Here is a 144179-nt window from a genome sequence, read left to right as displayed (position 1 = left end):
GAGGTGTTTTATTTTTGTTTTAACCCTGTCCCAACACACTGAACCATTTATTTCGGCTATAGCGCACCGAAAGCCTTTGATTCGTAGACAGGTTTGGGAACAAGATAAACCAAACATGGAGCATGCAAGCATCAAACGCAGCAATGTTTACCACAGAGAAGAGAAAAAAACCATTCCAGATTAATAACTGTCATTTGGTGGTGTTTCACTCGCTCTTGTTGAACGCTGATCCATACAGTGAACGAGAGAAATTCCTATAATGTCCACCAATGGTCTAATCTACTGGAGAATGTCGGGTAGAATCATACCACACACAACCACACAACACACAACGGGATATCGCCCAGGAAGCATGTCACCGAGAAAAGTAAAGCAGAGATGATAAATGATGGAAGGCTTATTGGAATTGTCGACTTGCTTTCGATAAAATATAGTGATCTTGATTCGGTCGACATGCTAGCTAAAGTATCGTACAAGGATACTGGAAGACAGACCGTAGAATGGGGACATTGAAAGTAAGCGTTTGGGGTTGAGGTGTGTTTTAGGGACAGAGTGTGATGCTTGCTCTTGCGCTTCGTTCGATCAGCTGGCCAATGAAAGAACTTTCAGTATTTCATCAATACTAAGCATGTTAAAATACGCATGCATTTTAACGACAAAAATAAAAACTCCCCAATAATCGATAACTTTACAATAATCTTCCCGTCAAAGAGTAAAATTGACACAATTCCAGGGCTACAGAAAAGGGAAAGAGCTGAACGTGCGTCATAAAATCGGTCACATCACCCAAACGCCGATACACTTCTTACCTTTTGTTTATGATTCGGTAAATATGCTGTCCAACAACTGGACTTCAAATTTCGGCTGTCGTCATCTAATGGATGAAAAATTTTGGTCACCACACCAATTACAGTACCGATCGGATCGAATGATGGACGAAAATTGTTTTTACTTTCTAAACAGTTACCTTTTTCAGAACGGCAAACTCACCCACTTTTTTGCCAAGAGGTACTGTCATACCGCCGGGATGCATGTACAACCATATGGAGCGCGAATGGAGAGGAACCAGAGTCGCGGCAACATGAATCATCAGCGATCCATTCAAATGCAAATACCTACGTAGGTGACTAAAAATAATACACTCGCTCATCGCAGAATTTCGGCAACGACGTCGAACCTCGATAATGCAGCGTGATGGAATTGTGGTGATCTAATGACATCATAAGAAGAAACGTACTTGTTTGGTAATGTTTTGAGAGCAGTCATATCAAGGTGAAAAACCTTGATAGATTGTAGTTGGTCCTATTTGTTAAACAATCATCGATAAAGCGTCGAGTTTTATCTCCAATACTTCACACTTTCTATTGAAAATGTCCCACAAATTCTTATTCGACAAGCTTGTCTGAACTAATGGACCGTGTTGTACTAATGTAAAACGGCCTAAAAACGTTGTTCAATGCAGTGCTAAGTCGTCAACTACTACTTTGTGGCCATCACATTCCCTCTTCAGAAAAAAACCTTTCATGATCAACGTATAAAAATAAATGCATGGTTTTGTACGATACGCTCAATCCATCTTTTCTTGGTTCTTTCAGTTCTAAAATGTTATCTTTACGAAAACCTGTAGACGAGTTTATGCACGCCGCAAAGTGCATGCTTATGCTCTTATTTCTTCCCACTCGCCGTCTGCTGCTCGGGGATGGTCGGGAATGCTGGGTCCGCAGCATGTCAACAAACTCTCACTTCTTTGCATTTCTCACGCGCCCACCCGTTACGCTGGGTTGTTGGTTCGATGCGATACGCATCTTCCTTCTGGACAGAACTCCCAGGCCACACCATGTGGGAACTGTGGCGTACCGAACACATCGCGCACAAAAACTCAACCATGGTGGCAGTGCGTTTTGGGATGGAAGACAGCAGTCACAACAACAAACCGTTCGGCAAGGTGTGAATATACACATTTTTCGTCTAATTAACACCTTTCGAATTATTCGACGCCCGGTTTACGCCAAGGTTTTTTCAGTAAATATTTTCATTCCCTCTCGACCGCTCTCGGTCGAGAGCCGCACGTCTTCGCGCGTTGCATTTGGATCCACCAACAACTTTGATCGTTCCATCCCGACCCCGGTATATGTGCGTGTGTGTGTGTACGCTGTTAATGATTGTAGGTTACGCCCGAACCTCCCTGCTCGCGTAGGAGAGAGAAACAGGAGTGCCCTTATAGCATAACATAATGAGGACGGCAGTCCCCAGCGGGGGAAGAAGGGCCGGATTCGGAACACATATCTGGTCTCTGCAGCATTCGATGGTGTTGTTATTGTTGTTTGAGGGCGCTTTCGTAGTCGTTCGCTGCTGTACAGTGTTTATTTTCTCAAACCACATAAGATGGTCAACGAAGATGATCATCGCCCTGCGGAGGTCTTTTTATTTACACCCTTCATCGAAGTTTTGTTTTGGTTAGCTTTGTCATACTACCCCTGCGGTCCGTGGTTTGGTTGACTTGCAGTGGCTCAAGTTGTCAGGCTTTCGGTGTCTTCATCAAGCGTTTGTTGATTAACCAATACGCAGATCTATACAACTCGCATGAGTTTGTTCTAGTTTGCAATAATTTTCCCGTAAAATCTAATTTTGTTGAAGACCACATATGCATTAAGAAAAAAGAGAAAAAAAATCGAATCCCCTTTTCAAAACATGAGAAAGGGACTGAAGAATCTCCATAAAAATTCCTGAACTTTATTTAGTGTCTTTATTATCACTCGTTCAACCAATCCATTAAAACCTGCCCTTTACACCAAACTCACCGAACCTCGGCGTACCGGCACATCGATGATTAGTTCCTACTAAAGGTCTCATGCGTTTGCAGTTGTTTCCTCATCCCGAACAAAAAACCCGTTCCTTTTGGAGGTAAAGATCACGCTGCAGCGGCAGCAGAATGAGCGTGTCGATGTTTGGAGTTGAACCCGGCCAAATCAATCGTCCTCTTCGTAGGCACAGACCCACCGCGCTTTTATAACGCTATCAAATATCGTAATAACAATAAAAATGTTCATATTTATTTATTTAAGGCTCTAGCCGCCATCCTCCATGATTTGGCTCTGTCATTGCATTCAAAGAGACCTTCGTGTTGGTCAAGTATCAAGTAAGTGTTCTGGTTTTGATCATTTTGTCATGGGAACGTACCATAAACACCAAGACACCTAACGAAATATAAACCATTTTCAATCAAGTACTCTGCAAATACCATATTAATCGGTTGAATATTTCTTGAAATCATGTCACCTTCTTTTCATCGTTAATTTGTTAAAAGAAGCATCATGTTGTCGATGCTTCACTTCAATAATCAGCTGCAGAATTCGAATTATATTTTAGTGATAAGTGCACAACTCTCTGTGCAAACCCAGTTTTTTGTACAAATACTTTGTACTAAAAATAAAATGGCATTTGTTTTATATCCCCACACAGTTCGGTTCAATTTTGCATCATCCACTCCAGCCAAGCGACCTGTGATCTTCCCATGCTCGGTGACTCACGGTGTCGAACGGCTGATTTGCCGTCACCTACGTGGTCCGCGGTGCGTGGTCGTCGTGTCTGGCGAAATTCCTGGCATTTGTTACCTCCTGCTTTGACGGGGTTTCGCTGGCTAGCTTGCCGCCCGAATTGGAGGCTTTAATTGATCGTCAACTCTGCCGAATACGGTGTCCTTGACTCTCGTCCTCGGGCTAACTGGACAGTCTACGACGCCGAATTAATTAAGTCATTCAACAAGAGCAAACCCGCACCGAAAAAGATTCACCCCGGAAGAGAGGGACGCCACACGGTGAGCAGCCGGGTGTAATTTCTTTCCCCGACTGCGGACCTGGCCACGATTCGGCTGTGCAGTAGGAGCGCAGTGCGCAGTGACCACCAGGTAGGACCTGCATACACACCCCGACAGACGCTGAAACTTGACGTTTAAAAGGCGTCTTTTATCGTGTCTCACCTACAGCCTCTCGGCTCTTTCGCGATTACATTGCAAGATTGGCCACCTCCTTCTTGCTTCTCGCGTTAATCTGCATAAATTAATGACGGTTCGGTTTGGTTGTGCAGTGCGACGAGCGCATGTTTCTCCGCTCCGCGGGAATAAAAGATCACCCAAGAACAGCTTAATCGTGCATTGATCTGTTTTTGTTGTTGTGTGTCTCTTTCTTCTTCTATTTTCTTTACCGCATCTTCATTTCTTTGAAGCAGTGCTCTGCGTTGTTTTGTGTGTTAGTTGCCTTATGCCTTGCCGTACACCAACACCCGGCTTCCTACTTCGCATATCGATCTTCCCAGGCCGAATTCGAATTCTTTGTCACTTTTCGCTGCTCACCAAACCCGCGCGTCCCCATAAAGGTGAGGTAATGACATCGATAAAAACAGTGTTTTCCTCTCCAACATTTCTTTCCCACCGCTGCCCTTTGATGCGGGTTAGAGTTTCTTGCTTCCGAAAGAAAAATCAGTGCATCTTGAAAAATCGCTCAAATCCCATTCCAATCGTATCGAAACAGTACCCGATAGCGCCAAAAAAAACGAACGATTTGCTGTGTAGGCGAACGAAGAACTGCTCTCTTACCACTTTCGTACCGATCTCACAATCGTCAGTGGCGGGATCGCCCAAGTAGGTGTGCTCCAGTGGAGAGGAATGAAAAATTCGAGCAAACGAGCGAATGAAGTGGTATCGTTCAACATATAAAACCGTCAAAATCACTCTTCACTGCCACGCTTCCTGGCTGCGATCGGCCACTTACTGTCAGCTGAACAGTTCGTGACTCCTTCAGGTTCGTCTTAAGCTTCTCGCACGACTCACTTTACGACACTACATATTATCTTTTACACACTCATACCGTCGCCCTTTAGAGGGAATGTAAAATTTATAACTAAACACCATGTGCCACCTACGAAAACCAAATAAAAATGACCACACATGGTTGCCGGCGGATATTTCGGGTGGGAACTTTTCTTACCCGGGTTAACCCGATTCGATTGGTTATTTGAATTGGGTTGCTATGTGTGAATAACGACATAATACTTATTACGGGAAGGAACCGTCTTCCATGTGTATGTGTGTTTTTAGGCATTTGGAAATTGATACCTAGGTAGTTGCAACTCTGTTGAACAATACTACATAAAATGTTATGATAAATGAAACATTTTACATGAAAAAAGTGTAGTTGATAAGTTTGTCTCTTGTTTTATGATTTAAACGTTAATCACGAAAGTTATTCCAAAAGTGAAGAAACTTAAGTTGCTCAGTAAAAGATTTTAAAGTTTCTATGTAAAATGATTAAATTATAGAGTAAAAAAAGGGTCACAATTAGTGATAGTGATCATAAAATAATGTAAATATACAAAACCTAATAATGTTGCTGCATCTAGAATACTATTTAATAATAACTATTAAAATGTTAAATGTACTCATAGACGAGGACAACGATATACAACACACTCCTCGTGAGCAAAAACTTAAAAATTTCGTAATTACTTCCATTATTGAAATTATTATGGATTATTTTACGTTTGTTTACTGTTTTGTTTTTTCAATTATTATACAGTTTGAGTTCTAATGATCGTTAAAATAAATAAGCACACAACGAAAACTATCAGGCCCTTAGTGAAACAGGTGGGTGCGAATAGAGTAATAAATTACCCTCCTTTACCACAGTATATATCAATTCAATCCAATTACTACCCTTTTTTCTGAGAATGAATAGGGTTGCTTTTTAGGCAACAAATTTCATACGATGATAAATAACACTGTAAATTTGTGAAACAAACCTGTGTACTGTGAGTTGTTTTTCGCATCAAACCGACCTGATAATTTATGTCCCTCCCAAACCCCTAGTAATGGGATAATTTGCGCTCCAGCTCATTACGGCTAATTTGAGATGTTTGCATTTGTTTATCGTTGTCTGTTTTTCTTCTTCTGTTTTCTGTTAGGAAACATTTGCTAGCATTTACTCAAGCATAAATCTTTACCATACAAACCGGTGGCCTCTTAAGTTAGCTGACAAACACACCAGATACCCTGCCCCAGACATAGCATAGCTGCTAGCGAATGGTATGCATCCAGTTAAAGACAATGGGCAATGGTGGTGACTATTTCTGCTCCAACACTTGTGCTTGCGCTTCACGAACGCACGAGGTCAATTGAGCGAGCGGCTTGAGTCAAATGATCACAAATTGTATTAATTCATTAACCTACGTAGCACCATTCGCACGACAAACTAATGCGTGCACAATTTTGCAAAAAAAAAGAAGAAAACAAAAACAGTGCAAAAAAAAATGGAAATGCTCCGGCATACCGTAAAATAGTGCAGTGCACTTTTGGCAATTTTCCCGTGCTTGGATAGAGCTCGTGAAAGTCGTGCGGCTGACGATAGTGTGGGAATTTAGTGGGTTCAGGTTGAAATCATTCCTGCGCCGGTGGGCTGGCAACGCAACCGGAACCGGTGAGAGAGCACACACAGGGAAGAAAGACAGGTTTGGGAAGCAAACGTACCGCGAACTAATTGTCAAAAAATTAGTCCACCGCACGGGTGAAAGGCGCTGTGGTCGCATTTGCATAATTTAAAGCTAATTGATTTGGTTAATTGAAATTAACGACCGGCGGGGCCCGTAACGCGTGTGTCTTAGCCGTCGACGCGATCGCTTAATGGTTGCTCAACGGTGATCCACTCGCGTTGAAACGATCACAAAATTATGGTCGGGAAAAGCGGGGCCGTGGTTTCAATGCTTACCCTAGAAAAGAATAGCATTGCCGCGAAGGTAATGAATTAGGGCTTGGCATGAATATGACTGATTTAATGTCTGCCGAGGTGTTAACATTAACTTCCTGGTGAACTAAATTCACTAACAGACGAACAAACTATTACATCGATTAATCATTAGGGATTTTGCATTATTAATTCATCGCTGTGTTATGCACGCAGAAGAGTTTTATGATCCGAATCAATGAGGATAATTACGGCATAATTGTATCCATGGTCGTAATGCACCTCATAGGTTGGTTTGTAAGAATAAAAATCATTCGGAAGAGTTAGATATTTAGCTGAGCTGAATGAATTTTCAGTGGTTTTTGGAATAAATGTGCTAACTTTTACAAAACGAAAATGGTTCATTTTAAATTCGGATGGTGTAAGGGGATGACTGTAGTATTTAAATAGACATGGAAAATAGAGATTTGCTTTATCTTTTATTAATTTCAAATATAAAATTCAACGTTTAACCACAAAACTAATTCTATGTTTGACACAAAACACTACTATTTCAACAATAAAACAGCGCATACGTTCATTCTGCTACACGATGCGAATTAATAAATCTCTCATCAAATTCCGCACTGTAATATCTACGCTTGACCATGGAATCGACAAACAACTTCCGATACAGAGTCGGGCAAACAAGAAACGCTTGCTAACTGAGCTGCTCATTTTCCAATTTTCCAAGAAACCCCAAAAAACCAACCAACAAAATCGGTTAACTGTACGATAGCGATCATGTTCACATACGCAATCACGTTGCTTAGGCCACCAAATGGGCTGTATTAATTGGCTTCACGGTACATTTTGTGTTGGCTTGCACCGACCGGAGTGAAATTGAAAAGAAAAAGAAGAGCGCTACGAAAAACGGTGCAATCAGAGAGATGCAATCGTGCAACGCAGCACATTATAGCTTGCGTCCGTGTTCCATCCTACACGTCATTTGTCGGCTTCGACAAACGTTCAACCGTGTGGTAGCGCCACGCAACGTTAGGGGTGGCAAGATTGGCCACCGATTCTGTTCGGGGTGCCCAGTTAGGGGTGTTAAATTAATTATGGCGCCGATCAGTGTTGGTGTAATAACTCGTCGTGGTTCGTAATCACCATCAAACGATCGAACTCGACAGTCCGGTTGGGAAATTTGCCAAGTTTTTCGCACAACATCCTCTGCAGACAACATTAAACTTTTAATTTTTCTGCTTTCACTCTCACTCGGCGCAAAATGCAGGTTTAATTGAACATCAAGCATACCAATGAGGGATGAAATTGATAATTGCAACTCCATCCTGTTGACGCACGTGCTTACAACAGACCATTCAGTCACAACAGTCTCACAATTCAACCAAAAGATCAATTCACAAAATCACAACCGAGCAATAATAGACCAGAATTTCTAGATCAATCAGCGTTTGACGTACAAATTGTTTCACTTCCTCGAATCGCGTGTATAACCTTGACCAACCATTCCAAAGCCTGAGGTAGGTCAATGACCCTGGCCTGCCTTACCAATCTTGCGCAATAAAGTTAAGAACATCGTACTATAAAAGCAAGAGTGCTACTATGTTACGATCAGCAGTAGTTCCATTCGTCTATAAATCAGTTTATCATGAAACTTTAAGCCAAAGACATCTCAGCGGGGAACAGGGTAGAACAAAGCAGTTATCCATCAAGCACGGATGACTTTTCCCACGCCCACGATATATAACGCAAAAATTCTTGCACGAAACTCGTTTGACAAGCATCATGAACATGCTCCACATTCAACTAAGCGCCCGGTCACAGAGATGAAGTTTACCTAGAGTTGAATAACTTCAAATCGTGTTATTAAAATTGGCCGCCACAACGTCAGATATCTTTGCACGAAGCTAATCACAAGGCATTACGTTGACATATCGCTTGAATGTTTTTGTTTTGATTTCGGATTCAAATAAATTAGAGTTTTCATAAGACACCCATGGCACGGTATGACATTATTCAGAGGAATAAGTAGATACAAATGATAAGCTAAACCATATTTTCGATGTCGTGTCATGTAGGCTCAAATCGGAATATTGCTGTGTTATTCTTGACCTTCATGTTTAATTCTAAATTGTTTGAGAAAAACTGCACCCTGTTACGCACCTAGAAATATGCCCTTTGGTTCCATTTATAGCGTGCTTACTGTAAATCCGGAAGGACAGGAACAAATAATCGAACTACGAACCAATGTCGGTTTTATGAGACAAGCAGTAACACTCTTATTTCTGTAACTATGAACTGAGGACACAATAATCTATTTAACACGTTGCTAATTATATCATCGTTAGCAATGGTGGAATCGATAGGAAAAATGTCTGAGGTCTTGCCAATCAACGACGGTGTATACCCGAAGTACTTCAAAGCCTACAATATACGGCGAGAAAACATCAGGTTTTTTATATTCAAATAGAACAGCCGTACTGATAAAAGTCATAACATAACATAAACTTTCAAACATTCTAAGATTTAATTATTATCACCGTATTCGCAGCAACTACTTTCTATTTAAACATAAACCGTTTGTCCTAGGCAATGAAGTCTAAATATACTCTATAATTACAATATCTACGTCTTCAACATAACAATCATCGTTGCTACGTTCCGTGAAAGTCTCGTGATTTGGTTGCAAAAATAGTGATTTAAATTTCACCATAAATTTACCTACTTTCAATTTTAATTGCCACTCCTCCAAATGGATCTCTTCAACTTCCAGCTCATTTTCCTAAGGTTGAATGAACTATCATAGGGCGCACCGAAACGCACTAATTGTAGCTTATTCATCATTGCAATGAAATTAACCCCAAACAGGCGCCCCTTCAAGGGAAGCGTAGGGAAAACAGCAAAAGCGAGTATAATAATCCTAAATTTGGATGTGTAAAAGCGAAAGCGTACGTCTAATTGCAAATCGTGTAGACACTCTGGCTCCACCGAAAGTTGCGCGATTTTATGTGTACCCAAATTGTTGCTACGACTTTAGCCAGTTTATTATTTTTTTTTCGTTTGAGTTTGACAGACTGATAGGAGCTGAGTCAAACACCTCCGAAAATAAGATTATTATTATGCTTTTCTTTTTTCCAACCAAATCGCTTTATCAAAATATACACCACTCAGATGAGAGAATGAATATGAAACATCAGCAAACGATTCATTCGTTAAACCCTAAATCATATAATCTCACAACATCAATGACTGAAATTGGTGCATTTCACTGGCAACATGATGACGTATCGTCATGTCCATGACTCGAATGATTTTCTCAACATAGAAATCAGATTACTACAACATGCTAGATCCAAACAAAAGGCTTAAACATTGTCTCAGTAAAACAGTTGCTGAGGTCGAGAGGCGTCAACTGTAAACCGATTAGGCCGAATAATACGCTTTCGAATGAATGGTCAATAGGTTTTGTCGTTTTTTGAAATACATCCGCGTTGTAAGTTGACAAAGCATCTTAAACATTCGTCTAAAGCTCGCTACTAAAGAAGCTTTTGTAGTTTGATGGATCATTGAGTTGGAATGGATTAAATATTTTGGAGTTGAAAACATAGGGGAAATGGGGTAATCATAACGAATGTCAACGTGTGATACAAATCCAATAAACAAGAGCTTATCTGAAACAGCATTATGAGAGGGTTTAAGAAAACCATCGTCGGAACAAAATATCTGATTTCTAAGATATTGGTTTATCGGAGTTTTCAAGATACTTAAAACTTAAAATAAGTCATTTTAACCACATTCCAAGTTTCTTCATTCAAACACTATTGATGTATGTTTCTGTAAAAATGTCTATTTTAAGACTTAAATCTTTGAAGTATTTTTAACCACCCCTTAGAATAGCCCTTAGATAGCAATCGTTAAACAAACACATCATTACAACATATGTTTTTTCTGCATTTAAGTTTTTTACGGAAGTAAAAAGCGTGCCAAGAAAGTAAAATCATTGAAATCGTTTTCACTCGAAATTACATCATACTACCCACAATTGCACGCGGTATGAATGAAGCAAGTGTGTTTAACATAAATATCACCAGTACAAACGAAAATTTGTGGAAAAAAAACTCTAACACTTATCTCGCCCCAGTTTACAGCCTATTGCTTCATCGAGCGCTCAGAACACTTACAGTAACCGAAAGCGGAAATTGAAAAGGTAATTTGAGCTAAAATTAGGATTGCATAAATTCCACCATCTGATAAACAACGTGAAACTGGATCAGTAGAAAATAGACACAGCCAACCGTGGGGGAGAAAACACACTAAAACCAGACGCCAAAAAGCCAACGTCCTCCTCCTACGCAACGTACGATCAGTCGATCAGGCGCATGAATCGGATGAGCTAACGAACTCACAATCACGCGATCGTGGCAAATGAACGTATAATCACATCCAGAAAACCAGACGTTCATTGAACAGTGTGCAAATTTTTGCAAACCATTCGATCAGATACGTTCATGAATGAAAATTCTTGGAACGATATCCGGGCAAAAGGTTAACCCTACATTTCGTTTGTGGAAAAGTTGAAGTTGTTTTTTTTGTCGTATTTTTACGATTGTTTTTGTAACGAAGCTGCTTGTTAAGTTTCTCCTATCCTTCAGTTTTGAGTCATTTCATATGCTGTTTCTTTAGAAAATTGATTGATGTTCAAATGAAGAGGGCAATACAAAACAGCTGCTTTTTATGAAGTTCACATCATACATAGCCACACAAAAAGCCTCCCCTGTTGCCATTTGATCCTCAAAACACATCTCAACCTTTGTAGGGCTGCTGCTGGTTTGTTTGGTGTATTCGTACTTACCATTCCTATTTGTGAGAAAGTGGGAAATAACACCCTCTTCATTGCTCTAAATATAGAAAGAACAAATTTTCATGGGAAAATCTAAACGCTTTCTGAGTTCCTTTCGTGTTGATGGCTGTAGAGTGCGTTTAAAGTATATGCACGTTTGTTAACAATGCGAATGTCAGACTTATTGTTGCGATGTTTGTTAATCATTCCTATTTCGGAGCAACACGTCATTAAGCAAAGAAATTGTGATTTATGATGGGCGGTAGATTGTAAAGATGATTCCAATTGATGTAGGAATCTTTTTTCGCAATAATTACGATGAGAAACATTCAGTTGTTATGAATATCTTGTTTGCTGTGGTCTTACTAGAAAGAAGGGTTGGCCTGTTATTATAACTAACTTATGTTTAACTTACTGTTTTGGTTTGACGTGAAGTTTCTCCATGAGTTAGGTTTTAATTGCTTAAGGAAATGAGATGTTATTATTCGACAATTAAATTTAATAATTTTGTTTTTGTAACATTTTTTTACAATCCATTTATTAATTCAAACTATTTGTATCCTAATATTTAGATTATGCTTCAAAATTCTACAAAAACAATAATACTTTTTTAAAAATTTCCTTAGAAATAGCATTCGTTTGTGTATTCCATAACGTTAGATTTGAATAGATTGATTTTTGTGCTATGCGTATAATTTTAGTTCAGATTTTCTTTGCTTTATTTTTTATTAATTTTGCTACAGGCCCATTAACATTTCATTAATATTATGCAGATCTACAACATCTTCTTCTTCTTTGGCACAACAACAACCGTTATCGGTCAAGGCCACTAAGGGGCTTGGATTTGTGACTCTTTCGTAACTTATTGATTTATCCATTGCAGGATAGTCAGTCCTACATATCGGGGGACGGTCCAATCGGGGCTTGATCCCATGAAGGGCATGTTGTTGAGTCGTGCGAGTTAACGACAATGCAAGAGCAAAGAGTATATCAATAAATAATGTTCAGACTCCCCTAGGTTTCTTTATCTGTGTAAATCGTTTAAGTACATCCCTGAATTAATATACAATTTAATTTACATTAATTCAAGTAGAAATTAAAATTCCAAGTATTGCTGCAACCAATTTGACATCCATGGATTTACTTTTGTATCAATGAATTGATAGAACTTACTTGACTGAAGGCATGTGGTTAAATCAAAGAGTGGTACAACGTTTAGGTTTAAATTGTTCACTTTATCTATGTTTTACTCTGTGATGTCATAGATCAACTAAAGATGGATGTAGTACGATTCTACCGTATCGTTACACAGGCGTTCTTACATTTGACTAGTACAATTTGATCAACATTCATGATACAATAATTGCTTGCGGTTCCTAACAAGTATAACAATACAATTTAATGTAGTTCTTTGGTAAAACTCCACTCTCCATCCCACATACACTGCGCCACCATAGAGTAAATGTTTGACCTCTATACATATTCAAGGCAGATAGTAGTGTTTCGTGCCGCTTAATGGAAGTGATAGCGAAAGTAGAACAGGAAATCGATGTTTAACCTAAATTGAAGTTGTCTTATCTAAATTAAACAATGAAATCACAGCAATTCTGTATGAGGTTTTTTAAGACGGTGTATTTTTTTCCTTTGTCCTCAATAAAAAAGCTCGCAAACAATTTCAATACGCAGATACGAGGCCAACTACTGAACAAAAGAGCTGTTGCCTAATTTAGAGACAGGTACTAGGCTATCCTTTCACCAAAACTTAAGATTTTATAAGAAGGACTCGTATCTTGTGATTGGGTTTGTGTGTTGTTTTGTAAAATAGAAATATTTTTTGTTTAATGAATACCAATTTTTACTTTCTGAGTTGATTCTATCTTTTAAAGAGAGCCACAAAAACATAATTATTATTGCTAGTTCCGTACAATTGCAGTGGCCTTCCCTCTCACGCATGGTTTAAAATGTATAGCATTTGATTTACTTCGAGTAAAACGTTTATTTTTATAATTCATCATAATGATAAATTATGCTCTATACATCTACTTTATGTACCTTTATAATTTAAGCATAATTTATAAGCATAATTTTACAATGGTATTTGTATATAAATTTAAAACATTCGTCAATTAAAATGGTTTATACTCCTTTTTCATTAGCTTGATAAAAAATACATCTCTAGCAAAAGTATACTTTCTATAAAATACATTTTCATTCAAAATGTTAAATACCATCAATTGTAATTATAAGTCTGCCTGTGTTCGATAGTGCATCCTATCTACCTTACATCTATTGACGGTGAGAACTCAAAACCGCCGACGAAAGAAATAATTTCACGCCTCACGTAGCTGCTTCGAATAAGATGACGCGACGTTGAAGGTGAAAAACGTACCGTTCGGCTAATCAGATAAATCAAATCGGACCCACCGTGTCGGAGCTAAAAGAGAAATGCCGCATCATCTGTCTATTGTTTTTGCCATTGATATGCTGCCAGCTTGGGGCCATCCCTAGGGAAAACATGGCAAGATATAATGATACTGGGCTACTCTAATTCGTTAGTTTCTCTTGAGTTTTTTTTCTCAACAGAGAAACGGAACTCAAAGCATCAATTGTCAATGGTTTTCAGCGTTTCAAAATGCACCGGTTGACACACATTTTACCATCACGCACTTATCTTTGGAACAGTAGGAATAGTTATTTTCGGAATCATCCCTAAAAGAAACAGTACTAAATTTGTACCTTTTCCTCTACCGAAAAAGATGGTAAATTATTTAGACAATTCATTTGGTTCCCTATTTTTTCAGAAACATACAACCTGGAAATGGAATATTGTAAACACTATATTGCGGATTTTAAGGTTAGCTTAGTTAGGTTAGTCAAACCAAAAGATTAATATTGGATTCAAAGAAGTAACCTGCTAACCGAAAAGATGATATGTCTATTCCCGCAAAGTTTCAATTCTTATCAAGGATTTCGTATGTAGCACACCTGAACGCGTGGTTATGGCAACTCTAGCAAGCCTGAGTAAGACCAGCATTTGACCATAGGGGAACTGGGGGTAGTTTCGACACCTTAAGGTTTTCCTCTGATTGCAATACTTTTGCCAATGTAAACTTACTAGTAGACATCGAAAAAGCTTTTTTGGTGTATTATGTACCATCTTACGAGAAGCTACGGTTTCTGGATTGATTTTGATAACATTTTGATAAAAATAAAAAATTGTGTTTTTTGTTGCGTCACGACTGCAGTGCGGGTAAGTTCGACACCATGATGGGGTAAAATCGACACCTTGGGGGTGATTTCGACACATTGGTTTTAGCTTTCAAAATAGCAAACTCTGATGGCCTGTAGTTTTCATTGAAGTTCAACAAAGTATTTCGTACCAATTTTACGAAAAATTAACACAAAACAGTATTGAAATATACGAAACAAATGAAGATACAAGCAAGAACAAAAATTTCATTTCAAATAGCATTGGACCAGACTCCATATAGTAGAAGCTGCGGCGATAGCATCTGGTTTACGGAATAATTGGTTAAGATTCCTTTTAAAAAAATAACCTGGCCATCTTCCAGTAATCTTTTTCTTTTTTTATAAAATCGAAGGGTGTTCAATTTTATTTTTCTCTGCCAACTCGAAAGCCAAAAGGTGAACATCGGTCAATGTGATTCCAAACCTGCGACTATTTTTTTCTTCAGTTAAGCCTTCTCGGCCTAAAGTAAGCCTAAAATACGGTCAAAGCCATAACAATATTATTTTTCATAAGCCTAAACCATATACAAAGTACATGTTTTGAGTCCGAGTTTGGCAAACGTTCTGTGAGAGAATAATAGCTAAATTCCATAATTATAACTTCCTAGGTTTGTTGACATCTTGAATTTTAAAGCTTCTACGGTATTTTTAATTGTGTGTTTGTTCAGCTTGATTATTACGTTTGTCGTACATCGTTAAGGGACATCTTTATAAAATACAGGCACTTTCAAACTACGATATAAACAAAGTTAACATGCTACAAATAAGCATTACACTACTACCAAGTGGGGTGTCGAATTTACCCTCATTGGCCGCACAAGTTTTAGTGATATTTTATATTATATAGATTAATGTAAAAATTACGCCTTGTGATACAGAACTAATCAATAGTATTTATAAAACAATACTATTAACATGGAAACTATAATTTTGTTGAAATAACGCCACAATTCCTTAAGTCCCAGAAGTAAAAACTTACATCGGCTGTCAATCAGAACCACCATGTGTTTATTTTGTTGTTTTTTGAAAATTGACAGGTTTCTGATCAGTGAAATGTGACTCAAATATTCGAAACAGTTGACATAAATAATATGTATAAGTTTTTTGTCTTCAAAAAGTTCTATAAATACAAAACCGGCAAGGTGTCGAACTTACCCGCAGTGTCGAACCAACCCCGACTTCCCCTACAGCTAGTTAAAGCCATAAAGAAGAGTTTGCTTGCCAAACCATGCCCTCTAATCATCAACATACAAGTTCTCTTGACCAGTAAAACATGCCCCATGTTTGATACAGTTCTCTTGCGATTATCGGCACACAATTATGCTTATTTTCTCATGCAGTTTCTCAAAAAAACAGGTGACGAGTTTTCTCCGGTGAATAAAATATACAACCCCTTTTTACATAAACGAACTGTACCGAAGTGTGTCCGATATTTCGTCTCACAAAATAAAACAACAACAAACAATACACCAAAACCGCCTGGCGGAGGGACAAGCACAGATACATACAACCAGCCCATCCCCATGAGAAACCAAGCTTTCTCGCCGCATTGAACGGGACTCGTGAGAAACAGCACACCGGGAGGTCAGTATAAATCATCCAACAATTAATTATCCATTTACGGCTCCCTCTCATGTGCATGTTCCTTCCGAAACGAATGTCTCCAAGAGGTGAAAAATGAGCAAAACGGCACACGCACACACAAACACACACACACGCACGAACCAGAAGGAAAAGATCCAACACTTCCTTCACAGTTTATCCGGACAGTCCGGCACCTTAATGATTGAAAGAGACCGCGCAGCCGGCCAGGGCACAAATGCACAAATCTCAACCCAAACGCAACCTGAAGGCTTAAGCCAGCTTTCCAAATCACGCAGCTCTATCATGAAGGGACAAGGCAGGACAGCAACCTGAGAAAATGTCGGCTTTTCTACGCACGATAGTTCTTTTTATTTTCTTATTTTTCTTTTCTGATGTGACATGTGACTGCAGTGTTGCTTTCGTTTTCCACTTTGTTTTCGTGCTGATTTGTCGTTATTGGATTACTAAAGGGCTGGTAATTAATGTATATTATTTAATCAATGCCATCTTCAACTGTTTTCTTACATATACGGTATCGTTAACTGTAACGTGATACGGCTAACCATTCACGTAGGTCCTACTGCTTTCGTTTGGAGATGTAAATGGGCGTATATACTTCCTTCCTTAAGAAAGTCATTATTTACGTGTAGTTTAATGGTGAAAGTCAATAAATGCACTTTAAAATAACCAAACAAAACAGTGTTCATGTTTAAAATCTGCGTATTTGCATACAAAAGGGAGGCTTTACCCAAAATTAAACACATATCAATTACAACCATACGCTGATTTACAATTATAAACGGGCCATTTATCGCGTGATCATTATGATGAGCTTGATATTTTGTCACACAAAGTTTGAAGAATCTTTTTACACGCTCCAAAGCTCGACCACCTACGTTCTTATCATTGATGGAACCAATAAGAAGGACCATCGATACGTATCCTCGGTTCTTGTCCAATTCGACACAAACGCAACAAAAAAAAACGAAAAACATCCAGACGTTGGCTGCTGGACACGAAATCAGGTTTTTCCTGGCCCAAAAAACGATATCACACGGTGCAGCACACTCTCGCATCATCCGACTCATCTCCCTCCCCTCCCTCTTTCCTCCTCCTTACCATGCTCTTAAGGGCGACGACTACGTGGAGGCTACCCCGTGGCCAACATTCCAGCATCGGCTCCCTCTGCTGCCTGCTTGCTGTCGCTTTCTTACATCATCATTATCATCTGTCTGTTTCGCAAACGACTTCGCTTGAGTAATGAGCATCACCTGGTGGTCTCGTGCGATCCGCGATCTCGTTCTTCTTGCATGCACATGTCTGCACGAGACATGCAGATGCACACCGGTAGGGTAAATGGTATCCTCTCTCGTCGGTATCCTTTCTCTCGTCCTCCTCCTTCTCCTTCGCCTACGTCCCTTTCCACCATGTTTCAAATCATGCTCGCAGGTTCCGATCAGTCATGGGTGGTTTTCGCACATCTTTGAATCGCGTGACGCTATTCTACGCCTTCGTTTGGTCGCCCAGAGGCGGCAACCGGGTGAAAGTGCATTCCGCAAAAACGTTGTCGAACAAACACGATGAATCTGCTGGGCGGCAATGGTGAGCGCGTAATTACGGTTGCCCTTCTGCGAACGCTTATCAGGCATTCTCGCAATCGCACCGAAATCATAAAGCTCATAACAAAAACATTACTCCAGAGCGGAGCATTGCGGGTGCAACACTGCAGTTTTGTTCGAACTGTTGTTTACGCTTAACAGGGTACACCACTGTGTAGTTGGTTTGTCTTTGTCTGTGTGTGTAAATTAAATTGTTCGTGTTTGAGCGTTTGTTTCTCCAACATTTATATGAAGCAATATTGAAATTGAATATCTAAACTACAGAGAAAAAAATCTGCACCGACTCAACAGAAACGCATCACTCTAAGCTAAAACAAAAAGCTCTAACACTTAACCAAGTAGCGGCGGAAGCACCTGCCAAGATTTACCAACATCGATCAGAAGAAAGTAGTTTTCACTTTTGCCGATTTTCTTCTTGCAGCTGATTTTGACAAAACAAGGGAGAACGAAAGAAAAGGAATTAATGAAGCTTCATTTGAATTAACCGGGACTAAAGGTCAAGTGTGCGTTTATGCGATCATTTGGCCGATACAAGCGAATGCCGCAAGCTCGGCATGACTAATTAAGAGTTGTAAATTAATGCAAGGTGTGTTGGTTTGTATAGGTGTAGTGGGCCATGTTTTGTCTTTTGATTTGAATATTTTCGCCTAGTTTTACTGTAAGTGTTACATATAGATCGATTGTCAGAAAAGGTTGTCTTACTTCTTTAGTTTTTTATCTCTTTATTTATCTAACGTCTATCTTCTGTATAAAAATTAGCAATATGATATCTTTACTAACTCGTTAGTTGCTCAATGACTGCGGTCGTTTTACTTTGCAAACCATTCGTAACATTCTTATTACAATCATACTTCTTATCAAATATTGTCTTCTTAAATATTGCGCTCGAATTGGACATGAAACAAGATTTAGAACGAATCGTCTTGAGCATGAGAAGTTAGTAAACTATTAATTCAACCATGTTAAAAACATCATCAAGACGTTAATGAGCATCCAAAGCATTATCTTTGTAATTGAACTAGGTCAAAAACGATTAAATTTGACTGAAATCATGTGTTTCGTAGTTACATGATGTTGTAGTTATTACCCTTTTTTATTATTTTTAAAGATACATGTTCGATGCATGTGTGGCTTCGTTAAGATATGTGTTCCATATGTATCGCATTTGGATGCACTTAATTCGTTCGCTTCTTCTGCAACAACCATGCTTGTTCTTGCGAAATTTTCATTCGCGCCAAGACGTGATGAATCGTGGCGTCAACTTCCGTCACCTGTACCGCGAGACGGTCACGTACTGCTTTGCACCAAGGAGTGTGTGTTTTGTTGTCTTTACATTAGGGTGTGAAACTGATAAGAACAATCGTTCACTTTCTTGCCACCTACATACGTAACACACCCTACAGTTGTTGTTTTTTTTCTTACTTTCCCAATCTGGCATACTATTGGTTGGAAAGCAAACTGACAGAGCCGGTGGTACGGATTTTCACACATGTCCGGCTTTATTTTTGGTTTCGTAATTACGTTCGATAAGATGCTCGACGCCAGCACACCGCAAATTCCAGACAGTGACTTACGATTATAGCATTCTTGGCGGTACTTGTCGTGAGCATGACTAGGTACGTTGTGCAAAAGGGATGATTTAGTGGGTGTCGGGGATGACCAATACTAAGTGTGTCTGTCGTAAGCGTTGGTAGGTGTGAAAAATGATAAAATAACCAAATAAATAAATACAAATAAATACTTTAATGAGCAGAATTGAAGGTAAATATGTAAGTTCATTTGGCTAGTTTTTTGTGGTTATGATGATTTGTATGTACTTTCACTTCAATTTTAATTAACTTTATTATACCTTTTCCAAATAGGAAGGTACGCGCGTACAGCCAATATGAGAAAAATAAGTTTTTTGCCAATAAATATTGATTCGCCAAACCAAATGCGTGTGGCCCATGATTTCAATTATTTAACATTGTATATAAGAAAACAAAATACTATGACGTTGAAAATATAAGGTTTTACTAGCTTTTTCAAGCTGACAATTTTTCCAGAAAAAAAAACAAAAAATTGGCTCACACCGTACGGTACCACTTACCATGTTCATGTTAGCATGTTTCACATGGGCATTGCAAGGGTTGGATAGCAAATACGCTTCGTTTTTACCCCTCAAACGACCTTGCTAATCCTACCACATGGAATACGTTTGGATGTATTCAAATATACATAGATTACAACAAAAAAGAACTTTCCCTTACTTTAGTGGTATTTACCTTTGCTGAGATTAAGGTGTTTTGTTTCTTCATAATTCATCTATTCGACGACTGCTCACAACAGTCCGTTTTTACTCCTTTATAGTATATCTGATCGATTCCCATTCGAATAGAAAAAAAAACTAATGTTTTCTTTCAACTTTGTTTTTTGTGCAATTCCCTTGTACTATATATGCAAGTCTGATATTTAGTTTCATCTAATCTCAAGCCCTAGTCGTCGAGTATTGGATTTAGTTGTTGGCTCCCCAACCAATGTTCTTCCATTATTACCTATTGTAGAATGCATGGGCGCAATGCAGAAGAATGGGCGTACGAGTAATCCATGAATAAAGCTCAACTTCCGATAGTAATCCATAAAATTAAAAGAACCCACACTTAAGACTAGGCAATGGCATTCATCCAATGTTCAGCTGAGTGCACAATCCAATCGGAAAAGTAACGTTTTCTTTCCCTTCATAGATTAGCGCGTCGTACCATAAGTTACTTCCGATCGCCCCGACGTAAGGTGCAATAAATTTCAACAGAATTCATCGCCAACCAAGCCCAAACATTCCACAAGCAAACACATACGATTTTAGATAATTTGCTGGGCTGATTCGCCCCTTCCTTTGATATCGTTGCTTTGCTTCGTGTGACTTCAATCCCATGGATTTATGGTAACCCTCGCCACAAGGATGAACGGAATTGATTGGCGCGATTAGATTGAGACCAACAATTCAAGATTGTAGAGCAAGTGAAGAAAAGGCAAGGCAATCGATGTAACAGAATCGTTTCGTTCTAAGCCAGGAATATTCTACGAGGAAATCATCGTTTGGTGGTGTTTTCTGTGAGTGTTTGAAATTGATTTTTTTTTCTGTATTTTACCTTCCTTACACAACGTTAAAATTATGAAAATATGCAGTGTTGTTTTAAAGTACCTAAAATGTATATTTGTATGAAACAACAAGTTTTTTATAAGATAATAATTGAACCGTTTAATGTTATGCATTTTCTGGTTGCTATTGGTCACTAGAAAAATTAAACAACCCGAACATGCCGGTGCGAGTTCAGGCATACAATCTCACCGTAGCGTACACTCAACTTCCTCATCAACGTTGGCCGATGTCTGGCCACAAACTGCTTGGGCATACTCACGCCAAAGACGAAAATGCCCAACACTCTGTGCGTGAGCGAAGTACATAGCGAAGAGAGAACGAAACCGCTCCCCACGAAACAAAGGTTCATGCGACGTGCCGAGGGGAAATCATGCTCATGCTACATGTTGTCTGCTTCTCTGATTTTGCAACTTTGCTTTCAGTTCTCCCAATTATCTTATGCTCTCAAGAAACTTAACAGCACATCTCTTATGCTTAAGTGAAGAAGAGATTCAAAAAAAAAAAAACATAACAAGCAACATAACTCCACCCACTGCTCCTTTCGCTTGCAGATGTGATGATCGGTCGTTTGTTTAGCGTGTCACGTGTTTCATCGCATATGTCTAATTAAATCATGAGAAATATGTTCTTATCATAAAATGTACGATAATTTAGTTGATCTAGGAAACTAAGCAAACAAGCGCAGCGATCTAAAAAAATACATACAAAGCGTATTAGAATGTTGGTTGTCCTATAAGTTCTCGCAAAATATAACATTAGATTTCATTGCAGCTATCATAAAGGTTATATACTGAAGAAAAGGTAGATAGATGTGATAAAAAAAAAATAATAATAAATCATTGTATGCAACAAACTATCGTGATCATATTTCGTTTCCAGTCAGTTCCATCGTTACCAAACATTGCCATGTTTACGTCGTTCTGGTGTTGCAAACAGCAGTGCAAACCATATTCTTACAAATTTGTTTAAATCCTGCTGATCCTCGGTTTGCCCGGTGAAACGAGCATAACCTTTGCTAATAGGCACATTAGCATTCACCCCGTAACCGCACGGTAATTGTGCGGATCTGACCTGCTAGCCTTGTGCACCGTGAAAGATCAACTTCCAAGTGCATTAGAAAACGAAAGCAACCAACGTTAACGCACGTCGGAGCAAAACTGTACAAAAAAAAAAAATCAAAAAACCCCGAAGGGAAATTTGGTAAACCATGGCTCAACGCAAACGACTTTGTGCGGATAGATTTGCCGAAAAAAAAAAGAAACCAAAACCGAACCGAACCGGATAGAGAAAATTGGCTGACCGGGTCGGATGATAAGAATCAGCTCCATGCGGCACAATAGGAATTGGGAATAAGCCGTAACCTTAAACAAACACGTTCCGAAGGGCTAATTGATTTACCTGTCCTTCTGGTTAGTCTCTGTATGGTTAGTTTCCTTCTGTTCAACCTTTTGCACTTTGGCAGGACACATTCCACGCACGCTGTCGGAAACAAAAAAACCGGGAAGCTATCTATTTATGTTTTTGTTTATGGAGAGATTTTTGCTGTTGTTAGTTTTGGGTTATTATTTCAATACTTTGGTTTTCCCATTTCTGGTTACTGCGGCTTCAAACATAGTAATGTGTTACTAATTAATGGTCATTTTTTACTTATAAATTTTGTCTGTGTCTCTTATAATGACTTCTAAACTTATGACATGAATGAGAACGAATTTTTCATTTAAAGTCAAGTTTATGCATTTCAAATACTCTTAGTATTAGTAGCTTTATGTCAATTTACCAAGTTATCGACAAATTTCATTCTTTTCTCTTGCACATGATTGATGCCAAGGGTGAGGAAGCACTTCTGCCATCCTCACAAGACACAAAAAGGATTGAGCTACCACTTTCCAGTTTTGTTTATCTTACGTCTAGACCAGTCTTTTAGATCTATCCGGAACGTGCTGTTCAGTTCGCACCATCTATTTGGTTTTATTGTAATAGAAACATCAGAGGAAACCCAATTGCAAGTATGTCAATGCCTTCATGTACTTGAAGGATAAAGGTTCGACTGCATCCGTTTGTACGGTTATAACATGTTGTGTCGCTTTTGAAAAGTGCATAAATGCCTGTTCCCAACAGAATTTAAATTCTCAACAATTTGACCAAGTTTCCCATGACGAAAAACAATCTCAGCCGCACACGATGCGGGTATAAATGCTGAAATATCACACTTTGATTGACCTTCATGAAAACTGACACACTCAATGTAATGCCAAAATGCGGTGTAACTCCTTGGAGAGAACGATTTCACGCCATCATTAGTTTCAATTACATTTTCGACGTTTCAATCAACTCGCACTCGGATTGCTTTGTCCAGCCTCAAATTGTTTCCAAACTTGTACGGCCCGATCATTTAGGGTTCAATTTACCGAATCGCTCTAGTGGCCGGCACAAGGACAACTAACGCGTTGTGGTTGTGGCCTTCATTAGTTTATCTTTTCTACAGTTTTGTGAAAAACCTTACGCAAGACATGCGGAAACATTGCTCAAGTTTTAACTTAATTTTAAACTTATTCTCTTTTACGCGACGATTGTCCTTGGACGGTTTGGTGAAGCTTGCATAGGAACCGGAACCGGATCGGATGGTGGTTCGAAAGGTGTACGAAATGTGTAATGATGGGCATAAGTATGTAATAACGTTTAATTGAACCGGCATCATTTGATTTCATTCAACAAATACTTTAAAGTACGCTTCTTTCAAGCTGCGTTATGCTCAGTGTGCGTTTTTTTCTGTTGTGTCTATTCCATTCCGTGCCAGCTCCGTCCCGTCGTTCGTTATTATCGGCCTGTTCACATCGCCCACCCATCCACGGTGGGAGTAGGGAAGCTGTGATCGGAAAGGAATGCCGTCTTCCGCCCAGGGTGGAATGAGGAACTGACATTTTCCCACACTTCTGGAGCTCTTCTGGAATTGCGCCAGTCTTTCTATTTCTGCCCGGTGATGCCGCGGTGTCGGACCTTTGTTTTTCCGGCGCGGGTACACAGTTCCGGTGTGGTGATCATGATCGAACTTGATGATCGTTCTTCTGCTGATCTATTACCAGGTCTGGTAAATGTGCTTACCTTATTTCGTATGATTTAGAGATTGAAATAAGGCAAGCTTAACTTGATTCTTACAACTGCCGTCAAGAATTGTATGATTTCTCGCTATGTAATATTTTGGGGAAGAAGTACATATTGAGAGTATTAGCTGGAAGATTGGAGTAGGAGTTAAAAACAAAATCCAAACCAATAAATTTGAAGGCATGAGATATATCTCAGTGATAATTAGCTTGAGGCTTTTGAGACTTATTGAGTCGTGGTCTACGACAGATAGTCTACAAACAGATAGTCAGTCCTTACTACAGATGAGCGGTCCATTATAGTCTTGAACCCACAACGGACATGTTGTACAGTCATGGAAATTGATGACTGTACTGTACCCAAGTACGAGCTTATTTTAGCTAAAAGATAATTCTAATCCTCTGTTTGAATCGTGATGTACGGTATCTTAGGAATTGAAAAAACCTAACGTGAGAAATACTTTAGCGATTTTGTAAACTACCGAAGCACTTTTAAATAAACGTTGAATAACTCAGCCAAAAGCAACCGTTAAATTGAACCCCAACGTACGGCACGGTTTACAGTGCGCAATTGCAAAAGAAAACCGTTTCGATTCCGCATAAGATATGCCGCTTCGATTGCAAACAGAAATGAAATATTTGGTAGCAACAGCAGCATTCCCGAAAAACATCCAGACACACGCACACATTTAAGCGTAAAAGCTACGCAATTTATTCCCCTCCTCGTCGAATTGTGTGTTAATAAGATCAGATATTTTGACAACATATCGGTCTGTTCGGGAAGAACCCCCACCGAAACCGAAAACTCCTTTTGATGTTTTTGGGCTGCATTGTTCCGCAAAAGCCAAATAGTGTGAATACACAATATACGCTATGCCGTAAAGGTCGAAGTCCTTTGAACTTGAACACCTGTGGTCGGTTTTCATTATTTCGTCCAGTGAGCTGCATTAATTTTGGGGAGAGTCGCAGTTTTGGAAGAATTTTCTTAAGCATGTGAACCCGAACTACCGGTGCATCAAATGGGACGCCAAAAACGCTGCCATCGTGCAGTAACGGATAATCGTTCCGGTTGAAGGGTGAGCAGTAAGTTGTTTAAAAACGCCGATGTTTAACACTGTTGGGAAAAATGGCATGAAACAGATCAATTTTGGCGCATCGTTTCCACAAAAACACATCGTATGACTTTTGAATGTATCCAAAGGAGCAACAGTTTGTGTGTGAGAGAATGATTAAGCAAACTGACGATCGGTTTTTATGTTTTATTTTTAAATTACCTCTTATGAAACACGTTTTTCGTGCATAATGAACATTCAAGCTTTCCCTTGCACATCATTCAAACAGTAGAAAAACAAAACCGTACTGATCGTAATGCATAACGCCACACAATTCAGAACATATCTTGATGGATTATTTTGATCGTGTTGTTGTTTTCCCTTGCCCATCCGATTGCGCACCGATTCAACCAGTAGCATAAATCAGCAACAGGCCAATGCCAAGCCAGTTGCGAAATCCCCTCAACTGCCCATCATTCATAATCATTGCAATTGAACGCGTGCGAGAGATCATCATTTCTTCACCGCTGGTACTGCTGATTGTTGATCGATTGCGCAAATAAATGCATAAAAGTACACCCATACATTACATCGCGGAACATTCGCGCAATGTAATGTCGACTGCCAGTACCGCTCGGACAACTGGCATGAATAATGGAACATGTGTATTGTCTCGTGCCCTGCATTTTTACCGACTTCAAATCTTCAAATCGTTAAAATGTTGTTCCACGAAACGTACATCAGGTGACAAAAAGCGACCGGGTGTTTCTCGTTTTTCTACCAGTGAGCTGCAGTGAGGTTTACAGTGAAAGAAGCAAACAAGTTTTAATTATTTTTCAAAAGATTCCGTTTCAGCAAAAGGATTCCATGGATGATGGTTGTTTGAAATGCGAGGAGATGTTTAATTGAAAGTGCTTTCATTCACATTTTGCAAGTTTTGCTTGTTGATGAAGTTTAATTGTTTTCGTATAATAAGTAGCTCGTGCCAAAGAACACGAGTTGAATGACAAAAATCACTCAAATAAGAAAGTTTATTTTCTTTGCTCTCTCCAGAGCCAAACGGAGTTTTTGTCATCAATTTTCCATAGATGTCCAAAATTATGGGAATGGCAAAATGTGTTGTTAATGAGTTCCAAGACATCTTGGCACGACAAATTCTTTATCCTGGTTCCATATTCATGAAAAGTGCCATTTTGTATTATTTAATCTTTTAAATTATTTCCCAAGTAGTGTCATTTTCTATAACCTTGAACAACCCGTCGTCTGTTCAAGCATTTCACACCAGGTGACAATGCGCGGGCTTAGCGATAGCAGCCAAGGATACATGGGAGAGGTGACAAGAACCTCAACGCGTCTTAAAGTGGGAATGGCACAACCAACTCAATCGCCTCATCGCGTGCCATATGGAAGCAATTGTTTCCAGCGCACAACAACAGCTTATTCGTTTCCCACACGCAACGAAATCTACGTCGTGATGATACCTCGTCATTCTATCAATCAATCAAGTCTATCAATCAACCATTCATGAACTGTAACCCTTCCATCGGTTCACTTTAACCAGGTTTCCTGTTACACTAAACAGTGGGCTCGAAAGAGTCGGCTGAGCAGCGGCTGAAACATAATTAAAGGTAATTACTCCCCTCAAAGACATCCTATTCAGTAGAACTAATCGTTTACAAACAATCCTTTTGCCGAGGGTGACTGATGCCGCATTTAGCGGCCTTTGTCTGCCTATCAACTGTCTGCTCTTCCATGTACCCGCGACTTTTTCCTATCGGCGGACGTTTTCGACGGTCTGGCTTAAACTTTTATTGGTTTTCCTGGATAACCGTTGCCTGGCATATTTATGGCCGGAAAAACTGCATCTCCAAAACCGTTTGATGTGCGTGTGCCAGCAATAATAGACTTGGGTCGATACGGCACATTGTGTCAACAAACAAGCATCGGTTTACCGACAAAAGTATTCCAATGAAATCAGTTTTAGTGGAGAAGAGTGAGTAAAACGGTAACGGAAAGGCAAAGTTCCCGATGTGTGGATTAGGTAGGTTTATGGGTTTGACTTTACTTGGTGTCTCATCGGTTTCGTCAATACCCATCAATTCGAAGGAGAGTTCAACAGACGTTGACACGTGTTCTTCAAGTGGGAATTCATTTGGGAAAACGTTGATTACTCATAAAACAGGCAGGATGGTAGAAATGATAAAATCGTATAGAATCTTGCAAACGATTGTCGAAATATATTTTAATATGAAACTTCTTAAATGTTCTTTTTTATCTGGTCAAACTATAGGCTAAAAACCAATCCAAAGAAAACCTTACAATCGAACAGTCTTTGCATACCTCATCCATAGACAAAATGCTTCTTGAATGCATGAAGGCTTAGGGACCTGAAAGTAAGTAGACACAGTAACTGCGTGTGTTAAACGGATGTGAAAACCAATAACAATAAATAGTTAATTTTATTGTTGGTCTCCTGTTTGAATACAAGGTTCATCCTTTCCGGCACAGGAGTACGACAAACAGCTGCAGTGAGAATGTTATTCATGGTTGAGTCACTTAGGCTTTTCACCTTCAGCAGTAGTTTCTCTTTAAATTTTGAATAATCTTATTGGCTGGTGAGCAGTTCAGTATAGTTGAAAGTTATCATCTATTAATTAATTTCGTTCAGTGCTATGTTATCTAACCTTTGTTACGGTGCGAGTTTTCAAACAAAAATGATCCCTCCTTAGTATTACAATTCCATTTTCTAATGATACGATTTGGATCATCTTACAATACCGCTCAGGTATACCAGAGGTTCATAATGCCAATTGTGGTTCAATACATACAATGCTAGTTTTGGCAATGTTAGGAATAAAAGAAGTAAAGCAAAATTGAGCTAACCTTCTGCTGTCTTAAATAGCACGATTTTGATTCTCACTTATCTCTTAGGACCTATGTCGAGGAGTAGAGCCTTTGGCAAATATATACAAACAATGCATATTTGTAGCAATCGATCGTATCCTGAGCTCTGGAATCAAGTATCTTGGATGTTACTGCCTCTTTACAATCGTCACGATCGTAGTGATGTTTTTTAGCATCAGTTAAAAAAAGGCATCTTGTGATAATTGTAGCATTTATTTTGTACATACATTTAAGAGACACACACAAAATTGGAATCAAAATGAATTTAAATGGTGTTTAAGTAAAGAGGAATAAGCAAAGATTTCTCCGATCGCTTGTAAGTATTATCTAAATTTCAAACCCTGAATCCTCCAGCACTCAGAATTAGCGAGTTAGATGATCAATATAAACCCACTCTCTAAAACTGTGCCGTGCGTGGTGGGACAAAAAAAATATGTTGTTAACCAAATCCACTTAAACACAAGTAAAACCACTTCAATCGTTAATGTCGCCGACGTTCCGACCAACGCCATGCCACTACAAGAATGCAGCTGATTGTCACATCCATGCCTTTCCCTCCCACCGATCGCACGCATCCTGAGCTAAGGCTTCGTGTAATGTGTTAAAAATCGTCTATAAAAACGGAAGCATTAACTGCTCCTGAGGGTAGTGCCGTCGCCCATGTGCCCTCAGTGTCGGGGGATCATCGGTGCCAACTGTTCCCGGCTGGAATCCTCAAACACGTGCGACCGTTGCCCAGGATCAGGTTACAGACGAATGATCAAACTGCTCGGGTGAAACACCATCAGGCATCGTACCGACGTGCTATGGCGTCTGCTACGTCATGCTGCTGATTGGAAGTTGGGCCCAACACCAAAGCTGGTCTCACTTTTAAGGCGGTAGATGGCTTTAGGCAACTTAAACTAGGTCACATTGCACGTTTGCGAGGCGTCTCTTTTTACGGTTCAAAGAGTCTCTTTTAAATTGCGTTGATTCTGTGTCATCTCTCGCTCCGCTTCACACTGTCTTCCCAATTCCGGAAAATGTAGAAAAAGGAAATGTTAAGGAAGCTGCTGCCGCAATAGCAATATGTATTTCCCTAAACAAACAACACACCATCATCCTCGTCTTGCAAATCCACACCAATGGTAATGGGAATGGTTCGTGTCCTGCTATGATTTGTGTGTAATCGTCGTTCCGGAATAGCTCGCCACAACATGCAGATGTTTAGCGAAACACATGGTTCTTATGTTAGCACGATCCAGAAGAGCATCTGGTCGCATTCAGATGTGGCTATCGTAAAAAGGTGATGATGATGATGAGAATTATGAACCACACTTCCTGGTGGAGGCGGTAGTATGATGATACTTAATAAACGATTGATTGCCGTATGCTCGGCCTCGTGCTATCCGTAGTGTGTATTTTATTTATCACTTCATTATCAGTTTGTTGTTTTCGCATTCCGGAGCTTTGTTATTGATGTGTAGAGAAATATTTTAAATTAAGAACAAATACAAGGTAAAGTAATACTGAGCTACTCTTTGATGATATATTCTATACAATCAAAACATGGTACGTATTTTAGTGTACTTTTACGTAACAATACAAGTGTCGAACAATAACGAAGTGTCTTAATGAGGCAAACAAATGATAATTATCAATAAAGATACGACTTTATTGTACGATTGCATGCGTTCTCTCAGAAAGCAATGGTTGCAGCTAATGATCGCATGGTGGTAAAAAGATCTAATGCATCATTCCGACAGTTAATAACGGTGCCTCAACTACAGGAAATGGCAGACATCCAGGCACAGCACCTAAGTACGCTATGACGAACGGAACGTGTCATTTTGAGCGAGATTCGATCCCACCGAGACTGACTGATAAAGTAAAAATCATGTCATGTGTGCTGCGGCAATCCTTAAAACATCCATTCCTCGACCAGTACTACTTGACTGAATCGTTCCAAGAAACTCTGTAAAATTCTGCACTTTGTATATTAAAACAGTAATTGAGTGCTTCTTATTTGCACGCAAAACCATTAAATTTCCGTCCTCTCCGTCCAGCGATCACGAGAGCAGCCGATATGCCAACATGCCGTTTTAAAGTTCTACGTAATGAATGTACACGACCATGCGAAGGGAATGAGAAGGAATTGAAGATTTGGTGAGATGAACCAGAACGCAGAAGGTGGTTAGAAGAGATGCAGATGGTCTCGTATTAAGCCTCCTATGGAGTGTGAGGCTGAGTGATCCTTTGTAACCGACAGCATCTCCATTCACACCGACAACTGGACCAGCAAGAAATGTTAATGCAGGGTGATAATTTATCTCATACTGGCTGGCTCGGGCCCATTGTGATCCTTTTACCAGCCTCAACCCGGAATTAGGTTCGGTTTCCTGGTGTACATTTGTGGCCAGTAAATTTGGCAACTGTGATTATTATTCCCTTTTTTCGACATTCTGTTTTGGACCTTCTTTATGCTCATCATTACTTGGTGGCATATGCACTCGAACGAAAGTGTGGTGACATACATGTGCCCCATACATCAATACATTTCAATCGTCCTGTTTGATCCTTTTTCAGTGTTTACCGTTTGCCGTGTGCGACGCTTCAATTTATTTTTATTTATTCTCTCTATTTGCCAACAGCAGCACCGTTTAGCAGAGGGATGTTAAATGTTCTAAATAATAGTCTGGATGAGCTGTGATCTGATGCATTTTTGAGATTCTTTATTTGTTCGTTAACAATTTCAGACGAAGATAAAGTCGAAAATTGTCTATATCTGAAGCATTAATATGATTCAGTAAAGTTAAATCTTACGGTTCCTTCTTCATTACATAATCTTCTTTCTTCTTTGGCTCAACAACCGATGTCGGTCAAGGCCTGCCTGTACCCACTTGTGGGCTTGGCTTTCAGTGACTAATTGATTCCCCCCCATAGCAGGATAGTCAGTCCTACGTATGGCGGCGCGGTCTATTTGGGGATTGAACCCATGACGGGCATGTTGTTACGTCGTACGAGTTGACGACTGTACTACGAGACCGGCTATCATTACATAATAGCTGGTTCATAAACCGTCGAAAAATGATCAAATATTCTTACATTGTATGCAACAACCGCTTACAACCGTTTTAGCTCGATGTGTGTGTCCTCTAGTGACAAATTCGACTCACCTTTCAAGAACATGCCAAGGGTACAGTTATCGAGAGTGAATGTTTTCCCAAAATAAAGAAACCCTAATTGATGTGTAATTGTTTTATGTGTTGCTCTCCGGGGCTGGGTGCACCATTTACTTCAGAAATTAGATCGTTCAGAGTGTTTGTCGTTGTGTTAAAAGGGACTAGAGATAGTGGCAATTTCCATGCCTATTGCCGCTAACAAACGTCTTCTGCGTGTGTGGAATGCCACATGGCTCAGCCAAAACCATCTGTGAGGGCGATTGAGTGATCTTAACAAGCATCACTTCTGAAGCCTGGTGAAAGGGTTCACGTGTAAGGAAGGTGGCTTTGCGCTATTTTGGTCGTCGCTTCGTTGAACGATCGGGTCAAAGACGACAACGTTTTAGAATTCCCCTCAGTGGATTTGCCTCGCGTTTGAGTGCGATATATACCGCGACAAGTTTTCATATGCAGGGTGCTTCGGCAAAAAGGTAAAACAAATTCAAACTAAGGAATGAATGAATGCAATTATACTACACATTTCATTTTATTTCAATTCTATAGTTAACAGTATCTAGCAGAAAATATTCACTGTTGCTTAACAGATATATAAAATTTTATTTTTCGATATTTGATAATCTTTGAACAACCCTGCCACATTTAAAGACAAATACCCGTAGATTGGTGGCAATTAGAGGAAAGGTAAGTTATGACGCTTCTGTTTCGAAATGGATAAGTTGAAAGGTTAAGTGCAAGGGCGTGAGAGTACTGTGAGTGAAATGTTTAAAAATTGTTTGTTTTTGAACCGAACCTCAACGATGCGGAACTCGTCTGAACACAAATATGATTTCCAAAACTTTTGGTTAAAAGGGTGAACTTGTTGGGATTGAATTGAGGTAGACTGTATGATGATATGTTGTTGTGATCTCTGGCCTAAGCACGCGTGCAATTGGTTTAATGCATGAACATTATTGTATGAAAGATATAAATAATACAACCACATTGAATCAAAGAAACCATAAGAAAACAAAAAAAAAATTAACAAGCATTATCAGATTACGGAAATTTGTTTGCAGATTTGTTTGTTTAGTTTGCTTTCATCAACATCAATAGTTTATTAAAAACACATCTTTACTTATTTATTAATCATAAAATAAAAGCAAGCTTGATCAATCATGTGTACATATATTTTGTCATAGTTCAGTTGTATAAAAAAGAATCAAAATCGAACATAAGTTCATAAGGATCATAATTCCACCTTGAGCAAGTATGCCTGCAAATTGTTATTGTCACCCTACTGGTTGATTACAATAGAATGGAAGAAAAGAAACGTTTTTAAAAGAAAAAAAACACAACATATGTCACGTACGTGGCACTTCCCGGGTCATCCATTATTGCACTCCACCAGTGCGTACGAGCGATCAGAGTAGGTATTTTCCACTCTTTATTCTCCTTTTCGACCTACAGCGTAGCGATCGGAACTAGCAACACCAGAGTTTCGACGCCAAACGGGAAATCCATATCCTTGCGGAAGAAACACGTACGCACCCTGTATGCTACCTACCGAGGAGATCATGTTTCGGTACGGTTAAAGACACCTTTGTTAGGAAGCTTCTGGGAGGCCAAATGGTGCCTCCTGGTCTGCACATATATTGGAGTTGAATTTCGCTCACGTACGGGTAGCAGGAATGATGATGTTATTGATTTTGGCCTATTGCTGCTTATGCTTTCAACGTGCAAAACTGCGGAAGAGCAGATGATGACAATAACTCTATCTTGCCATGGTAACTGAAGGAAGTACGACAAAGTATTTCGCAGTAAACTGGCATACTGTGTTCACATTTGCAGGATTTCCCTTTTATTTAACTATTATCGATCATGGAAGTCTTATTCTAAGCGTAAAGTAGTTTTTTTTTAATTAAAAAAATAAATAAATGATCTGATAAACATACATAATTTATGTGGTGTAAAAAATGCATAACTCACATGGCTTGTATGACGAACAAATTAAATAATTTACATAATTTTGATGGTAGCTAAAACATATAGTTTTATGTTATCTTGATCACATTATTGTTTATAGATCAACACCTTTGAAGAGAAAAAGCCAAAAATCCCGCACCCATAACATGAAGACTCAATAAACCGTAAATCTATGACGACAGGATGATCCCAAATAAGATAAAAAGAAGGCAAAAAAAACTAACACAGAAAAAAAATAAAAAAAACGTTACAAAAAAACTTTCAAACAAGAACAAAAACTTCCAGCGCGAAACAGAATTCAAAAACAAAATGCTCTTTAGTAAATAAACACTTTTTTTGGTTTCAATTTTTTTCCTGTTTCTGTTTTGGTTTAGTTTTTTTTCTGAATCACCGCAATAACAAGGAAGTGGAAGGAAAAACCAAAATCCTTAAAAAACTACACAGTGACAGCTTGCACGTGTAGTATAAGTGATGTACATCCGATGTAAGGAAAAAAAAGGGATGATCGCGGCTGGTTGTCGGTTTGACTTTTAATGTCATAATAGGAAAACGAGGGGTGTAAAGAATATTTATTACCCTCTAAACAACGCTAACTCGCCGTGACACATATGCTGAGTGAAGCATGCGATAGGAGGATTAATGGCTTAGGATATGTATAAAAATCCATTTAAAACACTTTATTGAATGAAACGAATCACATTACAACCATAAATCACAAAACTGAATGAGTCCTTCGGAATCTTGCAATAAAAGACAAAAATAATTTTAAAGATTGTAGCATGGCTTGCAACTGTAACATCAAGGACCACCTTGAATTGCTTATAAAACTGTTAAGCTATTGCATGTAAAATCTACACGTACTCGACTATTCTAAATCGCAAAAACATTCCACCATCCCTAAGTGTGCTCCTTCAGTAGCGATCGTCGTAAAGACACCCGTTGGTACCGTTCGCAGGAGCCAGCAATTATCAAGGAATGTTTATAATAGTGCACAAAACGCATCACGGTCAAACGCCAATGGTCAGTTTTGCTTCGACAAAAACAGATCCTCGCAATCGACGATCCGTGCCAGACTCGTGCTATTCGTTGGCTTATGATTGGCTTTCCTCGACCCTGTAATTATCTCCATCTGTAGAAGCAACAGGAGTAACCTTCCGATTTTTGTTTTTGTTGTTGTTGTTCCATCTAAGAAGCGTCGGATCAAATCTTGCAAATATGCAGCTCAGCGAAATACCATTCCGCAAAACGAGACCATTCGCCGTTTGTCCAATGAAGCAACGCGAACGAAAATCAGTCAAACAAAAACGCACATCTCGAGGACCATCAACTGCAACAGACCGCCAGAAACTTGCAAAAGTGAGGGCAAAATTATGGACTGAAAGTCACTGTAAAGTCTTTACGGTTTGGGGCATTGCCGCAACGCTACACCAGACGGGTGGCAAAGAAAATGTTTGAAATCGAGTCGGTGATTTAACTGCTCCACCTAACCAGCCGAGCTGAGTGCCCTCGATGCTGATGGAACATTCTTCGGTTTAAAGACACGCTTTCGGCTCCCCAAGCCACCGTATCGTCCTAATTCCCTTCGGTACCTTTTGATGATCACTTGGCCAGAAAGGAAGCATCCATGATGTTGCAAGAATCGAAAGAAGAAAAAAACATCCAAGACACATTCTGCATTGCATTTGTGTAACGCCTTGGTGGTACCGCAGACCACGCGAGGTATCGGTGCTGATTCTGTTCCTTGTGTGTGTGTGTTTTTTTGCAGTCTAAGTTAGAGGCTAATTGGGTATCTAAATGCCAGACGGTCCCTTGTTTTATGGTCCATGGCCACGAAACAGTAGACTCCACCAGATGCACTGTCCGGCATTCGGGGCGTCGTCGTTGGCTGCCGTCTCGTTCGTGCCTTTAATAATATATCCTTCCAGGACCTTGGGATCAGATGGGGCTCGATGTGGTTGATCAGATGGTTTGTTGTGTTTCGTGCGATTCGTTTTCGATTTCAAATGCTGATGTGGTTGCAGTCTGATGGTAACGGTGTATCAAAATGAAGCTGAAAAATATTACCTTGAATACCGTTACGCATTTGGCAATAGGAAGGATAGATCATTGTCAACGCAATGAAAATTGTATTTTATTATTTATGCGGTCAGATTCGCGGAGGATGATATTGTAACTATACATGGCATTTATATATACTGCCCACAGGAAAAACAATGAACCATATTAACAAAATAGAAAATAAATTATTGTTTGTTAACTATAAATTCTAACCGAATCATTTGTTCCTAAAATATTGAAAAAAAGGACGTCATCTAATCTAATTAATTGGTTTTATGAGGACGAGGCATAGTCAACTCTGCTTTTGTCGGACTTATTCAATATAAGATATTAACCCGAACATCGCATAATATTCCTGTTTATTTCATACATACGTTGTTAAATAGTCAAATGAATCTATCCAAATTCTATGATATACGTGATGACCAAAAACAACCTCCAGACGAAATTCAAAAACGTGTTCTTTATCACACATTAATCAGGCCCATCAATTTATCATTGATTAAAGCAGCCGACTCACACAATCATGGTGGCCTAATTTGATCATTTGCACGGCTCCGTGTCCCTAATAGAACGGTCCCTCCTTGAGAATACTTCCAAACCCATGAATCATGTCTGTCCTTGCGGTAGAAACCGGAGACCGTAAAATGCTGCGTTGAAACCGCTGTCATTGGTATGATGATTCGAAAGCTAAATGATGTGCTATGCTAAAAGTCTCTTTTTGCGCCCGCTTTTGCTCTATCTGCCCAAAACTTTGCACCGAAGGCCATGCACTGCATCTTGGAGAGCCCACGATTGGGTGTTTCCTTGCTCAACGGCCTCGTCAATCCCTTCGTCAATCAAACCATTAACCAGGGCCGGCAGACAATATAATTATAGAAACCTTCGGCAATCGACACGCGGTGGCGGCTTTCGTCATCGATCGTTTGTGTGTGTGTGTGTGTGTGTGCGCTCCTGCCGCCCAAAGTATCGCCGACACGGTAAGGTTCAAAGCCAGCACAAGGAACGCCAAGCATAAGGCAAACACCATCCGTCCGTCCGTCCGCCTTCTAATTATTGAAAAACAAACGGCAAATGACCGCAACGCATGGTGGTGGATGCTGGCGTTTAGGACCGGCGAAACCCTCCGGGCCTGATGCGCCCGATGCTTAGGCCAATTTCTCGACCACAGTGTGTCCGTGTGTGCACAGTGACTTGGCCGTTTGATGTGATCCCACCGGTACACGTACGTTCGGTCATTTTGATCCTCCCCCTATTTCTGTTTCGTTTCACCGCTCCGAGGGCGGCATCGTTTGTTTTAGTTTGTTTGTCAAACCGTGTTGTATACGACTTTTCTCGCAGCTTCTCTTCTACCGACACACACACACGCACACACACCTGCTACCTACCGCGGATAAGTTTCCTCCGATTTCCTCCAGTTTCCTTTCCGGGTGTTTGTAATAATTTTCAACTCCTATAATCTCAGGGGTTTTTTTGTGACCGCCTTATGCTCTACCACAATATTTTCCTTTTGGACCATCATGTTCCTCCAGGCGGTGTACATTTGCTTTGCACGATAATCGTGTTGCTATTGTTTACTCATCGGTAATCACATAAATTTGTGTGCATATTTGTTCAGCTTCTCAGCAGCAATGGCCCTAGGAAGTCTTCGAGATGCGGCGCAAAGAAGCGGACAGCATAAAAAGCGAGTTTGAGATGTAAATCCTAAGAGGGAAAGTGATGTTTTTGCATGAAATTGCTTTGTCAACTGTTTGGGAGAATGTTGGGATTTAAATAGTAGAACAAAATCAATTCATTCTCGAAGTAGTACCAACAATTCACAAAATCTATATCAAACTGATAATTGTATTCAATTTCAATGAAGTAAGCCAATTATCATAATCAAGTGCACCAGCTTTAAAAATAAAACAAAATTAAATCTTGCGGAAAAGCCCCAATACACCAAACCACAAAGCACAATCCGTCATGGGAACGCATCCCATGGGAACATCATGGGTGTTCAGTTTATCCCCTTCGCCCAATAAGAGGATCGAATGCAATCACCAATCTATTGCTGGTGGTTTCAGCTGGAAACGATCATTAATAACGCTACTGGTGCGGTCCAGATTAGAAGTGTACCAAGCGGACCTGACCACCTCGGAGGATCAGAGATTGTTTGAAGTAAGTAATGTAAAGAAATTAGAAAGAGGGCGGTAGGAAGCAATGATGAAATGAAAATGTTAGTTACGCTGAGCAGGAATAGAACCAAAAAAAAAAGAAAACAAAAAACAAAAGAATACTTCATCACTTTTATTAAGAGATAATCAGCCGTTGAAGTCCACTTTGAGGGTATGGTGCCTGGTTTTCATTTGTTCTTTCATCACACTTGAGAGCTTATATTTTGTAGGCAAGCAAATGGTTTCATTCATATCTTAGGACCACCCAAAATCGGTGCGGGCCTCTTAGTCGCTACACGTTTTTGCACCTGATCGGTATGCCTAGATAAGGAAAATTTGATCAATGTGTGTATCGAATATGAAGCCAATCAACAAAAGAACATGTTAATACATGGCCAATCTCCTTTAGTATGTACTTTAAAATAATAGTAAAACACAGCAATATCAAAATTTTATACTTTGTTATACTATATTAAAACACGGAAAAGAGCACCAGTTTAATCGTCTATGTTTTTTTCAATTTCAATCGCTACAACAATAGGTACAATGCAAATCAGTAAATTCTAAACCATTGACTTTGGCACCCTAGTAGTCCATAGATTACATTTCAATGACCACTTCTTTGCTGTAACAGATAAAGCCAAAATAAAGATAGTTTTTATTAGGCCAACAATATCTCACTTGAAGGACCCAAGGTTCTTGAAATTTATATTACAATTAAACTCGGTAACTTGCGCGCCTTCTAAAGTTGTTAGGATCAACAGGCTAGAGTCGATCCAGCGTAGGTTCACTAGATAAGCTCTTCGTAACCTACCATGGTTGGACCTTAATTAAATGCCCATTTACCTCGTGCGCTGCTCCATATTGGATTTATTACCACTGACTTTTAGACAGCAAGTTGCATAGGCTACATTAATAGCTAAAATGCTTACCATTGAGATTGACGCTACTTATCTTCTCGAAAGTTTAAAATTATCTGTCCCTGAAAGAGTAATTCGTGTATGAACACATTACGTCCTACCAAATCGAATAATGTTTATCCGAGCAATGTTCCTCCAACAACTAAGGGCAAAGTGTTTAAAAAGTTTAGCTCCTATCATGACTATCACTTCAGCACTTCGATATTTAAATACAAAATTGTATTGGCATGGACGAATCTGGCGAACAAAGTCTGGTTAAATGTTAGATATATGAATGTAATGTTATTATTATTTTATTTTTATTTTTATTTTGTATTTTTTTAATTTTATCAATTAGACATAAGTCCGTTAAATAAATACCCATTACAATAATAATGCTCTATCAAAAGTACATATAAAGTCGTGTCGACGCCACTTGAACTCAATGGCACGCACGCTCCGGCCCAACAATGCGCTCTGATCTAAAAACACGCGAGGAAAACTAACCCCATTAAACCCCATTATTGTTCGTGTACGCATACTCCACGGCGTAAACGGTTATAACCGGAACTGCGCAAGCTGCACGCTAATTGCAGGGTATGCAGGCAAGGACAATTTCTTCAAGATCACTCGTCCTGGGCTTTCCGCCACCGAATAATTGAAGGGATGGAATCAAAAGCATTGTGTACCTCCAGTTCGCTCACGTTCTGTATCGGCATTCAAATCTTTTGTTCGTAGCGATGCTGAACAAGAATATGCTGTAGAAACACACGTCGGTTTCTTCCCGCCCATCGCAGCTCGCACTCTCCTCGGCGAACGAGAAGCAGTAGTTTGATATCGCGACTTGTTTGATTCAACCAACAGCCATATTTAACTTCGTGCACATTGCATCCGGAGCATGTGTTGATATTCTACACTTCAATTACCAGACAACCGGTGCTGCCTGCTCAAAGCCGTCTGCTGTACGACCAAAACCAGGAAGTAGCAGCCGCATCCTAGACAATGGATTGTGGCGTCTGTTCGGCCCACCGAAAATAAAATTAAATAAAAACACAACAACGAGGAACTTGAGTCCCAAACGCGTGCCGCATGTTATTTGCGTTCTTAATTTTAAATATTTGCCCTCGTGCCCTCGTGCAAGTTGGTGTGTGTCCTTTCAGAGATCGCTGTTCTTGCCGCCGGATCTTTTGATTGAGGATTGTGACTAACCAAGAACACGATACTTTCTGTTTCTGCACCAGGTACTGAGGGATTTTGTTTGTTCACGTTCTTAACTTTTGTTGTATGGTTGCTTGTTTCCAAGTCGTTTTGCTGGTTTGCTGTTTTCTCCAACATATTTTGTAGCTTAATGAAGTCGTTCATGTAGATGATCCAGCCTTTTGTTGTAAGCATAACAGTAAGCATTTTTTTATTTAGCGCTACAACTGAAGTTAGTCCAGAACAGTCATAGCCACTCGTTTGATTTGATTTTTTGTAACTGATTAGGTCATTCGTAATTTCAAATTGTTCTTCAAAAATTTAAAATTGAACTAAAGCCAAAACAAAAATGTTAAAGAACCATTTGTACAGAATCAAAAAAACATATAAAACTTTTTTTTTGCTAAGTCCGGCCTAGTTGGCCGTATCATTTTTTACATAAAACAATAAAAGCTGATAACAATTTTGAATTTTCAATACATTATTGATAAAATCTTTTATGCTTATGTTTCTATTTTAGAAATGTATGAAATAATTAGGTTTAAGAATAGCTTTTTTAGAACCTAATTCCATACGTTACCGCAGCGGTGGGAAAAGGTGCCTTTAGGCTGTTTTGAATTTGAACTTTTAAGTGCTTTTTGTGCTCGTTTGTGAGCCAATAACATTACTAACTAAAAAGAACCATGATAGACGGTCCAGAATCAGCATCCTTAAAAGATTATCCTACACTTGAAAGCATTATTACGAGCAAAACTCAATAAGCAATCAACAAAATTAGTTATAAGCAATAATTATTTTGAGCTCATTCCCTGTGATTGTTCATCGAATTTTACAGACACACTCGCTATTTGATGGTAAGATTACGAGCTCAAGTCTAAAACATAGCACATGTGCCTCCTATCACAGTACTGTTTTTTTTTTCTTTCTTTTCATTCTGTTGCTCAAAATTGGAAATTGCATTTGCATCGATCATTTTGAATTACAACTTGGCCAAGGTATACACTATATTGCTATACCTTGTTCGACGAATTTGTCGCACATCAATTTGACAGCTTCCTATTTTGTTTACTTTCTGTGCATTCGTCTGGGAAAGTTTTTCCCTCTGTTGTTGCATAATTAAAACGTTCAAATTCGAAAAGCGTGTATGGTGCTCATATTGTGCTATAAACATTGTGTACAAAGTTCATCAAATAATTACTGATACTGAATAAAATTGCTTCAAAGAGCGATTGAAGAATACGTGTATTTGTACGAAAAGATATTCCACGTAAACAGGGCATTTGCTGGCACAGCTTTACTGTCCTAATTCGTAACAGAAAAACCTCGCGCCAGTTAGCACATTGAACAGAACTGGATAGTTTCACAAGAGCAACAGGCACAACAACCTGCACCAAACTTTTGTGCGCGCTTTATCGAACTCTTTTTATCAGCATCCTCGGATCAGACGAATGCATCGAAGATCGAAGAAAGGAAGTAACGCAATGTCTGGTTTGTGCGCCATACAAATGGTATCCTCTCGATCGAAATATTCACAACCGTGGCGGTAGCTTCTGAAAAACATGACGCGACAGAACATCGCCTACCGGCATTGTACGATCGAATGCATTTATTATATATGGTGCGTCGAGGAATGGCAAAGGACGTGCCGAATTCCAAGTACAGTTACAATGCCAATCTGCTTCAAGAGAAGCGGGAGGCTAAATAATCGATGCTTTCCCGGCACGGAGCTAACAATCCATCCTGGTAAAGACATAAATGTATTCCCGGCTGCCATTGAAGTGAGAGTCTCTAACGGTTTATATTGGGGATACATTTAGAAGCCTACCGGTTTTCAAGGCCTACTGCAGATGTAAGAACAGATCCTGCGTAACGACAGCCATCCTCATGTCTGCGAGACAAACCACCGGTATCACAATTCCATGTCGTAAGTTTGCAACCGTAGATGACTTCCAAGTTGAAAGATAAGGAGTTAGCAAGAGCGGTAAGTACAAAATAAACATTAGTATTTAAATCTCTTAGTTAAACACGATAATATTTGCTTCTATTTGATTTAATTCTAAATGTATTTGCAATAATACCTTTATCAATTATTATCTTCAATAAAATTGCGCCCTTCAGTTTTTAAATCGCTAGATTCCATTATTGGTAATGGGGTTTCTTTCTCCAACCAGCGTAGGAATGTTAGTGAGACACAAAACTGTGTAAAACGCTCTGTCCTGTTGCATTTTGGCAGCAGAGGCTGAAATCAAAAAGAAATCCGTACAGCAAACCCTGAGAGTAGAACAAGTTTAATCCCAAGCATTCCCAAAACGAGGCTGACAGGTGGAGCAAGCGCTTAGCAATCCCAAAGGTCGACGGCAGAATCAAATGACGAATTGCACTATAATCTCATGCAAGGTCCCTATTAAGGAAGCGGTTCAAATCTCGTTTCTGCGATGCATTACGCCGCCGATTTGTTTTGAAAAATTTGGTACTTTGTGGTTGAATAATTTATTGGCACACACCGCACTGCCCAGAACCACACATCGACGAAGTAACGCTACCATCAATAGTAGTTTGCGTCCGAGCAGCGAAACACAAAGAATGCGCATACAATACGGCCTCTGCCCGGCCGATAGGGGCTGGATTCGTTTTGTTGAAAACTGATGAATATAAATTAAGCCATATATAAATTGGTTCTCGCTTCATATGCCAATCGGTTGCGCACGAAACGCGCCTCAAATCCGAGCGCGTTCGCCTGCTCAGCTTCTTTCTGGACATGAGAAGAATGTTCGGGAATAATTATTCACTGCAAGCGTTCTGTTTCTTTTAGTGTGCACACGCTTAACTTTACGAGCCAGGTAGACCAACAATTACGGGAAAGAAAATGCATAATCTGTTACCAAAAAAAACACACGACTCAACATATATTTCAATAGCAGTGATAAAGTGGGTGTTACCGGAGCGATATTACCTTTCCATCGTCTGGCTCGTCACTGTGCCGCAATTTACGCAAAACGCGGCGGCGAATATGTTGCAAAATTCAAATTAAAACGGCTCAACCTTGCAGAGCCGCACACTCATAAGTAACGTGGAATTTCAAATCATCGTTCCATACCATCACACCGTAGCCAGGTTGCAAGGGAAGAGAGCATACAGTAGGTCTGTAACAAGCATCACCAAAGGGCAAAAACGATCCGATATTCAAAACTGTTATAACGCTCCTGCATGTCAAAATGTAGAGCTTTGGTCGAATAGTTTATGTTTGAGGAATGAATCACACCGTCCACCAGCCAACTAATGCCCGAAATTTCCATTTCCAATTTTTGACCACAAAAATCGCGTACTTTTGCCTCTGGATTGGAATTGCGATCGAAGGGGATCACATCGGGTTCCGAAACCATACGCGAATTGGAATCGTTTCGCGCGCTCGCAAACTTTTTCGGGGCGGATCGGAATGTTGATGGGCTCTGCTTTTATGTATGCTCTACTACTACTACTACTGCCAGAGCATTCGGTATCGATGCAGCTGTTGTAAAAATTCACGCAACCTCGACTGGACGTGTGGCGCGCTTTGGAGGAGCCGGGACCGTCGAGATTCTTCGTTGCATGAGATATTCTTTTCTTCTGGTGGTTCTTCTTCTGTTGCGGCTGAAAGCAAATAGGTTGACAGCGCAATTGATCTTTTTCACCTCTAAAAAACGGTTTTCTTCATGTCCACCACTTCCACCAAACTCAAAACGATGTTTCTCACACTAAAATAAGATCATGAAACGGTGTTGATAAGACGATAGCATATCGAAAAAAGGAATTGATAATAACATTCGTTAACTTAACTCTTTTTTTTTGCAAAATGCATCGGCCTAAATAAACAAAAATTGGACCACTGTACAGCATTTACACCCTCGTGATCCAAACTGATGATAAATTATGCAAAATGGGCTGTTTTTAAACTCACCGACAATCGTAGCGAAACTACAACGCTCCTACATTCCGAAAACAGAACAAAATACATAACTCTACCGTACACATAAGCGCGCGACACACGCGACAACTTTGAAGAAATATCAAGATTAATAACTGTCACCACGTGATGTGCCACGGAAAGCGGTGGAGAAAAAAGTGTTCCTTAGCCGCCCCCCCTGAGAGCGTCATAATCTACTGGAGAATGTTGAGTAAACTCCTATGCCACACACTGCGGGATACCTTCACAATATTTAAAAAAAAACTACCATCAAACCAAGATTAAGGTGAAAATGATAAATGAGAAAACCAACCAAAACGACCGTCGTCCGTCTAAACGTGAAGGGAGGGAATAGTAATCGTGATTCGAGATCGGATTAACACCGAAAAAATAAACATGAACGTAAACAGCTTGAAAACTAGGCTAAGAAAAATCGTTCGATATGTATGGCAGTGAAGTTGACCGAAGCATTCTATTGGGCACAATAGTTGAGAGAGTAGCGCACATTATTGGTCCCTCAAACACAGCGACTTTAGATACAATCGTAAAAAAGGGATAAACGAATTGATGCTTGAAAGGTTACATCATATAGGTATAAGTTACCGTACGGAATTTTGAAGAAGTGAAAATTTCACAGTAAAGCAAACATTCTTATAAAAATCGATTGAGAATGGTCGTTTTCTAAAGCTTCCGGGCTACCTTTCCGGTGTGCCTTACCTTTACCGTTGAACTGTCTGTAGGCACCTGTTTGCGCTGGCCACGAGGCACGAAAACACTTTCGATGGAAGATAATCACACCTGCCGTTCTACCGGAACATCCAAAGCATACCGCTGGGTGGGTTGCGCTTGCAATTAACATCGAGAGCACTCCCTATTCTTCCCTGTTTGCAAACTAGTTGAAGGTGCATGAGAATGCAACTCGCGACGTGGGTGTGGGCGATGATTTATGGGATGACCCCACCATGTGCTGGACGACTAGACTGTAACACACATTACCGGCTTTAACTGAGGCAAATAGGTAACACCCGGGGTTTGGCGCAGCACCAGACATTTATGTTGATTTATGGATGCACCATAATCAGAGGTCAGGTCGGAATTTGCTTAACCTTGCAATGATGAGTTATCTGTTTGTAGTGAGTGTTTAACATTGGCGCTACTGCTGTCGCGGCTGCAAGATCGATTGGATAGTTTTACAGGGTTTCCCACGATATATTGGTTGGTTCCCATCAATTTTTGGTGGATTCCCATATTTTTTTGGTGCGTTCCCACGATTTTTTGGTCGTTTCCCAGAATTTTTTGGTCTAATTGTATTGATATCCAATCGGAAAATACCAATAAATTATAGGATCGAACCAAAAATCTATGGGATACAACCAAAAAATCGTGGGAACGCACCAAAAAATCATGGGAACTGACCAATAAATCGTGGGAAACCCTGTAATATCATGAGTGTTGCGACGAACTTGGACATAAAAATGCTTCTACACTTCGCCAATCCACAAACCGAAGGCCACTGAATTAAGATTGGAATCCATGCATCAGAGATTAACCATTTCTTTTTTGTTGATTGAACAATATTGATTGTGATTCCAATTTTTCTCATATTAGTTCTGTTATAGATGTTTTTTCGTTAAAATAGTACGTTAAAAAACATATCTTACACCGCGCCCGAGTATTTAGATTCAACTGATTGGACAACGATCTTACGGGATTCCGCAAACACAGCGCCTAAAGCGAAATAGCCCATTGCATACCTTTAGGCGTTTATATGGTTATTGGTTGGTTATACATTAAATAAACGTTAGCTGTGCTGCATGAAGTGGAAAAAGAGGCTAAAGAGGCCATTAGGCTTAAAGTCTCCATAAACATAAATTTAAAAAAAAAGTTTTATATAAATTTAAAGATGTGGAGTTACGTATACAGGCGTCGAACTGCACAAATATTAAAAAAAATCTGTAAAAGGATATATTATAAATAAAATGCTTAAATATTTTTCTGTATACATATACGTAATGAAACACGTTCCTTGGTTAGATTTATCCACAAAATTATTCTAAAATAAAAAAAATATATGGCAACAATTTTTAGCTTCCTGCGCGCGTAACAACTCAAGTTCATTTATTATCTCTTCAATTTACAGAAAAATAACAAAATTATGGCTTCATAAGCTAAGCTAATCAAATTAATAACTTCAGAGTATTCAAAAATAGAGTATCATAGTCGCTGATATGCTAACCTAATTAATAACATTTAAATTTGCCTGATAATTACTATTCCCACTGACAGAGTTAAGAGAAAGAAGAATACCGCATGTAATTGTAAGATAACGTGCTGCAAGAGTTGAAATAAAAAAGCATACCAAGCAGTAGGATAAAATTGCCGTGTAACTATTATCCGTATAACCGTGCCAGTCAGTTGCCCATAAATGAAATTCTAATTTTCCGCACCAGCACATATTGGTAAACCGGACTGTTAAGAGCTATCTAACATGCAATACGTTTTCCTTACCATGAAAAGGCACCCAGTTGCAAAGTGAAATGGATCGTCATCCTGATCCGATCGTTACAACATCTCGTCACCACTGTTGTCATCCTGGTAGACAATCGGGGAGAGACTCGGCGAACGTTCTGTGTGAAATGGCGGTCTTCTTAGCTGTTGCTGCTGCTGCGACCCCAATAGTGCCATATCCTCCTTGCCACTGCTGCACACGAATTTATCCGTCACCGTCTGATGGTGCTGTCTGGCTGCTCTTGCTTCGGCGAGGCCATCCACTACGCGGGTATCGCTACTATCCTGCTCTGCATGTTCCGTTTGATTGAACACCTCGATGTGCGGATCACCGTACATGGTATCCAGTGTGGGCATATTTTTGGCCTTGAGCGCTTTCTCTACGGCCAGTCCGATTTGGGAGTATAGCTGCTGGCTGCTGATGATGCTTATTTCGGGCGGTTTTTCTCGCACCATCCCACCGGTGCTGCGACGAGAACGCAACAGCACCCGACGCTCGGGCGCATTCAGATATAACATTCTCGGCGGGGTGGGCGGTATGCTTTCGGTGGGTCTCAATGGCACGAGAAAGGTGTTATACTCGGGACGGTTGTTGGTTTGTGCCGCCGTCGCTGTCGGTCCCATGTACATGCGCTCCATGGGACTGAGCAATACGGATGGGTTCAGCGGATGGGTGTTTGAGTCCCGGGCATCACAATATCGGCTGCGAAGCGACTGTCGATCAGTGTCCACCTGGTCAGGCGCAAGCTTTCGAATGCGGGTCGGCGTCAAGAATGAAGTTTCGGTCGACTTGGAGCACTGGGATGGGTAGTGTGGGGGTGAGCGATAGGGGAAATGCTTCCGTTCTGGCTCACTGTCGGATGATGATGATGCTGGCGGTGTTTCGTCGATGTGTATTTTTTCCGGCGGAACCGTGGGTGCCGGTTTTTTTCCGCTTCGCGATTTCCTTCTGGTCCTCGGTGTCGATGCTGGTGGTGGAGGTGGAGGAGGTGGTGGTGGTGGTGTTGAAGCTTTCTTATTTTTTGTGGTAGTGGATGGCGCTGGCACCGGTTCTGCAGTGGCTAGTTTTGATGATTTGGTGGAACGTTCTCCTTGTTGTTTCCGCTCTGGCGGTTGCCTTCCTTGGATGTCTTTTCTATCGGTTTGCTCCTTGGCGTAGCTGGAGAGTTTGGTTTGACGCATCGACTGCCGCCTGGCCCCCCCTGCAGCACCTGCGGAGCGAGTTTTAGAATCAGTAGATGTGGTATATTGCTTGGGAAGTACTTTACTAGGTTCATTTTTCTTCGCCGAGACAGGTTTCTTCTTCGTTACCATTGGTTTTTGTCGCTGCCACTGCGTACCGACGGTGGTCCTAGCCGTTGTTGCCAGCTCGGCCGCATCGCACTGCACCGCTACTTCCTCCAGGGGGGTACGCTTTGGGGGACGCACTATCTTGCGCACCAAAATCACCTTGCGCCCACCGCCCCCGGTTGCGCCAGCTGCGGTCGTTCGATTCCGGTGCTGCTGACGTATGAAGTTCTTCGTCCAGCGAACTAGCCGCTGTCGACTGGCCACCGTTTTGCGCCCGTACTCTTCCACCTGCTTCGCTAGAATCGTGGACAGCTTCTCATCGACTTTGGACGCGATCGCTTTGTACGTTTTGTTCACCAGACGCTTCTCGATTTGGTCGATCTCCTTCTGCTTAGCATCTTTTTGGGCTTTCTTCTTCTTTTTCTTCTTTTCTGTAGAAGATTGCAATTCGATTCCGTACTGTTCGGCAATGTTGTTCAGGATGGCCGAAATGGATTCAGCTATCGGTTCGGAATTATCGGAATCATATTCCTGCCCGAGCGGCGGTTGCTGTTCTTCAACGGCTTCGTTTGAAACCGCCGTTGCAGCCACTTCCATCGGCACGTCGGCTTGGCACGCAGCATCCTCCCGCTGCACTAGTGGTGAGGGCGATCGTTCCTTTTCGAACGATATGGTCTGCGTTGTGACCGCCGTTGTTTCTGTGCGTGGTGGCACGTCCGTTTGACAGGCGATTTCACTACAAGCGATCGGTTTTTGCGGCGATCGAGTTGCCGCTGGATCATTATCGTCCGTCTGAGCGAACGTAGATGTGGTCGGCTTTGGGATGCGTGTCACCGACACCTGGCAGTAGCGGTTACTCGTTTGCGGCGGACACGTTTGTATGCCCCGAGTGATGCTAATCATCCGGGAAGTTGAAACAATTCGACCGGGGGTCGATAACGCCAACGAACGAGTTGAACTATTCAAACTGCCTGTAACCAACGGTGTTCTGTCGCATTCTAGCACGAGGCGCTTTTTACCACTACGGTACGGTGTGGACGCATTTTCGAGAAGCGCCGTCGCCTCTACAGCACACCGCTTTTTTACTTTCGGCGTCGAGGTGCCGCTCGGGATGCCCATCTGTTCCGCAACGCACAATTTCACATCATTGGCCATCGTAATCGTTATACGTTATATGAGTTAAACACACCGATCAAATCAATCAAATAACTGCACTTTTCACTGGTTTACATTTGCTTTGGGATTTAAACACTCTTGCGAAACACGTCTGCACTAGCACACGAACGAGAGGTTGTGACGTTCTGCGGTGAACAAATCTGCACATTGTTCGGTCCCTCCCCCCTTCCAAAAGCCGTGTCATAAGCACAAGCACACGCGGTACGGTTCTTGGTAGTAGCAGTAATGATTGAGTTTTTATTCTACTGTGCTCGATGTGAATTAAATAGAATTCTACACCATCACCGGTGCAGCCACAGTAGTGTACCAACTAAGGCAATCGCTTCTGTTTGTGCAAACTGCTGGTATGGAAAGAAAATAGAATTATACAAAAACAACTATTAACATGAAATCAGAAAATTTTAAATCAAATAACTCGTTTTCATAAACAGCTCCTGGTTTTTTTTTCTCGTGTACAGAGTTGTGAAATAAATTGCGAACCACATGTCATGCATACTTTTTGTAGCGTACTGTGTGATCTGTGATAAGCGAATTTAAATATTATCAGCTTTCTACATCTCTCGCTCTTTCTTTCAGCATGGATCGCTCTATGCATGGGCTTTACCAGCGTGTCATGTGCTTCTTTGTTTATTAAAGTCATCATTGATTCGTCAATAACCACTACACCTTGCGCCGGTGCCGGCTTGATAACTTATCACCAATACTAAACAGCGATACAGTGGTAAAGGTCAAACTTGTACACCAAATCGCAAACATAATTTTCTTCCAATTTGTAAGCGACTGAGAGATGGAACATTGTACCGTTTCATCAAACATTAATGCGAAATCAATAACGTCAAACATAAGGAATAGATTTTTGTTAATTATTAAACTGTTATATATTGTACAATTAAGGCATGGATTATTTAGAAATGGGTCACTTTGCTTTGCATGTATCTTTTATACCATCAATATAATTGAAAACTATTGTTTGGATGAATCATAGGGTTTGTTATAATACATTTAATAATATATATGAAAGAAGTTATTCTTCGCATCTATGAAAAAAAAACTGGATTTTTTTCTGTTGATACCTCCCATCAATCGGCGCACAGCTGCTTCAGTCACTGTTCTGGCCAATAAATTCCACCAATTCTTCAATTGTATGATATCCTTGGTAACTGTTCCCTTTTTCTCTAATTGTTGTTCCATTATTGCCCAATATCGCTCTATTGGGCGAAACTGGGGGCATTTCGAGGATTCAGGTATTTTTATATTAATTTCCCACCTTTATCGTTATACCATTGTAGCACGTCGTTGCTATAATGGCAGCTTGCTAGGTGGCAAAGTTTGTTGCTTAAAGCACTCTTTCTTAAGCAAATCCGAATTCATGTTCTTATTCGTCAGAAACACGGAGGCCTTTTTGCCACATAAGTAGATGCCTTGCCAAATCATTTTTTTAGCGAATTTATCGGTGAAAACACTTTTAAACCGCTTGGGGACGTTGCCGCGAGCCTTATAAGATTTTACCCTCAGGATTTGAAATCGGCTTTCACGTAGGTGTTAAATGAAATAAGCGAAATGATTCCAACTCTAATGCGGCACTGTTCGGTGGGTGTCAGCGGCCATGATGCCAAGCATTCTTAACATAGCCGGCCCCCGTGGAAATTGAAATTTCCACCACTTATTCCGTGTTGGAATGGATGGGCAAAACGCAGATCTTCGTAATTGCTCGTTTGTATTCGCCGTCTTTTGTCTTCACCGTGACCACACGGATGTTGCCGTCGTCTCCTCGGTAGATTTGAGTTACTCGTCCATAACTCCATTTCGACGGTGGCAAATTGTCTTCCGTCATCAACACGAGAGTTCCGATATGGATGTTGTCCCGTTGTTTCGTCCACTTCGTGCGAGGCTGCAAGCCAGACAGGTAGTCTGTACTCTATCGGTTCCAAATGCGTCTCACGAATTCCTGATTCTGTTGATATCTATCCAGGCGATTAGATGGCACTTCCTCGTATGAAGGTTCAGGAACAGCAACCAGAGGACGATGGATCAGGAAATGTCCTGGAGTAAGCACCTCCAAATCCTCGGGTTCCGTGCTGATGGGGGTCAAAGGACGCGAATTCAAGCAGCTTTCCACCTGGGCGATGATCGTCTCTAAGTCGTCTCGACGCAGGATCGAAGTTCCAATAGTAGCTCTAAAATGATGCTTAAAAGACTTGACGGAGGCCTCCCAGATTCCACCAAAGTGGGGAGACCTAGGAGGGATAAAACGAAACTCTATACCTTCTGGACCGCAATACGACGAAATTGATTGTTGAAATTGTTGTTGCTGCAGTTGTTGATGAAACACTTTCAATTTTCGTTCCGCTCCACGAAAATTTTTAGCGTTATCACACTGAAGAAGAGATGGTTTTCCCCGACGAGCGACAAATCGTTTCAGTGTTGATATGAACGCATCCGACGACAAATCAGCTACCAATTCTAGATGGATAGCCTTCGTGGCCAGGCACACAAATACTGCAACGTAGCACTTCACCGGAGCAGATTTCCTGGACGCCGAACGATAAAACAGCGGTCCACAGAAATCGACACCAGTGTTCAGGAACGGAAAAGTTGGAGTAACTCGTTCTGCGGGTAAATCTCCCATTATCTGTTCCATTGTCGATGGTTTACAACGGAAGCACTGGATACACTCGTGTACTACTTGCCGAGCAAGGTTTCGAACGCGTAAAGGCCAGTATTTCTCTCGAACAGAAGCAATCAACAGTTGTTGTCCGGCATGTAAGGTTTTAAGATGATAGAAATCCATGATAAGACGTGTCAATGGATGTTTGTAGGGCAGTATCATTGGGTGTTTTCGATCGTAAGCAACAGGAGCATTTCGAAGACGTCCCCCAATGCGTAGTACACCGTTAACAAGCATTGGTGTCAATGATCTTAAAGATGACGATGTTTTGACTTCTCCAGCAGTTTCGAGAGAACGAATATCATCAGCAAAAGATTCGTTCTGTGCAATGCGTACCAAATTCTCTCTTGCTGCATGTAGTTCAAATGTTTGAAGGTAGCCTTGACGACGATTGTTTCTATTAACAGGTTTACAGTTGTAGCTAAACCGTTGCATATATGCCATCAGTCTAACGAGTCCGGAAAATGTCGATTTTAAGGTAAATGTTGGATGATGAATATTAGACTGTTTGTTAATGATCAGAACAGTCTTCCGTTCTTCAAACTCAGAGGGTGGGCAATCGAGTATTGGATGATGTAGCTTCCAAGTATTGGATGGTTGGCTTAACCACTTTGGTCCATGCCACCATAGGCATGATTCTTGCAATTGACTCGGCATCATTCCTCTAGAGATGATATCAGCTGGATTTTGATCCCCAGGAACATGATTCCAATGTCGAGGTTCCGTCAGATGCTGGATTTCAGACACCCGATTAGCAACAAATGGCTTCCAGCGTGACGGGCTACTGTTTATCCAGTGAAGCACGATGGTCGAATCCACCCAGTAGAAACACGAATACTCGTGTTTAAGACTGTCTTTAACCTTTTGCCAGAGATGGCATAACAATAAAGCTGCAGATAATTCCAGCCGAGGTAAAGTGACGTTCTTCTGTCGTTTGCTATTTGCGAGTGGAGCAACTCTGGATTTAGAGCACAAAAGGTTAACAGAAACTTTTCCATCCTCAGAGACCGATTATATATATAAACAGGCTCCATAAGCCTTCATGGACGCATCACTAAACCCATGGATTTCGATGCGATGAGTACTTCCTACCACTCTACGTGGGATACGCATGTCTTTCACAATTGAGAGCTGTTGGCGAAACTGATTCCATTGTTTATGCAATTCTTTTTCTAGCGGCTCATCCCATGCCTTTTGTTGTGCCCAAAGATTTTGCATAAAGCATTTGGCTATCATTATTGTTGGACCTATGAGTCCCAATGGATCGTATAGACGCGATGCATCTGATAAGGCGATCCGCTTTGTTATTTGTTCATCTTCTGTCCAAATCGGTACGCAGAATCCCAACTCATCGGTCGCTGGGATCCATTTAAGACCCAATGTCTTAATGGAACTATTTATGTCAAGGCTGCACAATCCAGAAGTATCGCGTTGGTCTACGGGAATACTTTGCAGAATTTGGGAAGAGTTAGACGCCCATTTTCTCAAACTAAAACCAGCACTCGACAACAAGTCAGTTAGTTGATGGCTTAATTCTTCTCCTTCTGTTTGAGTTTCTACTCCGGCAAGCAAGTCGTCCATATAAAATTCATTTGCCAGTACTCTAGAGGCTTCCGGATGAGTAGAAGTTCCATGAACGGAAAGCATTTGCAAACATTTGGTTGCTAAGTAAGGAGCAGATGCAGTGCCATACGTAATTGTTTTTAGCTCATATATTCGAAGCTTATCTTCGGGACAATTCTGCCAAAGGATTCTTTGAACCGAGCGATCCTCTTTTTTAATCCATACTTGTCGGTACATCTTTTCGATGTCCGCTACGATTGCAAATTTGTGCAGACGAAAACGAATCATAATTGCGACCAAATCATCCTGAACAACTGGACCCACCATTAACGCATCATTCAACGAGAGGCCGGAGTCGGTAGCACAAGACGCATCGAACACGACTCTAAGCTTTGTAGTTAAACTGTCAGGGCGTAAAATACAGTGATGCGGTAAGTAATAAATGGGTGTCTCAATGTTCGTATGTTGTTCCGTGATTTCTTCCATATGTCCCAATTGAACATATTCCTCCAAAAAGGCTATATAAGCAGCCTTAAGGTCTTTGTTTGATGCAAGACGACGATTTAGCGAGTTCAATCTACGTTTGGCGATTTCAAACGAGTTTCCGAGTTGTGGAACGATATCCTTTTTCGTAGGAAGCGTTACAATAAACCTTCCTTGATCATCACGCGTGGTTGTTTCAGAGAAAACCTTCTCACATGATGTTTCTTCAATAGACATGGTGCTATTTGTATAACAAGATTCGATTTCCCAAAATTTAGTTAGTTGATTTTCTAGGTCTTGATTAGTACATACCAGATTTACTATAGAGGATGTAGGACGACGTTCGAGCTCAACCCTGCCAGAAACGATCCAGCCTAACTCGGTGTTCTGTAGCATTACTTTCTCGGGTACCAGTTTAAGAATACCTTCTAGCATCAGCTCATCATAGCTCTCTCTGCCGATCAATAAATCGATGGATGATGGTTCGTAGAATTTGGGATCTGCTAGAGTACAAGTGGTGGGAATACAGTAACGTGTTTTGTTCACTTTCTCTGCAGGTAAATTCCAAGTAATGTAACGCATTACATGAAATTTCCAATTTGCCTTGAAGCTAGTGCAATGAGATTTTATGGTAAGCTGTGTCGAGTGCGATGATACATGCTTGCTTTGTCCAACTCCGCCAATTGGATGGTTCTCTCTCTTTTTAATGACCTGCAATCGCTGACACAAACGCTCAGTTACAAGATTAATCTGCGATCCTCCATCTAATAGAGCGCGTGCCCAATGCAACGATCCGTCTGGTAACTCTATTTTCACCAAAGCTGTGGGTAATAGGATAGTAGATGGTGTTTCTATCGAATTTGTTAGCAAAGCATTGCCACAGTATGTGACCACGTTCTGATCCGCAGGTGGATCCGGTTGCGTCACTATCCCTGGTCATTAGGAGATGCTTCAGCTGAATTACAGGTTTGTACTGGTTTGTGCAACATAGTGTGATGTTTTTTGTTGCAAACTCGGCATACACTAGATGAACAGTTCTTCATAATATGCCCAGGCAACAAATAGTTGATACAAAGCTTCTTTTCTTTGACCTTGTCATAGCGCTCTTGTACTGTCCAGCCACTAAACATGTCACACTTAAAGGGCGAATGTGAACCTTTTTTACAAAACGAGCATATCTCCATAGAAGAATTCACCACGTGCACCTCACTCTTCCATCGCTGCTTCCACGACGATGTATATTGTTCTTTCTTTTGGCCTTGAGACAGCATTGCCTGCAACACTAACGCATGACTCTTCAAGAACGTTAGAAGTTCATGGTATTCTGGAACGTCAGTACTGCGATGGTGAGCCTCCCAATGCATTTGAGTAGCCGAATCAAGCCGAGAATGTAGCATGTGCGCCAGAAGCACACTCCAACCCTCTGTTGCCACACCAAGCTGCTTCGTTATGTTGACGCTTCTCTCGAAACTATCTAGAATGTGAATGAGCGACTCGTACGAATCCTTCTTCATTACCGGTATCAAAAACAAAGCATCAATATGTCGCTTCACCGCTAGCTTTTTGTTTTCATAACGAGCCTTAAGAAGCTCCCATGCCACTATGTAATTAGCCGAAGTAATCTCAATGTCCGCAATTAGCTTGTTTGCTTCCTTTGTCAATGCTCCCTTCAAATACCGCAATTTGTCCACGTCTGACAGGCTTGCATTTGCATCAATCAGGCTACTAAAAGAATCGCGAAAAGGTAGCCAAGCTTCGAGAGAACCATCAAACGTTGGCAGCCGTAATTCGGGAAGCTTTACACGAGATTGCGAAACATTTGTAGTGATAGACATACCACGTTCAATCCGTAGCAATAAGTTGAAGTGACGTTTTTCGAATCGTGCATATTCCTCCTCACCGTCCTCAAAATTCTCCATATCGGCCGTTTCCAAGACGGTTTGATGCCATTTTTCATACTCCGACGCCAGTGAGGTAAGCCGATTTGCACATCCCTTCAGAAACGTCGTGTCACCCAAAGATGTACCACTCAATGCTTCTTCGATTCGCTGTAATTTGTTAAGAAAATGCTTGCGTATACATTGGTTTTTATCAATAGGCCGATGCACTTCCTTTGCTTCATCCAAACCCGCAGGGATTTCCGATGACGGTCCAGCTTCTTCCATGTCAATGGGTGCAATTTTCCATTCCTCGGATTCCGCTGGCGATTTGCGCACATCACTTCTCCTGACCGACATTTTGTTGAGCTATTTGCGCCGACAATACTTTTTACGATGCTGCTCTTCAAAATGGCTGCGAAGCGTCACCAACACTTCCAAGCAGGTACAGCCTGACGACGCGTACACGCACACCAATGTATCTTTTCCTGAAAATTGTCCGCGTCTAATACAGCATACCCGATAGTAAGCTGAATTTGCACAATATCACACTCAATTGTATGATATTTAACAAAGTATCCTCTAACAGGAACTACCTTCAAATTATCACCATAGATAATAACAACAAGATAAAACTCCACACGAACAAGGCGCATACAACGAAAGGAACACCTATGAACAACGCATACGATAATGCTCGACTGTTCACAAAGGCGTACGAATGTTCACGAAAGATCACCATAGATCACGATTTTCAAACGATATCCGGATTTGAAGGACCAAAATGTTAAATGAAATAAGCGAAATGATTCCAACTCTAATGCGGCACTGTTCGGTGGGTGTCAGCGGCCATGATGCCAAGCATTCTTAACAGTAGGTTTAATTATCCATCAAAATGCAACCATGCGGTTTGGTCATCGTCTGATCGAACAGCGTATATCTATTGCTTTTTCTCTCAAGTTATGGTTTGGATGTTCATTGCCTCGAAAACACTAAAAACCTTCTCGGAGTCGAATTCGCCGCACAGTAGAGCGGTTGGAGTTAAGTTTTTCGGCCAAATCGTATTTCGAGAAGTTTATGTTAAGATTTTCCGAACGACTCTCAACCGCAGATTACGATTCACGCTTTCACTCCGTCGCTTAGTTTGCACCTTGCGGGCAAGTAGGCAAGTCGTCTGTGTGCACTATAATTTAAACAAAGGGTCCCATTTCTAAATGAACCAAGCATTAGTTCAATACCAGTTAGATACTATTAAAACAACCACATTGAAGCGGATTTTTTTTTGCGATACTTTCCATGGGGGGATGACTCAAGGGGGGATCCACTATGCGGCATCTTCCGGTTGTGCCTCTAACACTCGCTCAATAGCAACTACCGAACCTGCAAAACCTTCTATTGTCGTATGAACCTATTGAACTCGTTGTATCCACGGGTTGGAATCGCACATGCTTTTCTGAACCTGCAGAACCTACTGGAACCATTATCACGATCCGGAACGCTCCGGGTCATTTAATTATTTTCTCTAACTCACGGTTTTACAAAAATATAAGTTGCTTGTAACTAGTTCAGACTATTACAGTAGGTAAATTATGAATATAAATAGAGAGGAGAGAAAATAAATTTAATAAAGGAAACTCAACAAAATTTTTAAGGAGAACACTAGCTGGAACTGGCGTCGGTCCGCTGCCTCGATCTAAATGACGCCGAAGAAATGTCTTGATCAGATAATTGAGAGGTATCATTGAGGCGTCTGATGCACTTCAGAAACGGATCGCTCATGTCCAATTGGGTTTGATATCTGCGAAGTGCTAGAGGAGGACGATGTCTTAATAGACGTGGAGGGACATGAAAAACGATAGAGGAAATGAGAGTAGGGAGTGTCGCTTTCGGATGGCTCCGAACCGGAATGTTCAGGTCGACCCACCTATCACAAGTCACCAGTATACATTATGTTCGAAACATAACGAGATGTAAATATTACATACAAAAAAAACTTGGCTTAAATCAAGGTTATGTGATATTTGTCGATTACATACAAGCAAATCATAAGATATTCTTCAAAATCACAACCACAATATAGAAAATCAAAGTACGTAGAATTAGAACTGTTTAAAGGCATATAACATTATTAGATCCTTTAAGAGATGGTTTGCCTGCTGTTTTTTTAAGGTAAATTGGAGTTACGAATAAAAAAAAGGTTTTTGGTGTGGAATATTTTGGATGATGCTATTTTTATTTATTTTATCCCATTTTATTGCATAACTCGCCTTCACGATCAATTCATACATCCAGTGTAATATTTCTTAGTCACGTAGAAAAACGCATACATTGCATACAACAAACAGGCAGAGCTCGTTCATAGTTCATTTATTGTAACAGAACCAAATAGAAAAATAGTATAATGCTTTTGGTTAGCTTGATAATGCTCTACAGTACTACCCTCTATTTGTGCTATCTTTATGAGGTTGAATGATGATTATGGATAAACTAAACTATGCGATCAATAAATATGGTCGGCCTGACTCTATTCCTCTCAGTCGTACATTGAGATTTGAAAACTATCGTTTTGAAAAAGTGTCGATGGATAACCAAAGCAAGATAACAAACATAAACGTGAACGTTGGAAACTATGTGCCGTTCCTTATTGTGTAATCTCTATGCAAAGTATGTATGAGCGTCGTCTGCAAAACGAGACGTAACATAGCCTAACAAATAACTGAATACCTGCCAGACAAACTCATCAGCGACTTCGACGCTAATCGGTAAAACCTTTTCTGAAGCTGCTGTTGGTTTCTTAGCGATACCTACAGTGGGCGTACAGTACCTGTCTGTTATTCCATAAACACATTTACCGTCAATTACAACAGTTTACGTGCAGTTGAGCATCGTTTCATCTCGTTATCGTTTTCTTTAATTTTGGCATCGGTAAAGTCTTTCACTTCGTGTTAGAATTCAAACATTCTTGAGCAACATTGAGCGAAAAGCTCTCAACGAAAATGGCTAAAAAAGTGTGCTATTTAAAGGTAAATTTATTGACTCGGGCTCACTTCTTCGTTTACACGCAATCCCTGTCCGTCAAACAGTGATGGAGTTATGGTTTTACGGCGATAGAAAAATATACTTATGCATTATACACGTTATACTTTTGCAGTTTCTCGAACGAAACAGTACGCCTTCGGTTTGTTTAATAATTGGTTTTGCCGAAGCAAGACGCTCTGCTTGCCTATTCGCTTTCCTTAGAGACAGCTGTCGCAAGATCTTCTTGAGGTTTGTGTAGTTCCGTCACAATTTCTGACAAAAGAATGGATTGAGAAATGTTTTATAATACTTTCCACGATTAAAGCTAGCTACAGGAATTATAAGTTTGCGTACCACCGACTGCAACACTACCGGTTGCATCCTTTTCGATGAAATCCATGTTGATCAACGACAGCGTCATTTTGCCACTCAATATCACCTGGAAAAAGGGAATTCGATCAATGTATGCTTCAGTATGCACTGTAACGATCCAACTTACCGGTGCATCGTCCTCTTCCTCGGAGTTTTCCGGTTCCATTTTTTCCACCGCTGTTTCAGCATCCGACACCAAAATCTTTGAATCGTGCGGTAACCGGCCATCGAGAACGATCGATCTTGTCTCCTGTTCTTCTGTCGGTGCGTTTGCCTACCATAATTGGAAAACAAACTCTGTTTAATCTTGTCCCTTGTTGCAAATACAAATCAGGTGATGTTTCTTACCGTATCCGAATGTCCACTCATCGGCAGCAGTGGCGTTGATGGTCGGCTAAGACGCTTGCCATTTTCGCGCTGTGCCGTCACCTCCATCGCCATAACCTTAACAGTGCCGCGCTCGGTACTGGTGTCTCGTTTTTTCGGTTTCTTTTCCGGTGTACTGGTGGCGCTGGATGTTTCGCCACCCGACGTGTCCTGTACTGCGGATGTAGTTTCGGCAGCATTTTCCGCTGGCTTGATCGCATGCCCATTCGATACCTTATCTTCAGTAGCATTCACTTCCGAGGTTGTTTCTTTTTCTTCAGTTGCGGGCTCATCCCCGTTTACGTTTGTTTCCTGCCGTATCGTATTTACATGTGACGAATCGCCAGTAGAAGTAAAACCAATGTCAAGAGAATGGATATTAGCATTATGTTACAGTCGCATGATGAACGCTTGCATTAGAGAAGGCGTCAAGAAACGAAAGCAAAACACAGTTATGTTATCTAGCGAACTTTTAAAAAAGAAACTTAAAATTGCAGAACCAAACGAGAGTTAGGATTTTTTTTGAAAAAAGGCTCTTAAAAAAGCGTACAAAAAAAAGAAAAGTAAATGGAAAGAAAAGCTCCAAAAACGAAAAATATCATTGGATAGATGTGGTTAATGTTATACTGAAATTTTGAGTAGTGGTAACAAAAAGACAAATAACTCTTTTTTTATGAAAATGTTGTGGTTGTGGTTGGTTTTTTGGGTATCGTGTTTCTTGTGTTAGAGAAGTTTCCCAAAACAGAGCCTCCTGTATAGTTAGCCTTTGAGTTTAATCGTTGTCTATTCTACGCTGTGAATGGTTTTTTTTCTCTATCCACTTGCGTGGTCTCAATATTATAGGGCTTTTGCTGCCCTACCAGATTATCCTCATACTCAACTAGTAATCTACACAATGACTATAAACAGGAGGCTGTTGGGTTGTTGGGGTTGGATACTATTACATTAAACGTGTGTCATAACCACTTCAACGCAAACGCAAAATTGAACGGAGCTAGTAAGGGAAAGGGGTAAAATAAAACCGTTTGAATTAAATGCAGTAACAAAATACACAGATAGTAAAAAGATGCACTCTAACCTTGCTTGCGTTGTTCATCGCTTGTTTCTTAATGTTATCTATCTTCAGCAACTGTTCGTCTGCTGCGGTAATTAGACCTTGAATAGCCGTGACGACTGTTAATTAAGGATTGCGGAGAGATTTTGCGAAGACGAGTGAACAAAAAACGTACACGTATGCCAGGTATGCGTGTGGTAGGGGTATAGGTGTGGCGTGTGTGTTTACGTTTCAGTCATTCAGACGGCAGGACATTGTGGTGAATCATTGCATTGGTTACGTGTTCAGTTATTAATTGAGTATTGGTAGTAGTGAGAAAAGAAAGGATAAATATGGTTGTGGTAGCGCATTGAATTGGCGAAGAAGTTTTATTGTATCATTATTGGTTTCCAGACGAGTGGCAGAAAAACGTGAAATGAAAGATAGTTCATATCAATTAGTTTAGCAACACTAGCGGTACAAACGACCGGTGTAAAGATAAAGTGATATGTTGATATTGGCTGCATGAAAAGTGTCGTTAACAAAAGAAGCGCATCCAACTAGAATCACTACACCGATCTAGCCGATGGCCAACATTAGCAAACTATAACTAACGAGCCATGTTCTGCGTTGTTCGTATAGTAAAATAGAAAGCAAACTATCTCGAATATGCCCTTTATGCATGTGTTTCTCAATGTAGCCAGCCGGTCAAATGTCAAACCTCCAACAAACGCATTGTGTGCAGCATAAAATGTTGATGAATGACAATGATATTATGAACTTATCATACTAGTTTCGATTGGATAGTCGAGTTTCGTTAGCAAATTGATCGGTCGTTTAATTGATACCATATGTTGCAGCTGCTCCAATCTCGAGAGGCTCTTTAATTCCTTTCGTTTTAGTCTCATTATCTTTGTTTGCCTTTAACCGCACATGCTACTTTGGCTGAACTTTGCGGCACCACGTTTTGTGTATTTAATTTCCACAAGTTGATTAGATATACTGATACCCTGCATAGTATTTAAGTGAGTGCGAGTGGCACATGATCATATTATTTTTGCGTCCAAATTGTAAAGTACCAACGAGAAGAAACAAGCCTACGCAGTATGGCAGGGTATCATACAATGTTCATTATTATTTCATTAAACTTTGTACTGAGAGTGAGTGCCTTACCGCCCGAGAAAATGTTTTATAAAGACAAAGGTTTCGTTAACTCAGTTAACTCAAATTTCGTTAACTCAGTTAATTTTGTGGACAATTACACCCAAACGAAAAGTTTAGTGCATTTTGTGTCGGCTTATGTGCAAACAAGTTTACCGGAATTAAAACATGATCCTGCTAGTCCTCGAGATAAAACAACGGAAACTCCTAAACTCGTTCAACAAACCACGAGGGTGACTTCATCTGAGTTTGTGGATACTTCCATAACATCGCAAAGGAATGATTCTGAAGTCACGACGCCACAAGTGAAAGAAAAAACAGAAAGTACATCATTATATCTGACAGACAAACCATCATATAAAACAATAGATTCTCTAGAATACTCTAGAGAAACGGATGATCCTGGAGTGCCATCTCTACAAGCTACAAAAGGATCAATAAATATATCATTGCATCCGACAGATGAACCATCGTATACGAAAACCAATCATCAGGAGTACACTACAGAATCGGATGATCCTGAGGTAGCTTCGCCACATCGCATAAACCAATCGATCATTCTAAATACACTAGAGAGAATGATGTCCCAGATGATGTCAGCTTAGCGAACAGAAAAGTTTGGAGATACTTTGCACAAAACTAAAGCATCAAAAGAAAGTCACAATAGGTATGAAAACGGACCTAAGATTTCTACATAATAGCACATTACGAACATTGTATTGATACGAAGGCATAGCTGTTCAATAAACGACCGATCTTTCAATAGCTAGTCAACCTTCTCATCCAAGCTAAGTTATTAGCGATTCGAAAAGATTACCCGAATGATAAAACTAAGCAGCATGAAACAGTGTCACTAAAATCAAAATGATATGAAGTGTAACAACAGACAAACAAAACTGTGTTTAAAAACTAAGGACAAAGAAGGAAACAAATTAGCTAACCTGGCCCTTGGGTATGTTGCCCATATTGGCGATTATTTTAGTCATAGCGCGTTCCGTTTCGTCCAATTTCTTACGCAACAGTTCGAGTTCCATCAGCTGGTCGGCACTATCGCCGCCAGCCAACGAAGGTCCCGATTGTGAGAGATTAGCTATCGACAAGGACGAGCTTTTGCTATTGTTACCACTACTGACGCTAGTGCTATAGTTAGCTAGATTCAAGGTGAGAAATTTGGGATTAGTAACGTTGCTGACACTGGTCGGTACTTGGCCAATTGTAGTAGTTGTAGTGGTAGTAGTAGATCCGCTCTCCGGCTCCGGGACTGCGACGCTCTGCTCGACGGTGCTCGTAGTGCCTTGTGCATCACTGGCATCGGTATCGGTTGAACCCTGACCAGCGGTAACTTCGGTTCGCTGCTCATCTGCGACAAAATTGATACTTTGTGTCTCACTGACACCGTTCGGCACGGCTACGGAAGGACTCAACGTCGTTGGTTCGGGAACGGGAAATGCTTCAGATGATGGTGTTGATGCGGGTGCAATTGATGATGAAACAATTGGCAGGGAATCGCTAGCAGGTAGATTAGTATTGCCAATCGTTTCGTCCAGGTTAGTGGAAAGCTCATTAGTGACGGTAATGGTCTGCATGTTCTGGGTGCTGTCTGTATTAGAAACCATGCTGTGCACACCGGATGACTGTGATTCGATCGCCTCAACAACCAGTGCAGCGGAAGCGGCCAATCTGGGGGGTTCTTGAGGGGATGATTCTTGTACACCATTCGTAATAGCTATCGCATCAGATGCCCCACTGTGGATGAGCTTTTCGGTAATGATATGATCTACGATCGATTCGATCTCGTTCACTACAGCAGCGGCTTCATTTAGCGTGCGTTCAACCAAAGCTTCCTTAGTGACGTGCTCTAGCGTTGTGAGTGAAATTTCAGAGTGCTTCTCCTGTTCAGCCAGCGGTTCGTGCGCTAATTCAGTGGATTCGTGCTTTTCATCTATGGTATCCATCACTGGGATGGCTGTAATCAAAGGACTAGGCATATTGCTTGTCGTCTTGGAAATGTTTGGCGACTCAACTATCGCATCGTCACTGGTGACCTCAGTAATGGTCATCGAATCAGACGTGCTAGCCTTTTCAATGCTTATGGGTATGATATGTTCCTCAATTACCTTGCCCTCTACCTCATCGACTATGGCCGCTTCGTCAAGTACTTCTTCAATCGAAACACTCTTGTTATCGTTGCTATCAGCTGCAGCTACACCAGATAGGTTTCCCGCTTCATCGACCTTGTCCGATCCTTCAAACACAGTTTCTACTTCAACCGTCGGCTGATCGTTAAGTTCAACAAATACGGGTTCACTAGAAGAGCTATCAGTCATCACTTCCGTCGTAAAGAGGGCTTCCGGTAGTGTGGCTTGCTGTTCTGTATCCATCGCTATCAGCTGCTCTTCAATGACAGCATTACTTTCAACACTGTCAACTACAGCTGCACCAAACTTGTTTCCCGGCTCGTTTACATCAACTTGCTCCACGAATGCGGCTACCGTTTCAACCGTCGCCTGACTCACGGTCGGTTCCTTAGATTCAACAATTGCTACCTCACTAGATGTACTATCGGTCATCTCGTCCGCAGTTTTCAGCACATTCAAGGCGGTATTGGATTCTTCCGATTCGTTCATCTTTGGTTGTGTCTCGATTACCGATGCTACACTTAGTGATGTGTCTTCACTGATCGAATCCATTTCACCAGCGTCCTCCTCGTTCACCGTCTGTTCAATGGAGCCTGTAAGCTCTAGCTCATCTACGGGCTGTTCTTGGATAGCAGTTTGTTTTTCTTCGGTTACGGTATCCTGGGGTACTGTCGGATCAGTAGCAAGGTTTGATGTCGCTGCTAACTGATCGAATCTTTCAACCACAATACCGTCAACGAGTTTCTGAGTAGCAGGATCGTACTCTGGCAACTCAGGGAACTCAGCGTCTTGCTGTTTAGCAAGCTCCTCTGCTTGTTCAAGCACTTCCTGCACAAGTTGTTCGGCGGTGAGTGTAATCTCTTCGACAGTTTTATGAACCAAAACAGATGTTTCAGTGTCTAGAGCCGTGTCATTTTCATTTCCTTCAAGTTGTTCGGTACTTTGCTGTTCAGCAACAACTTCTCCAAGATAATTTTCAACCTTCAAGGCAACATCTTGCTCGATCGTACCAATGTTATCCTCAGATACGATTTCTTCGTTTAATACAGCTTCAACCCTCAAAGAATCTACAGGCTGCTCAATCGCGACTTCAGTTTGTTCGTTTTCTTGAATTGATGGTGGGACTTCAAATGAAACTTTCTTCGCCTCACATTCAATACGTTCAGAAATTTCGCTATCTACTTCAATAGCTTTATGTTCCGATTGATCTGTCGGTATAACACTATTCGCATCTTCACCATGTTCTTCAATGATTTGTGTTTCGATTTCTTCAGTAATTAACGGTTTCGCAATTGGCAGCTCCGTAACATCATTTGATACAACTGCTGGTGCAATTTCCAGCATCTCTTCTTGTTTAGCAATTTCAGCGCTAGATTCCACCCTTTCTTCGGTTTGTGTGATTTCGTTCTGAATATTTTCCTGGACTTCAAACATGTTCGTTGCTTCGATTTGTTTCGTTTCCGTTGTTTCAAAAGATTTTACATCAGCTATCTCAGTTTCATCAATTTGTTCTATCTTGTTCAGTTCATCTTCCGTGCTGGGAACCATGACTGCGCTTTGCACTGCCACTTGCTGCACTACCATTACTTCCTCTATCACGGGTTCAGCAATAACTTCGCTCTCAATCTGACCATTGTCATGATGATCTACCGTGTCAACGCCACTGTCATCTGCTGAACTCGAAGCTGCACTATCAATGTTAGGTTCGTGTGTTTCAATATCATCTACAACCGGGCGGGGAGAAGGCTCAGCAGATGCATCGACCGGAACAACCTTTTGCACAACGATTCCATCGACTACCTTTTCGGTAGTGGGATCGTGAGGTGGTTGCTGGTCGTGATCTTCTTCCACACATTCCTCAGACACAGTTTCGGTCGCTTCGAATGTTTCCACACTAGCGGCTTCCTGTACCAAAGCGATTCGCTCAGCAACAATGTTCTCATCGGGCTTTGTAACTTCTTTCTGCTTCGACAGCTGTTCGTAGTCGATCGTAAGTTCAGACTGCACCGAAGAAGCAGGTTCAGCAGCGGGTACAGCGTTACTGACCGGCGAAACGCTAACCGGAACAACTAGCTCACCATTTGTGGCTGCCGTTGCATGTGATTGGTCTAAAAATAAAATGATAAACAAAAATAGCAACACAAAACAAACAAACGAAAACAAACAAACAAATTAAGGGGATACACAAATCATACGAACAGTAATAACACGCAACACCCTCGGTAAGCCGGTGGTATGCTCGAGTTGTGCATCCTTAAGAAGTAGGGGTAGATAGAGCTTCTTCCCCTGGGGATTGAGCTTAAACATCGCAACAACCGCTGTATCATTGGGCAAAAATGCTTAGCCGCGAAGAAAATCTACAACTGCACTCGGTAAACGGGAGTTCGGACACGCACCACCGATCCAATGAGGCGTAACGGGAGACTTTCGAAACTAATTGGGAGGAATCACAAAAGGGGCACCACGGCTTAGAAAGAGATTGTTCCTTTCACAAATCAACTGTACAGACCCCGCAAGCTGGGAAGCGCATTTAAAGAGAAGAGCAAAAATTGCCCCTCAACAGTTGTCCGGCTTGCTAATTGAAGTCAAAACTCTAGCTCATCAACTGCCAAAACTGAGCGTTGTTTGCTGGCAGAAAAGTGTGCGCGTCTTAGTTACGGATTAAACCAATTGGATCATTTTCCTACGAAAAAAACGGTCAAATAAATCGACAGCTATTACAACCACCGCTTAAAGTGCGGGCCATAAGGGATAGATATAAAGAAAAAAAAGATGCAATAATGCATGCGGCTGCAACCGCTCGCTCTCTGCCAGCCACAATAAAGAGCGAATAATCAAATTCGCAATAAAATCACCGGTGCACGCCCGAAAGCACACCGGTCTAACCTTGAGGCCACATTTCTTCCCACACAGTGCCGTCCTGAAACTGTACACCAGCCCAGTACAGCACTAAAATTGAGCTAGTTTACGGTTTGGTGCAATTAAATTACCAATTAGCAAGCGTTTGAAAAGTGTATAGTATAAAACACTGGCATACATAGAAAACTAACCAAAAAGAAACTGCACACACAAACATACTACACAGTGTCGGTGGGAAATCGTTAGCATTAAATGGTTTCGCGTGGAATTAACGGACTGGAACTCTAGAAGAAGCGAGTGTGCCGAAGCTAACCCCGCAAGGGTACGATTAGTAATGATACAAAACTTTGTACTTAAGATTTGCTATCATTTTTTAATGCTTTCAACCGAATGAAAAACGCAGGGAGCTGTCGGGATTTGCGCAAACACAACGGCAAACAAAATGTTAAAATACGAAAATCTTACTGTTTTCCACTTGCTAGGGAAAGAATGCAAGAAGACGAACCCTAGCCTTGCAATCTACGAGTAAATATGCTAATATAGAACGATTAGCCATGTTATGCTGTATCAGGGATGAACATTAAGCTCTGTGTGTATGTCTGCGTGTGTTGTGTGATATAGAGAGACATAGAGACACTACCATCAGCAGCAATCGAATGTTTCCATTGTGCAGGTAGTAAAAGGACATATTTGTAGATAATTTGCATCCCTACGAATAACAGGATCATGACAATATGTAGGATGAAAAACATAACCAAAGTATACGCAGCATTTGCTGTCATACTGATCGTGCTCTGCTGCCAGGACCTGGCCGATGTGTAGTAGTGCATGCAAAGTGTGTGGTGCAAACTTGCATAGCGATAGTCAGGGAGCTCATCGTCAAGGTGTGTATGTGTGTATTTATGTGGAAAATGCGAGCTACAATCTTACTTGCGCTATGATCTTTCCAGGCTTTTTGCGAGCGTGTAAAGGGGGGGAAGGAAAGTAGAAACACATTTAAGAATGATTGGCATTAGGGGTAGCTTGAAACCGAGGCACGGAGCATGGGTACTGTGCTAGTACGTTGAAAGATATGTACGAGAGTATCATCAACATTAATTCTATGCATGGGAGTGAGATGGGAAGAAATGGTCGAGTGAAGAAATTAAATGTTTTCGCATTTGTAGCTATTTCAGTCTCAAAATATACTCAGAATTCGCTGGAAAAAGCGAAGATGAACTGGAAACATATGCAAATACTGATGTTGGAGTGAGGGGAGGAGAAAAAGAATAGATTTTGTTCCAAGCAGAAGGGCAATGAAGATCGCGATGATGATGATGCTGATGAGAATGCTATTCAGACATTGGTGGTTAATGTGGCGAAGGTGGAAAACACATGAAGAACCAATACGGTGGTGATTCGGTTTTGATCGTGACGAGAGGTACTTCGATCAACACTTTTAACTTCAAACCCCTCGCGCGAATATGGACCGACAATACGTGTGCGTTTAGAGAGAGAGAGAGAGAGAGAGGGAAACAGGGGGTTGCGTGGGCTTGATGGGCTTGATGAGACACTGGATTTTGAGGGAAGTTCGGGGATACATTTGTTGCAACACTTACCTAGTTTCGTCGTACCGTCGTCCGGTCGCTTGATGTACTGCTCCGTGGTGAACAGTTCGTTGCGGAACACCGGATCTGGCTTCACCTCTGTGTACGGTGTGGCCGGCGTCTTCTTGAAGATTAGCTATAGTCATGACGGGCAGAGCGAAAGAAAAGAAAGAACGATTAGCAACATCGATCGGTTTTGGCCTTAGATGCCCAAGAGAGAAGCAAACCGATCGCAACCGACCGGCCGGAAGTGCAATGTTGGTTTTTGCCTACGCATGGGTTCAACTACCAAGTTCCGTTCCGTGTACAAGTACCGCGGCGGCAGTGACAAGTAAAAGGGCGTGCTTACTTTCATGATGGTGTAGATGAAGAATGAAACTATACCGATGGTATAGAGTGGCATTATGAAACCCATTGAGTTGGCTGATTTGGTTGCTTGATGTGATCCAGCTCCCATAGGTGGGCGCATACCAGGTATGGGACCGGGCTGCAAAGGAAGAGAACAGAAACAACAAACAGAACGCAATTAAGGACAGAGTGCAGAGCGCGGTGTGTATTAGCAGCAAAAGTTAGTTATGGATCTTGTTGTTGTAAACCAGTTAGTTTAAAAGAAGAGATCAGAGTTCAATAGTGTTTTCTTTTTGCAATGGTGTAATGGAATGTGCAAAAGATCGCTAATGTTAATGTTTACTTGTGAATTTATTTCTGGAATGACGCCTAATAGAACATTGTGGATATATTCGTTCGAATATTCGTTTAAAATGATTCATCGAATCATCTTATTTATCTATAGTTTTAAATATAGAATTGAATAATCGGCCAGGGTACTTAAACATCCAACGTAGTATCACTTCACTTGTTACAAAATGTAGAAAACATAATTTTTCAAACAATTTTTTATCATTCCTGGTGAATTCAATTGAAAAACTCAATGAACATGCTTGACCATGCTAGCTCAATTTGCTCAACCACGTTGTAAACCTCATCATTTACACGGTTTTACATCCCGCTAATGTACCGCGCGAGATGTTAACAGTTGTAAAATGAAATTCACCCAGCGCGAAGAAAACACGTGTGCCGTTAGATCGATCATACATCCACTGACATGCCAGCCGTAACAACCATACCACATACAGTTCTTCGTGTTGGGAACTTACTGTATCCGATCGAAATTTAGAGTCTGGCTCCCGTTTGCACAAAATATGTTTACAAGCTTTGATCTCGATCGGTCAAACAACTATTTCACCACAAACACTTCAGCATCAGCTTCAAGACACACTAGCAGTGACGGGGTCACTACCGACACACGGCCACGAACAATCACGTACACAACTATCCAAAAAACAATTCACCAGATTTTCACTCCACGAGCTCTGCGTGACTGCGTACCGTCACCGGGAAAAGATCGCGCACAATTGACGGTGCGGTTGGTTTTCCGGGGTTGGTTGCTTGTTTGCTCGGCTGCGCTCAATCGGTGCAGTTTTCCATTGCCTCTTGATAGTCTGTGTGAGCGTGTGCCGGTGGGGTGCTGGCACAGGGGAATGTTCGTGCCGGACGACGCCTGCTCTGTTGCGGTGGCCGCGAAGAAAACCGCAATCTCCGCCGAAGAAGCCGGCGAACGGAGTAAAACACACCAACACTGGTGGAAATGAAAGCCATCTGGCGATCGGCAGTTCGGAAACGATCGAAAGTCGCCACACCGCCAAGCCACGCTCCCTTTTCCACATTCGTGATGATAAATGTATTTTCCCCTCTATTGATTTACACACACACATAGATGCAGGCATACCCACTTTAGCTTTGAATTTTAGCTATAAATTATGAAGCCGCGCGATTGGAAAGATGACTAAAAATATGAATAAGGTCAGTAATAGTGCTGATCGTGCCAATACATTGATCGATTTAATGTGCAAATAATGTAAGCTTTTGTTGAAGCTGTAATGTTTGTATCCGGAAAGCAAAACTATCTTGAATCTAATGCAAAACAATCCAATTACAATCAATGGACTCGTCGATTATGTGCACTATTAAAACTATCATGAAAATGACATTGAGAAGGTTGACGTGGTTCGATCGACACATACAAAATGCTAACTATCCGAATATGTTATAAAAATAAAATTATGAAGCCATTGATCAACTATCAAGATCATCTCAATAAAGATCAAGATAGTTAGGCTATGGAATGCAATCCTCCAAAATTCGTCGATGTCGTAAATTCAATGCAAATATGTCATCTTTTTTATATCAATTATGTTCATTTCAGACATTCCATAGAGAAAGCAATAGCAAAAAATATATAATTTAAAACCAAAAACTACAACAAACAGCCATACTGTGATAAGATCGCGAATTTAAATGATGCCCTGTGTGATCGATTGTCTACACATTATGGTGACAATCTGCAATCGCTCAGCCGACTTTCAAACTCTCTGAATCAAGCCGAGCTAAGCCCATTCGTGGCATCGAACCGAAGGTGGAAAAGCGTGCTGAATTCAGTAGTACATTCCGCTGCACTGCGCCAGATCGGTCATTGGCTTGCGGACGTAGGAAACCATTTCTCACACTCTCGTGCTCTCTCCCCCACGGCTGATGTCTTTTTCCATATTTGTTTGCCCACTGCACAGCAGCTGCACGCGGGTGTGGGTTTTTTTACAACGTTTGGAAAATGGTAATAGACAAAAAATCCAATTTACTCTCGTTTTAATTCAGTTTCGTTTTCGGCACCACTTTCAAAAACAGAAAAAAAACTTACGCACGGTGCACATACTGGTGGCCGATTGGTTTCCAATCCATTGGAGCCAGCACATTGATTTGCGCAGTAGATGCAATACGGAGGCTGTCCATTTTTATTGCTCATTATTATCACGGCTCCTATCGGTGCATTTTGGAGGATTGGCCACGTGGTGTTGATAAGTTTACTGCAACTCTAGAGAGTTTTGTGTCTCAATCGTAACGGTCCCTTAGCTACTCAACAATTGATACCGTTTTAGTTTTTCATTTTAATGGAAGGTATAATCTTAAACAGATTTTCGGGATATTGGAAAACAGCTCCAACTTATCAGCGGCTTGATCGTCGTGTCTTTTCTAACCCAATTTTTGGCCCATGCGTTCCGGCAGACTTGTAAAGAGAAAGGTGAATGGACGACCAAAAGAGAGGTGTGCAGCACGGTGAAAAATGAAATCGAAAATTTTCGTAGTTTAACGACTCCGGTTTGAACCTTGGTTGGGTGAAATTTTGATAATTTCCTTCCCGATACCGATGATCCGCAAGAGCATGGGATAGCAATTGTCTCTTTCGACGTACCTGAATCATCGGAATAAATTTTGCTTACGATAATGTTGGTGTGCGCTCGTCACGCTTACTGGTATGTTGATTTAGTACACAGCCGTTAAATATGAGCATTATCATTTGAAATCATTAATGCATATTGTGACAATCTATTTGTCATTATTTTCCACGTAAAACTGTGTGTTGCGTCAGGATGAGCAAATTTAAACTCATTTTGCCTATCACACTTATAGTGTATGCATCGTTAATTTTGGTTTTGAATGAGCTTTTTTCACAGTTATTTTCACTCGAAGATGAAATCATAACATAACGAGTGATGAAACTATCGTTATCGTCAATGTGTCTAAAGCATTTGGGGTTTAACTTATTTTTCAACACATCATTTGAGCAGTATTAAACCGTTTTTTTTTTCGAGTTTTAAATGTGTCTACTCTACATGTGCTATATTTGACAAGATGGTACAAATCATAATTTTGATAACCTTGATAACAAATCATAAATTTCGTAAGCAAGATCAAGCATTTCGGTACATAACAAGAGCTTTTTAATGTAAAGTAATGCAGATTAAGCTAACTATGGAGAAAAAAACTTCATCATACTGATAAAATTCAGTTCCAATGTTTTGATAACATATTTATTTAGCATTATAGTTTAGATAAATATTGATTATTTGATGTTGTAATATTTATTTAGCATGTGTAAAGAGGAAATAATATTGATTATGTGAACTAAACTGGAGTAAGCGTAACCTATTTAAATAATGAATGTATTATGTATTGGTTTGTTTGAGATTCTATATCCCCGCCATAATAAGCTTCTAAAGACATAGCATAGAAATATAGCAAATATGTTGAGAAATCCCAAGATCAGCATTCTTTAAAGCCATAGAAAACGTAAAGAAACACTTGCGACATTGTACTATATACGAAGGAGTACATTGTTCAATGCCTTAAACACTCGATGAATTTGTGCCCAGAACTCCCCAAAAGACCAACAGGGCGAGACTTACAGGCGCATCTACACGCTCTGAGTCCTTGGGTTGCATAATTGCACCATCGAACCAGGGATGATTGAGAGCACAATGTTGAAGGTCACAGTCAAGTGTTTGTATGGCTGGCGTTCGAACTATGATCCGTCACTGCTGGCGGCTGCTGGCGATATTTATAGAAACGATTCCGTTTCACATCTATACGCACCGTTTGTCTAGCCTGGTACGACGAATGGGGTGCGTTTCTGGTGTTTTCATGCGTGCATGCTTTTTTCAATTAGCTTCACCACACGCTTCTGTTGAACGGCGCCCTGGTAGATTTGCCTACCAGCGCTGCTGCTATGTGTTAGCAGTGTTAGAGTTGATATGAGAAAGCATTTCGTTCTTTTTCTGCCGTGAACAATTAATTTTGTTGTAGGTTTAGAATTTTAAGGTATTATTTTTGTTGACACTTCTCGACTGTAATTTGCTGTCAATGTTTAGGATTAAAGTCGGGTGTCAATCTTTAATCTATCATTATGTATCTTCCATCTTGTTTGCTTTTCACTGTCACTATTTCTTATGCAAAAGCTGTCTTTTCTACCGTAAAGTAATTACGTGATACACAAATAACATATTCATAACCTGCAATACAAATTCCAACGTGAATATCAATTAGTCATAAATTATTCCATTAACTAAATGCAAATGCACGATATTTCATAAGTACTTGCTCAACTAAATCCTTCACAATTTTTTATAATTAAATATTAAATTCGTATCATTTTAAGGCACAAGCTCGCTTTTTGAGCCATACTTTCAAGTCGTTACAGCATTCCTGCAGTGCATGAATGAGCACTACTTGATATGTAATTAGTGATGACATTTGAAAGCTTTTAAAAATAGCGTCCCAGTCAAAAGGATCTGCTTAATTGGATTGGAATGTACAAGAGACATGATCGTCACACTAATTTGCACCTCAGTATAAAATGAAGTACAATTAATGGTATCCATGAAATTGAATAAAATAGATATACTATCTTAATCGTGAAAAAATGTCTTATGACTTGAATGATACATATACTACTCTACTAAGTTTCAAATTGTGATTGTGTTCGCTCTGAAGAGAAGGGAACTTTTAGGCTTCTATTAAAAGGACAATGATGCAACACCCGATTTATGATGTGCTAACAATGGCATGTTAGTACATACAGTGCTAGTGAGCTAAATTGGGAGAGTACTGCTTTGCAGTTCAGATGTGTTGATGCAATAAGCGAATCAAGTGAAATGCCATGCCACAATTTAGCTACTTACCCTGCCTTCCACTATTCTTGGCGCAGACTGGGGACGATCGCCTCCGTGGATTGAGCCGGGCTGCGGAATAGCACGACCACGTTCGCGCATCGCAGGATGCATAGCTTCTGGCCGCAAATGAGGTGGTCGTTCCTGTCGTATACCTGCAAGAACAGCGATTTCAGTGAAACGATGTGCGTAGACAAAAAGCGGAAAACTCGCTACATGTGGCGCCACGAGCCATCATTGACATGCACAAGGAAACACGGCATAAGTTTGTTGTTTGCTGAAAGCTTTTGTTACTGTAAGCAAAACGAACCCAATACCCTGTTGGCGCAAACGAACCGTATCAACGATATGCATCGCGTTACATTGCGATTTAAGTTTCCCCGTTTTTGTTTAGCTGTAAGTGTGCGTTTTGAGAAAAGGTTAGGTTAGGTGACAGTTTAGGGGTTAGCAGTGTCGTCACAATTGCATCAGATGGATTATTTTACGCAAAGGCATGTAATACACGCGCAAACATTTGCCCCGGGAACCTACTGTCAATGTCGACGTAAGGCGCAAAGTTTCGTTTGCGGAATAGATTCTGCTGCTCCTGTTGCTGCTGGCTGCTAGCATAGTTGATCGACGCGTTGGCGAACGTTTCCTGGTCCAGCACTACGCCGCAACAACCTGTGTGTAGACCGATGATCGGAACAGAGGATGATTTATCTGCATGGAATCGATGAAAGCTACCAATTACGCCCCGGTGCAGTTGTGTTGTGCAGCCGCTTCAAGCCTTTCACACATCATCATCATCACCCACACAAGGCTTGCACGTGTGGGGGCAGTGGGATAAGAAATTTGATAATGTGTTGGAAGTGTTATTTTTATTGCCCTGCGTAATAGCTCTCCAAAGTCGGAAAAAGCTCTTTACACTATCACTTTCGTTGAGTAATTGCTCTGTTAAGGCAACCGTGGGGCTCGTCTTGTTGCATCGGGTAATGGCTGCTTTATGTGCAGGATGAATGAGCTATGATTGGTTGAATGTTATCATTATCCTCACACACGTACACCCTCACGTGAAAGATCGTTCAGAGATGCATTCCTTTTGGGTAACGTTTTTTTTATATTTTATCATAAAATTTCTTGATGAAATTCCTTTCCTTATGGAAAAAATAGGAATTATAAAATGAAGGAAACAATTTTGCTCTCTATAAGGTCTATTAAAAGATTGAGCGATAGTGGACGTGAAATATTCTTAGATTTAATCCTCGCAAAATATGTATCAAAATAGATAGCATTACATATCAATATGAAAGCAATGAATGTTCTCAAACTATTTGCTTTTTTATCTACAATTAAATACCATTTTAAACATTTTAACAATACGATGTCATTCCGAATTTTACCGTCAACGCCTTGAGCGAATTTATATTGCCTTTGGAACAGATTGAACAATAATAAAAATTTATTTATTTGTAATTTATTGTAAATAAATGACTTATGCTTTTGACTATTTTTTTTTGTATTTTCCGCCAATTTTCGATAAAATATGGTAATATGGTTTTTTAAAATATTCTTCATTGAATCAACTGTGATATGACCTATTCCAGCTAAATAAAATAAATTATTTGTTTACATTTGTAACGTAGACTGGAGATGTAATTAAAACGTAACACGTGCATAGCATAGTCCACTGTTGTACAGACGACCCAATAGTGTTAAACCAATGTATTCTACAGATATTTAACAGCCTTGTGATTAAGTTTCGTGAGGAATTTGACTCTCAAGAACAACGATACCCCAATCAAATCTTTTGTAGATTTTAAAACAACAATGTTCAATCTTTACCTACACATTGCCACAATGTACAGAAATGCCCAAAAATAAATGATCCCATTTTTTATTGCCCGATAGAATATTCGGTGAACAGATAGATTCTCATCCCCAAACATCATTGTATTTTTTTATATTGTTTTACACAATCCCTGATTTATGCCACCATTACTCCCACTCTAGCTACGTACGCACGCTATCAACCAAGCGACGCGCGTGATCTTACCGGCTCCTCGATGGTCCTTGATGACATTCTTGTTCTGCCCATTGCCAACCATCATGGGATAGAAAACCTTGGGCCACAGTATGGCGACACACCCGACGACCGTCACCATGATGATCATGGTCTTTCGCGGCCCCATCCCGCTGTTCGACTCCATCCGATGCCCGGTAGCCGTGGCCATACTGGTGTACCAGCGACAGCCGTCTCACTCAACGATGGACACACGACGATGGCCACACGTGACGTCACGGTGGAGGAGGATCGGAGGGAAAAGAATCACTCACTCAACACGGCTCACCAAATGCGTACAGCTTCTCACCACCACTACCACACTGCACCGAATTCCGTGGCGTGGCGCTTTTCCTTTCTGAATGAACCCCGACCGTGGGTGTTGTGGGTGAGGTGATGGCCACTCGCTCTTACGTAACACGATTGCCTATGAACTGGTGCAATGCAATAAACGCACCGTCTCAATGCATCGGCGGCGGCGAATAGGGAAAGACGATCCGGAAAGCTTTCCCTTAGATCATTCACGACAACAGTGCACTCCACACCGTGCAACACTTTTTATCTGGTGGCCTATTTTTCTCGCTACTTTTCGATTCACACTTAATTCACTGGCAAGAATGGTTGATTTTTCGCACTACACCACTGCACTACACACACACACACACTCACAAAAGGCTTATTACCGCACGCTGTTTCGCGCTTCTTCGTGCAATATTAATGAACCTTTAGTTAAAAATAGAATTAAAAAAAAGGATTATGATCTCAGCCGTCTCATCAAGGAGATGATGGTTTTACTTTCGTTTTGTCTACAGCAAAGACACCTCCGGCAGGCGTAATCGGTCAGAGGAGCGCGACAATTGTCCGCCACCTTCACTTCGCTGCCTTGCCGTTGAATTGATCGTTTCTTTTCGAGCAAACTTGCCGAAATTTCACACTGTTTTATCTGAAAATCGCACTTTAAATGAATTCAATCGATCTACCACGTACGTACAACTGCGTCTGTTGGGAATTGGTTGTTTTCGAATCGCTCGAATGGAACCGCTCGCGCATCTGTCGCGGTTTCGTGGCACCGAGAAGCGTGATTTCACAGACGTTCAAAGTCAAGTCAAATTTTCGCTGAGGTTACATCGCCGTATTTTTGGACCGTTGAGCACCTATTTTTAGGTGTAGATATATTTTATGCATATGTGTTTTGGTGCTGGTGATCTGGCGACTGGTTGGCGAAACACGGCGTGGTATATACAGGGAACTAATCGCACTCGAAAATCGTACCGAAACGGAAAGGAAATTATCGAAAAAGGATCGAGACACATAAGCTCGAAGTTGATTTTTGCACTAAACGTTTGCGATTACACTGTTCGATTCCAAATTTGCCCACCGTCCATCCACACAAGGTTGTGGAATACGAATCTTGACTGGTTTTGGGTGGGTAATATGCAAATATTCTATTTCCGTACCTTGAGCGTGCTCTAGTTTGACGCGAATTGCAAATGGCAAACTGTTTCTTTTTTTGTGTTGCTATTGCGATTGCACGTCAAATATTTTTCAACTAGCTTTTTGCAGCAGCTGCACCGAACACTCGAGAAGCAAAGATAAAGCAACACATGAGATAACCAGCACAAGAACTAACCCCGTGTTTACTAATTGTGTAAACTCGTCTCGTGTACACAAAATAGGCAATTTTTAGCTTTGTTTCGAACTAGCAGAAAATTTCGTATTATTTTTGAGGATATACTAGCGTAACTAAAATCGAGGCCACAACAAACAGGAACGGAAATGAAACTAAATGGAAAAACAAAATAAAACCGGGAAAATTCCCCCTTCGGCACGGTAAGGCAGCGTATCGGACCGGTCAAGCTACACCGATGAACTAAATTTATTTTTCACTTATTTAAAATCTCTAATAAGCGCGCGATCAAGTGTGCGCCAAATAGCTCACACACCCTCTCTGGCTCTCTTTGGTAGAAAGGCCGCATGCTAATGATGATGATTGTTGAGGATCGTGCTTGTAGAGCCAAGAGTGACCCTTAAGCAGCACGAGAGTAAACGTTCTTAGTATGCAAAGGGTGTGTGTGCGTGTGTGAGTGTGTCTGACAATCTCACGATTTTCCATAGTAATTTTGTTGCGGTTTGTTTTCAAAGGAATGGCCAGCTGTTTGTGCTCTCCGGTCTCTCAGCGCATCTCGTCGTACGCTTCTCTGAGGAGTAGCACCCATTAGAACAACAGTGAGATGCATCATCTTATGCTCGTTCTAATGACGCAGTCGGCAATACTTTGCAATAAAAAGGAAAAGTATTTTTTATACAAAATAACAATTAAAAGGCTTTATGATTTTAGCACAATTAAACATTACATTTGTCTGTGTTTTTCTGTAAGGCTTTCTGTATGTTCACACTTTGGTGCCCACTTTGCTAATTACATTAACATCATTGCGAGATTTGTTAACTGTGTATGCGTTTAACTGCTACAATAATGCATTCGTAGCACAACTGTTCTCTTTGATTCACAAAACTATTCACAATTCCGGTTAAATTTGACGATTTAGTGCGTATAAATTGATAAATTAACCTATTTATCTTCGGCAAACCCCACCCCAGAGGCTTACGTAGTGCACACACACACATACCGTTCACTAAACTTCCGGGGAAAAAACAAGTGCAAACCCCACTAATCACTTCACTTTTCTTATTGGTCAATATCTAAACAATCCACTGATAGTTTTTCCAGAATATTAGGAATGTGCACAGTACAACAGTTATAGCTTGCATCGAATAATAAATTTTCACAGCATCAAATTACGCTCTGGAATGTCAACCAGCAGCCTAGAGTAGCCAACCAGATTGTGCGCACTATCGTTCAGTTTCGGTTCAGTGTACCGTGTCAGGCGCATGTGCTTTATTGTATCAAATTTTCCAGATGATTTTTGTATGTAAACAACATTCTTCTTGTCGCCGGTTTGTGAAGCCGGTTGTTGAAGCTTCTAATACGTTTATTATATTACTCAAAATTAGCGAAATCGGGTGACATTTATTCTTCTTCTGTGGTTTGATTGAGATAACAGAAGCAATCGAAAAGTATTCTATGTTTGAAAGATTCCAAACACTACCGTTCTCTTAGTAGAGCCGTTCAATGAAAAACCTGGAACATGAAATCCCGAATATCGAGTATGTTAATACATATTGTACTAATAATTGTGCTAGTAATTTATAATAACAAAAAATCCATATATGTTTTGTCATCTAATGTATATTGTATAATGTATACATCTAAATCTAAATATCTTATCAGTTTTTATTGTATCTAAAATATTTTGATAAAATCTACAAATCATCAGCGAGTTAAAATAATATACCTATGGGATAGAATAAAAACTATGCTTCTCGTCATGTAACTTCGGCATTGAGAATAATATCTTTTTTTTTCATTTTTGTTTAGTTAAATAATGTTGGAAATTTTGCAGAGCTAGCCGTTCAGTAGCAAAAATGTGTATTTTTTGATTATTATTAAGCGATTATAAGAGCACATTTTCATCACAATAACGCTATGTTTGCCATGAAATTTCAAATATTCTAATTGGAAAAACATGAAGTTAATAAAATCTGGGTTATCTTTATCAAAACATAAGATAATGTTCCAATAATTAATCAGGAATTGGTTATAAAATATATAGTTTGACTCATTATCTGTGTTATTCACATATCCGGGCGAGAAGTCCGGATAAACGGCGCTTCACTGTATTTCAAATTCTACTACGATGCGAAAGTTGAAAGTGATTAGCTCAACGCCGCACTGGTCAGTAATGAAGAATGATTTTATTATAAAAATGTAAAAAATAACTGTTTAGCTATCTCTCGTGCAAACGTTAGTTACTTTAATTTATTTATCTTTACACGAATAAGACAAGAGAAATTACCTGTGTACTAAAAATTAAAACCATAGATCATTTTTTAGAACATTTGATTTTGTAGCAGAATATGAGTAAATTATGTTTTGGCTTTGTCATTAAATTAACGAAGGCATTTGAAAATTCGTCACAATCATCCACAATGTTGATTAAATAATTTCAATTAATTATTTAATTTCGAAACAAATGAACGGGAAATACTCAGCCAAGCCTTTCTCTCTCATTAGCTTTGGCCGCAGCTTGTGTGTAAGGCACTGGTCTAATCTTGTTGCGCGCAACATTGTTGCTGGCAAAATGTATGGATTTTGACAGCTAGCGCAACTTTGTTGCATGCCAAATTCAATCCAATTTGATTTTTGTCTGGCAACATTTTCTATTTACCTTGGTCATGGTAATCGGGTGTATCAAATGACACAGCAGCAGTGTGCGTTTTGTTGACATCTACTAAATTTGGATTTTAAGCATTTATAATAAATTTTTTGATGTATATTTTGTTTTTTCAACACTTTATTCAACAAGTTGTAATCTTTCTTAATTTCGGAAGAATTAACTGAAGGCTGAAGAATTGCGTGTTTTCTGTTTTAGCGCTCAATCACGAATGACATCTCTATTTGACAGTATTGCCTGAGATACTTAAACCTAGGTGTGATCGCACAAACAAGATGTACATATAGAAAAGGTGTATGTGTAAGGATGTCAAGGTGTATGTGTGAGGTATATACAAATTCGAATTTCTAATTTCTACAAAGTGAATGATAAAAAATAAACTCTGAGCTGTTAATAGGCAATTTTTTGAAGCTAAACAATGTCAAAGCAAAATGTTGCCAGCAACATTCATAGACCACCTCAGCGATATGTTGCCGAGCAACAATGTTGCGCGCAACAACATTAGACCGCTGCCTAAACAATATCAACGCACAGTGGTCGTCCATTGATTGAGATGTCCAATCATTGACAGTTTGCAAGCAAACAAAAACAAACAAGCAAAAAGCCGCTAAGAAGAGAAGTGTGTGTTGAATTGCTTGACTAGGTCCCTGAACTTAGCATCGTACATAGATATTTTCGTCCTAAATTGAGGCGAGAGGTCTCCAATTCTAACCCAGTGTCTCCGTACAGTATTCACCGTCATCTTTTCTCAAAACAAAAATCTCAAATCGCGTGTAGAGCCTGTGTACCACTTCATAGACGAAGTTGTTTTGCGAAGCATACCCAGTCTTGCAGCATCTCCGGTTTGCCTTGAATTAGAAAGTTGAACTCTGCAGCGAGAGTCCGCAGTTCGTCCAAGTCAGTCAAGCCTAATAGTCAAGCCTAGTGATGATGCAAATGAACAACATCAATCTCACCGAGGTTGGAAGAAGAGAGAATGACTTTCAGCACCCAATACTGGTCAACTATAGGTAAGGCCATTATTGAAATAGACCATTGGCGTGCGAATATTACCTTGTGAACGAATTTTTAACAAAACCTTTAACGTAATAGATCTCAAACGCTGAAGGAAATGCCCGCAAGGTTCATATTTGAATGTGCTCAAAAGTTGGAAATGAAACCGCTCACTTCTGCCACGGCAGCAATTTTGTACCATCGATTCTTCCGAGAGTTGGACGACACGGAATACGATCCGTATGTGAGTATCAGCAATGCATGAAATGGATTAGTTTTGTTTGTTTTTTTGCTTTAGAATACTCAAGCAGTTTCAAGTGGCTGACTGTTGCAAAGGCTTAACGGGGAGAGGCCCTTAAAGTGCAGCCCGCTTTACTTCGCAACGCATTATGTGTGTCCAACAAGTCGAGACGCCTTTGAACAGCACTTTCCGAAGCGAGCCAATTACCTATCTACCCTAACAAACTGGTTCAAACTTGATCGACTGGTTGCTACATAACAGAGTGTTGTTACGCCCGGTATTGAGCCCACTTTTTGTACACATTTTCCGCAGATGATCGCATGCTCCTGCCTGTATCTGGCCGGTAAAATCAAAGACGACAAAGTAAGGAAACGGGATGTTATTAACGTGGCCCACAACACGATCCACCGTGGTGCCCCGCCGCTAGAACCGTGCGACGAGTACTGGTCGATGTGGGATACGATAGTGCAAGCCGAGCTGTTCATTGCGCGCGTGCTCAAGTTCGACATGACGATAGTGCACCCGCACAAGTACATGCTGCACTACATGAAATCGCTGCAAGATCAGTTCGGTGCGCAAGATTGGCAGGCGATGCCCGTTGCTAGGGCTGCCGCATCCTTTCTGCAGGATTTTCACCACAGTCCCAAAATTCTCGACTACAAACCGGCCCATACGGCCGTGTGCTGCCTTGCGCTGGCATTTCAAGTGTATGGAGTGCCGGTCCCACTAATGGACGAAATGGATGAGACCACGCGCTGGTACAATGTAAGTTTGCATTTGCAAATTGCTGCTGCAATGTGTCGGCAATGAATCGATCGACTTTTCATGATCTGTGTTTTATTTCGTTAGATATTCTGCCCGGAACTGACGCGCGAACAGCATTGGGAGATAATGGAAAGTATTATGGACGTGTACGACATGGAGACGATCATCAGTGAGAATTAATTCAATTCCAACGGATTACCACGCTACAGCAAAAAGGAGGCAATAGTATTTCGGAAGCACCACTTCCGGGCAGTATCTTCATCGTCATGATCGTAATCATCTACATACTTTGCATTCTTATCGAAAAAATGCCATTTGGAATTCTCCATTATTTCGTGATACTACAAAAAAGTGACAAAATAGTGATGTGCTCAATCGTGCTACTCGTAGCTGGTGGAGTTAGTGTTTAAGAATGCAAAATACATATTTTCTCAATTCTGTAAAACTGTGACATGTTTTTTTGTTAACTGCTGTAAAACAGATGAATAATTTCACATCAGTCACCACACGTGGTTACATCGACGAGTTTACATTCTTCATGTTTTATTTTATGATTTCTTCCACTGTACTTTATTTAACATTATATTGTTGTTTGCCATCATATTAGTAGCTTAGTGTTTTGCATCTCTTTTTTTAAACTATAAACACTGCGCCACGAGCGTACGCGCGTGCTGTAATTTGTTTGAATTGTGTTTGTTAAAACAGTTTTCTTCCATTTCATCGTTTTGTGTTGGCTTCTCGGTTCATTTTACGTTTGTTTTGAATATGAAATGTACACCAAAAGTTTTCCTCTCCATTTCCCTAGACCTACTAGTAGCAACACATCTCCACTGTGTGGGTAAGCTTATTACATTTACTTTTTTTTTTTTTTAAATTTTTTGTTTTGCTTTTGGGAGGTGCTTACTATGTATACCATCTGTTTATCTAACAGTTTTACAAAGCGGTTTGCTGTTTGCTCCAAAATAACAGTACATTAGACCATACGACGAAGTGGCTCATTTGAATGTGGTGTGTACTACACGCTAGTCAACTGGTTCAGGATCGTTTGTTTTTGCTTTTTGCTCTCAAGTTGTCCATTGCATTGGTTGGTATGTATCTTTTAGATACGATTTTACAAATATAGGTATTCTGTCCGCTACACGGAGCAGTACTTATTACTGACTTGTGCTTCTTTTTTTTATCTACACACATTAGCTCAACTGGTTGTGAAGAGGTACCACTATTGTTTAAATCAAACGATCTGTATAAAAAATCCTCATTCAACCCAACTGGGCTGTGTCTATATGGTTTTGCCGTTACCTTTCCAGAGTTGTGAAGAAGAAAATATAAGAAAATGTTTACTTTTTGCTCGGCTTTGTGGATGTACAAGTGTTGATCGGGGGTTCTCTTAGATGGAAGCAGAAAACAAACAAACAAAAAAACTTAAATTAAGCGCTGTACGAGATAGTGATAACGATAAAAATAGCATAACGAAAATTATTCCTTCATAGTTGGAGAAAAAATACTGTCTAGAAAGGAATGTCAAAATTGATTTCCTTCGCTGGTTGGTGTTTAAAACATTACTATCGAACAAAAAAAAACAATATCGGTCACGATGTGATTAGCTCTTATATACGTCATTGTCATTGGATCGTTCAGTAAGCAGCAACACGTTTTATTCGGTTGTGTGGATATATGTGGGGTTTTTTTTTTAAATACAAAACTGTATACCAATTGGATGACGATTTGAGTTTTTTGATTTTTTGAATTCTGGCGCGCAGAATACGAAACTAGAACTATGACAATCGGTACTGGAAACATGGAAAATTGTGTATATTGGTGTATGTATGACGGTATTTTTGTTTTCCCTTCTGTTCAGTTCAGTGTTAATCCATTGTCGTGTGTTTTAACTCTATGTGTGATTAGCATCTTTACCGTGTCAACACGTGCCCACACACACAAACACACACGCTATTACAATAATATAGCATTAGAATAAAAACTAAAAGTTAGTGTGTGTGCTTTCTGGACTAGATTTCAAATATATAGAACATACATAATTCTCGCTTCTCTCTGTTCCTCGCTGAAAACATAAATACACATTTTACACAAGCGGTTGAGATGGGGAGAGGATCATCACACTCCCTGGTTGACGAGGGAGGGTGGTAAGTCGATCTTGACTTTCCATTAATGGAGCTTTACTTCAAAACTTCGAACAAAAGAGAAAGATACAGAGATGTTACACCTTGTTGGATCTTCTTGAACGCAAAAGTAAAGAAGAGCAAAGCGAAACATCAATCAAAAGCACAGAATCAATCAAAATAGGCAACAAACTTTCCCTCCTGCAGGATTTGCTTCGTACCGATTTTCAATGTGTAAATGTGTCTGTGTGTCTGTTCTACATGCCAAACCATCACCAGTCCTCTGTAGCAAACGTGTGTGCAGGATTTGGGGAATGGCAATGGCCAACGGCTATCATCTAGGCGACGACCATTACCTTCCCCACTTGACACAGCTTAGCACCATACACAACATTATCAGCTCGCACTCGCTTCCTCACCCAGCTCGTCGCCGGTTCGCCTTTCGCTTTACAATTCTTCCTAATTCGCTCTAAATGATCCTTGCTTTTGTTTTCTTCTAAATGATATTTTTCCCCCCTCTTTGTGCGATTTAGTTTCGTTGATCTGTGTCCTAGGTTCCGTACTTGCTTGTGCGCTGCTACGCCTTCACTAGTAATTATTCCTCTCACAGCAATGTTTTTCTCTCTCCTTGTTTTCATCCTTTGCTCTACCGCTTTTCTCCACGCTCTTTGTGTTTTTTGTTGTTGTTTTTGTTTGTTTTCAAATGTCTTAGCAAAGCACTGATAACTAAATAAGTTAATCTGCTCACTTTCGCCGCTTACATAATTAAGGAGGTTTAATTGATTCGTTTTACAGTGTTTCGTTGTATGTCATAGGCTGAAAATAAAATTATATTACCGTTTCTTATTCCTCGCATTAAGGATTAAAATAAATACCTCTTTTTTGTCGCAATCATACATATTCCTATATACCGTCCGCCAAACCGCCTAGCAATGCTACGCTTTCTACACAGTCCTTACCCTTTTTAGCCAACACTTCATCCCTCGCTCTAACATACTCGCTCCCTATACTGTAGTGGCCAACCATACACAGCATCTTTTCTGTTCCTGCTTTGCCCTTAGCTTTTAATTTTAACTAGCACATGTACTCTTGATTCTCTTTATGTGAAATAATTATGTACAGATGTAATTTCCAACAATAGCGCTATCCCTCCTCCCCTCCAGTTTGTTTTCAACACAGGCTCAGGGAAGCAAACAGAAGCCGTTTGTTTGTTTGTTTTGCTTTTGCGTTTTGTTTTGTTGAGTTTGTTTAACATTTAACTTAATGGCAAAGATGTATGTTGAGTCATGTTTTGTGTGCTCTGTGATAATAGTAATTGGGATAGTAATAATATTTTACAAGCGCAAAAAGTACTTAAGCATAAATAACGTTTCCCAGCACTGCACCAAAGAGGATCCAAGCGTTCACGGTCGTGTACACTATGTTTATAGATGGTTTAGTTCCATTCTGCACTCATTGTTTCGGGGGTGGGAAAACCCCGCTAGCACATACTGTACGGTGAGAGCATCCATCCGGTCCCATGTAGGAGATAGTGGGTGTATGGTTGCTCACAAAACAAGAAGCAAAAAGTGTCACACTGCAACGACTGCGTTTGTTGTTGTTGTTTTTTTTTTCTTCTTCTATCGGTGTCGATCCATTCGAAACGCTTCGCTTACTTCTTCTTGCCCAGCATTTCGCGCCATTTCATGAACTTTTCCTTCTCCTCCTCGAGAAACAGTGCTTCTACGCAGGCCAAGAAGTAGTCCGTTCCGAAGCAGCCCTCCCTGGAAAATGGTAATTAAGAAAGAGAAAAATCATTTTAAAATGAATATAATTTATCAGCAAGAAAAATGTGTTCAAAAAGTCAAAAAATTGCTTCTGGTTTGTAGAGTGCAAAATATCCGCCTTAAAATCCATGTTTTATTCAATGTTGAAAAATTGTATCAGCATTAAAAACTTGTCGTTTTCTGGTTCCTTTTCAAAAAGCAAATCCCAAGCGATATATTTAAAATACAAAAATGAAAAAAAAACTGACAAGAGTTCTGACAACAGTTCAAGAAAACGTAAAACGATCAAAAACAATAAAAAATTCTATAGAAAAAAAAAACTGACTGAAAGCTCAAGAAAACGTAAAACGATCAAAAACAATAAAAGATAGATTTGTTCAAATGAAATTGACTAAAAAAACTAAAATTGAGACTTTAATGTTTAAAATTTAAAACGATCAAAAACGTTTCAATTCGATAAAAAATAATAACTTTTTTTTCTTAACAACGATCAGTACAAAAACCAACTGCTTCGAAATATTAATAATATAATAAACAAAAATAATAAACATACCATTAAATCATGAGAACTAAATGCATCAAACATAAAAAAACACAACGGGTTCGTTTGCTGGTGCTCTGGTACATATTTGGTACTGGTGCCGATCGCTCGTTTCCACTGGTGGTGTAGTATTTCGTGTTTTGTCTCTCTTCTCTCGAAGTTTTTAATCGAACGAACGCTGCAGCAATCCCCCTTTCATCTCACATCGATTTGGCGTCAAGAAAATACATTTTTTTTCTTAGTCTATGTAATCTATTTCCGCAGCCCGTAATATCTCGTTTGCTCGTCGATCGGTGTTCGTTTCCGGTGCTCCTCCCTGCTCCAACTGCTTCCAACAGATCGTCACAAAATGCTTAGTGTCGATGGTGTAAAGTTCCGCAATTGTTTGTCGGGGGATGGGGGATGGGTAGAGAGTGGTGTAGGCACGAACAACACGCAGGCATGCACCGTGAATGCTGTCCCGCGTTTGTGTGTAGTATGTGTTGGGCGGTAGGTTTTATAACGTATTCGGATCAGCACCGTTTAGTACTTTTATCAGCGGCTTAAACTTCTCGATCTCATCCGTTAGCTGTAACGCGTCTATACAGCCTTTGAAGTAATCTGTCGTAAAACACTGCTTCCTGTAAGAAGAGGGTGATAAAGATGGCAGGATGCCCATTCGGGAGCGGTTTAGTTTTGCTATCCATTTTCTTTGCTTGTTTTTGCTTATAAAACTCATTATCTTGCTTTAGGCTAGTATTTGCTGCGATGCTGTTAGTAGGATGGTTAACATCTTGAATAAATATATACATCGTTAGAATGTTATTTTGGTCGGGACACTAGTATTATGCCTGAAACATTTTATTAATTAGTTAATTAGTTTTAGTTTGTTGTTGTTGGTCACTAAAACATGAAACGTTGCAAGAGCGGTGAAGCTATTTGTTTCCCAGTCCCAGCTCACCATTCTATTCAGTATCACAGCAATTGATGTGCAGTAAAAAGCGGTATCCATTTTCTGCATTCATTAAAATCAATCAATCCACTTAAGCGACTTTACACGCAATGAACATGCGTCGATAAATCACAGAACATTAAGCACACGTTCAGCAAAGCAATACAGGGTTTTCTGTGGGTTCGCATAGTTGTTGGACACTTCCTTGACTCTTTCATATTGGAAGTGAACGTCATATGTTGGAAATTGGACTTTATGGTACCCCGTTTGAACAGGCTCCTTGGAAATTCCTATTGCATTTGTCCAAAAAGAGTGCTATAGAATCCAATTTTTGTGATTAAGTTCATTTCCAGTTAGAAAGAGTGTCCTACAGCAATGATAACTCCTGGAAAAGTCTGTAATCTGGTTTGGTTGTATCTGCAAAGTTTGTATAAATTTTATGTTGAAATGTATAAACTCAATTCCTTTTAGAAGTATTTATGTTTCTTTTGATACGGTAAGCTACAGCATAAGATGAAAATAATATAAAAATTGCGACCAACCAACTGCATTCATTAACATCTTCAGTAACCTAAGTCCGTAGATCTGCCCCGCTTGGGTTTTGTGTGTGATCTTTTCGCAGCAGAGCAAAACACCAACCCCGCCCGACAGCTGCCGTAAGCGGTCGGTGGACGACCAGTAGGCAACCGCCCGTCGGTGAACGAGCGTCGCCAAGATGTCTGCCAACATCCCGGGCAGGCTGTCGTGCGCTGCACAGTTCCGCAATAGAAGCAATCGGAGTCACACCGAGCATCACAGCTTACGAGTCGTATTGCGTACGAGGTCAACGGTACATGAGAGTTTCATGCGATCACATGCACACACACGCACACTCACACAGACGTACGGAGTTATGTGCAGCAAGAAGAAACCGTTGCCCCTGCCACCTATTCCACCTAACCAATTGCCCTTTTTAACCAGACCAAGGGGCGCTAAAGCGGATCGGGCAAAAGACAACCCCTGCTGAACTAAACGTACGGGGAATGGCTGGGGGGGGGGGGGGAGGGGAGTGCACGTACTGCTGACAAGAGTACCGTACAAGAGCATAAATTAGAAACGCGGGCGTCTCTGTTCACGGCTGTTTCTAGAAGCTGTGGCAAACGATAGACCCAGCGGCAACCTCTTGGATGTCTTGCTGCCCGTTTGCGGTGTTTTGTAAAAGTTTTTGCGCTCTCCGGCCGAAGCTAAACATTGATAGGAATCAGCTAGAGATGATGAAATGGCCACGCTATATTTAGTGCTCATCCCGCTACGGAAGCTATTATCGCCACGGGGAGATAAGACAAGCTAAACTACTCATGATTGTAATCGATCGTGGCATGGCGATCGTACACCCAGCGTCTGCCACTACCCACCCCAGCCCAAGAATGCTATACTCGAACTGATTGCGATCTCGCGTGTCCATTTGTGTGTGTGTGCGCACTAAACTAGTTGCGGTATGAATAAACACTTGCGAACAAATCGAACAACGCCAATTAGTATTCAGCAATTAGCTTTAGAGGGTTAGAAATTAGCATGCACAAATCAGTGGGCAACAGCAAATGGGCATTTATGGGAAGGAAAATTTATTTCTGCTTCTTTGTCACAGTGTCTGACATTCGTGTTTGGGTTTTTGTTATCGCGCATGTTGAATTTATTAATTTATTCTCCACTTGAGTATTTCATTGAATATTATCGCTTCTATGTGCATTGTGGATGAATTAGTGTTGTAAACAGACACACATGAGTTATGGATTGGAGGCTAAATAGTTGTTTTCTCTCTCTCTCTCTCTCTCTCTCTCTCTCTCTCTCTCTCTCTCTCTCTCTCTCTCTCTTTCTCTTTGCATTCTCTTCAAGCTGCTCTAGGGTTAGTGAAGTGAACTTTGAAGCCATCAGGGGACAACTTACTTGCAGAAGGACAGAATCTGGGGCTCCCGGAACAGCGAGTAGCAGTCTTCGCATATTCGATCCAACCGGTAGAAGATCTGTTTGTTGAACTGTCCTTTACATTCTATGTCAAAAAAAGAGCTGCGCTTCACGATGCTGTGGTGAGGTAAGGCGACAGTTGACAGTGGTACCAGTGCGATAATCAATGCCAACGAAATTGCTAGATTGCGGGAACACATCTGTAAGGAGAGAGAGAGAGAGATTGGAAAGGAACCGAATTAATCATGTATTCAACCATCCGTAGCATCGACAACAGTAACCGGATATCCCCAAAAAAGGTAAGAAATATAATGAAATTGAATTTTTATCATCATCACGTTTCCTAGTACCGTTAATGAATTCGACAAAGTGTCAAAGTGAGATTTAACATTGTATGTATTCACTCTTTTTTATTTGTATGCCATTTCACAATCTTCTCAAGGTGGATGTATTTGCGTAGCAGTTGATAAATGCGTCATTCGGGGCTTTCCCAAATGTTTTGCTGACGGATGCAAACGCACAGAACCATCAAGTCTGCAGCCAGTTGTACGGCAGCCACCACTTTCGCAGTCAACTTACGCAAATATCTCCACCGATGAGTGTGTTGGGACGGATGGGAATGGCACAAACAAAAAAGACGCGCACACTTCTAGTGATAATTGTCACTTTAGAAGAAAAAAATGGAACCACATCGCAATAAAACGCTTCCAAAATGTCCTCTTTTTGTTGGTACACCGCACCATGCGTCTCCACCGTACGCGCGCGGTCCGATGTTTACCGAAAGGCTAATTTAATCTTACAGAAAAACCACTCTATCATTTAAATGACACCATGGGACACCGTTGCCAAACAAAAAAGGCACCAAGAAAAGCGTACAACAACCCTTCACGCCAACTCCAAGCGCAGTATTTGCACGCTCATAAATAACAGGCGGCGGCGCGCGCGCGGAAGAAGCGGAAACACCAAATTTTCAAACGATGCCGACACCACAACCACCCATTGCATGCACTCGCAAGGCAGGCAGACGAGGCAACCCCCGCTCCTGGAGGGCAGATCGCATCACACCGATCCGATCCTACCGAGTGGGGCCACGTCGTTGATTAAAGCAAGAAGAAGTTGATGTGACAGAAAATGTAAATTAACAGAACCACGCTTACCGCACGGTGGTGGACTGTGGGCGCGGGAGGCAAAAAGAAAACATAACGCTCCTTCTTTTACTTGTTTTCCCGCCACATAAAAAGAAACAGGGAGCGAATGCATTGGATTGAAAGACGCAACGCTTCCCACGGTGAACGGTGGAACTATAGCCTCTTCTTGTTCCAGTTTCCGCAAATGCAAAACAACCCCCTCGCTGTTTTTTGTGTGTGTCCATTTGTTAACTTCTGCGCGCAAGCGAAATGTTATAAATCCCAGTGCTTATGCGCTTATTAAACATGTCCCCCCCTAAAAACCCGGTTTGGGAGCAGGTTTTTTTCCGGGTGGCCATATCATTTTATTTTAATTCGTAACTCCCCTCCATCCCAGCGAATGGTACCCCCTCCCCCCCAGCACGCACGGCCTCAGGCAACCGGTTCGGCCCATTAAATCCACTTCCTTCCACCTGTTCGGTGCTGTGCGCGGCCCGAATGACTTTATGGAGCCACCCGGTGATTCGTGGAAGGATGTTATAAAATCGAATTTAAATGCCACTAACAGCACACCCAACCCGACGATCCGAGTCGAGCGGACCGGCGAATGAAACGGACATAGCGAAGCGAACCGTCCAACCAACCAGCCAACCAAAAAAAGAGCTCCTTTAACACTTATAATAAAGACAAATAAATAAAAACCGAAAGTCGCACATAAAGATTTCACGCCGATTGCCGCCAATCGCCGCATATCTGGTGAAGATCACCTCTCCCAACGCTCCTTTCGGGCCTTTCCTGCAACCTGAAACTTTACTGCCCCATTAATTCTCACCCTCCACCTCCCCTGTTTAACTGGAGATCCCGGCCTGGACAGCCGCGCGCGATAGTCGTTATTTATTTATTTATTTATCTCTTTGTCGGGAGTGTGTGTGTGTCTGTACTGTTTTTTTTCTTCTATTTTGCACCGGTATCTGCTGCATGATCACATGGCACACATGGTCTGTTCTGTATCGGTCGTTTTGTTTTGTTCGTCGAATTCTAAATCAACCAAAATCCTACCTCGACCTGACCCGGGCGTGTGCGAGTTGTTCCTTTCCCATAAGTGTTTGTTCCTTTTCTTGTGTTTTGTTTCTGTTTTCTTTGCATCGCATCTTGTCTGCTAACCGTAAACAATTATTCGACATCTTTATCATCGCGGTCGGTGAAATATGCCGCACAGGTGCTACGGACAGTCTGCACCACTGCCGATGTGTAAACATTTCTGTACTGTGCCGGTACTGTCTCCCGGCCAGATAGAGGCAGAGAGAAATTGCTTACGAGCTACGATCATTAACTAGCGCGACCGCAGCCGCACACGTGCGCGCTTGGTTTTTGGGCAGTTAGTCGGGCCAAACATTCGGTTTGGGGGTGCGACGATCATCGCCCATTAATCATCGCTAGTAGTCGTGCGACAGCACCGTCATCTCATTCATAAAGCAACTCTACCGATATGCCCATGCTGCGGCGGTAGACCAAACAGCCGTTAACTGCAGGGGGTTTCGATGAGACTGACATGAAGATGACGTTTTGCATTTGATCATTGAATAATGTGTTGGTTTTGTGAAGAATGTACTTTACCGGATCGTTGTCGCTATAGTGCTTTTTATGTTTTATTGTGCATAACCCATTGAACATTTCCGTATCGATCAGATATTTGCATCGATGTTACCAGACTATACAGTCTTTTCTAGTGTCAAGCGCGGTTCTCGACCTACGCAGATTTGAGGATGCGCGATTTTTTTTTAAATTTCAGGCCATTTCTCTCTTTAAGCCAACGAGCTGAAATTTCAGCCTGTCAGTGGAACGGTATTCATCATCCGGGTTGTATCCTCGCGACAGTTACGGTTACCCATATTGGATTGTTATCTTTGTTCTGTTTGAAATGAGCTATATTACTTCTATTAAACTTAAAAAGCATGTCCAATCAATTTTTAACCTTTCTTGGCACAATATTTATCCTTCAGCAAAAAAAAATCAATCGCTAACCTGATCGCGCCCGAGACAAATCGACGTTTGTTATCATATTTTTTAGGCTGAAATGGGGCCCTTCACGATTCTAGTCAGTTTTTTGTTTGGAGTTTGACAGTTGGAGGCTGACATTCATGTAAACACTCCATACAAACCAATTTCCAGTCTAGATTATTCTAGCCTCAAAGTTAGAGTTAGATTCGAATACCTGGACGAAAAATGGCATAAAGGAGGTGTTTACATTTATCCCAAGGTGCATTAAAGAGATCTGGTGATGGTCTGGATCTCTGGTGGAATCCAGAATCAAAGTGTATGTAGTCCAGGTGGTCTCATCGCATGTTTGTTTTATAACCAAATTTGAATATCACTTTTTGACAGGATAGGTGAAATTATTTGTTCAAACAAGCTTTCTGGAGACCTGACGAATACACAAAACACTCTTAAAACCTTCATTCAGAAACAGAAGCGATAAAAATCAGCCTTCTAAATTCATACACCGTGGGATAAGCCCACCTGTATGTTATACCCACTTAGATAGCTGCTCGAAAACTGCTATACAATGCAAACAGCTGACAGGCGGAAATTTCAGTCTACCAACTTAAAACGGAAAGCACCCCTTTGTCAGTTTTTACAGCATTTTTTCCAATTTGATTCGTTACCGATTAATGCAAAATATTCCACTTTTTGTTAAATGTTTAAAATCGGGAAATACTAGAAAATGTGCTACTGGAAATACTAGAAACTCATCCATTTCTTACAACACTAAATTAAGTGTCTAAAACCACTTTTCATCAAAGCTATATTCCCCGTTTGAACCGTACCCGAAAGCCCCTGCTTAAGCAAAATCACAACCCCAAAACAAAAACCTACGCAACCGACACGATCGCGTGTACGCCGCGTGTGCCGCAAGAAAAAAGCCGTTTGATGTTGGGCGACAATAAATAAACCGATCAGCCATTAATCACTCGACCCACGGCACCGTTTATTAATCTTGGTCGCTAATGTCGCACGCAAGCCGCGAGCACACGACGGGCCCGTTTCGCTAGAAGCACATGCGTTCGCGAGCATCACTGCGTGTTGCGTCTTACAGCGTGTGTGCCCGCGGTCTCGACACTTCCGGGGGCGTCCACCATAACCCGGGAGACCGCGCGCCCTTGACAGATAAACGGTAGTTTTGGTTTGTTGTTTTTTTTTTTCTCCGTTTTTTGGATAGGTTAGTGAACTACATGGCGGACGTGCAAATTTTGAGCTGCAACGCAAATTCGCTCCTACCGCTGGCCACAGAATAATAATCCCCATGATCGGTGACTTGAGTCACTCACGTGACTGAGTTATAGAGGTTATTTTGGTGTGTTTTTTTGTGTAGTTGCTGTTGTTGGTTGGAGGTGGCAACCAAATGGCAATAAGGAAGTGATTTTGGATCGTTCATCATCCAGCAAGTTTGAAGGTTACCCGGATGCAACCTAGCACTAGATACTCATCTCCAGTCTAAGTTGTTTTAAACTCTCATATATTCTACCAAACCGTCGAGCTTGTTTCACTTCAAAAATTGTAACGATCGCCCAAGAAGCGACGCGTAGAAAACAGCCAACTCTAAAGATTCTCTAATCAGATTCTTTCCCCTGAGCAACATGTGGCAATTTTGTAAAATCGTTACGTATTCGGATACCTTCAGCTAGCAAACGGTGGGAATTGACGTCAATGACGAGTTGGGCGCGATACGGTCATGCCGGACGAGGCTGCGATGCCTTGAATATACGCCTAATGCCACGATCGCATGATCTCCCGTGTGGAATCGCGTGCCTGTCCAGCATTCATTAACACCAGTAAGTCAGCTCGAGGACTGCCCAACCGTGACTGCGCCAACCGTGTGTTGGGAAAATGGCGGCCAGCAGATTGATAGCAGATACCTAGCTTGAAGATGTTTAATTGCGCACCTTTGGCCGGAAAACTGAGCGCACCGCGTCATATCGTAAAACGGTCAAAATCGCGAAAATCTCCTCATCATTTCCAGCAGACCAGGTACGGGGGCTAGCAATTATATTGCCCACCGGTCGGAAAGAAAGGGTTAGATCGGCTGAAGCTCCGGCTCCGGTGCAGGTCGAGCATTCCACGAACCGTGTCATGGCCCTTGATCCTTCGGACTGGTTTTTACTATAAATAAACAGCTACTTGCGGGCAAAATACGCAATGATTACCAATTGGCTGCTGGTGATCAGATACTTTCCACCGCGAGTTGGGGGCACTCAGCCCAAGAACCGACGACCGGGGCGGTAGCAGCAGCAGCAGCAGCGTTTGCAACTGCTGCCGTACCTGGGCAGCTGTGGTGCAAGGTGTTGTCGGTGTGGAATCGGTGCAATTGCAACCTTCAATGGAAGTTCGCAGGCACCTTCTCCTTGCCCCCCTGAGCGCACGGTGTGTGTGTGAGTGTGTGGGGGACGACGACGAGCGCTTTCTCACAGAAAGGAAACGGCGAATACCGGTTCTCTAGCGAAACCGTACTAACAAAACACAAATCACGCGCAACAATCGCACACACCACACACCGCCACGGCACTGGAGCGCGGGAGCGTTTGCAGCAAAGAACGATTACGGCCAAGCGCAAAACTGCGCCACCTTGGCGGTGGTGCCATTGTGTGGCCACTGGCCACAGGATCGCTACACTTGACTGCTAGATCGTGCCCGGGCACGCACACACACACACACATATGGTCCATTATTAGCCCGCTCAACTTTTGCCCTGGCACGGCGCACGGTGTGGACGACGCTGATTTCAAGGCCGATCGCGAAACCATGGTCAAATGGGCTGTCGTCGTATCGAGATCGAACATCTCACTTTCATGCAGAACGCAGATCGGATGAATTGGCAAAATCGACGCTAAGCTACGTCAAATGCGCTGCACACCGTCCTACGAGTTTTAGCGTCTATCTACAATTGCACTGCACAGTACTTTTTTGTTGAGAAAGTAGAGTAAGGAGGTCTTGTTCCACGGCCCACTGCCAATTGCTTTTTTGTTCCAAGCATTCCCACACCTAATTCCGCGCACGTACTCGCGAACTTCACGGAAACCCTACGCGAGAGGGTGATCATCTGGGAGGTATTACCATGATGACCATTCATCACTCTCCGGTCAGCCATCGTGTTTTCGTGTACTTTTCTTCCTGCCTACTGTTCCATTAGCAAGTCTATTTATATCTCAACCAGTTCAACCGTTTAAAGACAATCGCGACGCCTTAAACGTTACCTTTGCTTTCAACGATTGTTCACCCGGAGGGAGCGAGCAAACGAGTTGGTCTTAAACAAAGAACCAGGATGATGGATAGGAAGCACGAGATACAAATATCGCTACCGAGTTCTTGGAACTATTGATCATTAAAATATAGGAAATAAATAATCGATATTAAATGCAGCTATTACAATTTTACATCTCGCACATGTTCGTCTTACGTGCCGGGAAAGCGAATAATGTCTTCCTGGCCTCGCTGCGGGGATTGACATAGTTAAACGAAAGGAAGCAACGCGACATGTGAGGGCTTTTTTTGCTGCCTGCTATTCTTTCGCATGTAATTGGAAACCAATTATATCGCTATAAAAACGCACCGCCGCCGCACCGCAATGACAGGGAGGGGAGGGAGAAACAGCAGGAACACTTCGGTCGGTCCGATACGACCCGGCGAGAGGGCAAGCAAGCGACAGCGTGTGGTCGGGCATGTATGATGGGCAGGGTGGTTTTGGGTTATTTTTAGCCCCCAACCGCGACCTAAGCACTCCAGTGTAGTGGAAACGGAACGAGAAGTTAGACGGAGACGGGGTGAATAGTACAAGCGATCCACTGCATCTTCCGTTAGTCACACCACGGCCGATACACAGTGCAATTTAACACCTTCCCTTGTCGCAGTTTCTCACCGCTCCCTCTCTATTTCCTATTTAACGCGGCACTTTTGTCCCACTGCTTGGACGGTGACCAACCGGGACCAAGTCCGCCGGCAACCAGGCGGCAGCAGTAGCGCTGTCGGCGATCGGTTCTGAATCGCGACAAATTGACTACTTCGGCTTTAACTATATTGATTGATTTGTTTCCCACCATCGAGCGCGCGCGCGCACTCCCCGATCGAGCCGGGACGTTTTTTAAGACGCGGCAGCAAGAACTTTGAACATCAGCGCCAATTGAGTTGATTAGAATGTGTTCATCGGGATAAGAGAATGCAACATGCCAATGTGTCGTCCCGTGCTGCCTAAGCACCAGCAAACCGGTCATCGGGTCCAGATTGTGATTTATGGCCACACATTCTTGAGAGCACATGGGCCACGGGCTCCAGGCAGGCTTTGCGCGACGTGCCCCGCTTGTAGAGGTCACAGCCCGCAAAGGGCATCTCGCCTGCGACTCGGGAGGCAAACTGTTTTGACCGATTTAAAGTTCCGCCGCGCTTCGATTAGTCCGACTATCATGCGCCGCAGAATGATGTCATCGGTGTGTAGACTCGTTTGTTTGTAGCGACGAGTCCCCGCACCAGCAAGTCACTCCGTTCCCCACGAACAAGGATTTCGAGTGGTTTAAACGGTTGTGACCCGAGCAAAGCGAGCGAGTGTCCTTTCAAGTTGACGCTCCGTCACGCTCCGTCCCGCTTCTTGGAGCACTCAATTGCAGATCAATGAAGATCTCCGACCGAGCACAGCTCTCCACGCTCTGTCATTGACATATTGGCGACAAATCGGGACGTCCGAGAGGTGTAGACACCCTGTCAATAGTCGGCGCGCATGTCAACACGGTACGCTGCACACGCTCCCCATCCCTCCACTGCTCCTCCATAAGCCTATCAATCATCGGCACACGTTGGACACTCTCATATCGCCAAGTGTCATCTCGTGCTGCTGCTGTGCATGCTACAGAAACCCAAAGTGCCCAACAGAGCAAATGCTAGACAACTCTGTAATCACGCCAAAGCCACGACGGTGATGCGCGCTACTATTAATAGCCCTCATTTGTTTACACGGCCATCATTGACGGGCGGAAAGCCATAAATAGATGAACTATAATGGCACTGCAAGACCGACCGCGAGGTGTGTCCGTCGGTCGGCGGGTGTACGCGCGTCTATTTCCGATCCCCCTTTGCAGACGGACAGGTGAGAACCGCTCCGTCCGCTTCTAGCGCTTTTCGCTCGATGGAGAGGAAGCGATCGTTGGTAATTATAGACGCGAAGAATGGTGTGATCGACAACTACCTGAACACTGCAGTCACGATCCAATCCACTGGTTGGGGACGATCCATTGATAGGAGGGAACAAATTCTAACCATTCTTTACGGGGAGCAATCCATCATTATGGAGCGTCCACGGCAAGGACGACACACACGCTTTGCAAAAAAGAGAACGTCACCACTTTGATCGATCGCGATTTTCTTGCGTAGTAAAAGCTGTGTGTGTGTCCGTATGTACGTGGATCATATTCCCCGGTAAGACCCGTGTGGTATCATCATCAAACCACATTGCTTACCACGTGATATTGGATGCCGTGGTTCAGTGGTGTTCCGCTCCGCTCTCGGGCAAAGTAAGCGCCCCTTTTGTCGAGCTGCCCTCAAGCTGACCAGATCTGCCTGTGGGTGTGTGTGTGTGTGTAGACATAGTGGATTTGCAAAATATTTGTTTCTTTTCAATGCTACACTAACAAATTGATCACACTGTGAGCTGAGGGAAGCGGGCACATCTAATCACGAGCTCGCGAAACCGATTTCATGATTCATTATCTGCCGCGGCAACCTGATCAACTTGGAGAGATGAGTGTTTGTTTGTTTGTTCGGCTGCATACTTAAGAATTTTGTTTATTCAACAACCTCTCGGCCGCTCTGGGCTGCTTACTGGTACACACACACGATTAAATACTTCGGCATTAAGTCGGTCTGTGATTTGAAATCATTCCGAGCGGAAGACGGGGCACGAAATCTGAGGATTGAATGGAATTTCTATCCCTGCTTCCGTACACTGTGTCGTATTTCGTGCGTCGTTTTGGGAAAGCTCTCTGACCGCTTCTGGGCACGGATGATCCAACTCAGAACTTGTAAGTTAGAAAAAATAATGCTTCGAATCAAATACTACGTAATAACTAAGACCCCACTATAGGAGAACGTGTCCTCCCTTCCTCGCCCTGTCATGTTTGGTGGGTGCCGGGTTTATAACGACCTGACCCATTAGGATGTAACGACTCGGCCGAGTTTGATTAACCGTTGCGCTTAATCGTTATGAGCTGTTTTGATCGTTACGATCGCTGGGCCGTTTAAAATCATAAGTAAAACAATTAGCATTTAAACGGAATACCAGTCCGCGGAAACAGTTTTGTCGGGGCCGTGCTGCCAAATGATTTGCATATTGGAAGGCACGTTCCGATGACAAGCTGTATCGCTGGAAACGCGCGATGCTTGGAATGTAAAGCTTCTAATTAGAATTAATGCGTCGCTGGCAGCGTTGCTTTCTAGAACAAGGTTTCTAAGTTACGAAGCTGTTTGGGTGTACTATTTGAGGAATTGTATTCAATTTGCTCTTGACATATTTTATTAGGTTCAAAATGCATCAATTCCAACCGCTCGAAGTTGAATTGCTCCAACAAACGTGTTATCCAATCAAACGCTCAAAAAGCTACCGCCAGTAATATCTCACGACGTTCCTTAAAAACTGCCGCCACTTTGCGCTGCTTGCACTGCGAAATTAAACTGTCAGCAAAACCCCCGATCGGCGGGAATACATCTCAATACGGGGTGGAATAGTGAAACCGGTTGCGCATGGCGAATTGCCATAGCTTATATATCGCGCCACTGCCGCGCCACATATGTGAATCTCGATCGCGACAGACAGTATGGTACCAGCGGCACAGAGAGCCACGACCGTCCACGAACAATCCAGCATATACATATGTGTGTGTGTGTGTGTGTGTGTATGTGTATGTGTGTGCATACCACCTGGCTTGTACAAACTATGTCATGGGGCTTGGTGACTGCAATGATCCGCAACTCGATCCACCAAGTTGCAGAAATGTTCGAACTCGCGCTAGTCGAACATGCGGCGATTGTAAGGATCCGAACGAACCAGCGCGAGACAAGCATACAGCAAGCATCAAACACACACACGGGGGGCACTGATTCGCTGTTTCGTTTCCACCAGCTGTTTCTTGTGTATACATAAAACCAAATAAATATGTAAATATAAAAGCAAATCTGATTTGCATTTACCACACGTCCGTCGGCGGCGTTCCACCACTTTTGCCACGGAGATACAAATTTCCACGCCACTCTTCTACTTTTTTTCTTCTGCTTCTTCTTCTTCGGCTGATGTGTACAGTGTACAAAACCTGCAGCCCGTTTGGCTTTTGATCAAACCGAATCGCGGCTCGATCTGGGGTTCGACCCGTGCGCTGGCCGAGTACCGAGGCCCGCGGAAAGCTACGGAGAGACGCGACGATCGACCATTCCGGCACCGCAATGTCTCCCCGGTGCGGCCACAATAGAAGCCGAACGAATTTACATTTTATTTCAATGTGTGCCTTGTCAGCGACAAGTTGACAGTATCCGCCCGGGCCCCGGGGCTCGATCGGCACTGCATTCGGCGCGCTCTAACTCTGTGGAGGGCGATGAAAGTCTCGCGGAGGGGCACAGTTGTCACCTGATGATAAAACTACACGCTTTTGGCGAAAAAAAACGTCATCATCATCATCATCATCATGTTCGTTGTTTGCTGGTGGTGCGTATTTGCACGCTGCATACTAATCGGCCACTATTGCACACTATTATCGTCCGACGAATCGCAGGGGGTCGTGCCATGCATGACAGATCCTGCACGATATAATGCTTGCCAAAACACCTGTTGTCGAGAGACGAGCGAGAGTTCAATCTCGCTGTTCAATCTAGCGGTAGTTTCCCACTGCAAATGTGAGGCAGCTGGCGAGATGATCGGTCGAATGATTGGTGCAAAAGGACCTACATACATACAGGGCCTACTCCCCCTCCGCCCATAGTTGATCTATGCTGTTTTGGGTAGACCTCGAACCTGCTATCACTTGCTCACTTGCTTTTGCTCTTACTAAATCGACACTTACTGTGAAGGGACAACTGCTCGAACGGCACTCGAAAGAGAATACACACAGACGCGACACACTGGCACACGCACCACTGCTTCCTTTAAGTCTGCTACAATGGAGTTGTCGTACACTACCACACACGCACAACGAACCTTTTCGAAATAAAAGGAAGACAATATTCCACCCAACGAAGGATCTTTTGGAACTTGGATCACACGTCCACACACACACTTTGCGGCAGAGTATACACAATGAGAAAGTAGCTCGAAAACTGAAAATGCTCGTTTCTTCCGTCCGTAGACCGTGAATTATTCACACCGTATTGTGGGGCTCGATTCGCGCGGGCACACTCTCATGCGGCAACGTTTTGCTCGATTCGCGTAGTTCGCGCTGTTGTGTTCGATGGTCGCCGTCTCAGACAAGACTAGCCGATCGGCCCGATTGATCGGTGATCTTAATCCAATCATGATGATTCGTCCCCCACGACGGGGCGGCCCGATCATGGCGTCCAACTGCGGCCTCCCCACCACAGCGGCGTCTCTGCCATTCACCGTCCGAACGAAGTAAGCTCTCGTGAGCGAGCGCGCACCTAACACTGTCTGCGTGCGTATACGCTGCATAGTTGGAGTGTGTAGGGAGGGGGAGGGGAGACGTTACGCCGTGATGAACGCGATCGGTCTCGTGGTAGTGATGCTGGTGTAGTGTTCCTACTAGTGGTGTGTCCTCTGGAGCGCACCCACGACTCCAATCCGACTCAGGCAATTGTTAGTCCGATTCCAACTCCTGCAAAATCGGAACCAATAGCTCCACCCGTAGTCTTATTTGCCCGTAGTCGGAGTTGTCCGAAATCGTCCGGAGTCGTCCGGAGTCAACCGAATTCGCCTGGAGACATCCCGAGTCGCCTGGAGACATCCGAAGGCGGAATCTTGCGGAGTCGTCCGGAGTCGGAACCGTGCGGAGAAAGGCTGGTGCAATATTTTTATGATCAGGAATTTCATCTCCGATTCCGACTCCTGCTGACTTCGGTCGACTCAAACCGCTATTCTTACAAAGAAAGGCCTATTTCAGCCGTGCACGCGCAAAGTGAAAGAGAAAAAAAAACTCTACGAAATTAAATGCCTTTGGCCAACTCCAGCCGACTCCGGAGCACTGCAACTCCCGACGACTCCGGGCGACTCCGGACGACTCCGGTTAATGCTCGGCGGACATAACTTCTGGAATCGGTTCCAGAATTTCAGATCGGAGTCGACCTCGAATTTTTGCCCATCACTCGTTCCCACCATGCGCGGAACCAATACGTTGGTTGAAACGACCTGCCACCCTCATCACCAACTGGGTCCTACCCTCCTTTTCGAAAGTAAACGGAGCGCCAGACATTTGGGCGCGCGTGGGACCTGTTCCGGCGGGGTTTTCCCCCCTTGCTAACCGTTTTCCACCGGAGGAAAAATGCACTGGGCGTAATTTTCTCATGTTCCAACCCGCTCCGACTCCTATCATACCCACCGTATCAGAGACCATTACACAGACAACCCTACCGGAGGGCGGTGGAAAACAACTGCGTCACGGCAGTTGCCCTAGAATGCATCTGACATCAGCTGGAATGAAATATCGGCCGGTCCGATCAATATTTCCCCGCAGCTTCCAGTGGAAAGTGCCCCGGGCATCCGGGTAGTGAGGATAATGATTGAAAATAGCCTATCACCGGGACGCATGCATCATGCACCTCCAATAGAACGGAAAGTTCCCTGCGCACACACCCACGCACAGCTACGCGAGGGTAATTGATCGTCGTGGGAAAATAATAAGTATCCCAAGGAGCGCACCGCAAAGGGTCAAGTTTAGAAATCCCAACGATATCGATGATTCATTCAAATGTGGAGCAAAGCGGGTTTCCGGTCGGCGGCGGCAGCGGTACGTGTCGAGATTGGACAAACAATCTCAATCATTCCCACATTACTAACGGCGCAACTATGCGGCAAATGGGTTTGTTTTTGTCCATGACCTGGAAGAATTCCTCGCTCTCCTAATTAATGCACGTTGAAAATCTTGAGCGGTGGTGGGCGCCAACAATTCGGCTGCGGACATACACTATCGCCAGCTCATTCATATGGCATGATATGGCGTGGGGTTTCCCCTCCCTCTCGTCCCACTCCCTGTGCCGTGCACCGAATGCACCATTTACGCTAAGTATATTGTTGTGGCTTGTTGCTTCTTCCGACCTATCATTCAACCGATAAACACATATGCCGCATGTACGGCTTTTAAATGTAACTAACTGGTGTTCGCTAAACACGCGCGTTCGGCGGAAATCTGCTTCAGCTCGATCGGGCCGCGATCATCACGTCGATCAATCTCCGTATTATAAATAGACGCCATTTCTGCAGCGGATGCAATTACGCCACCGTTCCGCAGCGCAGCGCAAACTTCCAGCGCAATGGCGCAGCAGCAGCGCAGAAAAATCGCCGACCGATAACTGCTCCTCGGCCCAAAGCAGTAGCAGACCGAGCATCATCATGTCGTCCTGGGTTAGTTACGATCTTCTCCCCCAACCGTTCCGGTGCATCCCAGGATCCAGGCCCAGGATTGCAGAACTACCGCCAACACTGCGTGCAAATGGCGTCGTATCTCGCTGCTGCGTGCGTTAATCACGAGGCCACCACGGCGAGGAAGCGATCAAGCGACGGGAGAGAAAGAAATATCGCGAACGCTGGAGTGTGTGTGTGTGTCGCGCTGCATCGTCATTCCTGCTAATGTGCGTACATTCCCCCGGGACGCCGGATGAGTTGGGCCAGTTGCTGCCGGCTCTTGTGGAGGCTGCCGGCCGTTCGGTTCGGTCGGTCAGATAAATAAATCAATTATTTATAATTATACACTTTTATCATTGCCCTCCCTTTTGGTCTTCCACCGTCTTGCTCCCGTTTGCCGTTACCTCGGTGCAACCCAGGGGGATGGGACAGACCACCGGCTGATTCACTCGATTCGTTCTCCCCAAGGGGTTTGCTCTCGCGATCGCTGCTCGGCAGACCTTAACGGGAAGGTTGTGGTGCGGGCTGGTGATGGGTGATACGGGCAGAACTTTTCGCCCAGCTGCCATGCACATGCACAACGAGAGAGAGTGCAAGCCAAGCAGCAGTTGGTAACCGCGAACCGGGACCTTAGAGAGTACGCCGCCGCCGCGCGCGCGTACGGTCGGTGTCAACGACAGCGTGTGGTACAGCTGGCGTACGATGACACACCCCTTTCGCACGGCGGCGCACATTTCATAACGTGACGTCGATCGGCGTGGTGTCGTGACCGGGCGATTGGATGCAACCCCTAGGTGACGGTGATGGACGTCACCCAACCTCTTCCACACGCATACACGCACGCACGCACACACGCCCGCGTTGACGGATTGGTAGTTGCTCACCTTGCCGCGTGGTCGTCTTGCGTCTTGCGCACCGCTATAGCGCAGTTGTTGCTGCTGCACGCGGTCCTCTTCGCCGTCTTGCAGATTGCAAAGGAATGCGTCCCACAAAAGGGGTGCTGCACTCATTTTTTTGCTTTTGCTTCGCCCCCATTCACCCCTGCCCACGACCGCTCGTCTCGCGGCTGCCGCCCTTTTCCCTTTTTAATTTTGCGCTGCACTACGCACGCTGGGCGGAATACTGAGCAGATCCCCGCGCTGTTGGCTCCCGGTTGGCTGGGAAAGTACGCGTACGGCTTTCGAACCAGGCATCGATCGAGGGGCGGATTGGTATCGCTCGTGAGGTGTACGGGTGATACTCTGGCATTGGTGTGGTGGGAGCACAATGGAGATATGCATTGCGCGGGGTGGGTCTGTCGTTGCTGCAATGCACTCACCCTGGGTGGAGGGTGGACCATTGTATTTAAATTCGTGTGCCAAAAGGAATGCGGACAATTTAAATGTCAAAGTGTTGATTAAAGCGCTGCACCGCGAATCCGCCACGCCAGCTCCCACTTTCTCTCTGGTTCGTGTGCGCGCTGCGCGTTCTGCTTCCAGCGCGATAGAACCGGAGAACGGGTTCGGGGGAAGGCAAACGGAGCCAGAGCAGTAGGGTGGCTGAGTGGTGCAAAAGAAAAACGCATGATAGAACGCAATCGACGCGCCCGTTCATTGGCTATCGTAGCGGCGCGGCGTATCGTAACGCAGCAACATTACATCAATTGCGCCTAAAATCTGCTGGCGCATGCGGAAAAGGGCGCGCAAAGCAAGGGCAGCTCGAGCAAGTGTCACGTAGCATATTTTCTCCAGCTCCAGCTTCTCCACCGCCCGAGACACTGCGCTGGGCAAAGTTTGAAATCATAATTAAACGAGCGAATCAAAAGAGAAGTCAAAAGCCGAGAACGATCGTTCAGAGAATGATTACTTGATAGCAATCGATGTTATTGTATACATTCGCCATTGCTCTTAAACATTCAACAAAGTGATACAAACATAAGCGGTTGTGATAAAACTCGATGATCAAAGCAACTGAGAAGAGAAGTAAACAAAACCATTTTTTTTGTCCACACCGCCCTATGCGTTGTGCGATGGAATTTCCATGCAAATGCATTTGGTCCCATGCCTGCTCTTGTAGACCCTCCCTACACGTGCCCGTTCTGAAGTGGCCGAAGAATGGTCGCCGCACTTCTTGAACACTTCTTGCCGGGCGTAGAATCTTGACCTGCCATTGAACAACAGCCCCACCAGCCGGACGGCGGCATCCCCTGAATGTTTGGACGGTGTCGAGGAAACGTGTCGCCGACGGTGCGTGAGACACTTTCCGTGACCGATTGCGCAAAGCTCGCCATGCGCAGTCGGTTTCCGATTACGCGTTTGCAGCACGAGGAGCCACCGATGGAATTAGTGTAGCACTCACCCGCAAGACTTACCCTTCCAGCGGGCCCAACAGCACGTTCCGGAGGTGCTGGATAAGACGCCGCTCCCCCCCAGACCTTCCTTAGCCATATGTGCGTTTGCGTGCGCGTAGTCTCCGTACGACCTTTGTGCTCCCGCGTTTCTATTTCGGCGATTCAACACGCCTAACCTAGAAGCAAAACATAAAATCTCCCCCGCTCCTTGCTTCTCGCGACACGTGTTTGCATCGTGCCGCGGGACAGTCTGACCTTGTCGCGCGGCCAACCTATTGTTGGCAAAAATTGGCGCCACTCTGCCCGAGGATCGGGAATTTCTGTGTCTCCATCTTCGGGCGGCGAACAGTGTCGGTTGGCTGGCTGGCTGGCTGGTTGGCGCCGAATGGAACGACAAATTTCGTTTGACCGATATGCTTGTGCCGCCGACGCCGCCGCTGACGGTGTCCTCGATTCCGTGTCGGAAAATTGGATGACAAGTTTGCGAGAATTGCACGGCTTGACGGCGCATTCCTCAGCGCACGAGGGCACGCTGGGAAGCTGACGCCTTCGACGGCACCGTCTGGCTGGTGGAAACGGTTACGAAAGCGAAATGGGATGTAAGATCAAGCGACAGGGGGACGACGCACGATACTCGCATCCCTCTCCAGAGAAGGAATGAAGTCTGCTCCCCTTCAGGTCCGATCGACATAAAAAGCAAAAGTTCAGAAGCAGTAATGTCGGCTAAAGGATATATTTTTGGCACATTGGTTGGTTAGCTGTTGTTTTGCTAATTGTTATACGCCGTTTTTTTTTTGTTGTTGTCTCCGACCCGACCGTCAGTCATTTGTCAGCGGAAGAAGCAGGTTTCTCGGTACTGTCACAACACTCTGCTGTATCTGCTGCGAAGTTCCATGGAAAAAGCAGGCAGAGCTATAATCAGATTCCAACTAAAAGCGGACCCAGGCGGACCTTGAGACCTTGTCGGATGGTTGGTTTTTATCTCCTAATATCCATCTGCACGCAACCCTGGATAGAGGCGAAGAGGTAGCGTTTGTAGTTGAGACATACAAAAAAAGTGGACTTGACGATCTGCAAAACAGCGATCTTCAGCAAAAAAAAAACTCACACACACGTGTCCCGCTTAAAAGACTTTTTTTGTGACATCTTTCGTGAATTTTGACCACCTAATTGAAGTGTGATTGACGTTACGAGTCGAGAGTAGTAGGCTGAACGTCGATCTTTTGGAGATAGCGATTGTATGGCAAAAAGTAGTCAGCCTTAACAGACGAGGCACGAAAACTATTTTTGCTGGTAATTAGGACAGATTTTTTTTGTTAATGTTGTCAGTGAGGCTTAAGATGGCTTCAGAACAACCACACAACTTAGTGATGGGTAAAGTTGGCAAACATCAGCAGTCGACACCGATCCGACTTCGATATTTTAGGAACCGACTCCGGAAGGTAGTTCCACCCAGCACTATCCAGAGTCGTTCGGAATCATCTGGAGCCGTCCAAAGTCGGAGTCGTCCGAGGTCACCAGGAGTCGCAAGGAGTCGCAGTCGGCCTTCGAAATAAAGGCTTGTATACGTAATACACACGCAAAGTAAAAGACAAAAACACAACGAAATTAAATGACTAATCACAAGAACATTGCACCGGACGGGTCCAGTTAACACCTATCGACTCTGGACGACTCCGATTTCGAAAGACTCAGGACTCAGGACGACTCCAGACGACTCTGGACGACTCCGGACGACTTTGGACGACTCCAACTACGAACGACTTCGGGCGACTCCGGATGACTCCAGACGACTGCGGACAACTCCGGATGACTCCGATTTTGCCGAAGTCGGACTAACAATATCTGAAGACGCATCGGAGTGGTGGGTGCGCTCCAGAGAGCACATCACTACACACTACCATTACTATCTTCTACAAAGCATCATTACGTCTTACACATGTTCTTCTCTCGTTGCTTATCAGCGATGCGCCCTAATGCCCAATTCAAACCGTAACTGTGTAATAAAAAACGGTCGCCCCAAAGACGAGTCAGAAATCTAGCGTAGAGCAACCTGTTACGGGAGTTGTTTTGCCTGCGGGCAACCCACCCCATCGAAAGCACACACTCACACACACGGCCGCATACACTCTGAAAATCTGGTGTAGACTTCGTGACGATCGCGCTAAAGATGGCAGCCGCCAATGAGTCTAACTCGTTCTCGGTGCGCAATCAACGAGTCGTTGGGGTTAGATGACGGCTCTAGTTTGCCTACTGGGTAATTATCAGCCCTCCCGATCAGGGACCAACCAAGCCAGCCGCACACATCAACACACACACACACAGACCATCAAACGGGAAGATCGTGTACTGGACGCGCGGCAATATGCTTGTTGTGTCTTGTGTCTCAGCGTGTCTTGATTAATTTTCGTTTTGCTGCGTGTTTGTTTTTTTCACTTCTCTCTCTTTCTCTCCCTCTCTCTCTCTACCTCTCTCTCTCTCTATCTCTCTCTCTCTCTCAAATCTCCCTTAACGGCCTGCTAACTAATCGTTCTCCGCCGGTTTGACCGCTGGCCATTTCCTCCCCGTGCGCTCCTCCTGCGCTCGTCTTCTACGAAGCGATGCGGTGTTAATTGAAAAAGAATGTGTGTGCGGCCATTTCGTCGCTTGCCACAAGCGCGCGCCTCACAGCGGCCCCTTGGTGATGGTGGTGGACCCACCAGAACTGGTCCGCGTCCGTTTCAGTTCTCCATTTTCCGCGCACCGTTTTCCCTGCATAGCCTGCCTATATTCACCACCAACTGGAGCGCGTATGACGTAAACGGTGCGGATTGCAGTAATTTGAGCTCCACTACTACCCCGGCCTGCCCCGGTCGCGCATTAGTGCTGCTGTCAAAAAGACCGATCCTTGTTTCAGTGTTTTGCGTCGTTTTTTGCGAGGACACCACCATGCCGACGGCTCCTTCGACTTGGCACTCGTGTAGCTCGCCAAACCGACCGCCGTACACTTGCTGCAATAGGACGTGCCCCCTTTTTAAAACCGTGTGGCGCGCGCGAGCACACTCACGCCCTCCCTTATCGGTGTGTGACATGCGGTAAACGGTGTGTGTGTGTGTTTTCCCGAACCATTCTTTCTGACCTTCCAAAGGCTCAGTGTCTGTCGCATCAAAAAGCACCGCAGGAAAGGTTTGCACGATGCTGGGGAAGAGAGACTGGGGTGGATTGGTGAGGCTGGTGCCGCTCGTTCGGTCTGTGCCGCCAGTTGCATCGCGCCTACCGAAACCGGTATATTCGGTATGTGTTTGGTGTCCACTTTCCGCCACCGCCATCTCCTCCCACAAGCATCATCAGCGTCATCATCGTCAGTTGACATCGTGCCGAGGGGCGCACGGGGTTTGGTGGACGATCTGATGATCATCATGCTCGTGGTGTGATCATCGACAGTTCGGGTGGTGCTGCACGCTGCTGCAGCTCGGTTAGGAGCTGCAGCGTCGTGCGGCTGTGTCTGTACGTTGTTTGATGAAAGTGGGCTCAGCGTGTTACGTCAGATCGACACGATTTGAGACGATCTGCCACTTCGCCTACCCTCATCCCTTCCAAATGCGTACAACCCTCTCCCACCAAACGCTGTAGGAAAGGGAGGCGAGTTGCGATTCGAGCAGTATTAGTGGCTAAACGATGTGAATGTGGCGAGCGAATCGGTCCACGAGAAGAGGAAATGATCCAACTAAGCCTGACAAAGTTCGCTCCCTGACAGACCGGGCAGCAGTGTACCAGAGAGATAGAGAGAGAGAGAGAGATATATCGAAAGAAAGAGGGAGAGATTGAGAGATAGAGAGACGCGAGAAGGATGGTTTGCTGCGGCACGAAAGTAAAAGTAAAACATACACATTTAGTATCGGTCCTCAAGCTGGTCTCGCCCTAACCCCCTCCCTCCGGTTGGCCTGGCGCGCTGCTCGGAAGTATTATAGCACAATTTTCCGTCACATTCAAAGACCACTCCGGGGCCACCGTCGGGTTATTCGATAACCGTTTTTCTTGCGAGGCAAGTTCCGTTCCCTTCCCGTCACTTTTTCGACAGCCAACAGGGTGGAGAGATGGAGCCAACAGAAGAAGAAGAGAAAAAACGACTTGCCAAGGGAGAATTGTTCCAAAGACAGTCGATGTAGCAGATACCATCAGTGACAATTGGTACACAGTTCACTGTCCTTTTGCAACGCCTCGCTGTTAGGACAACACTTCACATTGGTCCTTGTGTTTTGCGTCAACCACAAGAAAGATGTGATTGGATTTCTTTTCCAGCAATTACAAACAATTTGGTGACTTTCATAGAGCGAAAGTAGGAGCTGCAACGACTTCATCTACGATCCTGGTATGCGATTGAAGGAAAGGGCAATTTGTAGCCAACACGATAAAGCAGATAACGAATGGCAGGAAACATTCATGTGTATGGGTCGCAAAGTGTGTGTTTGTTTTGTCTGCATTTGCATTTCCTGTCCCGTAGCTCGATCGCGATTAAGATCTCTGTTACCGCGATCATACACGATCAAACATATACAACCACACACCCAAGTATCACACTTGGGCACACACGCAAGTATCAAGCGGCTGCACTAATATCGTGATCGTGATCATTCATGCTGCTCCGTATCTCGTACCGCGTTCTCAATGGTGTATCTTTCTCGTTTTGCTCTTAATTTTTGACAAATGTTTCGTTTTGTTTTCATTTTACCACCGGCGTCCCCCCTGCTGGGCGCGGTTCCGTCCTCTTTGGTGGTTGAATTTCGAGCAGTTTTTGCCTTGCCATTCTCGCCCTGGCCCCACATGATTGCTCCTACCCCTTTTGCGTATTATGGTAGACTTTTCCCTTCATTTGTCTCGCCGACCCGGCAGGTATCTCTTGTAGCGAGATGCGAAATGCGTGCCACCGCGGTTGCTGCTTTTACCCGATTTTGTTTTATTTCGGTGTGTGTGCCAATAAGTCAACCATTCGCCGCTTACTGTGCGGTTTCGCACGAAGGGACGATTATGTGTCTCCCTGCTGATACCCCCTCCCCTCAAAGTCTAGCCAGTTTCGGGCGTTTGGTGAAGATGCAAGGAAAGACTCTCCGGATCTCAGGATTACCTTTTGCGCCTATCCTTTGCTCGCTCTATCTCTCGTGCGAGATAGTCGCGAGATTACGCCAACATACAACCACAGTTGTGCAGTTTCCGAGCACGGCCGCCGTCCACCGGCACTTTCCTCGGCGGTCACTGGCGGTTTGGGTGGAGGAAGGAACCTTCCTTCCTTTTTTTTTTGGTTTGAAGACTCCTAGAATATTAGTCTCCTTGCGGTTGCAGATCGGCTCGAACGGCCGTCGCACATACACTGACACTCTGCACTCTGCCCTGCTCACTTGCAAGTGGATCAATTGCCACGAATTATTGCCTTCGATCGCGCTTTCCCTTTTACACTAACGCGCACCAACAGAGCGCCAACAATTCTGGGCGTTGTGGGTCGACTCCTTCGACTACGCGGCACAAGCACTGTATCATTAGACCGAAGTCATTAAACGGTTTGTTATGAGGGCAATATTGAACACCACATCTGCACTTGGATCTCGTGTCCCCCTTACTTTGTTTGGCCGATCTTTGGCGATCGCAGCGGAGCGGTAATTTTGTTTCCCTCCCGAACTGCTCCAAAAACCAAGTTCTGCCACAATATGAAGGCGATTATGGTGTGAACGGATGATAAATTTCCCCGCAAAATTTACTGCACGATTCTACACTTTACCGCGTGCCGATGGCGGGACCGTAGCAAATCCGTCTGCCCCAGAATGGAGAGCAAGCAAATGGTTTAAATTATTTATCCGCATGTATCACCGTCACTTGGTTTTGGTGACGATCTCCGCCAAAGATCGTGATCGAGGCGCAATTTTTACCACTCCAGATGGTTCACAACACCAAAACAAATGACAAGTAAAAAGACACACATTCACGCACACACACACACACTTCCCACCACGCACAAGGCAACACCCAGCACCCAACTCTCGCCAAACGACTTCGGGATTCAATTTCGCTTTTGCGAACCAAACTTTTTGCTCTCTTTTTTCCCTTTTTTCTTATTGCAGCCCCCACTGGCCGCCAATTGCCACTGTTTTCCTCGGTCGCACGGAAATAACGCACACGGGGTAAAGATCGGGTTAGCTGGGGAAGCAACTACAACAACGACAGCAACAACAAAAAGTACAACAGACGCACCACTCGGGTTTTTCTTAGCGTAGCTTGCGGTTTAAGGTACAACGGATTTCGCGATTCGCGAACTGGCACGCGCTTGCTGCAACCACGAGACGACACAGACGTTTGCGCGTTTAATAACGTTTTCCGACGTTAGCGGGTATTTAAAGTACGCGCGGGCTTCAGGCGAATGCATGTTAGGCTATCCGGTGAGGAAGGTACGCTTTCTTAGGACGGAGGCAGATATTGGAAAATATTGGCCTAGTGTTGTTTTTTTTCTCTCTAGTGAAATATTAAGCAAATTTCACTTAGTTTGCTTGTTGAACAAATTGTATTCAGTATATAATTTTATAAACTCTTGTATTGTTTCCATAGTATTGATCCTATGCTTATTTGAATGTATCGAATATGCATACGCTAGCTGTTATTTTCTTCTAAATAAAAAGCATAGCTTTATAGCGTATTTCAGTGTAAAAAAAAACAACTAAACATACAACAATACTTTTATGCCAACCCAATATCTTTGCTCATGAGGGTGAGCACACACTGGCCAGAGCGACGGCAACAGTTAGTGCCATCCGAAGACATCCGAAGAGAGTTTGCTCTCGTGGCTTGTCAAATGGACGTCTGCACACTGGCCAACATGTATTCTCAAAATCTCACTCTTCAAGAAGGAATTCTGGGGAATATTGAATTCATAATATCAGCTATGGAACCATCTGAGCTTGAAGTAAATCAGCGTTTTTTTTAAATATTTGCGCTTCATAACTAAATGAGGAATAAATGTTCCCTCAGTTCCCCCAAAAATTTATTAGATATAAAAGTACAAAATAATAATTTAAAAAAAACTTGTGTTTATATCATTCACAGCAAAACACAATAGAAATGACCCCGTAGACTCCTAATATCTGCAGAGAAACGCGCTTCATATTTTTCATATCTCATTTCACGAGCATTTCCAATGTTTTCATGTTTTATTTCACTCGCACATTCTCGTCCTCTCTGTGTACGGTATTTTCTCTCAGGAACATTGCTCGGAGAGAGAAAACCTATCGCTCATACATTTTAACCGATGTCTTCGGGTAGTTTGTTGCTTTTATTGTGACATTGGACTACTGTGCAAAGTTTGAAAATTTTCCATAAATCGGTAATGTTTTTGCACGGTAGTAATCATCAATTGCAGTTACATTGATCCGATGCCGTTGAAGATGTACAATTTTGTTGGATTTTTTGCAGTCCGCACTGCATTGTTGCAGTGAATTACAATTTGTGCGCAGTTTTATGGCATTGTTTTATGTGAATATCTTGTTGTTAAATTCATGACGAAAAATAATAACCTAAGCATCTAGAGTTGATAAATGACACCTTATTTTGGATGATAGAAATCTATAACCACAAACCTTGATCAATTTAATGGTTCAGCTGGTTAATGCTGGGTTATTCTTAATCAATATAGCTTCTAGGTATAAAAAATATTCATCAAATAGAATAAAATAAACCATACGCCTGTCTTTATACCACTTCACTTTCCTACCTTCCTCCGCACCTCACGCACGATGTATAATGGCCAACATAAAAAGTTGATCGCTCGGCGACATTTTCAGCACCATTCCGGTGGGTGAATTGGTGTACGATCGCATGAAATGCCCCGTCCCCAAACCGCAGCGCATCGTTACCAACAAAGTAATAGTAGTAGGCTGCCGTCATTCCAAATACACACCTAAACACACCTGTGCACGGTTTCGAGTAGAACAAAAAAAACACTTTTATCACTTCACTGCAGCAGTTCCACAGCGCAAATGGGCTGGCCCTTTGGATTCCTTTTGTTTCTGCAACAACAACAACAACAACCGATTCAGGGGTACTGTCAAAGCCAAACTAACCTGCTGCTGCTGCTCTGTTACTTTGGCGGAACACTTTTGCCTCGTTTTGGGCTACCGCGCAGCGCGCTTTCAGACAAATGCATTTTCCCTCCGTTCGCGTCGAACGCATCATAATCACTTCGGGAAGAGAAGTAAAAGACATGCACGCACACACGAAAGCGAAACTGCGTTCCGATACAACCGACCCACACACATGCGCGTACCGATGCATCATGTGGTAGGAGAAATGCATTTCTCCCTCTCTCTCTAGCCCGCTGTATGCTTTCTTTTTGTTACCCGATCGCACCACCACAAGGTAAGTGCAGCCCGTGAGATGACAATGCACTTGCGCTGGTGTGTGTCTGTCTGTGTATGCTTTTGTACCTGCTGTGTGTGACTGGATTTGCAGTGCCGATGATGATGATGATGATGCCCATGATGATGATCGTGATGATGACGGTGCGCTCTACTGCATCGTTAAAAACAGTAGGGAAATGAATGCGCTGGATGAACCATTCAGCTGTTTCCCGAACGATCAAATGATCACTGGTTCAGCCGGTTCATGTCAAAATCGCTTGGGACAAGATGAATTCTTTTGTTTATTTATTGTTCCTTATTAATTTGTTTAACTCAGGAATCGTTTCAAATTTTGTATTTGTTATGGTGCTTCTAAGAAAGATCTAATTACTTATGACTGACTTATTTTCGGCACTCGAAAGAAATATCTTGAAGGTTTACATTCTAAATGCAAATACTAAGCTACTCTTGTATATGCAGTAAGCTGATAAACTTTACAAACATATATACAGTCTCTTACAACACACAAACAAATTAGGGAATGTAGTCTCGGAATCTTTGAGTGTGACTGATCAAAATGAATCTTTTCTTAAATTTGCAAGAATATAAAATATATATTGCATACAGCAAAGGAGGAATGTTTTCTGGCACTTTTCAGATATAAAAAAGATTTAAAAAAATAACCACATGCGTTAAAAGCTACGATTAATAGCAGATTTTTTTTACAGTTTTATGGATTAACCTAAGGACTTGAGAACAATAATCAATAAAAGCTTGTTAATTTTATTAGTGGCTTAGGCAGGTTTAAACCTATTACGGCTACTGCTTCAAGTTGGAAAAGATGTACAAAATAAAACAATGATCATGTGTTAATGTTGCCAGGGCATAACCAACCTGGCAAAAACGCCAACCATGTTTAAGCTTTCGTCCATAGATGAGACTTGGGTCATGGATTAAAAAAAAATGTTATCTATATATTCAAAATGTGTTTAACGTTGTATGAGTGTGAGGACATGCGATATTGATTCTCAGCTGGCTACACTTGTAACACAGCTCATTAGAATTGCACAGGTTCTGTGAAGCAGTAATCAAGTGGTTTGAATGACAACTTGATCACTAGCCTACTCTGAATATCCTTTAGATTGCCCTCAAGGACAGAGTAAACGAGTGCGGTGATCACAGTGACATTTACAAGAAAATCTTTAGTGTCGCAACATAACAAGGGCTTATGGAATACCTCACTGCATTTGCTGAGTAAAAGTGGTCCTTAATCCTGGGCAAAATACCCAAATGCTTTACCATAGACTTTAGTACTTTGGAATACTAAACTGTGAATCACCTTCAATGGATGAAGCGAAACGTCCAGGAAACTCCAGCTCATAGCAAATCCAACCACTGTAGACAGCAGTGGAAAAGTCCAACCACCATAAGACTGATAGGCGGGCTTTAACCTGTCACCTGCGCGGAACATTCCCCACCTCATGTGTCAATCGCGGTGGAATTGTACGGGCCAATTGCTTCCGACAGCAGCGGGCCGTGCGTAGCCTTCAAGCAGCTAGCTAAATGTAAAGCCCACGAAATAATGCACACCAATTCCATCATCCGTGCAGGGAATTGGTCGCCTTTGATCGCCATGTGGCCTTCTCAACTAGAACAATCTATCAGCTACTGTTTACATACATCCGAGCTAATTGTTGCTAATTATCTAACACTGCATTTGATACAGTCTGATGCAATTACCCTGCGGTGTAGTGTAAGCCACATGCCTCTAACGTTTCCCCATGCCCCTTCCCTTGTTCTTCGCTTTTCCGTTCCGTCCGGCACGGCACGCATCGGCCAGTCACTTCAACGCCTGATCGCAACTGTGCACCGTGGGGTGTTGGGAAACATAATCGACAAACGATCACCTTCCATCGATTGCAATTGTAACACACCCCGCCAGGGGCTTGTCTTTTCCCTCTTCTCCTTCTACATTCTCCGCTCCTGCTCCCCCACTCCCCACGTTTGGGAGGGAAAGGCCTGCGACATCGCCAGTAGCTACGCGCTGCTGGTCTTCTAATTACCGCCCCAACCGGGATCGTATTGCCAGGCCTGCTGACACACTGCACAAACGTGCGTTCTTGACAGTGGATACAAAAATCAATTTCTCGTGCACACCGGAGTCTCCGGTCGACGTTGGGTTTGGTTTAATAGTGAAGGCGGCATGCTATTTTTACCATTTCGACGGAAGAACGCGAATTGGACACTTGATCGTCTGAATCGATTTTCTCACGACGCTCCTAATCGGGGAGGGAAATGCACCTTGTTTGAAGGGAGTAGGAAGGAAATGATTCATATACCAGCCGTAAGCCGTACGTCGATCGTGGCGGTATTGTTAGGAACGATGATGAAGCTAAAATGTAACAACTTATACCGGGTGGTGGTTATTAACGAGTTAAACTGATACCGTACAAATAGCGCTTATGGAACACGGCGTTGTTCGTGTTTTGCACAGTTCGCTTTTTTGCGTAGTTCTCCCACGCGCCTTTAAAAACAAACTGTCCCTTCTCGCGCACTTAAAAATAAAACTCTAGCTTTACTTAATGATTTCTTGTTCTTGGGGCGGTTCCGTGGTACAGTCTTCAACTCGTACGACGTATCAACATGCTCGTCCTGAGTTCTACTCTAGATTGGATCGTCCTCCCGTAGCAAGCACTGGCTATCCAGCAGCGTGGTATTTCATAATGTCTGGAAAGTCTGTATTAGTGTAGACCGACATGTCCGCGTAGGACGGTTACGCCACATAGAAGAAGAATCATTTCTTGTTGCATGTCAAATTGTTTTCATCTTTTTTAGAAGATAAATCCGAAAAAATAACAAGCAAGAAGGTTCATAGGCGACCTATGATAGGCTCATAGTTCAGGTTCAAAGAACACAGTTTACATAAAGATGTTGGCGTCTCCACGGTCTAATCTCCCATGGCGTTGTAACACGTGTTCGTAATGGTTCTTCCATTACCGCTTCTTGTGTATCGTAAAATTGATTTATTTTTAATTCAAACCTTCTTCAATTTTCACACATACAAACACATGCAAGGCGTCAATCTTACATTCAAGTGACTGAAGAAGGTAAGGGCGTCACAAGTCCTACCTTATCGATTGTCAATTGGTCGCATTCATATCGTAGAAACAGTTGCGCACACCACATGGGCGTAGACATTTCTAGAACACGTGTAAGTAGTTACCATAAGCAAGCGAACGATTCGCTTTACTTACTTCTTCCATGCAATCATGCAGCCCACATAACTGCCACGGCCAAATGCCAAAATACTTACTTTTAACATTGTACAGTAACAGTCTCCAATTCTCTAGGTGCTTTCAGCTCAGCAGTGCAGTTGTCAACGATCCGTTGCGATGCAGCTGATCGTCGTCGACGGACGAGAGTTCCGGGCACGGGTTTCTGTAGGTGTGTGTGTCGGTCGTATCGCTCGGTACCTTATGTATAGGTGCCGTCGGCCTTTGTCGGTGTGACACCCCGAAAAAAAGTGGCACAAATTATTAGCACAATTTCGTCCCGCAGCACACAGACCCCGCGGCAAGCGGGCGGCGGCACTACTAAGCTGCCGTACACTTGCGCGAGGGCACCGCTGCACACGTTCCGGCGCTAGTGTCGCGCAAGGGGCGATCGTTTTACGCACTGGCAAACAGTCGCAATACTTTTCCACCTTTTCCACGCCACCGAGCTGCTCTGCTCGGTTGTCAGATGAATCTTTGCGCGTCGGTCGAACAATCTGCAGCCGCGCACGCACCTGCATTCCATCACACGCCGGACCGAAGCCTATGGTTGGTTGGTTGGCTGTTTTGTCACACCTGCGAAGGACGCCAGAGTGCAGTGGTCCGACGGTTTTATGGCTCGATTGACCTCGGCACGTCACCACGGCACGACGCGCTCGGCTAGTTGCTGCCTGCAGTAGCGCTCGTGGAATCGTGGAATCGCATTCATGTTTTACAAAACACTGCTTCCCGGGCCACGGGCAGCTTTTCTTCCCTTGACGACCGGATGTGGGCTTCCATTTTCTTCCCTATCACACACTACTCTGCTGCTATCACTTTCGCTCTCTTTCACTCCTTGCTCGTGCTGCGACACCCGCTCGTTAGCTGTGTATCTTCTATCCCACTTAACCTGTGCCGCTGTCACTACCACTACCTCTCGGCGCCACAACAACCACCGCGAACGACCTACGCCCGTGAGTCTGGTACTCCAGAACCCTGCCAACGGATGATGTGACCGGATTCAGTACAATACTCAAATCTCCGCCTTGCTTGATTGGCCTACCATCACCACCCTTACCATCACCACCACCACCAACCACCACCACTACCACTACTACTACTACCGCCACCACCAGCGGCAGCTGCTGTAGCAACACACTTCACACAAAATTCGTTGAACGACAAACAAAACACTTTTTCTGCCCCGTCGTGACAATTGTGCCAGCAGAAATGGGGAGAAATTATGCAGCTATGTTACTACACCCGTACCACCATTAAATGACACCCTACACAAACCTGGTCACACACTATTGTGAATCGATGTTAGACAGCTTCACCCTAGCACTGGTTTTCCAAATTTCTATCAGCCGCTTATATCCGACTGTATCGAGGGAAAGGTATTTGGCAAAACCCTTGAACGGTTTTGGGCGAGAAATCCAACAAAAAAAACCGTGTCGCTCTTGTTCAACTGATATCGTTGATCTGCGCTAGGCACACCATCACTGGGACCCTTCTCACGTAGGTCAGCGGAGGAGAGCTAAAACAGCGGTCTCACATAATGGATACGTGCAGCTCAGGAACGGGGCCTTCCGACGGTATGTCTGCCTTGCCCCGTGTATTAATGGATATGATCACCAACACAACCGCAGCAGTTCCGTCGCTTCATTGGGTAATTGAATTAAGTGTAGCGAAACGGTGCAGCACGCGTGTAACGCTGGGGCAGTGTATGTGTTCCCTGTTTAGCATTACTATCGCCGGCTTCCCCTTTTTAGTACCATTTAGTACAGTGAGTTCTAAAATGTATTGTGCCGAAACAAAGGTAGGAGTTTTTGTATGAAATATCACATTCGAAGTGTTAAATTAGAAATGGAAGATAACAACTTTTAATAATGATTAGTTATAAATAAAAGATTAGGCAATTCACTACACTGCAAAACAATGTAAAATGATTTTGATTGCTTTCATAGATTAGTGTTCGCTAGACTCTCTAGGACTGCATCAGATCATCTTACATCATGGTTTACGAAAACTTTCGTAGGTGCATGAATAAGCATGGTTTCGCTTTAAATTAAATTTGATCACATTACCTACGGTGTGCAAGGTTGAAGACTTGCTACGCTTCTGTTTCATAATTACCTACATTGATCGCTATTGTTAGTTATGATGAGTGTAGTTCGATGGTTGTTATAAATGTAACCGTAATCACGACAAGACAACTGTTGATTACGCAGAAACTAAAGGGTTTTTGCTTCAATGATCACCGTCTGATAAACTCCTTCTTATTAATCACACTGACTATTCCGCTTTAGTGTACAGTGTATTAATTAGTCATTCGCCTAGCGTTCTGATGGAAACTATTATTCATTCACTCCGCTACGGCTGTCCTACCGGGATTATCCTGTTATAACACTGTCGCTACAGCCCGCACACACCCATTCTCACTTCCAATTTCCTCCGTTGCTTCCGTTGCGTAAACGTGTTTCTCGCTACCTCGTATTTAATAGATCTGCGCGACCCGTTGTCGAGCGCTAGCAAAGAAACTGTACCGCAAATTCTTTAATCCATGCCTTTACAAAACGTCTTATCGACTAGCCGGGGTACTCGCTCCCGTACCTCTGTTAGTCTACGTCTTTGTTGCGGGTTACAGCGGCCCGTCAATCCGTCATTCAACTGGAAAATGGTTTTACCGCGTGCGAATCGTTTCCGTAGAATATGTATTGAAAAATAACATAAGCGCAACAGGTTGTAGTACGGGCGACAGCCAACGAACCAGCGCGGGGACAATAGGAATCTTACCGCTGTCACTAGCAAACTCGTAGCGGATTGTGCACACAATGTTCTATGTTAGATTATTTTTTTTTCTTCTATTAATCGCACCCGCAACGTTTCACAGGAAGTGAAAATTTTCCATTACATTTATTAGCATTCGATTAGGTGGAAAACAACGAGGAAATCATTGGAGAACAAGATGGGTGACTGTGGTGTGACATTGATACATTAGGGATACAAGTGTTAGCAGTGCCAATTAGTTGTTCAACATGAAAGAATTAGGAATATAGGAATATCTATCATTGTTGACTGAATCTAATGAACGATAATAAAAATGTATGCGTACAATTATAGATCTTTTTTGATCGTTTAATAGGTTGTTACAACATTATATAATTTTAAACAAAATTCCAAAACTTAATCTTCTGAAAACTTCTCTTTTCTTCTTGTATTGTTAAATTTTTATGAACTGGAAAAAGCTCAAATTATTCACAAAGTCAATAGACATGAACTAATTATGATGCAACATAATTAAAAACTACATGATATAATTTCAATGAAATGATTGAGTTTATAAGAAAAGCAAAATGATATTAGTCCTTTAGGCTTTTTCGTGTTCTGACTTTTCTCCAAAATTTATCAAACCTCTTAAACTAATTTCAGAATAAAAAACAGTTCTAATTGACGAACTCAGATCTCGATTTGTATAATCAGCGAACGCTCTGCACTTGACTTTTCACTCGTATCAATCGACTATAATTATGCAAAGCAAGGCACCATAAACCTGGCAAGTGCAGATCATGCGATACGGAAAATGATCGTACGATCATACCCCACGCTACTTGAACGCACACGCGCACTGAGTAGTTTCCAGCGATTAATTACACCATAATGACGCTAACAAATTGCCATTGCATTCACACAAGATCGTGTCACGGTAGCGTATCGGAAATGAGTTATCACGTGATTGATCGCGTTTGAAAATGATATTGTTTACCTTGATACTATCCATGCGCTGCACAGGGGGCGCCGTTGAAATCCAAGCTCAAGCGTAGCGTTTCCTTCGTACCGAGCCGAAGATCTCCCCGTTACTGGATGCTCTGGTTGAGTCGGCTACTCACGTTGCACACTGCTTTAAATTGCACTTTGAATCACTACACCGGTTCGATTCTCAACTGATTTCCTCCAAACCCGAGTGAGTTTGTTTTAGATATCGGAAAGTGATTGGGTTTAGGAAACGGAACGATTTGACTACCGCCCGCCACAAATCGCCAAAGAAGAACGCTTCGAACGGCTTACAACACGGAAGATCGAAACACTGTTACTACTGTTAGGACCAACAGTGAAATACTTGGCGGAGGCAAAATTGTTTTCTCATTTATATATAGAGGATAACGGCTTGGCGCTTCCACCGCGCACTACACACAACACACCGAACACGAGAGCAAGCATGGGCCAATAGCAACAGCAACAGCAACAACAAAAAACCCGAAGATAACACACACAATCCTCCCAGCATCCCTCAATTGGCCGAAAGTCCTCCCGCAGCCATCCAATGCCCAGGCGGCGAAAAGAAGACGCCCGTCGCGTGGTTTGATTGAGCAGGAAAGAGAACCATCGATTCAGATCGTTGAGTGCTTTCGCATCGACTGATAGTGGGACTGCCGGCTGGTAGTGCGAAAGAGTCGGCAGCCTGTACGAGAGAACGGGAAACAAAAAGGCCACGAAAGCTTCGGTGAGCAAAAAGAAGCGATGTGTTAGTAGATTTTGCGCACAGCCGATGACGCTGACGCGCGCGGCGCGAGAAGCACAGTTGCAAAAAGGAAATGAAAGCTTTTTAGCAGGCGTTGGATTTTCTACCGAGCCACGTGAGTGAGCTTATGTTACGTTTACTAATTTTAATGATTGTAGTACTTCGGACATCGGTAGTATCACTATACACTTTATACAAAGTGTGCACTTTTACTTCAACTTCATGTTTCTTTATTACAGAAAGAAAAACTTCTACTAATTAAATGTTTACATAGGCATGTTTTAGTATCAAGCTAAATCTCATGTTTAAGATTAAATGCAACTTGCAAGGAATCTAAACGACACGGCACCGTAAGTGACTACCAATACGAATGGTGCTGACATTAAGTTAGGTTTGGGATTTTGCAGCAATGTAAGACATTGGGAATTTCATTTACTTTTTCATGATTTAGTTATTTATTTATTTATTCATTTATTTATTTATGTGATCTTAGCGTACATCCTTCCGGAGAGTCCACAATAAAATTTTCTTTTTTAAAGTTATGAATGCTACACAAAATAAATATAAGTCAACTTAATCACATATACGATGCCTCAAGCACACATGTGCCACATTAACCAACGTATCTTTAACGAATCGGCTCTTGTTAAGTGGCTTTTGTGTAATAATGCTTCATAAAAGCAGTGGACGTAGCGCTCGTTCAGCAGCAAACCATCAAAATACTACATAAAATTGCCTCATTATATCTTTTTACAGTGATACGGGTAATAGCACAACTAAGTTCGGCTTCTATTTTAAATTTTCTTTAAAATAAAAATCTTCATTGAGGTAACATTTTGAAGGCATAATAATCATTAACTTTTTGTGTGCTTACGGGATAAAAATGACATGTGCTGCTATTCGATCCACAACGGTGGGACACAAATCATTTTTTATGCTGATTTTTAAATGCCGTTAAAACAATTTAAAACATTGTCTACAGGTTACTGATGTTATTTTTAATTTTTGTCTGTTACGCTATCACACAAAGATCACAAGCAAGTACTACTGATGTTTGTGCCATATAATGTACATGCGAACTATCAAATAAATCATTCCACAATCCACGTGGGATTTTTATTTTTAAGCAAAGCTATTCTTATCTATTGCAAACATCTAAATCTTCATACAACGTAGCTAGACAGTTCATTCGTGCTTATTTTTATTCTATAGACAATAAATGGTTCATCTTGTTTGCGAGCATTTTGAAACCTCAGTGCGCTCTGGTAAACGAAATTGTCCATGTGCGGTAAAGAAAAAACAAATTTCTTCACGTCCTGAAAAGTGCTACTTATGTTCAGTGCTACTCCCATTCATCACGAGACTACCACTGCGAAGTGTCCCACTGTTATTGGGACACATGCGCCACAACTCATCCTTGCCGTCCTTCTCCTCATCCCAGGCACGAGGCAATAGCATCGTTGCCGACCGAGTGCTTGTAATTTAAGTTTAATTTTATACATTTTCCAGTATTTCCAGCGAACACCACTTCCCACTGGTCGCCCGAATACACCCACTGCTAGAGGATGTGTGTGTTCGTGTATTTGTAGCCATAGAATTAGAAATGGCACGAGCGGATATCCCGTGTCTATTTTATTCTAATAACATATATGATAGCGCTACACTGTCGCACAGACGCAACGGAGCATAGAGTGAGAGAGTAATCGTGCGTGCGGTAGGACACCAAGCAATACGTAGAAAATTATAGTTTTATAACCTCTGTGATCAACTCGGTGTGTCCTTGCGTTCGCCCCCGGTGCTCTGCCGTAAGTCAAAGGATGCGCTAAAATAGCTCCCGAAGTGGACGGAGTGGACCGGAGCGCGTTTGCAACAGTGTGGCCTTCGTTTCTTTGCTGCGGGGTACTGAACGCGTTCCCGCACAGAGCGTACTATCAAGGATACAATTTATGGGCAGCTAACCCGCTGGCTTACGTTTTTCCAATTAAACTTAACTGTACGGTCTGCGTTTTTCCCCCTCGCTCAGCCACCACTGACGTCAGCACTCAGGCTTTCTGCGTTGTTTGCGCTTATATCCTCCGAACGCCCTCGTAAGACATAGCCTGCCGATAGAACTGTTTTTGGCTACCAATTGGCCTACAGATGAGGCTGTTATAAAAAAAAGTGTTGTTATCCTGTGTCCACGAATCAGGTCTGTTAAGCGAGGCTGGCGAGACCTTTCCACGCTTACCTTTCATTCGGTTCGGTGCCGCCGCAAAGTCTGTGAAATGTTTGGCAGGAATTTTAATCACTTCGCGCAGTGGTTATGTGCTCGTTTTGTGAGTGTGTGTTGCTTTTTTCACGATCAGCGTAACATTTGCTGCCACGTGAGCGTGTGGATGAACGTTTTATGACTCATAAACAGCAATCAACTATCTGGCATATCTTCCCCAATTAAGTTTGGGGGGAAAAATCGTTCAGCCCGTCGGTGTCGCGATCAGCGCTAAGGTGGTGGGCAGAGCGTGTCGTCGCTGCCGGGTTTAGCCATGTGCTAAAGTTCCCCAGTAAATCGGTGCTATCATTGATAAAACGAAACATCTCCCCTCCCTCCAGTCCACCACCATTCATTAACATTCGATTAGCATACAGATTTGACGTTTCGCTATTTATGGGCACCGACCGACCGATCGATGGGGAGCGATCGAAACCGGTGCCAGCTTGTCTGGCCGGTGCCGGGCTGATCTCTCTCGTTCAGGCGATCGGTTCATCCACACCTGTTTTTGCGCTGTGCACGGGTTTTATTTTTACTTCTTACTTTTTCCCTAAAAACGATTCAATCTCGCGATGAAACAACAGCATTCGCGAAAGCTTGTCATTGAGGTCAAGATTGTCGGACGGCTGCTTTGTAACATTTGGGAACAGCTTTAGGTTGCTGGGATGGGATCGTGCACACAATTTGAACGATCGATAAGACGAACCTCTGCCCGGTTTAGCCTGCGGGCCCCGCTTGTCAAAAGTCAACTTCACTTCAAACATTTTGCTCGAGCCCGCCAGCCAACCTGTCGATGCCATTAACGAGCCGATGCGAATGCCTCCCGAAAGGCTATAGGCCTGTCGCCCAGAACGCAGCCAAAACGGTGCGGCCCAACGGGAACGGTATGGCGGGGCGGGAGGAGCTTGGAAGGTAACCCAAGTGAGTTCAAACCCGAATCAAGCCGGTGGCCATCCTGGCAGCGAGGAGCAGCGTGATGTTGCACCGGCACGCGGGATGACATACGGGTGAGTCATTGCCAAATATATATTTTCGCGTACTTTCGGTTCAGCTCCGACCCTCTCCGGTCCGGTGTAACTTATATGTTAATCGTGCACACTTCAGCACACTCGTTCGCCGGAAACCGCGCAGCGCAGCAAAACAGGTAAAACAACAAATCATTAATCAAAAAACAATTTACCTCTCCCACCGGGGCCGGTGAACCGGTTGTTGGGCAGTCTTGGGCGGTGGCCAAACGATGAGTTGCCTTTTGCCCAAAGGATCCAGCCCGGCCAGCATTTAGATTGATTCATTTGCATCCTTTGGAAGTGGACCGGCATCGCTGTTTGTGTCTGGGGAGATCGCGAGCGGGGCCAATCTGCACGGACCCGCGAAAGACGGTGGCCCCGAATGGCAAGAACGAATCTATTCCAGAGTGTTCTGGGAAAGCACTTTTCTTTCCTGCCCGCCATGGCTGGCCCTAAAATAACATGGCAATAACGCCTTTACGAGATCATCATAAATGGTTTACATAATAAAATATGTTGGAATTGATTGGAGCCTCGATCCGGAGGGTGCCATTTTAAACGAAACGAAGAAAAAGCAGAACACTAATCATGGGTTTCTCCCGGGCGCAAGAAAACATTAAATCAAAGTTTAGACGAGCCAACATATTCTTAGCGTTAGGCAAGAAACAACAGAAAACTAGACAGTGTGTTCTACTGGAGCAGGATCAATTCTGAAGGAACTGCGTATAGGAAGTAGAATTGTTTTGTTTCAGTGATATTAATCAGAGTACTAGTGAATTTCTTTTTTATTAATACATCTCTTTGAATTGTGGTGGCTATAATTATAAAACGTAAAATCATAGAGTAAAATGAATCTTAAAAAAAGAGTAAAAGAACAATATAAACTCTTCGTGCTGAGTATAATCCATATATTCACTTGCAGGGTACAACTAATTCTTTCAGTTTTACTCAATGTGCACTGGTTATATATTTATTTATATACTTATTTAGGTTAATATATTTTTAACATATTTACCTTTATGTATGAAAATAACTGATTACCTTTATTCTATTTTAATTTAATCAAACTGTTTTTTTTTCGGTATAAATACATTAAAGAAGCTTCAGGGTTGATTATCATATTAAATTCTTGTTATACCACTTACAGCTGTTCCCCATTTGCTGTTTGGCGAAGAACATGCAAATAATCTGTTTTTGTTTGCTAGGCCCGAAAATCGCTCGGTACAATATTGCTTTCAGTTTTGTAAAAGCTATACGAAAACAAAAAGATGTAGGCACACTACACGACATACACGACCTCCGGCCAAGATCAAAACAAACCGCCAACCGATCGAATGTCAAAGCGATATTTGCACTGGCCGTAATCAATAGGGATTGGCACACAACGTGCCGACGTAACCGATGCTTCCCACACGCGAACAATTTAGTAAAATATGGTCGTTGATCAACTGGTGGCCGAGCGATTGTCCGAACGACAGCGATGCTGCCGCATCCGCCATCACAACCCGTGTGCAATTCCCAGGACCTCCCAGCAAGGGTTTCCAGAATGCAAATTCATTGTCTCCATGGATACGACGACGGCGGTGGTCGAACGGCAGCACTGATCGTGGGTAAACGGTTGACAAACGGTGTTGCCACCGTGCGAGAAGTAGTATCACAGGCAAGTTTTGTTGATGCATGATCGATACGTGCCATTCTTAGCTGCTGTTTTGCTGACTTCCATTAAGTTATGAGTCGAAGATCACTCTACTTACATGATGACAGTGGAATGCTGTATGTGCCACACACATACGCACACACACTCTGCTGTCTTACTCTCGCCTGTGCTCCAGCCCTTTCTGGGTGACTGCCCACATCTCATCCTCGCCTTGCCGCTCAGCCAAAGACGGATGTGCGCCAAGCTGTCTGACAGTGCACCCGAAGAAGTATATCGGTGTGGCGGCGATCGCTCGCGCCAAAGTGTTGCTGCCCGCTGCCGCTGGTGATCCGAGGGCAATTAATTTGCCTCACCGCCTCGGGATCGCGATTGCGCTAAATGAAAATAAATCACGCATGCAGCGGCAAAAGGAGGCCAGCCGCTTCTACACTGGCGTGGTGGCTGTGGCGCACCCGACGCCAGCCTACCGCACTTTGGCAGCTGACATCAATTGGCGCGTGGTAGCAGATTAAAACAACACGCTCGATTGTGCACGAGTTTAGAATGTGTTAAAAGAGTGGACGTTCGTTAAAAAACGTTGAAACGCATTTCCGTTTAAAAACAAACATGTAATAATAATTAAAAACCGTTAAGGTCATTACGCCAAAAATTAACATCACGAATTGTAATGCAGATACTCCTGTAAGTAAAATAATGGTTACAAAAAAAATTATGCAATTTCTCACAAACTCAAAGTCTTTCTTTTTTTGTAAATCCAATACTTTCTGCTCATGCCATTCTATTGCTTTTATACATGATGAAGTATGTCGTGAAGTTCCTTCATGTTAAGCTTTTTATCATGTGCAAGTCTATAGGTTGAGCTCTATAGGTCTATAAGTCTACAGGTTCCAGGAAAAATAAACTGTAAATTGATAAACTGAATTGAAATATTGTGTGCTTGACGCTAAGATACAAAAAAACACATCCCATCCAATTCAGCCTACAAACATACTACTTGTTGATCTTTCTTTTTCTTCTAGTCAATACCTCCATGGTCTGAAATTAACGAGATACATAAATAGATTGTCAAAAAAAAAATATTTTTTTTTGCGTTTGCTAATGTTTTGCAAATCTATCATCTGAATTTCTAGGAAATCTGTGAATAGATGGACAAGATATGTCCACTCATTGCAAAAAAAACACAGTGGGGTTCCAGGTTCATAACGAGTGTAATCCAGTTCAGTGACTCACTCGTTATGGGGGAAGTTTCTACACTTTTTCTATGTTGTTAGTAAAAAAGTGACAAATTGTTTAAGTCTTTTCTTTAATATTTTCCAAAAACATCTTTTTTAGAAAGATCTATTTTGGTTTGTGTCCGATAGACTTTTTTCAGAAATAATCCAATTCGATCATAATTATAAATTTGTTTTGGGATTAATATTCTTCAGCACGGATAAGGTTTTAAAGATTTCGATTAATGCATTGCTATCAACCCACTTGCAGAACACATATGTCATATGCAAATGATCCAAGTGGCAGCAATCACATCAGCACCGAACATGTACCAAGACCCAAATAACATTATTCGTTATGCGAGATTTTACTCGTTAATAGAGTTATATGTTGAGCATTTAGAATTGTTGGTTTTGCGAAAAACTCCTTGTAAGGGGTACTCGTTAAGAGGGGTTCCACTGGATTGTTATTCTATGGTCAAAATAGTTCGATCAAACACCTTTCTTTTTCTTATCATGCGTCCATTATAGTCACAAAATAACCCAAAATGTACTGGGTTATAGTAATTTTGGCCAAAAAAATCTGAACAATCAATTATATCGTTATGACTCAAACTACAGACAGCTTCAAATTCCGGACATTCGGCATGTTTTTATTGAATATCTTCATACCCATCTCTAGACATGCTGCTTTTAAAATTTAAATAATTACCATGATGTACTAGAATAACTTAAACATGTCTCTAACCCCTAGTAAGCCCTGATGCCACAGGAAAATACATATTTTCTGTGGGTCAGTTTGCCACCAGAGGCATTCTTAGCAGTTTTGCTTCAAACCCACACCAGTGTTATTTTTCCTATAATTCCTATTAATCCCGTCTACATGCATTTAAATACATTGGAATCCATTATGGAAGTAGTCATTAACGTGAAAACAGTGTTTCATCATATTATGCTCTGAATTTCATTAAATCACTTACTTAATTCTGTCCGGAATTCAAAGTCAGATTTTTTATTTTGTTTTCAATTCCGGACAGCCAACGGAAATTGTGATCGATTGTTAAATAATATGTGTTTAGACATTGATAATAACAAAAATGCAACGATATTTGAAGATATATGTGACAAATGTATTGATGGCCATGCATGGAAGACCGTCAATACGCATAGCAAATCTTCGGTTCTATGCAAGAGAACAACAGTACTCAAATCCTGTTGTTTTTAAGGCCGTCGTTCTCTCGGTCTAAGACACTCCTCCTTCATTCAGAATGGGATGTTCGGAACTTAAAATAAGTTAAATACTAAAAAGGTGTATTGTGAGTCTGAATATGAAGATTATAGACGACATTTTGTGGCGAATCAAAACATCTATGAAATGAAATATGAAACATGAAGCTCGAAACTGCCCGGAATATGAATCAAAATATTATTATTTATCGTTTAATTTATTATTTTTACTTATATTATTTATTAACATATTGTTGTAATTTAGTGATTTTTGCAATTTTTCGAGTAAATTTATTGATCATCTTCTTTTTTTTTATCAAATGTTTGCTTTTCCAAAGAAGGTTTGCTGTAGTAAAATGAGTAATACAGAGGTTTGACTGATTGAAATTGAATTAGTTAAAAAATATTAAATGCCAAAAATAGCTTAGGTGTCCGTAATTCGAAGCAATACATACTTCACAATTTATTTCTAAAATTAATTTCTAGCCAAGTTTCTAAAATCTCTTATTATTACACACAAAATAGTAACAAAATGTGAGGAAAATCACAAGTTTTTGTTTTGAATCTTTGTCGTTTGGCCATGTCGACACTACAGTTCATAATATTTTTACTACCTAAATTTCAACGTCTTTAGAGAAAACGCTAGTGTTTATACGCAAACCACCTTATAATCAATTAAAAATCGTTTAAAAAATATCTCAAATTTGGACTGCATTTTTTTCCTTTTCATTTGTTTCATTATATTTGAATTAACGAAAAAAGCTCGTTAGAAATGAGCAGCAATTTTATGGAAATATAACTAATGTGACTATTTTACATCGAAAGAAAATACATGAGTTTGTAAAATGCCATTAAAATTATCATCTGCAGCAATTTCGAAAACAGGTAAGAAAATTCGTTTTATCAAATGCCATGTGCCGACGACCACACGTGTTCCCATCTGCTTGCATCCATTTTGTTTGGGCCATTTGGGTCATTATCGCTCAGCAGCTGTCAAAGTTTGTTTTGTTTTCGTTTGAAGCAGCTCCGTCTGTCTGTAGTTGGGTGTTTAAATTGGAATTGTAGCTCGATTCGCTTGATTTCGCCAACTATATGAAGGTATTGCTGTGTTTGCCAAATATTGTCGTACTCTAAACTAAAGCTCTTCATTGTTTTAGATCCCACCCATCCCGCAGCATGGTACCATCTTTCATACGTCCGGTAGCCACAAGGCGTCGGCAATATTCCTCGACGAGGAGCTCGTTATCACATCCGGATTAATTTTCAGCGATAACGAGAGTTTAAACCAAACGGTTGCTGACGCTACGAAGAACAGTTCTATTGTTGAACTTGGCACAGAGCTGAAGGAGATCTTCGACCTAGACTTTCGCGTAGTGCGCAAGCAGGAAAACGTGCTACAGCAACAGGCAGCCCGCGCTTATCACATCGTACATTCTCACCGGGTGCGGGAATGTATGGAAACGGTGCTAGAGGGATTGCATGTGTGCATCGGTGGCGATATGAAACCGGTCCGATTATATGCTCCCCTATATGCTAGCATTGTTATTCTGTCTACTAACCTTGCCAAGTGTGTCTCATGGAACCACATTAAGACAGTAATCGACAGGCTTAGGCCAACCGGCAGCACGGGTCCGAAGCTGCTGGATGAGGTGGTCACAGTGTCCACACCCTTTGGCGATGAATCGTTCTTCAATACGCTGAACGTGGGACATATTTCTAACATTTTTGGAGATCACGAATGTCTGCTGCTGCTTGACACACACCTCAGCTCTGGCTGCCAAGGGGGAGCAGTTTACAATCGCAACATGTAATGGTTAATGCAAATGCATTTTTTGTCATATTTCAATAGTAATGCCCGGTCTGGATTGCAGGAAACTTCAAGGAATTCTGATCGGTTCCACGTTCACGCATCGCAATGAAAATGTTAGCTTTCCGCTAGCGATCAGTATGGAAGAAATTGTGGGAGTTGCTTTGAACCGACGAAACCTCTGCCAAAGCTTACCGATGGCATTGCCGGTTCAAGCATTCCGATCAGTATGTATGATAGACTCCCAAGGATGCTGGGGAACTGGATGCGCGTTCGAGTTGAACGGCAAGCGCTACATCATTTCCTGTTCTCACGTATTGGCAACGGTAGGTTAAGGGGACAGGATCTCAAAACGGATAGTCTCTGTAACTCTCACACATTTTGTCTGTCCACTTTTAGGATAACATTACATGTGTATTCAATGATCAGAAAACCATGCACCCGAAGCTCATCTACAAAAATCCCATCTTCGACAGTGCGTACGATATCGCACTGATGGAGGCCACCTTCGAGGAGGCACAATCGTCGAACTGGTTCTGCCAGTTGGCAAATTATATTCCCCACATCGGCCAGCGGCTGTATGCTGTTGGTTTTCCCGTGCTTAAGTCGTTGGCACGGGGGATAAACTTTAAGCCCAGCATCATACCTGGACGTGTCACCAAGTACAGCGAGGGACTTCTGTTCACGGACTGTTCTATTCAATGTGGTAAATGTGTTTGATGTATCTTTATGGCCCCTTTTCTTATTAAAAAATTTTCATACTTACAGGTCAAAGTGGTGGACCAATATTTGATGAAAATGGTTTATTGGTCGCAATTGCGGTATCAAACTTTAAAAGCTCTGTGGACAATCTAATCTACAACTGCCACAACATGTGCGTTCCTGTGAAGGATATTTACAGCACACTGGAACGTTACTCGATAACACGCGGTAGAGAAATTGTCAAATTTTTTCATTGCTTCCGAGACTTTAAGATGATTGGTTTTATTTTCTTTCCTTTCTAGACAAAACTTCACTCGACGGGCTACAGGCGGACTGGAATGTTCGGTGCAAATGGAAGCTAAAACCACCAGTTATTTTGAATAAACTTTAAAAAGTGGGCAAGGCTTTAAAAGGGATACAGAGAGCTTTCAAAAAGGTGTATAACAAGGTATAAAATGGGGTTTACAGGAAATGGGTGTGCAATCGGGATAAAATACATTTTATCAGGTAATTGCTAGCAGAACAAGTTGTGCATAAATTGCAGACGAAAGAAACAATGACGTGTTTTGAAAATATCATATATTTTTGACTAAGTCGTTGAAGACAAATAATAACAAAAAGTTGGACGTTTATACAACCAATGAACCACGATGAGCACGGTATGCCGGTACTAACAACTATTTGCCTATGCAATCCATAATTTTAACAAAATAAACTCCACGTGACCACTCGCAATTGATAGCATATCAAATGAATTTTACGAACAAAAGATATTCAACATTAATTTGATGGAGATGTTTGATTAATTAAAACTGCGTAAATTCGTAGAAAAACTCTTTAACTACCATCGGGGTCGTCACTCTATGAATTGGAGCAACATACAAAACAGATTTACATTAAAGGGCAATATACATTCATAATTTGCCATATCTTTTGGATTCTGTGCATGTAAAAGTGTTCAATCAAAAATATCTATTCGTAAAAATCTTAAGAATAATTACGCATACAATTAAATGTTTATTATTTACGCAATTACTTATTTAATTGCACGTGGCTAGTAGCCGTTGTAACTATCTTGTTTCAAGTGCACTCACAGCTTAAGAAACACTGACATGTAACGGCCCAACAATGATTGCGTGCTAAAATTCGTTAAAAAAAATATTCATATCGTTAGGCGAACTCTTTTCTAATTAATCTAGGCGCAGCATTCGATATGTTTATTTAATAATTATTTTTCAAACAAAATAAAGGTTTTTCAAACAAATATTTCATGTTTTTTTGCGCCATTCGACCACCGCCATTACCAGTGTGCCATCGCCAGAACGTCACTTTGTTTACGCGAGAAGTCACCGTGAAGCAGATTGAAAACATTTGGTGCCCGTGACCATTAATTTTTGTTCTGTGTGTGAAATAGAGACCAAAAAAAAAGACAGACAAAAGGAAGAATCCTCCAATGTTGTGAATTGCGCAAAACGCACGAAAGGGAAAGAAATTCGTGAAAGCAATCAAAAGACGCGTTTGCCCCGCAAAAGGATACGAACACGCATAGGAACAACGAATCGAACAAAAAAAAAACACACACACAACTACTGCGGTGGAGGCGGTATACGGGCGGAAAACTACATTTCTAGAGAATTTTAAGGAACGCATGCACCTAGCATGTATCGCGTCGGTTTCATAAGTACAAACGCAAACAAACGCATCATCGGATCGGAGCGGAAGTTGGCCATCGATAGTTAGTTTTGCACGGTAGTGTTGATTGCTGTACGCGGACGTCCCCCATCCCCATACTGTAGTGCTAGTGGTTTTTGGTAGTGTAAAATCGTAGTAAGCTGTAGTGAAATCCCGTGGCAACGATCGAACTAACCAAGCACAAGTAGCTGCAGTAAATAGCGCGCGTGATTCGCTGGTCGCTAAATAGCCCTTTCGACGGAATTGACGCCAATTTACGCGAGCTCCTCCCCGGTGGAACTGTGGTGCATGCGGGAGTGCAAAGTGAACCCTCTCGGCTACCTCACGCGTAGTTTGGTCGGTAGTGGCTAATAATCGTGTGGTTTTTAGTGTGTACTGAGGGACAGGGACAGGGACACACAAAAAAGGCAGCCAAAAAAGCAAACCAAAAACGAGTCAATTAGATTAATTGTTTTATATGGGTTGTCGCATTTCGTCTTCGAACAATGAAAACCTGTTCACGCCAACAGAAGACAGTGAAATGGCCACTACAAGCCAGCAACCGAATGTGGATTACAAAGCACGTCTAGAACGGAAGCAGTGCCTGGTAAACGCATTACACCATAAATCATACCTCTGTCCTCCTCTCGCTAAGTGCATGCATTGTAGTTATCATACTATCAACACATTAGTTACTTTTGCTCGCTACAATCACGCTGGTTACATGCTTCCCTACACCACCAGCATGGACGAAAATTATCGATTTTGAGCTAAATGTCCTAATTTTTACTGTTTTATTCTGTGGCGTGGGTTGCCCTACCCCTGCCCAACAGGCGAAGGAAACACCGGAACCAATATACGATTTGGAGGACTGCAACCTTAAGGATGTGCCCGCTGGCGTGTTCGTTATGTGCAAGGTCCTGCGAAAGGAGGCCCTTACACTGTCGAAGAACAAGCTATCCTCCTTGGCCGGTGGCGGCACGCTGGACGACCTAGTATTACTGCAATCGCTGAATCTATCGTACAATCGTTTCAAGAAGCTGCCCGAAGATATATACAAACTAGAAAACCTCAGGGTAAGAGATAACAAAACTTTGCTCTACTGCATGGCGGTGCAATTTATTCTAACCGTTTGATTTCCCGCAGGAACTATTTTTAGCTAACAACGCCTTGGAAAAGCTACCGATAGCGATAGGACGACTGAAGAAGTTGGAACTGCTCAATCTTTCAGCGAACAATCTAGCGACGGTGGAACAGTTAGCGTTCATGACCAACCTTAGAGTACTGGACATTAGCGGCAACGTGCGTCTTTCTCAGCTGCCCAGCCAGCTGGCAACATGTGATAATCTCGTAGATATTGTGCTCGACCCGGAACACCTAGTGAACCCACCGCCGGATGTAGTGGCCGGCGGTACGTACGCCATCATCAAGTATCTTTCCACCGGTGAAGTGCATCAGGACCCGAGCGGCACGGTCGCACCCGATCGACAAAAAGCAATCGCGACGTCCTCGTTCCTCAGTAGCGAGCGTAACGAGCTGCGCCAACAGGAGCTGGCCCGCGATCGGTACGAGAAGGAGCGCAAGCTACTCGAGCGCGAACGGCTGGCGTTCGAGAAGGATGTGCTGACGGAGAGCAAGCTACACGAGCAGCAGCAGCGCAAGAAGCAGGTGCTGCTGCAGCAGCTGCTCGAGCAGCAGAGCGCGAACGATACGCAAGTGCACAAGCTGCAGCAGGAAAAGCAGACTGAACGGGAGCGGCTTATCGATAATATTATCAAAGGTAAGATACGGCAATACTTGTTTTTTTTGTTCAACAAATTCCAAGCGTGTTGATTAAATGGTTCCCGTTGCAGACGAGCAAACAGCGAACGAGCTGGTCAATAATCTTCTCGCGTTGAAGAACGGACCGGATCCGGCATTCCTCGAGCAGGAGCGGGAAGAGCAAAAGCGGCTGCTGGAACATTTGCACATCCAGCAGAACGATCTGCGCAAGCAGGAGATTCTCGGTGCGATGACCAACCTGCTCGAGAACGAAATCAACATCATACAAAACTTTCATAATCAGCGAGACCAATCTTCGCGCAGCATTCTCGAGCGCGAGTACGAGACGAACAATCTGTTGAACAATGTGTTTTTGAACTACGATAGAAACAGGCAGGACGTTATCGACCAGATCACGTGCAACGAGGACATACAGAAGAGTGCCGTCGCGGCACTGATCGCCCGGAACGACTCGCGCACCTGGGGTTTGGTGGAGCAGGTGCGAATCGTGGAGTCTCAGCTGGCCGCCCTCACTCTGTACGAGATCGAGCGCAAGAAGGTTAACCAAGATGATCAAATTGTAAGTAGCTTGCATTGTATATTCCCGCTTGCTTTGATAATTTGTTTCAATTTGGGTTTTTTTCTTCCATTCCCTCTCTTGCTTGTAGATCAATCTGACCGACCAACGCATAAATTTGACTTACGTTTTAACGGATTTGCTCAAACAACAGGACCAACGCAAACAGCAGGTAACAGCACTTTCACCATTCAACAATAACGGAGTGTGAAATAATTATTTTGTAATTGTGATTTTTCGTAGCTACTTGACACGCTCAAGATGATTGAAAAGCAAAAGGAAAGCGAACAAACCGACTTCTGGTTGCTGCAGTATCAACGGCTGCTCGATCGGCAGCCCGCGGAGGTTTCAAACGACACCGCGTCAATCGATCCGGTGCTGGGCTACCAGTTTTTGGTGAACGGTGTAGTGCACTGTTTGCCGTTTTTGTCCAAACTGTGGCAAAACAAGGACAAGGAGCTGTGCAACATTGCCGACCAGGATTTGCTTAATGCTGGCGTGCAAAACCCTGCCGACCGGCAAGGCATCCTGCAATCGATTGCCAATTACTACGATTATTTGAACTGCAAGATTGACTATCCGGAAGGGGAGTCCGTCTCGGGCACGCCGATGGCAACGGCTCCCAGTGACGAAGGCTATTCGCCGGAGGCGAACGGTCGCCGAAGAAGCAGCTCGGTGGAGCTGGGTCTGGAAGTAGAAGCAACGCCGAGTGCACCGCTGTCTGGTCCCAGTGCCGGTAGTGTGGCCAGAGGTGGTGCCGTCATTTCGTCCGAACCAACCAGTCCCGTGAATGGAGCGGCGCCGGTAGCACAGTTTGCAGAATGTGTTGTCTGCATGGAGCAATTGGTAAGAAGAACTGTGTTTGGTCACTTCAAGCGGGCTGTGGCATTAATGGTATCGTTTTGGGTTGTGTACAGGTACAAGTGATATTTTTACCATGTGGCCATATGTGCTGCTGCTCTGGATGTCACGTCGAAATTCACGATTGTCCAATGTGTCGTGCCTACATTGAGAGGAAAATTAAAGTAATACAGCCTTAATTGTGTGGGCCCGACATGCAGATTCACGCACCATTTTAACTACTACTGATTGTGTAAGCAATGATGAGCGTTGACGGTAAGGGAGTTGTACAGTTTGATGTAAAACATAATTTCACTTTCATTTTGCAGGATCGTATCACATACCACGGCAATAAATGAGCGGTTCATCGAGGAGAAATCGTATATCAAGAAGGACGTAGCAAGAGTTTGGATTGAATATTTAAACAAATGGGTAAACTAAACCACAACCATACAACATTAGTCAAATTAATATCCATTTTATATTATACCTCTAGTCAAAAGAATACGATTTTCATGATTGATTTGTGTTCTAACACACAATTACGAAACAAAATTCGTATAGCTTTTCTCTTGACCTGCAAAACAAATCCCTCAATTATCAATATTTGCGACAATTTTTTCAACAGTTATTAAACGACAACATCAAACAAAATTGATTACCAAAAAAAAACCAACACATTTATACTACCAAAAGTACACCCTAATACTCATCAGTCAAATGTTTCGTGATGCTTTCGGCTTTTAGCTAAATGAAGATAAAAAAAAACAAAAATGAAAACAAAAATAGGAAAATATTCCGTACCCAAATAATCATACCTAAACGAGTAGCGAGTAAGATAAGAAAAAAACACCAAACCGTTTTTGTCACATCTAAGATAAATCTATAAATCAATGATATCGTTCGAAACGAACATACAACATAGGCTAGAGTATTTTATTCGGTTTTAAAAATCATACCCTCGTTACGCTCGACAGGTCTAGTGCGACCGCATGTTTTAATTTTGTTGTTTTTATCTATTAACTTAAGAAATAATTAATTAAAAACTCCAATCAAAAGACATTCTTATATTTAAAAAAAAAACACACATACATATTTATACAAGCCGCAATAATATGATTCATTGTTGATGGTTCGGCTTCATACAGACACGTACAAACACAAAATATGATTGTTGCGGTTGATTTTGTAACGCTTTCTCTAAACAATCGTTGCAAGAAGGAAGTTTGTTCCTTGTTTTAAAAATGTTATATAAATGTTCGCCATATCTAAATTAATTATTTCACCCCATAAAGCGTGTGCAATGAAAATTGAGATTTGTTTGGGAGAGTGCCTTTGATGCGTATAATAACTCTAAGGTATATATTGTAATCTAACGTGAGAAACCCTATATGCACACCCTTTTTCCACCGGGAAAGCGAGAAAAAAATGTCAGTTATGCTCAGTTCAGTTAAGGATAAAAGGGATATTGAATTTAATCTACGAGTTTGGTTTGTTTTTTGTTTCTATCTTTATATTGAAACAAAACGATTTCAATTATTAAGTATCGAGCATTTACAGTTGCGTATGATAGCAATATAAACTATATCTATATACAATTTGCAAAGCTGCCGTGAAAGCTATTTAAGCTAGTTTTTGCAATCCAGTTAAGGTTACAGTAGTTGAACGCAACTGAACAGGGAAATATAAAATTAAAAGAAAAAGCAAAAATTACTACGTCGGCCAACGCTTTAAAAGCACCAACAATGTAATGAAATCTATACAACAATCACACATGTTTTTATTCGTTTTACTTTACTGCAACTATTGCATTTTTTCTAGTTTGCTGGTAAATATCGTTCAGATTATGGTTACGGTTTGTTATCAAGAACATTTCAATAAAGTTTTATTATCACACGCGCACTGGTGTTGTTATTTAACCATTTACAGGGTTTTCCAAGGGTTGTCATAGTTGTGGGACACTTCCTAGACTCTTTCCTATTGGAAGTGAACTTCATATGTTGTAAATTCGACTCTACTCTGTAAATTCGACGACGTTTTGGACAGGCTCATTGGAAATTCCTATTTGATTTTTCCAACAAGGGTGCTAGAAAGTCCAATTCCCATTACAATAAGTTCATTTCATGTAAGAAGGAGTCAATAAAGTTTATCACAGCTATGAGAACTCCTGGAAAACCCTCTAATATATGTTGTTTTATAGTTGCAATTATAGAATGTATTTATAGAATGCAATTTCATTCAGTATAAAATATGCCGTTAGTATTTTTCCTTGAAAGCCAATGACATACTACTTACTGTATTAGTGGCTGAAAGTGTCAATTTTGTTACTATTTTAGTAGCTAATGTGGAGTATCTGGGTTTTTCTTAAAGATGTATTCAATAATATAAAGACAAACGTTATAGTTTTTAAATTACTTCGTGTTTATTGGTAATTATACTGAAAAAGATTCGTTTTGTTTCGTGATTAATAATTACTACATCTGTTCATTGTACTGTAGATTCCTGAACACTAGAACACACAGTCGTTGCCCACCAGGCATTTGGTCTGGTGAAGTGATGTGCTGTTATCGTTAAATATCTTACCATTAATGTATGTAATCTACTTGTAGAGGTAGACGTTTTCATAAAACGAACAAAAATACATTCAAAGAAACGATAACTCCAGAAGATTTGCATCGCCACGTGACGTCAACCCTACAAACCGGTGGTCATTATACGAAAAAGATCAAACGAACGTTAACTGGACAAACAAGCAATTATTAAATGCTTCACTGGAATATTAAAAAAATAATTCGAACAAAAATCTCAAAACGTAAGTAATCGATCCAAGGAACCCGACCTGACAACTGTTGTCAACTCTTTAACAGGGCATGTCTACTTTCGACGGTGCACTTTCCCACCGTAGCGCACCACGAACGCATTCACGTTGAATTTACGCTTGCATCCGTCATAGTTCATGTACCGAATTTTGCCAAAGATTTCGCGCTCCTTCCAGCCCTGATCGTGGATGCCCGCGATCGACCACATGCAACCGACGTACCCGTTCGGATCGCGCCCATCCAGACTGTAGCGATCGTTCAGATAGATCGCCGTCTCAAGCGCTTCCTCGGGCGTTTTCGTCCACTCCAGGATCTTTTTGGCCCAGTACATGCGCAGGAAGCCGTGCATCTTGCCCTCCTTCACCATCTGCAGCTGGGCTGAGTTCCACAGATCGTCATGCGTTTTGGCCGTCTCCAACTCCTCCCGGCTGTAGCAGTACACCCGCTTGTCCTTCCGATGGTCGTCCAGCGTTTTGCGGGCCCAATCGTACGCACCCTGCAGGTTGTCGTAGTTTTTGTTGTGGAAGCAAAAGTTATCCGACAGCTCCCGACGCACGATCGCCTCCTCGCAGAACGAGGCCACGCTTTCGGTATACCGTTTGCCGTGCTTCTTCACCGTCAGTACTGCCCGCTGGACCGCGATCTGGCCGAAGTGAAACCAGGGCGACAGGTTTGAGAGCGCATTTTCGGTCGGATCGTTCCGTTTGTCGTTGAATTTGCCCAACCGCTTCTCGACAAAGGTCTGCAGCGTCTTCACGCCACCGGTGTACCCCGGCGTGGCCCACTCGACGGCCTCCACCGTACGGTCCACCTGCAGCGTGTCCAGCACCTGCGTCCAGTTGATCGGATCCGCCTCAAAGTCGGCCGTGAACGGATGCTTCACCAACGGCGGGAACGGTGTCAGGTACGTGGGCAAATTTTTGTTCACCTTCGTGCGAATGGTACGGGCCGCATACTCCAGCTTGTCGGAGGTGACCCACACCGGCACAATGTTGTGCGCATCGACCTGACACAGCGGGATCTCCATCGGGAGCGCTTTCCGCACCTCGTCGACCCACTTCATCGGCACGCGCAGCGGACTAAAGTCACACACTACACCACCGATTTTGTGTTTCTTCACAAACGCCGGCACATTTTCGCCCGCACTACCGCGCAGCAGATGGAACTGAATGTTGAGCTTACGGCACTCTTCGGCGACCTCCTCCAGGCCCTTCAGCATGAACTTAAAGTGCCGTATGGTGGCGTCCAGAAACTTGGGCACCAAGTTGAAGCACACGTGCAGCGGCAGATCGTTCTTGAGCGCCAGCTTCTGTGCGAACAGGAAGGCCCAGTTGTCCTGCACCCGGGCATCGCGCGACATCCAGTACAGCACGCCCTGCTTGCCATCCTCGATGGTCTTGGCATCGGACAGGATGCGAACGCGTTTCTTGTTGAAATCGAAATCCAGTATCGATTTGGCCGTCGCTTTCCGGTCCGCTTTCAGCATCGCGACGTAATCCTCCCGACCGGCCGCGCTGCCTTTGTCGGACGGTTTCGGTGGGTCGTCATTTGGCTTTTGCTTTTTAGCTGCCGGTTCCAGCGAGGAGGTGGACGAAGACGAGCTAGCGGACTTTTTCATGTTTGGACCGGTCAGAAGGAGGGATCTGTAATACAGTGCAGGGGAGAGATGCGGAGTATGCTGTGTTATTGGTGGTTTCCATGATGCCAGATTCAATCACATACCTGTACGGTGCGTGATTCAGTGAGCACTTGATAGAGAAGCGGGAAGCACGAACTAAAAACATAAAACGAAGGTGCAGCAACGCAAGCGAGCAGCGAATCGTTTACCAAACACGCGCGTTTTCCAGCCCCTGTGTATACAAACACATTTTCGCGGAATCTGTCACTTTTCAACATGTGACGAAATTGGTGCACTACGGGTGTGCTGCATTTTTTATTTTTTAAAACGGAAAAAATCCCATCCAAAGCAGAGTAAAGAAAATTATAAATCATTAAATTTTGATATAAAATGCTAATAAAATATGTTTAATATACGTGCTGAAAAGAATGACCGTAAAAGCTCCCACTGTGCATAGATACCGCACCGAATGTCAAACGGGAAATGGCGCTCTTTATTCCCATGTAAACAACATTCCGGCAGCTGGTTCCATTCTGCTTCAAGCGCTTGTGTATCGTGTTAAAAATTGTATTTGCTTCACAAACCTTCCCTTCCACAATGGTCGAACGAATCGAGGATCTGAACCTGCCCAACACATCGGTGACCAGGCTGATCAAGGAAGCGATTCCGGCCGATGTGAAAATCTCCAGCGAATGCCGCGTCGCGCTAGCCCGGGCAACTTCCGTGTTCGTCCTGTATCTCACATCGGCGGCCACCACGGCAGCGCAGCAAAAGAATCAAAAATCGCTCACAGCCGACCACGTGCTTAAAGGGCTGGAGGAAATCGAGTTCGAAAGTTTCATCGAGCCGTTAAAAGGCGAACTGGAGAGTAAGTACCGCAGTTCCGTTGGGTGGCGTTGGGTGGAGCTTGCTTAATCGGAGTGATATCTATCTATTCGTTTTTGATCGTAAAGATTTTAGAAAGATGATAAAATCACGAAAAGACAAGAAAGCGGCCAAACCGGATACGGATACGACGGTGGAAGGTGCGGTAATTGATTTGGAGAACATGGAAAACATGCAGGACGGTTGAATGGCGAGCCTCGCGCGCACGTTAGCGGTTAAGGAATAAACGATATTATTTTGTAATATTAAAAACGCCCGGACCCGATGGTGTTGTTGCATGATATTCGGAAAGAAGGAAACAATACTTCCGGGAAAGTTGTGTAGTAAAAACAGGATTAAAATTGTATAACTATGACAATATAATGCAATAACAGTCGAAGCAATCTGTCGAAGAATAACCGATGCGACTCGCTGCGGGGCGTTCAGCCGTTAATCGCTACCCATCGCTCCGATCCACGCGGGCAGTGCGGATTTTTCCCACTCCTTCTCAAACAGCATGTAAATCTTCATGGCGGCCCGTGCATCCTCCACCGAGCAGTGTGAACCGTCTTGGATGTCCTCGCGGAGAAAAACATACGCGATGCTTTTAAGGCTAGGCGTCCCGAACGAGCCCGCCTTTTTCGCTATTGGACGGTAGCGGGATGTGTCCCGAATGTTGCTGCAATGCGAGGGAAAGAGAGGGAAAAGCGATACTGTACTGTAGGTAATTAGCGCAAAATACGCACACTGCAGAATGAAGCTTACTATTTAGGATGTTTTAGGTTCAGCACCATCAGATCGTTTTTCAATGCATGTCCTACCAGAATTTTGCCATGAATCAGCTGTCTCACTAACTCACGGATCGTTTTGAAATCTACACCCTTATTCACGTGCTCCGGCCGAATTCCACTGATTTCGGTTCTATAATCCGTAACCGTTTCCTGTGGCTTCACGTAGCAATCGACAATCACATCGCCCTGCTCGTTCACGATGGACACGCGTGCCAGCATGTGCTCTTTGCCGTCCGGTCCAATGCCTACCATTTCACAATCCAGCGCGATCCGGTTCGTTACCTCGGCCGGTAGCAGAAGCGGAGATTTTCGGTTGCTCCTATTCCCAGTTCTTGTGACCTGAGATTTTACTGATAAATAATATAGCATTAGATGTTTAGAAAGTTGATATGAGACACTCTATACCTACAATCCTTAACCGATAATTTGCTTAACTGCTCTTCCAATGAGATCTCTGCAAACGAAACAACAGAACCGATCACTGTAAACACCACCGAAAACAAACCTTACCGCGCAAGTGTTTCGAGTTTTGATACCTTTTTCCTTTGTCTGGGACATTTTAACCACTAGATGGACATGATTTAACTGTACACGAAATCAGAAAGCTTTAAGAAAACACAAAATCGTCACAACATATCTTCAGAATTGGGTTGAAAACGGGGTTTCGTTCCACACGAAGCTCGTTCGTTTGTTATCAAATAAACAGCGTGCGTGCTGGTGTTTACATTTTCACTGTCAAAATGTCCCGCAGGGCAAGTCGAGGGTTTTTGACGTTCGAAAATAGCTGTATCTCGCTCATTTTCTTTAGCCGTCCTTTACTCGCTTGCAGTGCACGTTTCGAGGTTAGCTTTTGTGCCTCCCTCTCCCACTTCGCTCCAAAAGATTTCTTCCACCTTTGTCCACATGCCTTTCCTACATAACCTATATACAGTGGAGCACCGTTTATCCGGGTACCTTTTATCCGGCCTTCCGTTTATCCGTGCTGTTGAGAAATGACAGTTCAATACAAAGGTGACATTGCGTTATGAAGAGGATATTTAAAAAAGCGGTTATAACGGTTATAAAACTAATTAATTTTGAGATCCGGCACGACCATTCCCCCGACGACCAAAAAAAGCTTCCACCAGCCGACGCCAGATGCGCTAGTGAAAATCAAAATTACGCGTGCGAGTACGATCAATGTAGCCCGGCCTTAAGAGCACATTATCATAGCAAAAAACACTATAATTTACGGCACATTCCCAAATAGCCAGAATTGCTTAAGCAGCTCATTTTGGCACGCTAAAGATCGCTGCTCTAATTCGCCTTTTGCAGTAGATAAATAGCATCAAAGTTCCAGGCGGTCCTTCTAAATAGCGCCTAAGCAGCTTCCTTAAGCTAGGGTGCCGGGGATTATTTTTCTTTGTGTTTTATTTTCAAGCAAGTGTCATCGATGAAATAAACAACAGGATTTGTTTTGTTTGTGTACATGTGTATATTTTTAAACCCTTAATATTCATAAATTACACGAAACGTATCACAATTTAATGAACAATCACAATCACTTCCTTCAAAATCCCTTCTTCAAAGAACTCATCTAACTTGTACAGCAGCAATGAGATGATTGACGGCGTCAGTCTTTGACACTTTGACAAGAGCCACCTAGTACCGATGACACCCAAATAGCCAGAATTGCTTAAGCAGCTCATTTTGGCACGCTAAAGATCGCTGCTCTAATTCGCCTTTTGCAGTAGATAAACAGCATCAAAGTTCTATGCGGGTCTTTCAAACAGCGCCTAAGCAGCTTCCTTATGCCACGATGCCAGGGATTATTTTTCTTTGTGTTTTATTTTCAAGCAAGCGTCATCGATGAAATAAACAACAAGATTTGTTTCGTTTAAACACATATGTATATTTTTAAACCCTTTGTATTGATGATTACACAAAATTTTACACAATTTACTGATAATTCACAATCACTTCACTCAATATTCATTCTTCAATTAACGAATCTAACTTGTGCAGCAGCAATGAGATTATTGCCGGCGTCCGTCTTTGACACTTTGACAAGAGCCACCTTGTACCGATTTCATGCATTAAAAAGCTATAAAGTTCCACCAAGTTCAGTACCCTTTCTTAACAAGCCTTCAAGTTCCATCATGAACCCTACGCATAGTGCTAATCAGCCGCAAAGTTCCAAAGAGTACCATGTGCCTGTTAAAAAGCTCCATAGTTCCGTAAAGTACTGTCTATCTCTTAATCAGCCACCAAGTACGACATAGGAACGATTTTTCGTTAAACAGCCCTAAATCAGCTATAAAG

The 144179-nt window shown here is 42.5% G+C and overlaps 9 protein-coding genes and 1 long non-coding RNA gene across 39 annotated transcripts; 5 read left to right on the top strand and 5 right to left on the bottom strand.

Moving 5' to 3' along the window:
* Positions 1 to 45682: 45682 nt before the first annotated feature.
* On the bottom strand, positions 45683 to 48835 carry LOC133391582 (proteoglycan 4-like). Its single transcript, XM_061646737.1, has 2 exons — positions 47378 to 48835; positions 45683 to 47320 (listed from the first exon to the last, which is right to left on the bottom strand). The coding sequence occupies exons 1-2, from the start codon at positions 48552 to 48554 to the stop codon at positions 46164 to 46166; spliced, it is 2334 nt and encodes a 777-aa protein (XP_061502721.1). The 5' UTR covers positions 48555 to 48835; the 3' UTR covers positions 45683 to 46163.
* An 8682-nt stretch (positions 48836 to 57517) lies between these two features.
* LOC1274740 (serine-rich adhesin for platelets) lies at positions 57518 to 78255 on the bottom strand. 21 transcript variants are annotated; one of them, XM_061647092.1, is made up of 12 exons: positions 76932 to 77190; positions 75296 to 76024; positions 73792 to 73923; positions 73273 to 73415; positions 68049 to 68186; positions 67712 to 67835; positions 67044 to 67064; positions 60001 to 60095; positions 58905 to 59234; positions 58684 to 58830; positions 58539 to 58623; positions 57518 to 58457 (listed from the first exon to the last, which is right to left on the bottom strand). In XM_061647092.1, exons 2-12 carry the CDS (start codon positions 75471 to 75473, stop codon positions 58390 to 58392), a joined length of 1461 nt encoding a protein of 486 aa, XP_061503076.1. In that variant the 5' UTR covers positions 75474 to 76024; positions 76932 to 77190; the 3' UTR covers positions 57518 to 58389. The 21 variants fall into 21 exon arrangements, 19 of the variants coding, with proteins under 19 accessions (XP_061503076.1, XP_061503077.1, XP_061503064.1 ...); XM_061647093.1 differs by having other exon boundaries at positions 60001 to 60077; XM_061647080.1 differs by lacking the exons at positions 60001 to 60095; positions 67044 to 67064; positions 76932 to 77190 and adding exons at positions 62058 to 65362; positions 77908 to 78255.
* Positions 78256 to 80141: 1886 nt separating this feature from the next.
* LOC1268457 (cyclin-Q) lies at positions 80142 to 82037 on the top strand. Its single transcript, XM_313929.4, has 4 exons — positions 80142 to 80603; positions 80686 to 80830; positions 81140 to 81592; positions 81677 to 82037. The coding sequence occupies exons 1-4, from the start codon at positions 80521 to 80523 to the stop codon at positions 81770 to 81772; spliced, it is 777 nt and encodes a 258-aa protein (XP_313929.4). The 5' UTR covers positions 80142 to 80520; the 3' UTR covers positions 81773 to 82037.
* A 1403-nt stretch (positions 82038 to 83440) lies between these two features.
* Positions 83441 to 120691, bottom strand: LOC1274736 (ion transport peptide). Of its 10 annotated transcripts, none has more exons than XR_009764598.1 (4): positions 120323 to 120686; positions 88877 to 89094; positions 86032 to 86639; positions 85313 to 85475 (listed from the first exon to the last, which is right to left on the bottom strand). XR_009764598.1 is itself a non-coding variant. In XM_061641815.1 (3 exons), exons 1-3 carry the CDS (start codon positions 120335 to 120337, stop codon positions 85364 to 85366), a joined length of 345 nt encoding a protein of 114 aa, XP_061497799.1. In that variant the 5' UTR covers positions 120338 to 120691; the 3' UTR covers positions 83441 to 85363. The 10 variants fall into 10 exon arrangements, 1 of the variants encoding a protein (XP_061497799.1); XR_009764606.1 differs by lacking the exon at positions 120323 to 120686 and adding an exon at positions 117853 to 118071; XR_009764599.1 differs by lacking the exon at positions 120323 to 120686 and adding an exon at positions 116619 to 117837.
* On the top strand, positions 89073 to 126718 carry LOC133391113 (uncharacterized). The gene is made up of 2 exons (XR_009764607.1): positions 89073 to 89193; positions 125481 to 126718. It is a non-coding gene; the product is annotated as an uncharacterized LOC133391113 (long non-coding RNA).
* A 2655-nt stretch (positions 126719 to 129373) lies between these two features.
* On the top strand, positions 129374 to 131460 carry LOC1274735 (uncharacterized). The gene is made up of 6 exons (XM_061641788.1): positions 129374 to 129526; positions 129586 to 130235; positions 130300 to 130561; positions 130635 to 130941; positions 131004 to 131165; positions 131240 to 131460. The coding sequence occupies exons 1-6, from the start codon at positions 129521 to 129523 to the stop codon at positions 131326 to 131328; spliced, it is 1476 nt and encodes a 491-aa protein (XP_061497772.1). The 5' UTR covers positions 129374 to 129520; the 3' UTR covers positions 131329 to 131460.
* Positions 131461 to 132249: 789 nt separating this feature from the next.
* On the top strand, positions 132250 to 137684 carry LOC4576263 (E3 ubiquitin-protein ligase LRSAM1). The gene is made up of 8 exons (XM_061641787.1): positions 132250 to 133215; positions 133442 to 133684; positions 133755 to 134388; positions 134462 to 134949; positions 135038 to 135118; positions 135190 to 135792; positions 135864 to 136039; positions 136116 to 137684. Exons 1-7 carry the CDS (start codon positions 133087 to 133089, stop codon positions 135984 to 135986), a joined length of 2301 nt encoding a protein of 766 aa, XP_061497771.1. The 5' UTR covers positions 132250 to 133086; the 3' UTR covers positions 135987 to 136039; positions 136116 to 137684.
* Positions 137685 to 138182: 498 nt separating this feature from the next.
* Positions 138183 to 140524, bottom strand: LOC1274733 (deoxyribodipyrimidine photo-lyase). Its single transcript, XM_313925.4, has 2 exons — positions 140328 to 140524; positions 138183 to 140248 (listed from the first exon to the last, which is right to left on the bottom strand). Exons 1-2 carry the CDS (start codon positions 140387 to 140389, stop codon positions 138661 to 138663), a joined length of 1650 nt encoding a protein of 549 aa, XP_313925.4. The 5' UTR covers positions 140390 to 140524; the 3' UTR covers positions 138183 to 138660.
* A 159-nt stretch (positions 140525 to 140683) lies between these two features.
* On the top strand, positions 140684 to 141360 carry LOC1274732 (DNA polymerase epsilon subunit 3). Its single transcript, XM_313924.5, has 2 exons — positions 140684 to 141091; positions 141177 to 141360. The coding sequence occupies exons 1-2, from the start codon at positions 140821 to 140823 to the stop codon at positions 141293 to 141295; spliced, it is 390 nt and encodes a 129-aa protein (XP_313924.3). The 5' UTR covers positions 140684 to 140820; the 3' UTR covers positions 141296 to 141360.
* Positions 141361 to 141413: 53 nt separating this feature from the next.
* Positions 141414 to 142620, bottom strand: LOC1274731 (RNA exonuclease 4). Its single transcript, XM_313923.5, has 4 exons — positions 142415 to 142620; positions 142288 to 142332; positions 141853 to 142228; positions 141414 to 141766 (listed from the first exon to the last, which is right to left on the bottom strand). The coding sequence occupies exons 1-4, from the start codon at positions 142434 to 142436 to the stop codon at positions 141538 to 141540; spliced, it is 672 nt and encodes a 223-aa protein (XP_313923.3). The 5' UTR covers positions 142437 to 142620; the 3' UTR covers positions 141414 to 141537.
* Between the last annotated feature and the right edge of the window lie 1559 nt (positions 142621 to 144179).

This window comes from Anopheles gambiae, chromosome 2 (genome assembly GCF_943734735.2).
Source record: "Anopheles gambiae chromosome 2, idAnoGambNW_F1_1, whole genome shotgun sequence".
Taxonomy (NCBI): Eukaryota; Metazoa; Arthropoda; class Insecta; order Diptera; family Culicidae; genus Anopheles; species Anopheles gambiae.
Note: the sequence above shows the minus strand (reverse complement) of the source record. Positions and strands in the feature narration are given on the sequence as shown.

Bases quoted from the DNA above. Each gene is read 5' to 3' on its own strand.
- LOC133391582 (XM_061646737.1), bottom strand. From the start codon at position 48,554: ATGGCCAATGATGTGAAATTGTGCGTTGCGGAACAGATGGGCATCCCG. The intron at 47,321-47,377 runs GTAAAGTACTTC...CTCGCTCCGCAG, and splicing joins GGCGAAGAAAAATGAACCTA to GTGCTGCAGGGGGGGCCAGG.
- LOC1274740 (XM_061647080.1), bottom strand. From the start codon at position 75,473: ATGGCCACGGCTACCGGGCATCGGATGGAGTCGAACAGCGGGATGGGG. The intron at 59,235-62,057 runs GTTAGCTAATTT...ACGATACGGCAG, and splicing joins GCAACATACCCAAGGGCCAG to GAAACAAACGTAAACGGGGA. The intron at 58,624-58,683 runs GTAAGTTGGATC...CCCTTTTTCCAG, and splicing joins AGGAAGAGGACGATGCACCG to GTGATATTGAGTGGCAAAAT.
- LOC1268457 (XM_313929.4), top strand. From the start codon at position 80,521: ATGATGCAAATGAACAACATCAATCTCACCGAGGTTGGAAGAAGAGAG. The intron at 80,831-81,139 runs GTGAGTATCAGC...CATTTTCCGCAG, and splicing joins ACACGGAATACGATCCGTAT to ATGATCGCATGCTCCTGCCT. The intron at 81,593-81,676 runs GTAAGTTTGCAT...TTATTTCGTTAG, and splicing joins AGACCACGCGCTGGTACAAT to ATATTCTGCCCGGAACTGAC.
- LOC1274736 (XM_061641815.1), bottom strand. The intron at 85,476-88,876 runs GTAAGTTGTCCC...ACCATTTTCCAG, and splicing joins CAGATTCTGTCCTTCTGCAA to GGAGGGCTGCTTCGGAACGG.
- LOC1274735 (XM_061641788.1), top strand. The intron at 130,562-130,634 runs GTAGGTTAAGGG...GTCCACTTTTAG, and splicing joins GTTCTCACGTATTGGCAACG to GATAACATTACATGTGTATT. The intron at 130,942-131,003 runs GTAAATGTGTTT...TCATACTTACAG, and splicing joins GGACTGTTCTATTCAATGTG to GTCAAAGTGGTGGACCAATA.
- LOC4576263 (XM_061641787.1), top strand. From the start codon at position 133,087: ATGGGTTGTCGCATTTCGTCTTCGAACAATGAAAACCTGTTCACGCCA. The intron at 133,216-133,441 runs GTAAACGCATTA...CCTGCCCAACAG, and splicing joins TAGAACGGAAGCAGTGCCTG to GCGAAGGAAACACCGGAACC. The intron at 133,685-133,754 runs GTAAGAGATAAC...GATTTCCCGCAG, and splicing joins ACAAACTAGAAAACCTCAGG to GAACTATTTTTAGCTAACAA.
- LOC1274733 (XM_313925.4), bottom strand. From the start codon at position 140,389: ATGTTTTTAGTTCGTGCTTCCCGCTTCTCTATCAAGTGCTCACTGAAT. The intron at 140,249-140,327 runs GTATGTGATTGA...ACTGTATTACAG, and splicing joins CTGAATCACGCACCGTACAG to ATCCCTCCTTCTGACCGGTC.
- LOC1274732 (XM_313924.5), top strand. From the start codon at position 140,821: ATGGTCGAACGAATCGAGGATCTGAACCTGCCCAACACATCGGTGACC. The intron at 141,092-141,176 runs GTAAGTACCGCA...TTGATCGTAAAG, and splicing joins GTTAAAAGGCGAACTGGAGA to ATTTTAGAAAGATGATAAAA.
- LOC1274731 (XM_313923.5), bottom strand. From the start codon at position 142,436: ATGTCCCAGACAAAGGAAAAAG. The intron at 142,333-142,414 runs GTATCAAAACTC...TTTCGTTTGCAG, and splicing joins GTCCCAGACAAAGGAAAAAG to AGATCTCATTGGAAGAGCAG. The intron at 142,229-142,287 runs GTAGGTATAGAG...ATTATTTATCAG, and splicing joins CAAATTATCGGTTAAGGATT to TAAAATCTCAGGTCACAAGA.